Raw genomic sequence first — 144,179 nt, forward strand, 5'->3', positions numbered from 1 at the left:
CCCAACTGGTCATGTTTTCAGGCTGTCCATTACTTTGCACAGGTGATTTGATCATTTTCACTGCCTTAGTAATTACCACAGCTGTTTCAACTGAGGGAAATCCTGAGAAAACATGACCTGTTGGGGCACCTTGAGGACTGGAGTTGGGGATTATTTACTAAAGGCAAATGCACTTTACACTGCAAGTGCGTTTGTAAGTGCAGTCGCTGTACATCTGAGGGGGAAGCTCTGCTAATTTTATCATCCAATCATGTACAAGTAAAAATGCTGTTTTTTTTATTTTGCTTGCATGTCCCCGTCAGATCTACAGCGAGTGCACTTGTAGTGCAAAGTGGATTTGCCTTTAGTAAATAACCTCCAGTTTGTATTTTAAATGTGCTTGCAGTCTTTTTTTTTTTTTTTTTAAATGAGAAAAAGCATGGGGTAACATGCATTACTAAGATGTGAGGTAGGATATCCTATCCTTGTGTCCCCATTTAGGCTGGGTTCACACTATTGCAAATTGGATACAGGATCCCCGCATCCAATGCACAATAGCAAGAGATTGTGACCGGCCCTCTATGGAGCCGGTTCACATATCAGATGCGGCTCCAGTGCAAATTTGTACAGGGGTCCTGTGCGTCTTTTGGTCCGTTTCAGGTCCGAATTCAGCCAAAAATTGGAGCTGGAATCGGACCTGAAACGATGAACCAGGTCGCACCGGACCCCTGCTGGGAGCCGCATCGATATTAAATGTGAACCCAGCCTGAGTCAGTCACTAACCCAGAACAAGCCATGTGCATATCAGATAAATGCAAATGCTTGTTCTTGTACAGGGTGACTGGTCCTGTATCCATCCCCCCTCCTTCAATTTTCTGCAGGCAGCCTTTAGTGAGTAGGTCTGCTGGATCCCTCTCACAGCTCTGCTTTCTGCACAAGCTATGTGCAAGCTACAAGCCAAGAGCTGCATTGCTATAAATCAACTATAAAAACACCCTGAAAAACAGCTTTATGGTTTCATATAAAGTTTTTATTTGAATTGCAGCTTTACTGACAAATGTTTTCTCTGGAATAACTGCTGCAAGGAAAAAAAATAAATGAACTTCACATATATTACAGTAAAATGTTCTTGTTCAACTCCACAAGAACCCACAATAATTCACTGGAAAAAAAAAAAAAGTCTGAAGCAAACAAAGTCCATTTAAATTAATAAAAAGGCAACATAAGGCTTTTTATACAGGTCAATTAAAAGCATAAATTCATTTAAGAAAAACCATGTCATTTACATTTTATACACTTCTTCTCAGGTCCTTAAAATGTCCCCTATTCAATGTATCACAGATACATTTAGAATCATAACTTGGTAGAGCACTATGTAGAATTTCAAACTGACAAAAGGGGACAAAAGAAACCTAATGATACTGGTGTAAGTTTTCTTCTTGTTTTATCTTTGGGCGATTGCAAATATTGTCAGTTTTGCTTGTCACCTTTCAGAGCTTGTAGTCTTTCCAACAGGGGAGGGTGAGAATAATGCCACATTGAAAACATCCAATCTGAAACTGGGAATCCCAAATTATCCTTATTTAGTTTAATTAGGGCAGAATACAAATCTTTGGCTTTTCCAAGATTCTTAGCAAATGCATCAGCTTGGAACTCAAACCTTCGGCTCAGCACAGTCAAACAAAATGAGAGAACCTAGGAAGGGGAGAAAAAAAATAAATAAAAAAAATTATTAAAAACACCCCCACACACACACAACCCTTATATAGTTAGGAGAACAACAATGAATACAAAAAGGAGGAGTTGATGTACTAAAGCGGGAGTGTGCAAAATCTGGTGCAGCTGTGCATGGTAGCCAATCAAAAAAAAAAAAAAATAAACCCTGGAAGCCGGTTTCTATGCAGAGCTGCACCAGATTTTGCACTGTCTAGTTTTAGCAAATCAACACCAAGACTGTCCATAGGCAGATTTTAATGGCAACATGTAATGGGAGATCCGACCAACACACTTATAGTCACACCACTGTAACCTGACTGACACGCTGTTAAAGCTAAATTCTTTCAAATATAGGAGCAATATATATTATATATATTCTATCCCCCACCCCCTTTTATTTAGTCCAGCCACTTTTGTGATTAACTTAACTTTGCCAGACAGCACAGCCAGGAGGGTGGCTTCAATTTTTTTTTTTTTTTTCGTCAGAGTTAAGAAATGAGGTCACAATCTCTTACAGCCTACCGATTCAGCACTGTAGGAGTGGCAACACACTGATGAGCCATCAACACTTCTCATGCTTCCTTCTGAATAGGGTAAGAGAACTAGAAACCACAACCATTTACATTTTTCCAGCATCTTCAATAATGCATGTGCTAGGCATAGACAGAATAAAGGATAACCCACAGCCTTCATTTTTATCTGCTATTCATTTTTAGAAGACCATCACTTCCACATTGCAATAATATGAACTGCCCATCAACCAAATAATTCCACAGTAAAGTTGTTGCTTTTAAATTCATTTACACTGAAGCTAAAATTGTTAGAGTTTTTATTGATTAGCTTTTTGCAATACCTCATTGTATGGAGAAAATATGAACTGAAATATTATCATCAGGCCTATGAGAGTGGGTTGTGCTGTGTGGAATCCAAATGCAGCAAAAAGTTCTTTTCGACCACTGAGCACGGCAAATAAAGAAAAACAGAGAAACGAATTCATCTGATGGAGGAAAGAAAAAAAAAATGAATATTCTAAATAATTTATATTAACAAAGAAAAAAACAGTTATAAATCATGTTGTAGGTGCCATGTTGAGCTCTAGGTTCCAGGACAATTTAGGTTAGGTAGCCAAAATTGTAGAACTCAAAACAACATCATTAAAGCTTACATTTTTTTTTTTTTTTTTTTTTAAATGGTGTGGGGAAGGGTTTGCATCAATCATGCTTTAAAATTACGGAGTAAGCTGCCTGTAAAAAATAAAAAAGCTACAGCTGCTGCTGGTATCCTGTTCCATGCTATACTCCTTTTCCTCTCACTGGCTGCTACACCAATACGGTTTTCTCTAGTTATGTAGCATCTGTCAGAGTGTAATGGGAGTCCAGGTATCAAACACCAGTGGCATCTATATCTCTTTGAGAACAAAGATTTGATTCCCTGGATGCAGAAGAGACAAGTAGGGCCTTTAAAGCTGAAGTTTGGTATGAATTTTATTCCATAGCTACATTGGTCCATGTACACATACATCTCATACCCGAGTGATCCCTGTGGAAGCTGCAAGTCACTTTAGTAGTCGCTGCTACCACAGTGATAGCAGCAGTTTTCTGGGTCCCATGCCTTTTGCAGGAGCAACTACAGGAAGTTGATCGCTTGGCACCGCTTCCCAGAACACCTGGCATTTTTTTCAACGAATACAAAGCATTCTTTGACTGGACGAAGTGAGGAGGCAGGCAATGACACCATGACTGTCATGTTATCCAATCAAAGAATGACTTGTATTAAATTTAAAGAATTTTTTTTAATAATATTATTATTATTATTATTATTATTAACAGTCCCAAGTGAGCAGCCCACTGTAGTTAGTGTGCAGAGAGGAAGCATTGGACCAGGAAAAACTGCTGCTATCACTGCAGCTTCCACAGGGATCGCTCAGTTACGAGATATGCAAACTTACATAGTTCCAAGCTGACCAACGTACCTATGGAATACAATTCTTAAAATGCCATCTTTAACGACTGTAAACAAACCATGGGTAGGACAAGCAGACAGCAACTTGGTTAGAGACTGAACATTAACCACCAATGTAGAAGACAGTGTTAACAATCTCTGTATTTTTCATTTAAATATGCAAAATATTCAGAAATGTACTATATAAAAGAAGAGTAGAATATACTAACATACTGTTAAATCCAACCGTTCATTAGAAATACTCCAAAACAGTGGATGAGAATATAGATCTTTAAAAAAGGTAGTCAGCTTATTGCCAACAGGCTAATACAAATGTTTTATAAACACATTCCTAAATATACAGTAGTTGAATAAGTACATGGGAACAGCCATATTTGTTAAATTAAGTAAGCAGAACTGCCTTTAATGGAATAATCTGCTCAGGGTAAAAATAGCACTTTACATTTGATCCTGTAATTGGCTTTATACCTGCAGTTATTAAAATGGTTGAAAATCCTTTTATATATACCCAGTGAAGTGACTAGCCTCAGGTAATACAGAAATGAAACAAATCCTCTTACATAAAAGTTTATTTGCAGTCTTCTCTACATCTATTCAAAGCCCCAAATTTATAAAGCTTGTCTGAGGTGTCCAAAAACAGGCAGCGGAAAGCTTAAGTCACTCTGCAGAGCTCAGTAAGGAGAGCTCTGACAGCTAATTGGGAGGAAAGAACACACCCCCTTCATACAGCACACAGTAAAATAGCTGAGGCTATCAACTGGTGGCCCCTCCCCCTCTCAATATTTTTATCTTGTGCAGTGATATAGTAATATGTGTAGTAGTATCCTGGGTATAATAATTAGTAAGTACTCTTTGCAGCAACCCAATTCTTCCAGAGAGATGCACTTTATTGACTTCCAACACAGAACAAGGTCCAAAGTCCACAAAAAATCCGACAGAGTATATAATTCAGAGTCCCATTTTTTCCTAGGTCTGTGCCTTCATAGTTATATACAGACAAAAACTATACATTGACTATAGACTTAACACCATGTTATATTCACTAGACATTGAATGGCTGAGCAATTTGATTGGCCGTCTCCATTCAGGCCTTTGATATACGTTAGTCTTTCAGACAGACAACAACCCCCAGCCGTGAACAGCTGCAGTCATAAACCGCCCCAATTTGCACTCCCACATATCAACATCAACAAGTCCCCTTAGATATGTGTAATTAGATTAACAGATACCACCTGAACACCCTTTGAAATGTTCAATTAGGTTTAACACATCAAGGGTCTTCAGCTGTCCCCTTGCTATGTTAAAATTCAGTTGACTTGGACAAGTCAACTGAATTTCTGGTCAACATGGCACTCCAATACAACATTATACATAAATCGGCCAACATATTACAACATCTTGGTGTCAGGAATACTTGTCAGAAGTGACTAATGCTGATAGAGGATCGAGGCAGCAGACAGAAACGACACCTTGTGCTCTGGATAGAGACAAGTACACACTATAGGGATATGCTTTGTTATAAATTTCATGTCTGAGGTTTACAACCACTTTAAGAATAGCAAGGGCACTATGAAATACAGATAACTACTTGAAAATGTGCTAGAAATATACAAGAGTTCTACTTTCAGTAAAGTTTACATTAACTAAAGTTTACAATAGTCTTTGAACATACATCCATTATCTCGAAAACATAAGATACTGTAAATGTGTATTCACCTGACTAATGACTATGTTCTTTACTGTGTGGCCCAACTTCCAGTGGCCCAGCTCATGTCCCAGAACAGCCAGAACTTCAGGATTGTTGCAGCCTTGCTTCTTATTAGCATTCTAGATTTGGAGAAAAAAAAAAAAAAAATTTATATATATATATATATATATATATATATATATATATATATATATATATATATATATATATATATATATATATATATATATATATATATATATATATATATATATATATATATATATTTCAAAACTTTAAGCAACCACTGTGATTGGAGTGCACTAGAGCATTGTACCCCTCATAAAAAACAAAACAAAAGTATTAGCCAGCCAAAGCTATGCAAAAAAAGTCAAAACATTCACTCAATTAACCAAAGATAAAAAAAAAAAAAAAAAAAAAAAAAAAAAAAAGGTCACATTTAAACTCAGAAGACCGTTTACCTGTTGACTGTTTTTAATTTATTTTAAATAGGATGGCTCTTCCCCACCTACCTATCCAGTAACTTTATTCACATAAATCATTTAGAACATGGCACTGTATTTTTTTTTTAATCCTCCAAGTACATTATTTCTGCATTGCTGTTGTGTGATCTTTAACTGTTCCTTGGCATCTGCAGGGAATGGTCTTTGGGCTTCTATTACTCTTCTGATGTATGCTCACTACAGTGTGAGTCAGTGTCTGGCCAGCTTTGATTGGTGCTGTGCCAGTCACATGACAAAAAAAAAAAAAAAAAATTAAAGAGCAACAGCAATTCAAATAAAATACCAAAATGCAAAACTGTTTAAATAGCTCCCTATAAAATCTTTATTGCACATCAAATTTGTATTTTTTGGTGCAATAAAAGTAGTATGGAGTTTTTTTTTTTTTTTTTTCAGAATCATATTTAGCTAGGTGATCTAAAGGCTGAGCTGGGTGCCGGCCCAGACATGTGGGCAGATAACAACTTCATTGCTGCGATCTTGCCCAAGGCTGGACTGGCTCTGACCTCAGCTGACAGCGAACTGCACTCCTGTGATCCAGGCTTTGGCTGTACTTCTCCTTTAATATGGTGTAGGCTGAGTCAGAGATGTCTGAACTAAGTGAAGGCTAGTTTCAGTCAGCATCCGCATCCAAGGTGCTTTTTATTATACGTGTATTAATTACATTTGATACTTTTAATACTGATTTATATTACAACTAAGGCTTTTTTGCGAGTCTCAGTGAATGTGATTAATCAGCATACTATATCCAGACAACCCCATAGTGTTTATCAATAGGAGGACATGGATGAGGGGAGTGTCATTTACCACACTGTATATGCCCACATGTGTAACACTCTATATAGTCACATGGGCTGCACAAAAATGGGAAAAAAAAAAAAAAAAAAAAAAAAAAAAAAAAAAAAAAAAAAGGGAAGAAGAAGAGAAGGAGGAGGAAACAAAGACCTTAGAAGGGAACTGAAATATAAGCATGCTCCATAGGAGGACACCAGTTGGTCTACATAATTTCAGCCTGCAATGGGGACACAAGAGAATAATGGGAGGGACAGCTGAAGGCAGGTTTAACCAGATATATATTCAATCTACACAAAACAAATGTCTTAATGGCTTTGTGAGAATGCACACTCTTTAATAGCATGTAATGAGAGATTTTCATAGCAGAGTTGGACACTTAGAATTCCTGTTTCTGATGATTCTAAAAGGCCCTGAATCCCCTTCCCTTCTAAATGGCCCACTGCAGCCTTATCACACAAAAGTAGAATTATGTGATAAGAAGCTAAAGAATTGGTTTGAAAAGCCTACAGGTTCTTGCTCCAAACAGTGCATCCGGAAAGTATTTACAGTGCTGCACGTTTTCCACGTTTATTCCAAAACGGATTAAAAATTCATAATGCTCCTCAAAATTCTACAAACAAATGCCCCATAATGACAGTGTGAAAGAAGTTGGTTTGAAATCTTTGCAAGTAAAAAACTAAAATCACATGTACATAAATGTAATGGCAAAAGCTGTAAATACTTAAAACTGAGCTTCGGTGCATCCTGTTTCCACTGATTAGCCTTGAAAACGTTTCTACAACTTGGAGTCCACCTGTGGTAAATTCAGTTGATTGGACATGATCTGGAAAGGCACACACCTGTCTATATAAAAGGTCCCACAGTTAAAAGGGGTTGTAAAGGTAATTTTTTTTTTTCTTTAAAAATAACAAACATGTTATACTTACCTTCACTGTGCAGCTCGTTCTGCACAGAGTGGCCCCGAACCTGCTTTTCTGGGGTCCCTCGGCGGCTGTCTCAGCTCCTCCCAGCAATAACTAACCACCTTAATGCGAGCTCCCTCACATGGTGGTTCGTTATTGCCGGCGGCTATAGCCGCTCGCTGTATCACTCGGCCCCGCCCCCCGGCGCGTCGCGTCATTGGATGTGATTGACAGCAGCGCGAGCCAATGACTGCGCTGCTTTCAATCCATCCACTATAGCCAATCAGCGACCAGGCTGATCGGCTGAATGGAGGTCGGGAACGAGCAGGCGAGTTTTTGAGGTGTCAGGTAAGTAAAACGGGGGGCTGGGGGCGGCGGTATTATCAAAAGTTTTTTCACCTTAATGCATAGAATGCATTAAGGTGAAAAAATGTATACCTTTACAACCCCTTTAACAGTGCATGTCAGAGCACAAAGCATGCAGTACAAGGAATTGTCTGTAGAACCCAGAGACAGGATTGTATCAAGGCACATGTCTGGGGAAGGGTACAGAAAAAATTCTGCAGCAGGTCCCAATGAGCACAGTGGCCTCCATCATCTGTAAATGGAAGACGTTTGGAACCACCAGGACTCTTTCTAGAGTGGGCCGCCCGGCCAAACAGAGATCAGAGAAGGGCATTAGTCAGGGAGGTGACCAAAAACCTGATGGTCACTATGACAGAGCTCCAGCATTTCTCTGTGGAGAGAGGAGAACCTTCCAGAAGAACAATCATCTCTGCAGCACGCTACCAATCAGACCTGTATAGTATAGTGGCCAGACAGAAGCCACTCCTCCAGTAAAAGGCACATGACAACCCACCTGGAGTTTGCCAAAAGGCACCTGAAGGACTCTGACCATAAGAAACAAAATTCTCTGGTCTGATTAAAACAAAGATTGAAACAAAGATTGAACTCTTTGGCCTGAATGGCAAGCATCATGTCTGGAGGAAATCGGGCACCGCTCATCACCTGGCCAATACATCCCTACGGTAAAGCATGGTGGTGGCAGCATCGTGCTGTAGGGATGTTTTTCAGCGACAGAGTTTAGTCAGGATCGAGGAAAAGATTAATGCAGCAATGTACAGAGACATCCTTAATGAAAACCTACTCCAGAGCGCTCTAGACCCCTAGAAGATGAAGGTGGAGGTTCATCTTCCAACAGGACAATGACCCCAAGCACACAACCAAGATAACAAAAGAGTGGCTACGGGACAACTCTGTGAATGTCCTTGAGTGGCCCAGCCAGAGTCCAGACCTAAACCTGATTGAACATCTCTGGAGAGATCTGAAAATGGCTGTGCACCGACGCTTCCCATCCAACCTGATGAAGCTTAGCGAGGTCCTGTAAAGAAGAAAATCTTAAAAACTGCCAAAAAATAGGTGCGCCAAGCTTGTAGCATCATACTCAAAAAGACTTGGAAGCTGTAATTGGTGCCAAAAGGTGTTTCAACAAGTATTGAGCAAAGGCTGTGAATACGTGATTTTTTTAAATTTTTTTTTATAAACTTGCAAAGATTTAAAAACCACACTTCTTTCACGTTGTCATTATGGGGTATTGTTTGTAGAATTTGAGGAAAATAATGAATGTAATCAATTTTGGAATAGGACTAACATAACAAAATGTGGAAAAAGTGAAGCGCTGTGAATACTCGAAGTCGCATACGTGTGGAAGCCCTTCTTTCTGGCAGGATATGCCGGACCTGCAGAGCGCATGCGCTGCAGACTTCAGCAGCTGCATGCAGGGTCAATATCTCCTAAATCTTGCAGGTTTAGAAGATATTCTTTTTACCTACGGGTAAGCCTTATCTGTAGGTAAAACTTACCAAGAGTGAATACAACCGCTTTAAGGATTAAATGGAAGGAACAGCTCTTGGGAGTGCACTACTACAACTTCCACAAATAATCAGATATATGCAGATAGGATAGGTGGTTCTTAGTGTGACCAACAGATTTTTTTTTTTTGGACCTGTATGGCAAGCTCAGAAGCCTCAGAAAGTGTTTACTAGCAGCCAGAGGATTCTGCAGAATGGGGTGTCTTGGTGTACAAATGCTATCCTGGAATGGAAATTAGGGACTGGGAAGAAAAATAATGTTTCTGGTGATAAGGGTTACTGGATTTACCTTACATTAAATTTTTTTTCGTACAAAAAGAGCCCCTGTTTTATGAGTGGAATTTACCAAGGCTTAAGCAGACAGAATATGGAGCAGCTGTGCATGGCAACTAATTAGGTTCCATCTCTCATTTTTAATGCTAAAGCCGGCCATAGACTGTTTAAATCTCAGCCGGTTCAGCAGGAAATGGCAGAGATTCAAACCCTGTATGGGCAGGTTAGATGTACCAAAGTTGATCGATCATTTTGGGTACATCCAGCATGTAGGATTTTTCTACATGCGAGTACTGCCAGCAGCTATAGCCGCTAGCAGTAACCAGCTGAGAATGCTCCCCACACCCCCTGCTAGATGAATACAATACTGCAGTGGGAGGCATTCCCTCATCAACATGGACTGTGTTGACAGGGGATTTGAGCAATTTTTCTTTTCTTTCCACTCATGGTGGAAGGAAAGAGAATTGTTTCATCTATGACCAGCTTAATTGAACAAGTGTGTATATATTTACTGGTTACTATGCACAACTGCTACAGTTTTACTAAATTCCTTTCTATGTGTCATGCAGAAGGCTATATAGTCTATGAGAGCTGTAACTAAGTCTTAGTGTCCACCCACTTCAGACATGGTCCGTTTCTCAAAGGCAAGACTGCATCCCTCAGTGAATGATACACAAAACACAGGCAGCCACTGCTAAATCGACTGACTATCATGATGAGCCAACAGCTTCAAGCACTTACCTAAATACATATATCAGGAGTTTAAATGTTGTACTGAGATGGGTCTCTTTTGGAATTTAACACCTCTTTTTTCACAAGAGAGAGAACTTGCCTATAGAGACCAATTGGCCGTGGTTTTTTTTGGAATATACGAGCGGGTTTTCAAATAGTTTCCACACCTTTATATTTTTGTTGGAAACGGTGAGGGCGGGAGGAGTAGTAATTGGTCTGTCTGAGAGCGTCATGTGACTAGTCTGTCTGGCAAGCTGGCTGACCTTGCAGTCTAGTATAGGAGTTTTTACACTGTGGTGAAGATGGCCGCGAAGCTTACATCAAAAAAAAAAAAAAAAAGCGTGCAGAAACATTTTGAAGAACCCTCATAATTTAAAGCAAGCACACATGACTCCAAAGCAATTCCCCCCCCCCCCCTTTCAGGTGTAACAAAACAGCAAACAACTTAGTATGTAACTAAATCGCAATTCCCATGACTGAATATTCCTGTCCGAGTAAACAGCCCTCAGCATTTCAGTTGTGCAACCCTAATTAAGGAATTTCACTTTTAATTCACCTTGGCTCTCAACTTCATTTCAGCAGTTTCATTGTCTGAGGTCTCTTCTGCGTTGTCTTTGTTTAGTGGCGAGTAGTCCTCCAGGAGTGTGTCAAATAAAACAATCCTCTTGTTTTTAAAGAATCCATAAAAATATGCATTGCTGTGAGAGGACCGTTTTGAGCCTAGATAACACAATTGTATAATAAAATTACATAAGGCTGAGAGAAAAAAAAAAAAAAAAAAAAAAAAACCCACACACACACACGTAATAGATCTTTAGTGAATGCCATGGGGTAGGGGTGGACCCAGTTTTCTTAGTGGGAATCGTATTATGCACATGTATGTAGTAGGAATGTTGTTCCCGGTGAAACATTACAATGTACGCAGTGATGCTACAGTTCCCGACTAGTTGGTGGTACAATACAGGCTGGCATTTTTTGCCAACTGCAAGTCAGATATAATGGCTTCATTATTTTAGGTCAAACAAGAGACACGCATGCAAATCCAGATACAGCATGAAGTCAAAACTACAAATCTGCATACTTGTTTAGAGAGTCGGTGAATCAAAGCATTGAAGCCATTGGATTAGATTGGCAGTCTCTCATTCTTAAATGTGGGGAGGTCAGCAATGGCAGCATTTATATTTAGTCAATACAAAAACTTTTTGATGGTGTTAATCCAGCCATAGATTGTTCGAATCTCAGCAAAGATGCAAGCCATCCATGGACAGGTTGACTGTACCCAAGTCGATCGCATAGATTTTTACATGCGATTGTTGACAGTGGCTATAGCTGCTAGCAATAACCACTGTTCTCCAGGCAGGAACGGCTCCCTGTGCTCGCCCCAAACAAAAGCTCCACCCATCAACTCTGACTGTGTTGATGGGAAAAGCGAGCGATTTTCCTTTCCTGCAACCCATGGTTGCAGGAAAGAAAAATCACATAATCTATGGCCAGCTTTAGTGTTTAGAAATAGCAAATGTGACCGCTAGCATGTTCCAAGACTTGGTAGGTAGCTCAGATACTCATCTACGTCACAACATCTTTCCTCACACCTGTCAGGACCAGATGTACTGTAGTTTGTGAATAGACGGTTTCATTTAATCCCATCTGAGAGATTTTTCCAAGTTGGAAATTCTGTTTACAACACCAAGTATTCATGAAGCCCCTTTTGCAAAACAGGCCATCCAGTTAGCACTAGACTGGGCTGTGAATGGCCACCGCAAAGAGCTTTTAAAAATAGTGAACACAATATGTGACAGTAGGCCCAACACAGAGTTTGAACATATATTTAATAAGCTGTAAACTGTGGCCCTATATTACCAGGGACCCCAAACCGATATCTAGCTTAGTATTTAACATGTGAATATTTCTTTCCCCAAATCCATGCCTCCCAAAAATCATTTGTTTAACGTGGCGATAGAATCACATTTAGGCAAAACCATGAAAATATCTTGGCAGTTGGAAGAGAATATAGTCTCTAGTACATTTGCTTTCAGAAGGTGCCTCTTACCTTCAACAACATAAACTTTGGTCAGTGGAAAGGAAATACTTTTTGCCATTGTTTCAATAGCATCCTTTAGCTCTCCATCAGGAAGTGGGGTGAATTTATCAAACAAGGGTGCAATATAGTCTGCATATATTGTCACAAGTACCTAAAAGTAAGGAAATATATGGATAAATCTTGCACATCAAGATATCAATATCAGGATATAGGTACAGTTATATTTCTTACCAGAGACACCACCAGAGTGAAGAGCCATGCATAGACAAAGAAGTAGTCACCGCCAATCTTGATTATATACAGCAAAAGAGATGTAACAGGAAGAAGAATGCACTGAGTGACCAAGAATTTCTTTACGGCATCTTTGAAGAAGAATCCAAGGGTCTAAATTTACAAACACACGGAATAAATACATAAAAACACTGCTATATTGCTGTGGTTAAAAGGTTCATTAATGGCCTAATATTCTAGACTAAAAAAAAAAAAAAAAAAAAAAAAAAACTTAAATTCTCAGTGCATTAAGAATAATGTGCAGTATTTTAGATCTCATATACAAAAAAATAAAAGTGTACAGATTTTACAGAATGTGACCTGTTATATCATTTTTTGGCACCGCTCAAAAGGTAGAGGTGAAAGGTGTATCCATATGTCCCAGAGCATGGGGGTGCAGGCTTATCCTGATACCAATGCAGACGGCTAGTAAATGTAAAGCGGAAAAGATCGCTGCAACGCCTGACCAGCCCAGGTGAACACAACCACAAACTCTGATACGTTTTGCCCTGCCCACCGGGACTCCTATGACTAAGCCCCACAGGGCGGGGCAAAATGCATCAGAGTGTGTAGTTGTGTTAGACATTCAAACTTCCAGGGCATGGAAATTTCTGGAAGTTGAAAGAAACCCAATGTACACTTTTCTTTAAAGAAAGCAGCAGTACCACTGTCTGGTAATAGATCTCCAAGCAGGCTCAGATCATCAGGTCAAAATCAACAAAAAAGAACAAATGAACTAGAATAGACTGATGCACCACAGCAACACGCAGATGAAAAATTAAACAAGATCACATAAAAATATATGCATCCTCAGCCTTGATGACTAAAACATTCTTACCAAGATTAACACCTGATAGGAACAAAGATTAATATGACAGGCTCTCACCCATCATGAAGACGATAGTGTTGCTCATCTGCTGCCTTCTCAGCTCAGTGTCTGTCCAGACCAGGGCTAAGTTTACATGATCCTCCTCAGATACTACAGGGCAGCAGACAACTGACTCATTGGTACAAACACAGGGAAAACAATCCCAAATATATACCCATTCTTTTAGATGAAGATTACAAGCCCTCTTAAACAGTTGTATTTATAGGTGATATAGAGAGAATATATATATATTTTCATAGCTTGGATACATACCAGTAGCCAGATCACCTATAAATACAACTGTTTCTCATCAAATGACACTGGCTGGGAAGGGGTTAAACATCTAGGGCAATCAAAGTGTTAAATGTGTGCCTAACCAGTAAACAAAGACATTGGTTTGGCACACATTTAACCCTTTGATCACCCTAGATGTTTAACCCCTTCCCAACCAGTGTCATTAGTACAGTGACAGTGTATATTTGTATCACTGTATTCCTGTCACTGGTTCCCAAAAAAAGTGTCATTATCCGATTGTCTACCGCAATATCACAGTCCCGCTATACGTCGCTGATTACCACCATTACTAGTATATATTAAAAAAAAAAAAAAAACACCCCACACACCATCTTTTGTAGACACAAACTTTTGTGCAAAATTAATTTGCAAGGAATGCGCTGGATTTAATTCACTGCTTTGCAAGGAAACAAAATCCACCACATCCCTGCTGACAGAACAGAGCTCTGCCTTGTTTACACAGGCAGAGCTCTGTTCTGTGTCTCTCCTCACCAATCAGTGGGGGCTGGCAGTCATAAATTGTCCAGGACACGCTAATCGGCTTGTGCTGTCTAGTCACAGCACAACCGCTTTGCTGCATCCCCCCTTCCAGGAGGTGCCAAATCATGTACTAGGAACGTGATCCAGCACAGGAGAGCCACTCTGCCACCACACTCCTATGTGAGGTGGTTGGCAAGCGATTATAAAATACTTCATGAGCTATACTCCAATTGCCAGCACACCAAAGGCAAAGTCTACTTTTCTGTGCATGTTTCACGTAACACCTATATTTAAAAAGTCTGCACAGCCACCCACCCTCCCTAAGATGCCAGGGGGTTCATCTTCCTACCGGCCCGGCTCCTTTCAAATCAATGGCTGTGTTTGGCTCCAACTGCATCATACTTTCATAGGACTGTCAAAGGAACAATTATGGGCTCCACCTGCCACTATGGCAAAGGGACGCCCTTCTCAATAGAGCACAAGTGTGGTGACATCACTGCACTTGTAGTAGTCCATTGACACTTCCTCTAGCCCCTTATTGAAGATCTGTACCTTGGTATGCTCATGCAGCTGCAGAAAGTCTGCAGGAGCCAGAGCATTGTAACCCCAATCAACTGATCGCAGTTACACTTTCCAGGCTCCTGTCCAGAAAAAAAAAAAAAAAAAATACATGCATGTATTAAGTTACATTGGGGGCATTTATATATTTTTTTCCAAAAAGGTGGACTTAGCCATTAAAGCCATGCCTTTCTTTAACTAGGATTACCTGTTGGTTGAAGCCATGCTTTTCTTCAATAACAAAGGTACTGTATAAGCTCCATGGGAGACCAGTCAGGGAACTGAACAGTGTGGAAAGTAACAGGAATATCAGCGAGTGAGTAATCTAGGATTAAAAAAAAAAAAAAAAAAAAATTATTATAATAAAAATAATAATTTACAAGTAAAATAACCACTCAATTCAGTTACTTAAATGGATTTTACTGGTCAATAATGTCTTTAAATATTAACAGTTGGATAAGATACTTTTTTGCTGCCACTCACAGTAATATTTAAGCTGCTGCATTTAACCTCTAAAACTACTGAAAACTATAGCTGAGATGACACCTAAAATGCAACCTTATCCTTAACTAATGGCAACATTTAAAACAAATGGACTTTAAAATTCAAACAAAAGAAATTTCAAACCCACCTCATACTCTGGAGTGAAGCCTCCACGAACCAGTACATGTTCTGACACATTCCACAGGAAAGGGATGCCTCCTAAAACAAGAATGAGCTGCACAAAAGACAAGTGTAAGGTACAACACCAATTCAGAAAGGCTAGATCACCAAATATAAACATAATCCTGTAGATCAGAAGTAGTGTAAAATACAAATACAGTAACATTTAGGTGGGCGGCACAGTGGTGTAGTGGGTAGCACTCTCATCTAGCAGTAAAAAGGGTCGCTGGTTCGAATCCCAACCACGACACTACCTGCCTGGAGTTTGCATGTTCTCCCTGTGCTATGCGTGGGTTTCCTCCGGGTACTCCAAAGACATGCTGGTAGGTTAATTGGCTTCTGTCCAAATAAATTGGCCCTAGTATATGAATGTGAGTTTGGGACCTTGGATTATGGGGCTCCTTGGGGGTGGGGACCAATGTGTAATATATATATATATATATATATATATATATAGTGGAGGAGCATCTTGATGGGATGCAGTGTGCAGGGATGGGGACAGTTGTGGACGTGCACCCACACTCGCTCGGCTTGGACTTGTGTCTTTATTCAACCTTACTATGTAACAAATACAGTAACATTTAAAAAATAAAAATGTATGTCATGAAATGCAATAAAAGTTGGATTGGAGTTGGACAAAAGACACACACACACACACACACACACCATTTTTTGTAAAATATAAAAGATGGTGTTATGCCAAGTAAATAGATAAACAGGTCATGCTTTAAAAATTGCACACGCCTGTGCAACAGCGGCAAACATACATTTTACCACTATAGATTTACAGAGGAGGTCTACTGCTAGAATTAGTGCCCATGATCTGACATTCGCAGTGATACCTCACATGTGGGATAATCAATGTTTGCTTGCGTGCAGGATCAACGTGCACGTTCACCTTTGTGCATGAGCACAGGGAGGCGGGGCCAGTTACTTTTTTTTTTCTTTTTTTATCAATTTTTTTTTACACTGTTGCTTGAATTTATTTGGGAGTCCAAGACCCTAAATTTCTCCGCTGCCCTTAAAAGCATTCAAAATACTAAGATCAGTGTTTTTGAATGCTTTCGATTAAAAAAAAAAAAAAAAAAAAAAGAAGGGGTGCAGTTGAAATCCAGGTAAACCGGGAGTGATGTAGAACTGCTTGAAGTCCAGCAACATATGGGTTCATCGCTGGTCAGCAAGGCGGTTAAACAAGCTGCTAGCAGGACTTCTCAGAACTTGTTGAAAACCTGCCAGCAGCTTGTTTATCCATATCAACACTAGCATCAAGCAATTTCAGTAGGTTTCATTGCTGTGATAGTTTGACAATTACTCAAATGTGCTTTATAACAACATTTATACCAAGTTCTCTTTTGGTGGCATGTAATATATATATATATATATATATATATATATATATATATATATATATATATATATATATATATATATATATATATATATATATAGACACACACACACACACACACACACACACACTTTTTGATTACTCACATACAATCACAAGAAACTTACTGTGCCTTCTATTTCAGAGTATAATCCAGACCAAAAACTGAAGGTACTTTTATCAAGCTGATAAAGGCGAGATTTCTCAAATGTTTCTGAATCCATAATATTACCAAGTTCAGAAGGCACGTGTGTTGTAGTTCGATATACCTTTCTCTGCAATAGAGAACAAAATTCTTTAGTACAAAGTTTAAAGCAGTAATTACCCAGTCCACACTATTTACAGTAATACAGCACCAAAGACAGATCAAAACACAGGGATTTCCACTGTCAGTAGGAGCCCCCATAGCCAAGATAAAATGTACACTTGAACTAATGTCTTACTATGCATCCACAGCAAATACTTTCAAAGTATGCAGGTTTATAAAATACAATAAAGTGAAAAAAATAAAAAGTTACACTAAAAAGATTTATAACTGGTTTCAAATGTAAAAGCTTCTGCTACCTATGGTGGGATTACAATCCATTTTCAACAATCTGTCTCATCACAAACTGTACACAAGCACAAGAGAAAAAAAAAAAAAAACAACAACAACAAACAAAAAAAAAAAAGGAATGGGATAAAGGAATATTCCTTTATCCCATTGTTTTTCAAATCTATGTACAGTACAAACTGTATGATTAAATCAGTTCTGATATCGCTGTTTTACTAACCTGACAGTTTATTATTCTAAACCTTCATTTTGTTTGCAAATATTAAAGATTCCAACTACCATGAAGAATGAGTCCTTACATTTAAAGAGTACCTGTCATTTCAAATCCATCATGGCAGTGCCTGTTAGCGGGGCATCCATTCACCTGCAGCCACCACGTCCCTCACCTTGTTGTGTCACTGTCGCATCACCAGCCATCCCATTAAAGTGAATAAGACTGTCGGTGAGTCAACAGCAGATCAGAGGAGGAGCCACTGCGGGACAGATATGACAGTTGCTCTTTAAAAATTATGATTTAAATCGAGCCTTTTTATTAGCAATTTAAATAGACTTGATTTACATCAAAATCTCACCCATGCAAGTAAGTTCAATGGAAATCAGCCAACGGTTTCAAAACAAAAACTACCCACTACTGCATGCACTGTGGGCTTCTGTCAAAAAGGTACGCGAACACTACGGCTGCTTTCACACTGAGGCGCTATATCGCTAATAGTGCCTGTAAAGAGCCTCTCCTCTCACTCCAGTGTGAAAGCCCGAGGGCTTTCACACTGGAGCAGTGCGCTGGCAGGACACCAAAAAAAGTCCTGCAAGCCGCATCTTTGCAGCGCTGTAGGAGCAGTGTATACACCGCTCCTAAAGCGTCCCTGCCCATTGAGATCAATGGGCAGCACCGCCGAACCGCCGGCAATGCACCGCTGCAGCGGAGCTTTGCAGGTGGTTTTAAACCTTTTTCGGCCGCTAGCGGGGGTTAAAAACGACGGTAAAGCGCCGCTAAAAATAGCAGCACTTTACCGCCAACGTCCCCAACGCCCCAGTGTGGAAGTAGTCTAAATCTCTCACTGATGCCTGCCAACAGACTTTCCTGGGTTCCCAGGAAAACCATTTAATCAGATAAAACTAATAGGAGAGCAAAAAATGAGCCATCAGTCTAATAATCCAACTTGGCAGAATGCAGGGAGAATACGTATACCAAAATTGGAGCACAGGCCTATACAAAACTTATCCACTAGGAAGCAGGCTAAAATTTAGAGGCAAAAAACTACTGCATGTCATATTAGTCCATTTTTATGAGAGATGTACTGGGAACACTTGGATAATGGTTTATCTTTCTTAGGCATTTTAATTCAAGTAACATTTCATATTGAAAAACCCCAAGAAACTAATAACAAGGAATCAACCCTATCCTTTGGTTTCCAGCTCATGCTGATGTTCCGGATAGATATACATTTTTACACAAGACCACAATAAAATCTCTCATGTCATTTGTCGGGTTTGCTATGCTACTCCCATGTGTTATGTAGTGAACGGTGGTCTCGTCTGTCAGGTGTGTGGAAAAAGATTTAGGAATTCAGCACAGCCTCAAAAGTATTTATTTTATTTATTTATTTCAGGTACTTATATAGCGCCATCAATTTACGCAGCGCTTTACATATATATTGTACATCAGTCCCTACCCTCAAGGAGCTTACAATCTAAGGTCCCTAACTCACATTCATACATACTAGGGACAATTTAGACAGGATCCAATTAACCTACCAGCATGTCTTTAGAGTGTGGGAGGAAACCGGAGTACCCGGAGGAAACCCATGCAGACACAGGGAGAACATGCAAACTCCAGGCAGGTAGTGTCATGGTTGGGATTCGAATCAGTGACTCTTCTTACTGCTAGGCGAGAGTGCTACCCACTACACCACTGTGCCACCCATGTTAAACACTTCTTCAGACTGCTTTTAGCAGAGAACAAAGATAAATTACAACAGTACACGTATCTATCTATTGATGGCCCATATGTCAAAGCCATGCCACAACTGAAGCTACGCACTTTTCACCCAAGCTCACTGTCCTTTTTAATATCAGGTTTCATTTTTCATGTATACAAACGGGTCACCCGCTTATCAGAGCAGTATGGAAAGAAGACCAGCTGTACAGAAGAAGTACAAAATTCCAACAAGCAAAACAGTACACGTATCTATTTCAGCTGTGTTTTAGCAGTTTGCCTGGGGTACTGCTTAATAATTAACCGACCTGGTGTTCAATAAAACTTACACTGTTGTAGAGGCCTGAAGGTTTGAGAACATGCTCCAAACAAATACTTGTAAGGGACCATTTTTGCTGGCACCGTTTCCTTTTTTTTTAAAGAGAAGTATGTTTTTTTTTTGCAGATTTATGCTTTCCTAGGTGGCTGCAGCATCTGTCCCCCACTGGCTCTAAAACTAAGAACCGAGCAATCAAACACCGCAGATTGCTTGGTTCGCACAGCTCCCGAGCAGAGAGCTGGTGACTGTCAGTCACCGCCACCAGCTCCCTGCTCTGCCCCCCTCCTTGCTCTCTGGAGCGCTATGCTGTGGAGAGGGCAGGATCAGCCGGCTCAGGCTCTCGCTGAGAGGCTGAGCTGGGCGTCGGTCCAGGCATGTGGGTGGATCCTGACCCCAGTGTTGCGATTTTGTCTGAGCCTGTGACATCAGACAGTGGATTTCAGCCCACTGTCTGCTGAAAACGGGTCACACAAAACGGACTGCACTAGTGTGATCCACAGGAGAAGTACAGCCAAACGAGCTTTGGCTGTATTTCTCCCTGAAATCATTTCCCTACTGAAGTGCATTAGGCTCAATTGACAATAGTACGACTTTGGACACAAAGTCGCCACCCATCTGGAAATCATGCGACTTTGGAGCACTAAGGTGAACCAAGCCTTATGCAACATTTGACTATCAAAATTCGAAAGAGGAATTTGATAATTTGCAGATAAGTACTGGTTTAACCACTTGCCGACAGACTTACGGCAGTATACATCATCCCCTTAAAGAGCCGCGCACCCGCAGCACAGCAACAAGAGCTAGAACGGGGATTTGTATGTTTAAACACACAAATCCCTGTTCTGTCAGGGAAAAGTAGACATATCGTTTGTCCCTTCTAAGTAGGAACAGCGATAGGTCTCCTCCCCCAGTCAGTCCCATCCCCATACAGTAAGACACATTTACTAGGGAACAGTTAACCCCCTTAAATCTTTCCCGTAGTTTGTAGATGCTATAACTTTTGCACAAACCAATCGATATACCAAAAATACGTAGAAGAATATATATTGACCTAAACTGATGGGAAAAAAAAAAAAAAAAAAAGGGGGGGGGGGGTCTCTTTTCAAAATCGTTGCTTTTTTTTGTTTATAGCGCAAAAAATAACAGCCGCAGGAGGTTATCAAATACCACCAAAAGAAATCTCTATTTGTGGGGAAAAGACGTCAATTTTGTTTGGGTACAACGTTGCACAATTGTCAGTTAAAGTGACACAGTGCCGTATCGCAAAAAAAAAATGGCCTGGTCATTAAGCAGGCAAATCTTCCGTTCTGTAAGTGGTAAAAGTGGAACTCCAGAATTTTTGTTTTTGGTATAACCACGAATCACATAGGTTACTTCTATGTTATTCCTGCAATGCAGCTGATTAGTGTACAATTGACAGTTTCAATATCTTGGCTGCCACATACACTGCGCTTCTTCCAGAGCTGAAACAGACAGTTACGGCAATAGCACAGTTCGGGGATTGTGTTGTTCATTTTCCCCTTAGGCCCCTTTCACACTGGGGCGGTGGGGGCGTCGGCGGTACAACAGCGCTAGTTTTAGCGCTGCTGTACCGTTGTTCTTGCAGCGGTATTCGGCCGCTAGTGGTGCGGTTTTAACCCCCGCTGGCGGCCGAAAAAGGGTTAAAGTCCCTCGTACAGCGCGGCTATAGCCGCGGCTATAGCCGCGGTATAGCCGCGCTGTCCCATTGATTTCAATGGGCAGGAGCGGTGAAGGAGCGGTGAATACACTGCTCCTTCACCGCTCCAAAAAAGCGGTTTGCAGGACTTTTTTCACCGTCCTGCCTGCGCACCGCTTCAGTGTGAAAGCCCTCGGGCTTTCACACTGAACAAACAGTGGAGGCTGTTTAGGGGCGGTTTGCAGGCGGTATTTTTAGCGCAATACTGTCTGCAAACCGCCCCAGTGTGAAAGGGGTCTTATGCTCCCCTTGCCATTCACAAAACACCTTGTATTCAGTTCACAGAATGGACTTGGAGATTCTGTTGTTCATCCGCCCTCTTCTCGTAGGTTAACGAAACAAGTACACGTTATGTTCTATTCACACAAAAATGCCCTGTCAGCACCACCTGGCTTCACAAAATTGGAAAGAATAATTATTATTATTATAATAAATAATAATAATAATAATAATAATAATAATAATAAAGAGGTGGGTGAAAACCGTCAGATGCAGTCACGGTTTGGGTATTCTGGTGTCAGCATACAATAGCCAGCAGAGGAGATTCCCCCGGTACGATATTCAGCTTCAGAAATCTGTGCATATATGGCTAGTTTTCAAGAAAGTCTTCCAAAAAGAACACCTGTTCCAGTGGTGAGGGGAATTTACCTTTGTCAAGATTTTCTCTTACTTCCTGTTGTGTCCCTGTTGCGGTTCCAACATGACCGCACAAAGCAAGGTCCATAAAGACATGGATGAGCGAGTTTGGGGTGGAGGAAGCTGACTGGCCTGCACAGAGTCCTGACTTCAACCCGATAGAACATCTTTCGGACGAATTAGAGCAAAGACTGCGAGCCAGGCCTTCACGTCCAACATCAGTGCCTGACCTCACAAATGCACTTCTGGAAGAATACTCAAACATTCCCATAGACACACTCCTAAACCTTATGGACAGCCTTCCCAGAAGAGTTGAAGCTGTTATAACTGAAAAGGGTGGGCCAACTCAATATTGAACCCTACGGACTAAGACTGGGATGCCATTAACGTTTATGTACGTGTTAAAAGGCAGGCATCCCAATAATTTTAAACACTATAGTGTATATTGCAGGACCGCATACCTTGTATCGCAAGCCCTAGTTATTTTCCCCACTATGTGCAGACATGTTGCCTCTTGCACAGTACAGATGAGTGTTGATCACAGACCTCAAATGAAAGACAAAAAAACAAGCACGAAAGATTGTGCAGATAAGATCACATTTTAATAAACTCCAAAAGAATAAAAAAAAGTGTACCCAGAAGAGAGTGATTTATTCAGGTCATATCACCAGGCAGAAATACCTCCATTGGGGAAACCTGGTCACCTAAACCAAACGCCTAAGACAGTCTGATTGGGAAGAAGACATCAGGAGAGATGCAAGAAGAAATGCTGTCATCTAGAGTGAACTCTGTTGAAACCATGGGATAAACATAGATCCAAAAGTCCCTAAAGTGTGGTAGAGGGGGACAGACTTGTCACAGGATTAGTAAAGTACCTTCACCAACATGTTTCAGGGCCCATGCCCAATCAAAGGACTGCTTTACACAGACAGCGATGTGGACACTTGCTAAGAATTATGTTTTCTCTCCAAATAACAGGACAGGAGGAATGGTAAGAGATGGAGAGGAGTGCTTACTAAAGTCAAAATTTGCACATCAGTAACATTGCTAATTAGTTTGCTTAGGCCAAATATTTTAGGTAAAGGACAAGTGTCTGAAACAACTGATGAAGTTCAGAGAATCATCTGCTCTAAATATTTGGGTAATGGAAAGGCTAAAGCCCCGTACACACGATCAGACTTTGACGGGAAATGTTGGATGTGAGGTTGTTGGCAGACAATCCGACCATTTGTATGCTCCATCGGACAATTGTTGTCTGACTTTCTGCCAACAAATGTGTGTTGTCGGACTTTCCGATCGTGTGTACAAAAGTCCAAAGTACAAACACGCATGCTCGGAAGCAGAAGCGGTCGGTCTTGTAAACTAGCACTCGTAATGGAGAATTAACATTCTTGACACGGCAAATTATGAAATCCTGAAATGCAGCGCACAATTCTCTTCTTCTTTAATGGGATAATAATGAAGCTGCTTTGCTGGTGATACTGATGGAGTTTTTGCAAAAGAATTTTCAAAGGCTTTTTTTTTTCTAGTGATATCAAGACTATTATTATGCTTTTTTTTTTTTTTTTTTTTTTTTTTTTGTGCAAGTTACAACACCATTATCCCCTAGTTTTTAAGAACAAAGATACAACTATGTTGTTGTCCCTTGTTAATTTTACATTTTTTTTTTTTTTTAAATGTAACTGCTACTCCCAAACTGTCATTTGAAGTAAAACAAGTATTATTCTCCACAATTTTTTTATTGTGCATAAAAAAAAAAAAAAAAAAAAAAAAAAAAAAAAAAATTTTTTTAGGACATGCTATCTGCCGATAGAACTTAACCAAAAAGTGCATTCCATGCATCCAATAATATAGAAAATATACCAAATCAAATAACTCCAAGGCCAATAATAAATAACACGTTATCTCCTCCGATTGCACAACATGTCTGGCTGATGGAACGGCTGTTCAGAAGCAAACTGAAAAGCACAAAAAGGAAAAGCGCTAAATGAAAAATGTGAAAAAAGTGCGAATCAACACTCACCAAACTTCTACCAACACAAAATTAGCAGAAGGAGCCCAAAGGGTGGCGCTAAAGAGCTAAAAAACCACGTATTACGTCTAGTACATCACTACGTTCAAATTGTTGGCCAACATTTGTGTGACCGTGTGTATGCAAGACAAGTTTGAGCCAACACTCTTCAGACAAAATTCCACGGTTTTGTTGGCGGAAAGTCCAATTGTGTGTACGAGGCATTAGACCGGCCATACATTATACAATTTCCTTTAGCTTTATAAAAACCACATAATAGGTCAAACCTAAACACTTTCAATTTGTATGCTGTCAGGCAAGCCTTTGAACTACATAGTTGGAGGCAATTCTAAAGGAAATTGAATAAGAAAAATAAATAAATAAATAAATAAAAAAAAAAAAAAAAAAATTGTATAATGTACGGCCAGCTTTACGCTAAAATCCAATAGTTTATATAAATATTCTTTATAGCGGGGGGGGGTGGGTCAGCAATCTACCAGTAGATCGCAGACAGATTACTGGTAGATCTTAGTCTGGCCTTGATGACCCACCATTCCAGAGCATCAAACAGAGTGCAATACAGAGGGACTACTTGTAAAGTTGGAGTTGTAGTAGGGAGCAAGAGCTGCATAAGCCGATGCTTCCTCTGTAGTCCTGGCTCCTGTCTCATGCGGAGTGATACCAACTGCACTCCACCTCTTATCCCAGCTAGCAGTCTCTAGAGTGGTGCCAGCAAGTTCACAAGTTCAGCAGGCACTGCTGCTCCTCTGAAAAGTGATCTGCGAGTATTTGACTGGTGGTGAGGAGGCGATAAGTTGCTGCCTTCACCACCTGATTCAAACCCATGATTGCTGTGCAATGCACACAATTGCGACACGGTAGTACAGCAATTAGATGTTTAAATCAGGTGTGCAGGAGGAGACACTGTGCCGGGTGATCTTTGACTTCTCCCCTGTTGTTCAGGTAGATCTCCACCTCTTTAAAAAGGGGTTGTAAACTCCTCCCCCCCACCACTTTTTTTTTTTTTTTAAAGAACATATCATACTTACCTCCACTGTGCAGTTCGTTTTGCCGTCTTCTGGGGTCCCCCAACGGCGCTTGAGGCTCCTCTCCGCATCGGAAGACCCCCTAGGAGAAGCGCTCTCCCTGGGGGTTACCGTGCAGGCGTGCTCCTGAGTCCATAGACACAGAATCCTGGACTCGGCCCCACGTCATTGGATTTGACTGACAGCAGCGAGAGCCAATGGCTGCTCTGCTATCAATTTATCGAATCAAGAGCCGAGACCCCGACCAGGGAGGGTTTGCGCATCTCCGGCGTGGGAGCAAACGGGCTCAGGTGAGTAAAATGGAGGGGGGGGGGGGGGGGAATGGGAATTGGGTGTTGGGGACTGGTCAGTGACAGAAGTTCTCACCTTGATGCATAGGATGCAGTAAGGTGAAAAAACACGGGGGTTTAAAACCCCTTTAGGGTGGCCTACCCCTGCTTTATAGTGATGTGTCTCCTACAAACAATAAAGTTTTTTTTCTTTTTGAGGAACGAATTAATTTCCTCAAGGGCAACTGTTAGATACCAAAGTTCCACAGCCTCCAAAGAGGTGAATCATATAATCATATCAGATAATGCATGGTAGTAACCACAGAGCATAGCACATTCCTCCCCCCCCCCCCCCCCCACACCTCACATGCCGTAATAATATCTGTATGAACTCTAAGGGAGATTTCTTTGGATATTTAGCTGTGTAATACCAACTACTCGTGTAAAAATGATAAAAACACATCCAAAAGACAACTACGCTCACACGGAAATCCTGCTGACCACTGCCAAAAAGACACAAAGCGATGGGAAAATCCAAACTGTTGCAGTTATCACCAGAACTGATGAAAAAGGAAATCTTGCAATCAGGACACATTTTTCTATGACAAATGTATAAGAGAAGATCTTTCTTACTTTGGGTTCTGTTGGGTCTCTGGGACAGGAATTGAAGGAGAATCTCACCAATGGTGCACAGATTGCAAAAACAAAGCAGATAGATGCTTTAAACATTCCCTACACTATACAAAATGGGCCCAATTTTTTTTTTTTTTTGCTTTAGATACATTTAAAGCCAAAGAGAGGGCACTTTCTGACTATAGTACAGAAGCAACATTTCTTGACTAGAATTGTCAGTTTAAGTGGAACTTAGCCCAGGTTCACACTGAGCTGCGGGAATGAAGCCATGCGAGTTCACACAATTTCACTCCCGATTTCGGCCACGATTTCTGCACAGGAATTTTCGGCCAGGTCTCTGCACAGATGTCAATGTAAATCGCAGCCCGAAATCGCAAAAAGTAGTACAGAAACTACTTTTTGAAATCAGTGCAGTGCCGCAGATGCAGCATCGCACCGATTAGGATGGTGCCATTGATGGCAATTGCCGCCGATTTAACATGTCAAATCGCTCCAGTGTGAACCAGGGCTTAAATGAATAGATTTGTGAACTGGCAGGATTTTAATGCAGAAGAGACATTGTGGGGAACAGTCATCAATCCTGATACAAAGCAGAGCAATGCTAAACAGGAGCAGTGAGACATCCAAAGACAGATTTATTACAAGGTTACAGCCAGAGTCATAAATTCTGCTTTTGGCTGCCTTAAACCAGACCGCCTCTTAAATTATGCTTCTGCTTAAAGTGAAAGTTTCTCTTTCAACTTTGCAACTGTTGCATTTGGCTGCCCAAGAATAGACTACAGCCCTATAAACCTGTTGCAGAGACTTTGCTGAAAATGCAGCCCGATTTGTGACTGTCTCAAATTTCCTTGACAAATGTCCCCTAGGTGTCTTCTACATTAAAGTATTCCTACCTGCATGTTCATAACGTATAATATGCTGTCCCTTCAGAGCACATGCGCCAGTGACGTCACTGGCTGCATGCAGTGTGAATATCTTCTAAACAGTGCAAGTTTAGGAGATATTCGCTGTACCTACAGGTAAGCCTTACTATAAATTAAAGCCTCGTATACACGATCAGATTGTTGGACGACCGTTCGTCCGTTTTTTGTGATATGCTAGTCTCATGACGAAAGTGAAGGGGTTACTCACCAAAGATTCTCGTATGACAGAATACAACTTCAGAAGTGACGTTTACTAGTTTTGTATGCATTCTTTCGTTTCCGAGCATTTTGCGTACGAAAACCGTATTAAACGAAAACTGGACGTTAAGATCACGTAAAAAAAAAAAAAAAATTTATAACAACATAGATAATAACTTGTAGTCTGCAAATCCAGCTTTTTTGGACGAAAGCACCGTACCAACGATCCGAAAATCTGCAGATCGTCCGTCGGACGAATTTTTACTTCCGATTTTCGTACCATGTGTGCAGGAAGTGATGGCGAACCTTGGCACTCCAGATTATTTGGAACTACATTTCCCATGATGCTCAACTACACTGCAGAGTGCATGAGCATCATGGGACATGTAGTTTATTATTATTATACAGGATTTATATAGCGCCAGCAGTTTACGCAGCACTTTACAACATTAGGGCAGACAGTAGAGGTCGACCGATATATCGGCCGATATTTGGCTTTTTTTACTTAATCGGCATCGGCGGATTGATTATACCTTCAGTGGGACTTGCAAATGACTTCTGTAATAGAAGTCAATGCAAGTTGTCTGAAGTTTTCTTCTCTCCTCCTCTGGGCAGCCTGCCAAGTCTGATAAGAAGATACATTTGAAGAAGATGCATTGTATCTCTTTCAGGTTCTTTTATCAATAGACTGAACTCCGTGTAGAAGCTCTCAGTTTAACCATTTAAAGACTAAATCTTTTCTGACACTTGTTGCTTACAAGTAAAAATCCTGTATTTTCTGCTAGAAAATCACTTAGAACCCCCAAACATTATATATATTTTTTCTAGCAGAGACCCTAGGGAATAAAATAGCGGTTGTTGCAATATTTTATGTCACACGGTATTTGCGCAGCGGTCTTTCAAACGCAATTTTTTTTGAAAAAAATACACTAATGAAATAAAAAAAAAAAAAAAAAAAAAAAAAAAAATAAGCAGTAAAGTTAGCCCATTTTTTTTCGTCCAAAAGTTTTGATTACCTGTTTTTGTGTATTTAATATTTAAGATAGTTATTTTTTTTTTTTAAGCTAAATTATACATACAAGTGAACTGATTGGAGGTTTGTTTTGTTTAATAAATGTTTAAATATAAAAAATTTTCTGTATCACTTATTACTTAAGGCTGCTTTCACACTGGAGCGGGCATGCGTTGACGGTAAAACGCTGTTAGTTTTAGCGGTGCTTTACCGTCATTTTAGCGGCGCTATTCGGCTGCTAGCGGGGCGCTTATAACCCAGCTAGCGGCCGAAGAAGGGGTTAAATGCGCCCCTGAAGCGCTGCTGCTGAAACGCTTTGCAGGCGCTTCGGCAGCGGTGCACATTCATTTCAATGGGCAGGAGTGGTGGAGCAGCGGTATACACCGCTCCAAAGATGCCGCTTGCAGGACTTTTTTTTAACATCCTGCCAGCGCATCGCCTCAGTGTGAAAGCACTCGAGCTTTTACATAGACTGCAGGGGAGCCGTTTTACAGGCGCTATTTATAGCCCAAAAGCGCCTGAAAAACGCCTCAGTGTGAAAGGGGTCTAACTGTTAGATTTTATGCGATGAAGGGAAAAAAAAAAAAAAAAAAAAAAAGAAATCGGCCTAATATTTCGGCCCAAAAAAAAAAATCGGCATCATATATCGGCCATCGGCCACCGCGATTTCTAAATATCGGCTTTGGCATCGGCCAGAGAAAAACCCATATCGGTCGACCTCTAGCAGACAGTATAATTACAATACAATTCAATACAGGAGGAATCAGAGGGCCCTGCTCGTTAGAGCTTACGATCTAGGAGGAAGTGGTCAAGTTATACAAAAGGGTAATAGCTGTGGGGGATGAGCTAATGGAGAAAATAGTGCAGTTGTTAGATGGAGGCAGAATAGGCTTCTCTGAAGAGGAAAGTTTTCAGGGATCGCCTAAAAGTGGATACATTTGGAGACAGTCTGACAGATTGGGGTAGGGAATTCCAGAGGATAGGCGAGGCTCGGGAGAAGTCCTGGAGGCGGATATGGGAGGTGGTGATGAGGGAGCTAGAGAGCAGGAGGTCTTGGGAGGAACGGAGATGGTGATTAGGTTGGTATTTTGAGACTAGGTTAGTGATGTAGCTGGGGGCAGAGTTGTGGATGGCTTTGTAACTTATTGTTAGTATTTTGAATTTAATTTGTTGGGCGAGTGGTAGCCAATGGAGGGATTGGCAGAGAGGGGTAGCAGACACTGAGCGGTTTGTAAGGTGGATGAGTCTGGCAGCACCATTCATGATGGACTGAAGGGGGGATGGTCTATTTAAAGGTAAGCCAATGAGGAGGGAGTTGCAGTAGTCAAGGCGAGAGATAACCAGGAGCTTTGTGGTTTCATTGGTTAGAAAGGGACGTAGTTTCGAGATGTTGCGGAGGTTGAGGCGGCAAGCTTTGGAAAGTGATTGGATGTGGGGCTGAAGGGAGAGTTCAGAATCCAGGATAACACCTAGCACCCTGACATGTGGGGACGGGTGGATGGTTTTGCCATTTCTCTTGACAGAGAAGTCAGGGGAAGAGGCACGTGGGGGAGAATTATAAGTAACACTGAAGATGCGTTGGGATAGGTAGGATGAGAGTGCATGATCATCATGGGAAATGTAGTTTCAAAATATCTGGCATACCAAGGTTGTGTACGGGCCTTTACCTGTAGGTACAAGTTTAAAAGTGGAGTTTAATCACTTCCTGACCCTGCTATAGCCGACTAACAGCTACAGGGAGGTCATCCAGTTCTGGGAGGTCATCTATTGACGTCCTCCTAAAACCGCAACTACTGCAGAGCGCACCCAGCTAACTCTGTAAATCGCTGTGTCCTTTGGACACAGCTAATCACAGAATGGGGGTAAATAGCCAATCACAGCAGCTCTTTACCACGTGATTTAGCTGTCCCAATCACAGCTGATCACGATGTAAACACACTTGCCCGTTATTGGCATTCCATTCCTCACAACTTGGGGAGAGAGTCTGTAACTGGCTAGTGTGAAAGGGGACATCTGTGTCCGGATGATCAGTGCAGCCCCAACAGTGCCACCAATCAGCACCTCCTCATCAGCGCAACCTCATCAGGGCCGCCTCATCAGTGCCTAGCAGCAGCGCAGCCTCATCAGCGCTGCCTCATCAGTGTCTATCAGCACCACCTCATCAGTGCCTAGCAGTAGCGTAGCCTCCTCAGTGCCTCCTCATCAGTGCCGCCTCATCAGTGCCTAGCAGCAGCGCAGCCTCATCAGCGCTGCCTCATCAGTGTCTATCAGCACCACCTCATCAGTGCCTAGCAGTAGCGCAGCCTCCTCAGTGCCTCCTCATCAGTGTCTATCAGCACCGCCTCATCAGTGCCTAGCAGCAGCGCAGCCTCATCAGCGCTGCCTCATCAGTGTCTATCAGCACCACCTCATCAGTGCCTAGCAGTAGCGTAGCCTCCTCAGTGCCTCCTCATCAGTGCCGCCTCATCAGTGCCTAGCAGTAGCGCAGCCTCCTCAGTGCCTCCTCATCAGTGTCTATCAGCACCGCCTCATCAGTGCCTAGCAGTAGCGCAGCCTCCTCAGTGCCTCCTCATCAGCGCCGCCTCATCAGTGCCTAGCAGCAGCGCAGCCTCATCAGTGTCTATTAGCACCGCCTCATCAGTGCCACCTCATCAGTGCCTATCAGCGGCGCCAATGAAAAAAAAAAAAAATAAATAAATAAATAAAATTACCTGTTTGCAAAGTTTTATAACAGGAACGAAGAAAAACCTTTTTTTCTTCAAAATGCTGTCTTTTTGTTGCTTTAGCAAAAAATAAAAACCCAAGGGTGATTAAATGCCACCAAAAGAAAGCCCAATTGTGTGGGGAAATTAAATAAAAGTTAAAAATTTCATACATGGACAGCGTTGCTTGACTACACACAATATTCAAAGTGCCACAGCGCTAAAAGCTGAAAATTGGCCTGGGCAGGAAGGGGGTAAAAGTGCCCAGTAGGCAAGTGATTAATTCCACTTTAGGATTATATACTTGCCTCCCCATCTTCTACATTGCAGGGTGTAATGTTGCTATCTTTCCAGTGAGATTCCTAGGGAACAATGAGCCCCCCTAGATCTCAGGAGACAGTCTAGATTTGGGGTTCCCCTCACAGATCTATATCTCCTCTATTATTCTACAGCCATTTGTACAGGGAGAGGGCTGAGATTTCAATGGAGGACCTTATACTGTACTGTGTTAGTTGGTCTCTCCTGTAATCCCAGTCAGAGCACAAGCAGCTCCAGTGAGCAATAAGAATGTCATGCAGCCCTTGTGCTGCTCCTCATCACTGAGGCCTCCCTGAGTGACAAAGCATGACACATCCCCGGCTTCCCCTCAGCAGACAGCCGCATTCACTCACCTGCCTGCTGGCCAGATAGGCCTCCCACATGTACACCACCCATGAGAAGAGCAGCACGGCGTAGAATATCTGCCTCTCCACAGCCAGCTCAGACAGCACCATGTTGCCAGCCGTACAAGCAGCACCAGCAACCGGCTCACAACCGAAACCAACACAGCCAAGCGGTGATTGGTCCACGGCTGACGTAGACTAAAACCGAAGCCTTCATAGCGTGGTCCTTCCCACAGGAAAAACGCTCATTGGTTACCATCTTAGAAAGCGCCAGCTCTGATTGGTGAAGAACGCTTCCGCCTTTGGGGCTTTCCGAGCGCTCTGAATATTCGGGAGCCACGATTGGTGGAAGGTCACATGATTTCACTCTCGCGGGACAGTCAGGAACTGCAGTTGATACAAGCACGGGGACAATAGAGAAGAAGAAGCGGTGTTGTGTAATAAAGAGGCCTGCATGGGTGATTAGTGGGGTTATGACTGCTTTCAGTCCTGAGAGTGCTATGGGAAGCTTGTGGAAAGAAATAACCTAATAGGTTATTGGACGACGACCTGCGTTATCTACTATTGGAATGTTCTACATTGTGGTAACATGCACTAAAAGAATGAACACAATAACTACTTGAAGACCAGGATTTTTCTGGCACTGTTTGTTTACAAGTTTGAATCTATTCCTTGCTAGAAAATTACTTATAACCCTTAAACATTATACATTTTTCTTTTAGCAGAGACCCTAGGGAATAAAATGGGGATCGTTGCAATTTTTTATGTCACACGGTATTTAAAATTGTGCACGTTTGTGGAATAGTGACAAACTACAGTACTTAAAAATCTCTATAGACAACGCTTTAAACGCCTTTATAGGTTACCTGTTTAGAGTTACAGAGGAGTGCTAGAATTATTGCTCTCACTCTAACGTTTACTGCGATACCTCACGTGTGGTGCAAATACCCTTTACATATGCATGTGCGACTTATGTATGCGTTTGCACGGCGGGATGGGGAGGGGCTTTCAATTTTTTTTTATACTGTCCCTTTAATATTTTTTATCACTTTTATAACTATTACAAGGAATACATGCCCTTGTAATAGAAATAAGGATGACAAGGCCTCTTTATCGAGAGATCTGGGGTCAAAAAGACCTAATATTTCTTTTACCTTTAAAAGCAAAAAATCAAAAAAAAATTTTTTTTGATCTTTTGCTTTAACCACTTCAGTCCCGGAAGGATTTACCCCCTTAAAAGAGAAGTATGGTGTTTTGGTTTTTTTTTGGTTTTTTTTTTTTTATATTTCAGTTTTCATACTTACCTAGGTGGATGCAGCATCGGTCTGATGGTGCATCTGTCCTCTGGCGCCTCTTCTGTGAGAACCGAGCGATCGAACATCGCCAATGGCTCGGTTCTCTCAGCTCACCGAGCAGAGAGCTGCTGACTGTCAGCAGCTCTCTGCTCTGCGCCCCTCCCCCCCCACTCACTGGAGCACTGAGCTGTGGAGGGGTGGGGTGCGGCCATCTCAGGCTCTCGGCAACTTGCTAAGAGCCTGAGACGGGCATCAGTCCAGGCACCTGGCTAGGGTTGCCACCTCATCCCTTTAAAACCGAACACATATTAATTACACAGGTTCTGTGGCTAATTAAAGTGATAAATAGACTCACTTGGTGCCTTATCTGCATTAAATCAGCCTCAGAACCTGTGTAATTCATATGTGTTTGGATTTAAAGGGATGAGGTGGCAACCCTACACCTGGCAGATCCCGACTTCATTGTTGGGATGACGCAGTGACCGATTTCTGTGACGTCAGCAGAGAGCAGACTTCAGACCGCTCTCTGCTGAAAACGAGTCACAGGAGTGCAAAACGGATTGCACTTCTGTGATTCTTAGGAGAAGCCCAGCCAAATAAGCCCAGGCTGGACTTCGCCTTTAATGACCAGGCTATTTTTTGCGATACGGCACTGAGTGACTTTTAACTGACAATTGTGCAGTCGTGCGACGCTGTACCCAAACAAAATTGATGTCTTTTTTTTTTTACCACAAATAGAGCTTTCTTTTGGTGGTATTTGATCATCTCTGCGGTTTTTATTTTTTGCTCTATAAACAAAAAAAGGCTGACAATTTTGAAAAAAACTTTATTTTTAACTTTCTGCTATAAAACACATCCAATAACAAAATGTAAAAAATCCAATTTCTTCATTACTTTATCCAATTTGTATTCTGCTACATATTTTTGGTAAAAAATCTCAATAAGTGTATATTAATTGATTTGCACAAAAGTTACAACGTCTACAAACTATGGGATAGATTTATGGACTTTTTATTTTTATTATTTTTACTAGTAATGGTGGCGATCAGTGATTTTTAGCAGGACTGCGACATTGTGGTGGACAAATCTGACACTAAGTGACACTTTTTGGGAAGCAGTGACACCAATACAGTAATCAGTGCTAAAATAAATACACTGTCACTGTATCAATGACACTGGAAGGGAAGGTGTTAACATCAGGGGCAATCAAAGGATTAACTGTGTTCCCTGGGTGTGCTTTCTTACTGTGTGGGAGATGGACTGATTGGAGGCAGAGACATCTGTGTTCCTGATTAGCAGGAATCACAGATCTCTCTATTCCTGTCTTACAGAACAACAATCTGCCTTGTTTTCATAGGCAGACCACCGTTCTGTCTCTCCAGCAAATGATCGTGATAGCCGCTGGACCCGCTGATTGACTACCACTGTGTCCAATCACAGTGGGAGCGCGGCGCGGCCCCAGAGCCAAAGTTAGAAATCACCTACAGGTATGTGATTTTGCGCTTAAGGGTCGCCCTGACACAGTATATGTACGTGGGGTGGTCCTTAAGTGGTTAAAAAAAAAAACAACTTGTTTACTTCCAGCCTGGACCAGAAGTGATGTCACTTCGGTCCTCCCAAGGCCATAGAGGCGATCAAAGCAGATCCACCCTTTAATTGCATGAGTGGTCAGTCGGTGGCACCATCGGATCATTTGACGGACGAACCGGCGAAAACAGTAAGCCCTAGAAACATCAGCGAGGGGGCATCCCCCCGCCTCTTCAGAAAGCGTTCTAGCGGCTCATGAGCTGCTCAGTACGCTTTCATGAGAAAGCCAGCCGTCGGCTGCTAGATACAATACCAAGGTTATCAGGGCCGTAGATCGTTTTTTTTTTTTCCTGGGTGGGTTCAGGTCTTTCAAACTTAAAGGCATCATTTACACTTTTATATTGGGGAAGGTACGGTAAAAAATATGTGACAGCAGATGGGGCCATGAGAATTTGCAATGCAGCGCAGCAAAAATGATCCCCATTCAACTGAATAGAACTCAATGCACGCAGTTGTGCTGTGGTAGTGTACCCATTAGTACAGCGAGCTCCTCCTAAGCTCCCTAGTTTTTGTTTTTTTTTCCTTCAGCCTGCTGGTTTATACTAAAAAAAACTTTAGATGTCATTCATATGTTCTAAATGGCCATGGAATGGCAAATATACCATGAATACCTACAGCCAGGATCCCAGATGTTCCAATTTTTGTCAGCTGCTCAGCCTGTTCACCAGAGTGATGGGCTGAAAAGAGCCACTGCTGTTAACATGTATCTGCACATCCAGTGGTACCCATGTTTAAGCTCCAGGGGACAAAGCAAAACACATTGGGATGTGGCCTGGCGGGAACCCGGGCTGAGGTCTCTCCTATCACTACTACATTACCATAGGACTCCGTGGATGTGTGGCACCAGGGATTTTTCTCTCTTCCCTTCAGTGACTACAGGAACTGGGATGAGCTCCGTCCCTTGCCGGTGTCTTGCCGAGAATGTTCCCTCGGCGGATAAGTTCCTCCCCTGTACTGCGCAGGCGCAGCACCCGCGCAGTATCAACTACTGTCAGCCGCCGGAGATAGCCGAAGCTCAAACGCTTCAATCAGCTGTACACGGCGCCTGCGCTCTGGGTCCAGATTCCTTCCCCACCATCCAAGTGGACCTAGAGGGGGAATCTAAAAGAGCCGAGCGCAGCGAGGCCGTGCCCGAAGCGTGGCGAGCGAAGCGAGGCCGTGCCCGAAGCGTGGCGAGCGAAGCGAGCCCGCGAGGGGCCCTCTTACAGGCGCCGTGTACAGCTGATTTTCAGCTGTTCCGCTTCGGCTATTTTCGCCGGATCGTACTGCGCATGCGCAGTAGAGTGAGGAACTTATCCGCCGAGCGGAACTTATTCGGCAGAACACCGGCTCTCCTGCAGCACATTCGGTATCATCTACATTAAGCCTCACATCGACTGAGCCTGAGCGACACGCTAACAAACCGTGGGTCACAGTGGTTACCTGCTATTAGGGACAAATTTTTCACCCTGGATGCAAAGAGATTTTATCCAAGGGCAAAAATGTATCCCTACCTGCAGGTCACCACTGGATGTGCAGATACCGGTGAATACATGTTTACAGCAGCAGACAGCCTTGGCTCTTTTCAGCCCATCTCTCAGGTGTACAGACTGAGCAGATATTAGAACATCTGATCCCGGGTGCAGGTACTTGCAGTCTACTTGCTGCACCATGGTCATGTAGGATGTATGAATGAGACCTAAGACTGGATTTTAGCTAACCTTACTGTGCAAGTTGAGCAGGTGCAAGGGCCAACATATTGTGGTGGGCAGCAGGGGCGTTGCTAGGGGGTGGCTTTTGGGGCTATAGCCCCGAATCTGGAGCCCATAGCCCCGAGTCTCTCAGAGATGGCCGTGGTCATGGCCTCTCTGCAGCTGGGCCACGAGTGCGGCGGGCAGCACCAGAGAGCGGGCAGGCAGTACGGGAGAGCCAGGAGGGCGAGAGAGCAGAGAGATGTAAGGCAAGGGCTCTCTAGGGACCCTGATGTAAGGGGGAGGCTCTCTGGGGACCCTGATGTAAGAGGGCTCTCTGGGGACCCTGATGTAAGGGGGAGGCTCTCTGGGGACCCTGATGTAAGGGGGGCTCTCTAGGGACCCTGATGTAAGGGGGAGGCTCTCTGGGGACCCTGATGTAAGGGGGCTCTCTAGGGACCCTTATGTAAGGGGGAGGCTCTCTGGGGACCCTGATGTAAGGGGGAGGCTCTCTGGGGACCCTGATGTAAGGGGGAGACTCTCTGGGGACCCTGATGTAAGTGGGGGCTCTCTGGGAATGCTGATGTAAGAAAGGGACTCTCTAGGGACCCTGATGTAAGGGGGATGCTCTCTGGGGACCCTGATGTAAGGGGGGCTCTCTGGGGACCATGATGCATATATACACACACACACGTATATTATATACATGTGTATACCCGCCCAAGCGTATGACTTTCTTTACTTCGCTGCTGTGGGATCTAGCCCCAGATCTTTTGTAGACCTAGCAACGCCCCTGGTGGGCAGTCAATTCAGCGATTTATTTAAACCTTAAAAAAATGTGTCCTAAGAAATTTTATAAAATGTTTTAAGAGGTGAAAAAAAAAAATATTGTGCACTGCCTACCACAGGATGGTGGCCTTTGCACCTGGTCAATATGGTTGGCTTTTATTCAGTCTTAAACTGTAGCAAACCCAGCTTTTGAACTTGTACCTACAAGTAAGCCTATAATAACGCCTATCTGTAGGTATAGTGAATATCTCCTAAACTTGTGGTGTTTAGGAGATATTCACATGGAAAGCAGCCGGTGATGTCACCGGTACATGCGCTCTGATTTGACAGCATACTGCTTGGTTGTACTTCTCCTGGGGAGGAACGCAGTTCGTTCTGCACTTTTGTGACCCATTTTTAGCCGACAGCCAGCTATAGCCCGCTGTCAGCTGACATCACTCAGCAGGTCCAGGCTGTGGAAAGATCCTAACTTTAAAGTCAGGATTCACCCAGATGCCTGGACCAGCAGCTCGCTCAGCCTCTTATTGAGCCACAGAGACCCTGAGCCAGCCACTCCTGCCCCCTCCACAGCCTGGCATTCAGTGAGCTTGGGGGGGGGGGGGTCAGAGCCAGGGATTGACAGTCACCACTCTTTGCTCACTGAAGGCTGGGAACTCAGTAATCAGCGGTCTTTGATCGCTCTGTTGTTGGGCTTAGAAGCAGCTGGGGACAGATGCAACGTTGGATCGATGCTCCATCCACCTAGGTAAGTATAATAAAAAAAAAAAAAAAAATCTATTTCTTTTATCGTACATCACAAGACACAGAACCATAGTAATTACTATGTGAGTTATAGTCCACCTTCAGGTGCTGGACACTGGCACACCCTAAACAGGAAGTTGTCTCCCTATATAACCCCTCCCACTACCGGGAGTATCTCAGTTTTTTCACCAGTGTCTAAGGTGTTGGTCATAAGTGAAGATGTGCTGTGCTGAGCTCCTCTGGAGCAATCCTTGCTGGGGCTAGCTATAGAGCCGGATCCAATCAAAGTGTCCTTTAAGCCGAATTGAATGGTACCCAGGCCTCGTATCCAAAGAAACAAGGTTTTGCCTGTAACGCTTCTCTTTTTAGAGAGCTGGACCCTGGGATCCAGTACTTTTGGTATTCAGGCCATAAAGTTTTACTGGTGGGGTGCTTTTTACAGGTCCAGGATTGTGGGTTCCACGAGGGTCCCTGGCTCCTGAAGGTTTGTTAACGGAACCCACCGTGAAGGGTGAAGATTGGGTCTGTTGGTTTTTACCACAGAAAACCCTGCGGCGGGAAAGGTAAGTAGAGTTTTCTAAGAAATTTTTTAATTTTCTTATGAACTGTCTCCTTTGGTTAGTAAATGTTGTCTTGCCTAAGTGTCACCACTGGGGGCTGTATGGAGCACGTACCTTCTCATGCTTTGCTCAGCGATCACGCTGTGTCACAGAAGCAGCAGACTTTTTCGTCTGACTATTATTATTATTCAGGATTTATATAGCGCCAACAGTTTACGCAGCGCTTTACAATAGAAAAGGGAGACAATACAGTTATAATATAATACAATACAATACAATAGGATTAAGAGGGCCCTGCTCAGAAGAGCTTACAATCTAATAACTAGCAGGCAGTCCTCCGGTAAGTTATGGGGGGTTTTGCTTCCTCCAGACACCCCCACCCGAGCTGAACTCTTCCCCTCTTTAAGAGGCTGAGTATAAGGGAGAACTAAAAACGATCAGCAATGCCCTTTTCTTTCACCGCCCCTACACGGCGGCGTCTTCCAGATCGCCTCCACGCCATCTCTCCCTCACTTAGCCGACCCCGTCGGATCGGAGGCACGTGCTTGCGCGGGAAATCTCTTTTTTTTTAAAAAGAAAGGAGGGGGCGCAATGCAACAGTGGGGGCAGGGCTTAGTGCGGCGTTGGCGTCCTCCAACACGGGAGTGTGTTTTAAAAAAGAAAAACTTCATTTATGCTAGCTGCAAAATTGTCGGAGAGACATAAGAGCGAAGAAGAGCATGAAAGAGGTTTTGGTGATACAGGCATTTCCTATTTGACACATTTACTATTTGCATCAGGCTGAGCATTAATAGCAGCGGCAGTGGCTGGACTATTGCTCAAGCAGTGGATGCGATTCCTTCTGGCAGTACCTCTGCTTTGTGCATTGGACTATGGTCAGAAGGGGGGGTTGAAACACCCCCAAAAAAGAGCTAAAAGGGTTTCCCTTGAAGCTCTGGAAAGCCTACTCATCTCTACAAATGGCATCCTCCCCTGAGTGGGGGTGGCTGGTCAGATTTGAGCATCAGGGCCATGAAATATCTGCAATGGTTTTTAACACTGCAGCCCCTGTTTATTTTATGATAATTAAAAAAAAAAAAAAGTTTAGCGACTTTAAACGCATCCCAGTGTGGGTCAAAATGCGAGAGGTTCTCTTCCATTACCCAGGACCCTCAAACTGAGGAACTAGGAGCAGGAGAAGGTGAATTCCCTCAGGGGACCGTCGTAAGGCTGATGACTCCTCTACTGAGGTGTCAAATGCGGGAGAATCAGTTATTCCAACCTTAAGATTGATGGTGCAATTTCTTGCTGAATGATTGCTCCGCATTTATGTACCCTTAACTGAGTGTTTGGGTTCACTAAAGCCTCCTCAAGCTGTGCATGACTTTTCCTGTCCATTCATTGCTGGAAAAGCTTTTTTGTATCTGAGAGGATCACCCAGATAAGCATTTTTTTTCCCTCAGAAAAAGTTTTCACACTTTATCCTATGGTGGAGGAATATCACTAAGTAGGGTATACCAGCAATTAAAGCTGCTATATCCTTTGTGAATAAGTTTGACTTGTCCAGCAGACAATGCTCAAATGCTTAGGGATAAAGCGGATAAAAAGGTGAAATTCCTACAGAAAAAAAACAAAACTTTTTTTCTCCAGCAGATTGAGTGTCTCAGCCTGCGCTGACAGTAATTGCTTAATCATTGAGAGACCAGTTTAAACAGGTGTTCAAGGTTATCCTGCTCAGCGGGTCCAGGAGGCAGTTTTATGTTGGCAATAGTTGCTATGAGAGAGTCTATCCTTTGGGCCTTGCGCCCTTAGCTAAGCGCCTTGTAAGAAGTTCCTAGCTAGTCTTCCTTTTTGCGGTGAAACAGCTATTTGGAGATGTTTTGGATAATACATCCATTTCTAGTGGAAAGCACCCCTTTTGCCATTTAAGAAAAGGAGTAAATGTATTTTCGTTTTAAAGCTCCTTCTCCTGTGCCAGAGGCATCAGCCTCCAGGCAGTCATGGCGGCTTCCACCGTCAGGGTCAATCAAATAGGGGGAATTCTTCTTCAGTTCTAAAGGATCTGGCAGGAAGATTGTCGAGACGAATGGGGGACTTCCTCAATAGCTCCACGGTATAAACTGGAGTTCTAAGAGTTCCTGTCTCCTCTTTTTCTCAGATCAAACGTTTCTAAGGATCCAGAGAAAAAGAAAAAAAGTGATCATGGGGGTCCCTATGTAAGAACAGAGGTTGGGGTTTGATTCAAACCTCTTTTTTTTCACGGTGCCAAATCCGAATGGACTTTCTGGATCTCAAAAATCTAAATTCAATTCCTGAATATAACCACTCTTTTTTTCGTATGGAGTCAATCCAAATCAGTTATCTCCATCCTACAAGGAGGAGAACTTCTGGCATAAATCGACATTAAAGATGCATACCTCCATATGCCTATTTTCTCACTCACTAGTAATATCTGCTTTTCAAGGTGGAAAATCTTAATTTTCAGTGTGTAGCTCTGCTTTCTGGTCCAGCTACTGCACCTTGAGTGTTTACAAAGGTTCGGGCCCCTCTTCTAGCCAGATTAAGGGCCCAAAGTATAACGATTATGGATTACCTAGTCGATCTGTTCTTGATAGACCAGTCGGTAGCCCGCTTAGACCAAAGTATGGTCACCACATTCAACTACCTGGAATATCTAGGTCGGATTCTCAACCTAGGAGAAATCTTTTTTAAAACCATGAAGGCTAAAATACTTGGGTCCGATCATAGGTACACCCAGAAAAGGGTATTCTTACCCCAGGCAAAGATCCGCGCCATAAAGGAACTGATTTAGGTGGTCGAAGCAAGATGAATTTCTTCTGTTCAACTTTTCATGAGGTTGTTGGGAAAGATGGTGGCTGCATTCAAGGCCGTTCCTTATGCTCAGTTTCATTCGAGACTGCTGCAAAACAGTATCCTGTTGGCTATCGTCTAAATCTAGAGTCTACGGCCACATCACCCTGATAGCGCCTGATCTCGTCTGATCTTGGAGGCTAAGCAGGGTCGGGCCTGGTTAGTACCCGGATGAGAGACCACCTGGAAATACCAGGTGCTGTAGGCTGGGTGCGCCGGAGCCTCAGTTTATGGTTAATATCCAAAAATCTACTAAGGGGAAAATCGGTTATCACTGATTTATGCATTCCCTCCTATTCTGCCTGCGTTCACGACTTCTTCGCAGGATCAAGCAGGAAGGGAAGTCATTGATTCTTGTGGCCCCCAACAGGGCCCAGGAAATCTTGGTATGCAAATATCGTGAAGATGGCAGTAGGGGACCCATGGACCCTACCATCATGGCCAGACCTCTGGTGTTCCATCCTACTTTACAAATGCTAAATTTAAAAGTCTGGCTATTGAGACCCACACTCTGAAGAAGCGTGGGCTGTCAGGCTCAGTAGTTTCTACCTTGGTTATTGCAAGGGAGCCAGCCTCAATGATTATATATTATGGAGTCTGGGAAACATATGTCTCCTGGTGTGAAACCAGGAGTTGCACCCCAGGAAATGGGTCAAAGGTAGAATCCTTGACTTTCTGCAGATGGGGTGAGAAATAAGGCTGGCCTTAAGTGCTTTCTAAGGACAAGTCTCGGCCTTATCCGTATTATTTCAACGACCACTTGCTTCGCATTCTTTGGTCCATAACTTTATTCAGGGGTAACACGGCTTAATCTCCAGTTAGGTAACCCCTGATACCCTGGGACTTGAATTTAGTTTTGTCAGCATTACAAAACAGCCTTTTTTGGGGCCGATACAACATATTCCCTTGGTACTTTTTTGACAAGGAAACTATTTTTCTGGTAACCATATTTGCTGCAAGAAGGGTATCAGAATTGGCTGCTCTTTCTTGTAAAGAGCCATATTATTATTGTTCACAAGGATAAGGTAGTATTGCGTTCTCATCCTAACTTTTTACCAAAGGTAATATCAGCTTTTTTTCTAAACCAGGATATTGTTCTACCTTCATTTTTCCAGAACCCTGTTCTATGGAAGAAAAATCACTACATTCTTGATGTGGTGAGAGCAGTCAAAGTGTACTTAAAGGCAACTGCTCAGATTCGCAAAACGGATGTTTAATTACTATGGCTCTGTGTCCCGTGATGTACGATTAAAGAAAATAGGATTTTTATAACAGCTTACCTGTAAAATCCTTTTCTTTTCAAGTACATCACGGGACACAGAGGTCCCGCCCCTCATTCTAGTATACACGTGTATTGCTTTGCTTCAAAACTGAGATACTCCCAGTAGTGGGAGGGGTTATATAGGGAGGCAACTTCCTGTTTAGGGTGTGCCAGTGTCCAGCACCTGAAGGTGGAATATAACCCACATAGTAATTACTATGGCTCTGTGTCCCGTGATGTACTTCAAAAGAAAAGGATTTTACAGGTAAGCTGTTATAAAAATCCTATTTTTAAAGGAAAAAAATCCCCAGATTCCCACTGTAAAATATCCCTCCCTCAAATTTCCCCCAAACAATTAAACACCCCTGTCTCTAAACCGACCCACCAAAACAAAAATATCCCCCTCAGTCAATACCCTCTCCCCCAGCAAAGATTTCTAATTATGAAGAAAATCTCCCTTCATCCAATCAAACTCCCTTCCAGAAGCAAATCCCTGCCATTAACCACCCCCTGTAAACTTCTCCACAAGAAACTCCCCCCCCCCCTTCTCCAAAGCAAACCCACCCCCCTTTCCTCAATCCCCCCCACCAAAAGGAACTTCCCCAGACTGGAATTCTTACTTCCTCCTTCCTAAAACAGAAAATTGATGCCTCCCCACTTACCAGACCTCAGATTCAGCATGCCACAGAAGTAGGAAAACTTCTGCATCCCCAGTCTCCCTTCAGCTGTGTCAAATGATACCTTGAGTTCCCAGGAGTTCCCTCAACTGTGCACTGTCAATTGCCGGCATCTGAGACCTCGCAGTAATTTCATGCTTTTCAGGGGGACCCCTTATTAAACTGAGGGGATGGGGCACAATAGAAGGGGGGCTGGCTGCTGTACTCCGAAACACTGATTGCTTCTACTGTGCTGATGCTGAGGCTAAACAGCAGGGACACTGTTTGGGCATTTTGCCAGGATGCTTTGGGGGGGGGGGGGTGTTTGAACACCCCTGACACCCCTTTATCTACGCCCCTGAAGGTTATAGCTGATATCCTTAGGTGGCAACATATTCCACCATGGATCACTTTTCAGAGGGGCGGCAAGGGCTGTCACACATGTGAATGAGCCCTTAGAGAACCGGCGGAAAGGTCAATAGACTACCAGTGCAGTTATCACCGCACTTGTTCATCAGCCGCTGTGGAAGGATGTGTAGTTTATTCATTCCCTGGTCTTTGTGAATGAATGATGCAGCTGTGGAGGCAAAGCCACACACAGCAGCACAAAATTCAAATCTGACAGCCGTCGCTGGGAAGAACAGACCCTGGATTAGGTCAAGGGTTGGGGGATCAACATGGCACAATGTTACATTCCAAATATAGCTGTAACATAATTTAAAATACTGGAGTTAGTCTTTAGGGCCAGATGTCATAGCAGGTGGACAAGGCAGTGGGGGAGCATGTGGAAAAGTTGTTGGGGGGGAGTGCTTTTTATAATAGGCAGGGTGACAGACTGCCATTTATGTGAGTTGAAAGCAAAAAGTTTACCTGTAAAAAAGCAGCAACACTGGCAGTCTCTCCCATGCCTGCCAGAATTCCACACCACAGCTCTGGGGGGACTGAGACTGCTTTGAGGATCTGATTGCAAGGACTGAGCCACTGAGTACTGGTTCCAGAGACAGACGTGGATCCAGGACAAGGTTCCACAAGTGGTGAGCAGTTACAGCTGTGCTTACTACACCACTAGTAGCAGTTCAGTGCCACATGAGACTGCCGATTTGCTTCATAACCCCAAAGTCAACCACTGAATTCAGATTTAAAGGAACAGTAACCAAGTGCACCACCGTACAGACTGGGCCTCACCTTTATTCAGATAAAGTCTGCAAACCAGGCATCAGACAACTACCTCTCAGGGGTACCCCTTTCAGGAGTTATACATACACCTACATTCAGGGAATATACACAGAGTGCACGCTGGGACACTTATTTGTTGCAGAGGGATACAGCAAAACTTTTCCTTACTGTTTATATCAGGGATATGCACTTAGTGGACCTCCAGCTGTTGCAAAACTACAAGTCCCATCATGCCTCTGCCTCTGGGTGTCATGCTTATGGCTGTCAGAGTCTTGCTATGCCTCATGGGACTTGTAGTTCTGCAACAGCTGGAGGTCCGCTAATTGCATATCCCTGGTTTATATGGTTTGTGCTGCTTGTAAGTAGGTTACCTGCTGTGTTAATGCAAGCTAGGCTGGTGTGGCTGCCTAAAAAAAGTAAGAGTACCAGGCAAAAATTTAACTCCTTTAAAAACATATGTGCTCGGCCCTATACCCCCAGCCCCCCCCCCCCCGTTTTTGGATTTTCACTTCCTGTTTCTTATAGTAAGGATGCCTGCACCCGGAGCCGATGGGTGGATCGGCTTTGGGTGCCGACATCGTGGGCTTCCTGGACAGGTAAGTGTCAGCAGCTACAGTATTTGTAGCTGACGAGTTTTTTCTTTTTTTACCCAGGCTGGAACTCATTAACTTTGTTTTACTGCTCACGTTTTGTGGGCTTTTGGGGTTCAGCCTCCTGTCCTATGATCTATAAATGGCAGAAGTTTAGATCTCAGCAGCGTCGGGTCAGCGAACAAAAGGATGGGATTGTACAGGACACGCTGATTTGCAGTTCTATTGAGCACCAGCTTTCAGAATTCACCCAAGTCTTGAACTTCTCCCATCGAGTCATACCACTATGGACTTATACAGGTACTCTGGGGCAGGCACTATTACATCAGATAGAGAAAGAACATTCTGTCATGTTATGTTGATTATGCCACACTCTTAGTAAAAGATGTTAACCACAACAAGCCTGGTCTGAAGTCATTCAAGGGGTACACATGATGTCCTGGCGCACACACAAGGCTTTGAGTCTGCAACAGTACACAGAAGGTTCTCATAACATTTCAGCTACAAAAGGTTAACTACAAACAGTGGTGTGGTACATTGTAAGGTGACAGGTTCTCCAGCTCCCTCCCTAGTTGTCCGTCTCTGTTGGTCCCCAGGAGCAGATTAGTGTTACGGAGAGTTATGGCCTGGTTACTGGGTACGGAGAAACAAGGGTTAGCACTAGGAATGAGCCGAACACCGTTAAAGTCTATGGAACACGAACATGAAAAATCAAAAGTGCTAATTTTAAAGGCTTATATGCAAGTTATTGTCATAAAAAGTGTTTGGGGACCTGGGTCCTTCCCCAGGGGACATGTATCAATGCAAAAAAAAAGTTTCAAAAAGTGCCGTTTTTTCGGGAGCAGTGATTTTAATAATGCTTAAAGTGAAACAATAAAAGTGTAATATTCCTTTAAATTTCGTACCTGGGGGGTGTCTATAGTATGCCTGTAAAGTGGCACATGTTTCCCATGTTTAGAACAGTCTGACAGCAAAATGACATTTCTAAAGGAAAAAAAAGTAATTTAAAAGTGCTAGCGCTAGTGGCCGGCTATAATGAATTGTCGGTCCGGCAATACACATAAAAGTTCATTGATAAAAATGGCATGGAATTTCCCCACAGGGGGACCCCGAACCAAAATTAAAAAAAAAAAATGCGTGGGGGTCCTCCTAAATTACATACCAGGCCCTTCAGGTTTGGTATGGATATTAAGGGGAACCCCACGCCAAAATGTAAAAAAAAAAATGGCGTAGGGTCCCCCCAAAAATCCATACCAGACCCTTATCTGAGCACGCAACCTGGCAGGCCGCAGGAAAAGAGATGGGCAAGAGAGAGCGCCCCCCTCCTGAAACGTACCAGGCCACATGCCCTCAACATTGGGAGGGTGCTTTGGGGTAGCAGCCCCCCAAAGCACCTTGTCCCCATGTTGATGGGGAGAAGGGCCTCATCCCCTGCCCGGTGGTTGTGGGGGTCTGCGAGCGGGGGGCTTATCGGAATCTGGAAGCCCCCTTTAACAAAGGGACACCAAGTCCCACCCCCCGTGTGAATTGGTAATGGGGTACAAATGTACCATTTCACGAAAAAAAATGTCAAAAATGTTAAAGACAAGAGACGGTTTTTGACAATTCCTTTATTCATTTCTTCTTTCCCCGTTTCTTCCATCTTCTTTCTTCTGGTCTTCCTTCGGTGTTGTTCTTCCTCCATCTTCTTCTTCCCCTGCTTCTTCCTCCGCTTCCTTCTCCGGTTTTCTCGTCCAGCATCTTCTTCCGGCGGCTTCTCCGCTTCGCCCTCCGCACAATCTGCCTCAGTGGGAGTGTTCCGCTGTGTGACGCTTCTGTTGAGGTGACAGTTCTTATATAAATGGAGGGCGGGGCCACCTGGTGACCCCTCCCCCCTCTGACACACAGGGATATCCCTATGGCTTTCCCCCCGTGTCCCGGGGGTCACCCTGTTTACGTAAAGGACGAAACGGAGAAGAAGCCGGAGGAAGATGCCGGACGAGAAGACTGGAGGAAGAAGCAGGGGAAGAAGGAGGAGGAAGAAGAACACCACCGAAGGAAGACCAGAAGAAAGAAGAAACGGGGAAAGAAGAAATTAATAAAGGAATTGTCAAAAACCGTCTCTTGTCTAACATTTTTTACACTTTTTTTGTGAAATGGTAGGGGTACATTTGTACCCCATTACCAATTCACACGGGGGGGCGGGATCTGGGGGTCCCTTTGTTAAAGGGAGCTTCCAGATTCCGATAAGCCCCCCGCCGCAGACCCCCACAACCACCGGGCAAGGGTTGTGGGGATGAGGCCCTTCTCCCCATCAACATGGGGACAAGGTTCTTTGGGGGGGCTGCTACCCCAAAGCACCCCCCAATGTTGAGGGCATGTGGCCTGGTACGGTTCAGGAGGGGAGGCACGCTTTCGTCCCCCCCTCTTTTCCTGCGGCCTGTCAGGTTGCATGCTCGGATAAGGGTCTGGTATGGATTTTTGGGGGGACCCCACGCCATTTAAAAAAAAAAAAATTGGTGCGGGGTTCCCCTTAATATCCATACCAGACCTAAAGGGCCTGGTATGGAATTTAGGGGGACCCCCATGCATTTTTTTTTGTTTTAATTTTGGTTCAGGGTTCCCCTGTGGGGAAATTCCATGCCGTTTTTATCAATGAACTTTGTGTATTGCTGGACCGACAATTCATTATAGCCAGCGCCAGCACATTTAAATGACTTTTTTTCCTTTAGAAATGTCATTTTGCTGTCAGATTGTTTTAAACAAGGGAAACATGTGCCACTTTAGTATGCCTGCATAGACACCCCCCGGTACAAAATTTAAAGGAATATTACACTTTTATTGTTTCACTTTAAGCATTTATAAAATCACTGCTCCTGAAAAAACGTCAGAAGAAAGAAATGTGTATTTTAGGAAAGTCCATATGATCAAAACTTAAATTCAATTCCTCTTGATACAGACAGGCCAATCCCTTTTCATAACGCATCAGATGTGGTAAGTATAATCATGAGAGTGCGCTTACCGGACAAGGTGGACCCCTTAATTACAGGGGGTCAGACAAGCCTGAATAAGCCAATGGTGAACAGCTACGCTGGATCTCCTCTGCAGGGAACAATCGTCGTTTGTCCTGGGTAAATCCGTACCTTGAATGCAGGATGGAAAGCAGCAGTCCCCCAAGAAAAAAGGAAAACTCTAAGAGCGGTCCGTATAAAACTCCTCCAAAGTTTATTCAATATAAAACTGATATCTGTATAAAAGCGCTCAGCAATTGGCAAAAAAGCTCTCGTTCAATAGAGACAGTCTGTTCGCGTCTGAACAGCTGTAAGCATGAGATGGCAGCGGGTGACATTGGCCGTGAAGCTCCGCCCCCGTACGCAGCGTTATGTCCACAAGGACTTCGTCAGCGAGGGTGGAGCTAGCCTGTCACCCGGGGAGATAGATATACACGCTACATGTCTACAGGGAGTGTCCGATTACCAGATACGGAAACTGAGGCTGGAAATCTTTAAAAGTATAAACGGGGACATCAACCAGGACATAGCTAATAATTAAATAATAAAGGAAGTTTAATATAAAAAAAAAATGCATGGGTCCTAAAGATTATACGATCTATATAATAAACCAATGTAAATTCATTATAAAACCCTCCAGGACACATTAATGTAAATAAATAAGCACCTGCGGCCATCTCTTACAATTTTTCATTAAGAAGCTTAAAAATGATCAACAACAATATAAAAACAAACAAAAATATAAATATGTGCATATTATTGATAGCAGATAAGAAGAAAAAGCTTAAAAAGCAGCAAATGAGGCTGAAAAATTGTCAGCATTTACATACCCTGAGTGCGGTCAATTATTTGTTAGAGATAAAACAGTTGAGATCAAACGCAACGTTTAATCCTCTAGGGACCGACGCTCTGGTTTCCTGGATCCAGAAGGATTCTCTCCAGCTAAGTTGCCTAATAAAGTTACCACCCCTCCAGTGTTTTGTGACCTTTTCAATACCCCAAAATAACAATTTTTTTAGGGTCCCTGTCGTGGCATAATCTAAAATGTTTAGAAACAAAATGGGTCTTAAGGCCTCGTTTGATGTTATTTACATGCTCAGAAATGCGGACTCACATCGGTCTAGAGGTCCTCCCCACATACTGAAGACCGCATTCACACTGCAGCATGTATACTACACCTACAGTATCACATGTGATTAAATTTTTAATCTGATAGGTTTTCCCAGTGGCACTAGCAGAAAAATCCTTCTCTCTCATTATTAAATTTGCATTGTCTACATGCTGGACATTTTCCGCACGCGTAGAAACCTGACATAAAATTAAAGATGCGATTTTCTTTAATAACAGGAGGATCCACCACACCGTGGGCTATTAAGTCCCGTAAGGTAGGTGGTCGCCTATAAATAAATTTCGGGCGAACTGGGAGGGTGGGCCCTAAAATATTACCTTTTTTTAAAATATCCCAGTGTTTTAAAATGATTTTTTCTATCTTCTTATGCTGAATGTTATAATAAAGGATTATCCTGTATTGGGAATCATCGTGGATAACATTCTTGTTCCTATTTGAGTCTGCTACTAAAATAGATCTGTCAAGGGATCCCACTCTCAATAACTCCTCCATGATATGTGACTTAGTATAACCTTTCTGTTCAAATTTTTCTGCCATAATATTGGCTTGTGAAAAGTAGTTACTATCCAGAAAGCAGTTACACCGAAGGCGAATAAACTGCCCTCTAGGTATATTCAGTAACCATGTGTTGTGATGGCAACTATCCAAGGGAATGTAACCATTCCGATCGGTTGGTTTACAGTAGTTACGTGTTCTGTAAGCGCCTTCATGTTTAAAAATTTCCAAGTCTAGAAATGCTATGCTATTGACATCAGCATTCCATGTGAGATGGTATTACCATTAAGCCTAGACATGAATAACTGGAGACTGATTAAGTCTCCCTCCCATATCATGAACAGGTCATCTATATATCTTTGGTAGCAGACCAGCTGTGCCGGTCTGCTACCAAAGACAAATTCTTCCTCCCAGTGTGCCATGAATAGGTTAGCAACACTCGGCGTAAACCGAGCGCCCATGGCAACACCGAGGGTTTGCAAGAAGAATTTCCCACCATACCAGAAGTAATTTCTGGCAAGGCAAAACTCTAGCGCTCTTATAATAAAGCTAATGAGTTGAGGGGAGAAGTTCGACTTATCAAGAGCCCATTGGACTGAGCGGACAGTGTCAGAGCGCCCAATAATAGTATATAGTGAGCCAACATCGGCTGTCACCAATAAACTAGTATCACTAAAGGGTAGGTTTTCCATGATTTGTATGATATGTTTCGTGTCCTTAAGGAAGGCTGACGTAGTAGTAACCATAGGCTTCAAAAAATAATTTATATATTGACCCAAGCGCGCCGAGACAGAATCTATATCGTTTACGATGGGTCTGCCAGGCGGAGCCTGGAGATCCTTGTGAATTTTAGGTAAGAAGTATATGATCGGTCTTCTACAGGCGCTTGGGTTCAAATAGGATGCTTCTTTTTTATTCAGCACTCCCCCTGTCTTTCCTGAAGTGACAAGTGCCTCCAACTCCTTCTTGAATTGGAAAACTGGATCTTTACTGAGAACCTGATAAGTCCTTCTATCCGACAGTAATCGATCCATTTCTCCCTGATAATAAGATTTGCTCATGACCACTAGCCCGCCCCCCTTGTCGGCAGGTCGGATGACCACTTTTTTTTTTTCCCAATAAACTAATTCCTTTTTTTAGAAAAGAAGGATCACCAACTTTTCTAACTTTCAGGTCCTCTAAGTCACTAGATACCATGTTTTTAAAGACCTCTACCTGTCTATGGTCATTTTTTGGGGGGTTGAAAACCGATTTATTGGCTAAATTGGAGTGTGTACCCAAATTCATTGTAGGGTTGCCACAAGCAGACCTTTCTCCAGGTTTAGAAAGAAAATACCTCTTGATGTTCAAGGTTCTTACAAATTTTTGCAGACTAATATACGTTTTGAATTTGCTGAGGTTGCAAGCTGGGGCAAATTTAAGACCTTTATCCAACACTCTTAATTCATCCTCTGAAAGATCTACCCCACTATTATATATACCCCTACCTAGTGGGATTTTTGTCTTTTTTGTTTTATGTCCTGCTCTTCTCCCTCTCTTTGTCTTCGTTTTCCCCCCTGTCTGTTTCCAGTAGGGGTGCCCTGATTATCAGTGTAAATGTCCCCCTGTAACTGGAAAGCCAGTTATCAGCTTTCCTTTTCTCAGCGCTGAGGAAAGGAAATGCAAATAACCGGTTTTTGTTTACGTGATCAGCTGTGATTTGACACAGCTGATCACATGGTAAAAAAGCCTAAGTCATTGGCTCTTTACCCTGATCGGTGATGCGCCGTGTCAAGGGACACAGCTCACTACCGATCGCCACACTATGTGAAGGACATCATATGAAGTCCAGTCAGGATGGTGAGGCACTACCTATAGCAGATTGATGGCCGGACGAGAAGGTGTTAACTTTCACATAACCGCCATCTTCGGGCAAGGTGTATTCCTAGTGTTGGAGCAACTGACCCTTCTTGCACCAGGCGTAGCCAAAAAACTTACTCTAGGATAGGCCTCCTGTGTGACCCTTGCACTTGGCACCCAACAAGTTAAAGGGGGAACATATGAAGGAGATGTCATCTGTCTATCATACGCACCCCTGTCCTTACATGCCCTTTAATAGTCCTTAGAAAAGTAAGGTAAACTGCAGAGGAGAAGCTGAAAAGCATGCAGGAAGTTGTGGAAAGAGATGGCTAGCAGACAGGGAGAACTCCTAACATGAAAGGAGATTTTTCAAGTAATATTGGATTGTCAAAAATAAGTATTTTTGTATTTTTATTACAATGCGATCTCCTTTAGATCTCCTTTAAGCTGCGTGGCTGTGTAAACAAGTAACAAAACATCAAAAACAGAATATTTTTTTTTAAAAAAGTCTAATTTTATTGTATTACACATAGGAAAAAAAAAAAAAAAAAAAAAAAAAAATTAAAAAAAACAGTAAAGCACAATCAGTTTATATTTTGTAATATAATTTGCCCCCCCCCCCCCCTCAATCTACCCACGCCACCCCCTCTGTTTTGTATGGTCTCAGACCAGTAAAATAGGAAGTATATGAATTTTCATTTAGATTTTTGTGATAGTATTTTTCTGAAAATAATTTTATGCACTAACTCCATTTGTGTATATATTAAACCACAGAAAGAACATAGGATTATTTACATATGGCAATGTAACTTTTCAGTGACATCACATTCATTTACGTAGAAAAATGTCAGTCAGTAAGTGAAAGTCAATGGTGTGTAAAGAAATGTTAATGAGACAGAGCAGAAACCAATACCATCAAGAATCAGAAGGGGGGTTCCCGATTCTTGAAGTGGAAAACCTATCACTGTGGTATTTTCATATAAAAACACACCTACAAAGAATTGTCTTGCACCAGTAAGGTCCTGCAAATGAGGTGTCAAAGGAAATTTAAATGCATTCCATTATGATTAAGTCTGAATCAGTCCGTTAAGGGTCAAGTTCATGAAATATTATAGGAATGTAATGTGTGCATTTTATTTTGACATGTAAACATTAGGTAAATCTGAAATCATTTTCAGTGTTAAGGTTTATGTTGTGTTAGATATCATCATCATCATTCCTCCCCTGATACTTTATAAACACAATGAGCATTATGAATGCAAATAACGTACATAAGGAACCAAACACAAGATACGCTATGCCCAGAAAGGGGTTCTTCCCTCCCATCCAAGATACGGTGCTGAAGACAATTTTCTTTTTTCCTCCAAAACTTATAACTTGATAATCTGTTGAGAAATAGTTAAGGTTTCCTATTCACCAAAGTTTACAATTTTTCCTACAGAGACTGTTGCTAGTTTAAAAATTGGGCAGCAAATGGGGCAAGCAAGTCCATTAATTGCTGTACATTAATTGCTTAAAAACCATCCTTGGTGCACCTAAGCAGCCACTGTCTGTGCTCAGGAGGCGATCCTGCTGCCACTTTTTTTTTGTTTATATTTGCTGAATGGCAATCTTTATAAAAGGGACTAACGTGCTGTAACTGCAAACTGAGCTTTTGGGCTTGTGGTTGCAGCACGGCCTTATTGATTTGAATAGGTTTGACAGGCAACATGCTGTGATACATTTGCAGTGGCTGTGACTCTTTACCCCGTCCAGCTGTATTGGAGATTTTAGGTGGGCAGTTGGGGGGTAGTTAAACCACAGCTCAACCACTTGTTTTGGGCGTTTGTAGTGAACATGGGTAAGAAATTGGAGAACATGGAGAAAGTGTGGGCTCAAGACTTTTTAGGCACAGTGATTACTAAGTATATGTTTAAAATTCTAGTTTATTTAGAAAATATTAAAAAAGAGCATAAAACAAGTAGACAAATAGGATTCAATTCATAATTATACAGTTTACAAATTATGCACTCCATACATAGCTAACTGAATAGTTAAATCCGGTAATTAGAGCAGTGTTTAGAATCAAAAATCTTGATCAGTATAGTTACGTTGCGTGGAACCAGAAGCTATGCAGTGGTGATAATCAAATTCTGTATGAGCTCGACATGTTGCGCGCCAATTGCGCTTCTTCAGGAGCACAGAATTGATTACTGTAATGAACAATACATTTGCGGTAATAAGGGGGGAGGGTTATAAGCCTCATGGATTCACACAGCCGTCTCGTAGGGAGCGGCTGGTAATATGGATTATCCCCAATTCTGCTAAGGCTGTCATCAAGATAGACCCATAGAGAGAAGTAAAAAGCCATAAGTACAGAGTATCTATCAGTATTTAGAAGCAGTATCTAATAGGCAGTTATGGATCAAAGCTTACCTGGATTAGCAGTTAGGTTAGTAGATAAAAAAGGAGAGGGTTTAGACCTAATAGATTCATACAGCCGCCTCGTAGAGAGCAGCTGGTAAATTGGATTGTTCTCCCCCCTTCCTCCCCCTTTCCCCCCCCCCCCTTCCTCCTCCCCCTTCCTCCTCCCCCCCCCCCCTTTTTTTCCTTCCCATTCCACTCTTACCTATTATGCAGCACATATCCCATATTTACTTTAGTCCACCCAGTCATTACCTTTTTAATTATGTTACATTCGTCCCCACATTGTCTGTTTATTGCCGGGTCTCTGTAGGTTAGACACATTTCCTTAGGTTTTAGGGACAGCCTCTTCCACTATTTCACTACATGGTTTGTTTATCTAATTTAATTTAATTTAATTTAATTATATTACACCATGATGAATTATTTACCGCAAATGTATTGTTCATTACAGTATTCAATTCTGTGCTCCTGAAGAAGCGCAATTGGCGCGCAACATGTCGAGCTCATACAGAATTTGATTATCACCACTGCATAGCTTCTGGTTCCACACAACGTAACTATACTGATCAAGATTTTTGATTCTAAACACTGCTCTAATTACCGGATTTAACTATTCAGTTAGCTATGTATGGAGTGCATAATTTGTAAACTGTATAATTATGAATTGAATCCTATTTGTCTCCTTGTTTTATGCTCTTTTTTTAATATTTTCTAAATAAACTAGAATTTTAAACATATACTTAGTAATCACTGTGCCTAAAAAGTCTTGAGCCCACATTTTCTCCATGTTCTCCAACCTACTTAGATAAGACGTGGCACCTGTAACTAAATTCGTATCCGCATGACCACTATGTGCTGATACGTCGAATAAATTTAATGGGTAAGAAATTACTGCATAATGCAGACTACACACGGCCAGATTTTGTTTAATAAAATTTAAAAAACATTTTTACTTTTTCATAGTTTAAATACCTGCGTTCCCCCAAAGTCCCACTTCCCTAGCTTTTATTCTTTCCAGATTTTGTTCAAGATTAAGCTAGCAGACGAAAAAAAAATTACTAATTGTGTGGTGAAAGAACAGGGAATACTTAAAGCATTTGTTACCCCAACACTTCACATTCCTGATGTGTGCCTGATGTACCATGTACTTGTATGAGAAAGTATTCTGTTCCTTTTGTATTGCTTCCTTTGTGCGAAATCTCTGTTCCTGTCAGTCCCTCTGCTTTCCTATTAAAAACTGACCACACTAAGCAGGAGAACACACTGTGGTCCGTTCTCTAGCTGTGCTGGGAACTCAGCCTGCTCTCCTCCAATGATCACACTTGTCCCCCCCCCCCCCACTTAATTTTTTTTGCACTGATTACTGCATTGGTGTCACTGGTCCCATAAATAGTGTCCCTAAGCCCTGGTCCACATTGGTGCGATTTGACATGTCAAATCGGCGGCAATGGCACTGTCCTAGATTTCCAAAAGTAGTTTCTGTACTACTTTTGGCGATTTCGGAATGCGCTTTCCATTGACATCTGTGCAGGAACCCACACAGATGTCTCTAAAATCAGAACTGATATGCAGGAATGAAATCGTGCAAGTTCAGCTGAACTCGTACGATTTTATTCCAAAACTCAGTGTGAACCTGGGATTAATGTCAGATTTGTCTGCCACAGTGTTGCAGTCCTGCTAAAAATCACTGATCACTGCCATGACTAGTAAAAGAAAAAAAAAAAGTTCCATAAATATATCCCATAGTTTGTAGACACTAACTTTTACGCAAACCAGTCAATATACGCTTATTGGGATTTTTTTTTTTTAAACCAAAAACATGTAGCAGAGTACATATTGGCCTAAACTTAAGAAATTAGATTTTTTACATTTCTTTATTGTATATGTTTTATAGCGGAAAGTAAACAGTGGCTTTTTTTTTCAAAATAGTCGGTCTTATTTTTTTTATAGTGCAAAAAAATAATAAACACGGGAAGTAATCATAATACCACCAAGAGAAAGCTCTATTTGTGGGAAAAATTGACATACATTTTTTTTTGTATCCAGCGTCACGTGACCGTGCAATTGTCAGTTAAAGCAGAGTTCTATCCAAAAATGGAACTTCCGCTTAACCGTTTCCTCCCCACTCCGGTGTCACATTTGGCACCTTTCAGGGGGGAGGTCGGGGAGCAGATACCTGTCTAATACAGTTATTTGCTCCCACTTCCAGGCTATAGATCCCCACAGAATCTGCGGCGATCTATGCCAAGTCCGGCCCCTCCTCCGCTCCCCCTGCTGTCTTCTGGGAGACACACAGGTCCCAGAAGACAGCAGGGACCAGTCAGGACGTGCAGCGCGACTCGTGCATACACAGTAGGGAACCAGGCTGTGAAGCCGCAAGGCTTCAATCCAGGTTCCCCTACTGAAGATGCCAGCGCCTCCACCCGGGAGCCGAGGGGTGGGTCGGGTGAAGACCTCGCAGGCGCCCTGGACAGGCAAGTGTCTTTATTTTAAAAGTCAGCAGTAAACAGTACATCCAGCAGCCTCACATGTTAGCGAGGAACATAGTTCATTTGGGCCAGCTTGGATGTAAAGTGTAACAAAAGCTGGAATTCAGCTTTAAGTCAGAGTCTCTTTACCTATTTAAGCAGGTCGAGATGGCCATAATACTTATTTTTAACATTGTCCCTGGCAGGTGAATTATAGCTTTTGAACTATAAAGTAACCAATATCTAGAAATCTGAAAAATGTTTGGGGTAGTAAAAAAATAGTAAATAAGTTCCACATAAAAAAAAAAAAAAAAACACGTTACAAGGACGCACTGTGCAGACTGGCAGTATCGAGCGGTGTACTGCAGCGATTCTGCTCCTGTCTGAGGCGGCTGACTGCTATATAGATACCTGCATATGCCTTTTTACTATTAGGCGCACGTGAGTGGACTCAATACAGGTTTGCTTGTGTACCTGGTATGAAGAGCATTGCGCAATGATCTCTTTTTTTCTTATCTGCTTTATTTGTGAGGTCTGACGGCGATCGTCACAGCTGATGTGAACAAAGCAAAGAAACATTGTTGTTTAACAACTACCAATGAGCACCCCAATTAAGCAAGTGTGTGCTATTTAAGAACTTTGCTAGTGGGACTAAAGCGAATTTCTATTTCATTTTGGTTGTCTGATGCTTTTATTTACGGTTTTTTGGATTATCACTAGAAATAACTTAACTTTCAACACATTATTAGTTATTTATTGACGTGTATTATATTTACACACCTGGTGTCACCAATTTATATATTTTTTATATATTGCATTTTTTTCACTGCTGGATTAATTTTAGTATTTTATTATTAGTGATTTGTCAGTTTTCATCTACTTTTTCACATTGTGAAGCGCTTCAAACACTATCTTATTCACATTTTTTTTTTGCCATTTTTGTTCATTTCTCTGCTAATTACAAAAATGTATTGGGGTATTTTTTAAACAAGCAGGAACATTTACTTCACGATTTGGTCTGGTCAAAAACATTTCTATTACCAATGGACCTAAAAGGGTTTTCCTTTTTGTATTACAGTGAGGATATTTTTAAATTTTTGTTTTGGAGTGAGGACTTTTTTTGTCTGACACCATGGGGAGACGATCCCCATCTCTCACTTTCTGGACCTCCGAGATCAGGGAATACCTGAAAGGCTTTAAACCTTCCCCCACTATCAAAAAACAAAAAAGTTCAACTTGAACAGCTTTAAATCTGAACAGATTAATAAAATACATGCACATTTTCTTCCAGTTTCTGTGAAAAGGATACTGTACTGAATCTCAAGTTTGTAATCTCCTGGAGGCAGACCAGCTGAAAAATTTCCACTGTCAATTCTACGATATAACTTCCGAAAAGTAGGCAATGCTGCTGTTCTCATCCATACGATAAAGTCTTCATTTTGGAAGCCGTTATTAGTCTGGTCACTTGACAGTTCATACACGGGCTTTGACCAATCGATAGGCTTTGCTGTTGTCTCTGTGAGGTATTTAAAACCAAGTTGCCAAATGAGGTTCACTTGGGTATAAAAATCACTGCATCCAATTACAATAAAATACAAAAAAAAAAAAAAATATGGGTGTTGTATCTGTGTTAGTAAAGGAGTTACATGCATACATTTAATTATGTGAAGAGCAGAAAGGAATCAGATGCTCCCATAAATGAAAAAGCAGATTTTATTAAAATAAGAAAACAGCATACACGCTGTCCTTTATTTAATGTTTATATTCCTTGCTGAACCCATGACTGCATACTGAAAGAAGTGCGTACATGCTCCAAGACTGAATATACAGTATACTGCATACATTTATATTTACAGATTTTAGCCATTTTTTTTCACATCACCATTAAAGATCTGAGAGAAGTTTAGATTGCCATCAACTGGATTCTGGAATTTAATGTTGTAATCGGTCCACCATGCAATCCCTTTTCCATTTAATGGAACTTCCTCATATTGTCCACTACTGTTGAAGTAATGCAAGGTAATAGAATCTGAAATGGGATAAAGAAAAAAAAAAAAAAAAAATTACAATTTGAAAAATAGAGCCACTATCATTCAGCATTAGGGCCTGTTCACACCAGGACACCATAGGCTGTAATTCATGGGTTTTGCACTGTGTTTGACAGTCAATTCAATTGGCTGTAAATGTACATGCATAAAGCAGCCTTACCTATATTGCAGAATTCTTACCATTAAACATGCTGTTAGCAATAGCACCACATGGAGCAATTGGCATTTGCTCAGAATTCACTCTATATGGGAAACAGTCATTAGATGGATTCTATAATGAAAAAAAAAAGAAAAAAAATCGAATTACTATTCACACGACTAAAATCAGTAAATAAAAAAAAACACTGAATCATCCTAAAATGACAATATACAAAATAAACTTTAAAAGCCTAATCCTATCCACAATGTAAAATTTAGCTTTGGATGCACTGGGGAAGGGGTAGAACCTAATAAATAAATATATATATATATAATTTTTTTATTTATATATTTAGTGCTATAAAAACAAAAAAAAAACAAAAATCGACAATTAAAAAAAAAAATCAATCTTTTTACTTTCTGCTATAAAACATGTCCAATTAAAAAAAAAAAAATTGAAAAAAATCTGCTAGATATTTTTCCCAATAAGTGTATATTGATTGATTTACGCAAACGTTATAGCATCTACAAACTATGGGAAATATACTGGAATTATTTATTTTACTAGTAATGGCAGCGATCAGCGACTTATAGTAGGACTGTGATATTGCGGCAGACAATCTGACACTTTTTGGGGACCAATGACAATAATACAGCCACCAGTGCTAAAAACATGCACGGTCACTGTACGAATGACACTGGCTGGGAAGGGGTTTAACAACTAGGACGATCAAAGGGTTAAATGTGAACCCACCGTGTTTTTGTGTACACTGTGTGCTGCTTTCACTAGGGGAAGAAATAGATTCTAGTCCCTGCTTTGCAGGTACACATAATGCATCCCTGCCCCCGTCAGAATGGCGATCTGCCTGGTTTACATAGGCAGATCGTCGTTCTTTACCGACGATCGGTGGATCCCGGAGGACATTGAGAGCCCGGCACCCGCAAATCTGCTTGAAGCAGATTTGGCTGTCCCCATAACAAGTGTCGTCCCCTTTGGAGAGCTCCCCTCACCTCTTTTTCCCTGAATGACTAATCTAATGAAGGTTCAGATGCTGAATCTGAACTGAACCAGTAGTGGCTGTTTTCTGGGCCAATAGGTGAGGGGGTTGTCAAACAAAGGGTGGGTGTTGCCCTGGGGACGTGCAACGATGCAAAAAAAAAAAAATGCTAAAACTGTATTCAGCAAGGAGAGGGTCTTTTTAGGAAACTTAAAAAAGTTCAATTGTGACAGGTGTGGGCAGAACACACGCACAGAACAGGAGAGCTGGGTAAGGATAGGTTCACAAGGGTCGTATGGGCACAGACAGGAAATCAGGGCAATCTGGCACAAGGGTCAGGTTTAATGTCATAGGACAATAATCTTTGCACAGCAGAGTAGGCAGCAATGTGGCACAGCAAGGGTTAAGTCCAGCACACAAGGCAGTATTTTGGGCACAGCAAGAGTTAAAGCATAAGTTCACCTTTTGTCACGTTACACCTATTTTCAGGTAACGTTACAAATAGATGAATCGTATCTCTTTGGTTTAGCAGGGACCCGTGGAGAGTCAATCCATCTGAGGGCAGGCTGGTTGTACCCAGGTCGATTGATACAACAAGTCTATCGGATTTTTTTTATATGTCTAGCGCTTATTCCCATAGGAGCCGCTGGAAATTTGCCCAGGTTCTTCCCCAGTCACAGCCCCACTTTTCCTCAACCAGTCTAGGAGTGTTTTTGTTGTTTTTATTTTTGGAGACCTTGGATAGGGTTGAGGGAATTGAGTGAGATATTCCAAAAACAGAAACTAGGTACAGGTTGAGGACAGTGAACTTTTCTGTAGGGCTGAAGCAGAAGTCCTTGCATATAGCAAACTGTGGACTTAGCTTTGTAAAAGAAGCAGTTAACAGCACACAAGCTTTTTCATTTAGGCCTCATGCACACGAGACGCTGTTAAACGCGCATTCAGAGGCAGTTGGACACTTTTTTCAACTGCCCCTGAACCCATTCAATGTTATCCTATGTGTCCATGTACACAGTCTAGTTTTTTGGCGTTTTTAGGCAGTTGCGTTTAACCTCGCTTTTCCAGAAGCAAAAAAATTGGTTCAGACGCAAAAGTTTTCCACGTTTCAGACGCCAAACGTGGCTAAACGCCGGTACCGTGTTTTTAAAGGAACATTTTGTGACCCGAATTTGAGGCCCCATATCTCAGGGCCACTTGGTGCTGGGAACCCCAAATTTGGTGTGCTAACACAGTTGGACTAACACTATAACATATCCAAATTTGGGGTTCCTAGCAACAAGTGGCCTCGAGATATGGGGCCCCAAATTCAGGTCGGAAAATGCCATTCTCTGCTGCAGAAGTGCTTGACATTTTGCGACCCGAATTTGGGGCCCCCCCAAAGTTGGGTCGCAAAATGTCAGTCTCTGCTCTGCAGACGCTTCTAGATGCAAACGCCGTAAAACGCGGGTAAACGCGGGTAAACGCGGCATGCAAACGCAGCAAAACGGGCATTTCTAAACGCCGGTTTCAGCTTTTAAAAATGTGTTCAGCAGAGTTTGCACCGGCGTCTCGTGTGCATGAGGCCTTAGAGCAACAAGAGCAGAGTCCCTTCACAGAGAACTAGATAGACAGAGCTCTTCAGGACACCAACCGATATCCCCTTTAGCAAACACACAGCTGACTCTCTAGCACAAGAGGGGTGGCAGCAACCCAAAAATCCCTAAGATCTTTCAGCAATCTGTACTCCCAAAATGTCCAGAGACAGTCAATTAACTCCCTCCAAGCAACACTTTCCTCCATGGTTATTGCTTCTAGAATATCTTCTACGTCATGAAGTATGGATCGCAACTTACTAAAGGTTGGCTCTCGACGTTTAATATACATGTACTACTCTTGTGTCTCAGACTACCAGACTAGATCCTCAGACAGCCCCTAAGTCAGCTCTATGTAGCTTCAGCATCCAGGCCATCAGGTTGCCGACCTACGGCTTCTCAAACAGCAAGCACATGGCAGCGTTGTCCTGCAGGGCAACAAGCCCTCCAGGCTGGACTGATCCTTTCCAGGAAAAAAAAAAAAAAAAAGGACAGAGCCCAGTGTCCCAGACAATATATAATGACTCCCAGCAGCCTTCAGGGCCCTGCTCTCTGGGATTGGACAGGGCTGCATAACTATTCATACTACCATCTGCATAGCTCCACACCTATGTTCCAGAGAATCTCCACACCTCTCTGGAAAGCAGGGGGAGCTATCAGACTGGCAGCAGCTGAGAACACCGAACTTGCCTAATTAATCAGCTGCACTGGCTACAGTCAGCAGAACTAAATTTACCCAACAAAAACGGTTACAGCCACACTGGTTACAGTGAGAAAAGCTACATTTACCTAATGCCCTGTACACACGGTCAGATTTTCCGATGCAAAAAGTGCGATCGGATTGTGTTGTTGGAAATTCCGATCATGTGTGGGCTCCATCGGACTTTTTCCGTCGGAATTTCAGACACACAAAGTTTGAGAGCAGGCTATAAAATTTTCTGACAACAAAATCCGATCGGTTAAATTCCGATCGTGTGTACACAAATCCGACGCAAATTGTCACGCATGCTCAGAATAAATTAAGAGACGAAAGCTATTGGCTCAAGGAAAAAATCTTGCGAGCCACAATAATCCAGCACCTTAGTAGAGAAACAACTGAATAAATACCCGGCTGCAAACGCAGATCACGTATTCATGACCGTGCGATAAAATGTAAACAAAGAATGCGTTGCGCCTGGGGATGTATCTAAATGTCTATACACCTTAGTGGTATCATGTGAATCAAAATAATAATAATAATAAGGTAAAGTGCAGTTTGCAGAAATGAAGGATCTAAGACCAATTTCTGTATTAAACAAACTATATCAACACGTGCAACAAGGTGCCGTGTGCATTGAATCACAAAGTGCAATGTGCCAATACTGCGTACCTAAATCATGTGGTATATAGCTATGACAATATAGATCTAAGAACACATTTGAATAAATATATAAAACAACCAAATATAATTCCTTGAATAGGTGTACACACTAGAAAATATACTATACATATTTCACATAAAACCACTGTGGTTATAAAAAGTGATGGGTGAAAAAAAAAAAAAAAATAAATAAAAGTAAATAAATGAATCACTCGTGTAGTAAATAAATTGTAATCGTCCTTATTGTGATGTTGAGAATTAAAATCGTGAGAAATCCTCCAATCCAATAATGTGAAGTGACAAAGTTCCAACAGAAATCAGTGTAATAGTGGTGCTTCAAAGAAAAAGTTCCAGTACTAAATCAAAGGTGCCCAAATCATGCCGTGAGGTGCTTCGGTGACCCCCAGTGTGATTGCGCTCACCTTAGAGCGTGTGACACAGTGTTCAGCTGTGTCCATACACGCTTTGGAGAAACCCCTGGGCTCAGTGATTAGTAACAGCTGATTCCCCAAACAGATTCGTTATGGCTCCACAAACATCATACCATATAAAAGAGAAAGGCTAATATAGTGTAATACCGCAAGATTATTTTTATTAAAATGACATCCAATCCCCACAGTGGGGTACTCACATTTGTAAGGTGCTCATATGCACCAAACATAACAAGCGAAAGAGACCGCTATACGGCGTGCTGCGGGGTATGAGAGATCCACAACCCATATCCACAACGTGCCATATCCCCCTGATGAAGACACATGACTCCCTGTGTCGAAGACGCGTAGGGGAGGGGCCAGGACGGAGCGATCAGCACAGAGCTGGGTTGTGGATCTCTCATACCCCGCAGCACGCCGTATAGCGGTCTCTTTCGCTTGTTATGTTTGGTGCACATGAGCACCTTACAAATGTGAGTACCCCACTGTGGGAATTGGATGTCATTTTAATAAAAATAATCTTGCGGTATTACACTATATTAGCCTTTCTCTTTTATATGGTATGATGTTTGTGGAGCCATAACGAATCTGTTTGGGGAATCAGCTGTTACTAATCACTGAGCCCAGGGGTTTCTCCAAAGCGTGTATGGACACATCTGAACACTGTGTCACACGCTCTAAGGTGAGCGCAATCACATTGGGGGTCACCGAAGCACCTCACGGCATGATTTGGGCACCTTTGATTTAGTACTGGAACTTTTTCTTTGAAGCACCACTGTTACACTGATTTCTGTTGGAACTTTGTCACTTCACATTATTGGATTGGAGGATTTCTCACGATATTAATTTTCAACATCACAATAAGGACGATTACAATTTATTTACTACACGAGTGATTCATTTATTTACTTTTATATATTTATTTATTTATTTTTTTTTCACCCATCACTTTTTATAACCACAGTGGTTTTATGTGATATATGTATAGTATATTTTCTAGTGTGTACACCTATTCAAGGAATTATATTTGGTTGTTTTATATATTTATTCAAATGTGTTCTTAGATCTATATTGTCATAGCTATATACCACATGATTTAGGTACGCAGTATTGGCACATTGCACTTTGTGATTCAATGCACACGGCACCTTGTTGCACGTGTTGATATAGTTTGTTTAATACAGAAATTGGTCTTAGATCCTTAATTTCTGCAAACTGCACTTTACCTTATTATTATTATTATTTTGATTCACATGATACCACTAAGGTGTATAGACATTTAGATACATCCCCAGGCGCAACGCATTCTTTGTTTACATTTGAAAGCTATTGGCTACTGCCCCATTTATAGTCCTGATGTATGTGTTTTACGTCACCGCGTTCAGAACAATCGGATTTTCCAACAACTTTGTGCGACCATGTGTATGCAAGACAAGTTTGAGCCAACATCCGTCGGAAAAAAATCCATGGATTTTGTTGTCGGAATGCCCGATCAATGTCCGATCGTGTGTACAGGGCTTAATACAAATACACAGTGAGCCAGCACTAAACCTAACTAATCCTAGCACCTATCTAGAAGGGTGCTACACATGAGATTACTGCCAACGGCTATAGACGCTAGCAGTGATCATTGTGTTCTGTCAGCTGGGAGGTCTCCCTTCCGGCAGAACAATAGGGCTGCAGGAAGGGTGCCCCCCCCCCATCAACACCGACTGTGCTGATGGGGAATCAAGTAATTTTTTTTCCTTCCACCTGAGATGGAAGGAAAAAATAAATAAATAATCATCACATAATCTATGGGCTTCTTATTTCGAATTTAGCTGAGATCTCAGTGCCCAAATTGTCGGTGCAGAAGTGTTTGGCTTTATCCTGGTACAGGATACAAAAATGTCTGTGCTACCTGCCCAATACACAATTCCTTTAACCAGTTCACCTCTACAGCAATTTTTTCATGTAAAAAATTCCAATTACACTTACCAGTAACAATATTTCTGGGAATCTTCCAGGACAGCAGGTCTACTTAGGTTTGCTGTCCTGGAAAATGATTGGAGAAAAACTGCATTTTTACTTTTAAAGCCCTAGAATAACATACATTTTCTGAAAGCAGAGGCCCTGTACAATAAAAAGAAAAGTAGTTACAATTTTTTATGTATTTTTTTCCTTATACCATACCTGGCTGATGCCTCTGTAAGCTGTATATCACCGAAGTAGACACTGCTACTTCAGTAATCTCTTTTTTTCAAGTCCTGTGCTGATCAGCTGCACTTCTGCATACTGAACACTGGAGGTCAGCTACTAGGCATGTGCGCTATTCAGAGAATACTTTTTAGACAAGGAGGAGAGGTCTGGTAGGTGAAAGGTACTGGTCTAGGCTATCCTATGTTTTGCATTAGTAGCGGTGACTGAGGAGTCCTGGGACGGATCTTTAGCCAAACAAAGATTTGGGGGGCACACCCTAAAAAAATGCATTCCATTAAGGATGGTGCTGCTATAAGACCATACAATCAGAAGATCTTTAGCCAAGGCCCTAGCAAACATCTCCAATTCTGTGCTACTCTCTTTTTACATCTGCATGTGCTGGAAACTGTTTATTTAAAAGAAAATGAAATAAGTGATAAAAATATTATATAAATAAAAATATTGCATACAAAAATTACCAAGAATGGTCAAAGTAAATTGTGTTCCAGAAAGTGTCAGTGCCTAAATTAAAGTGCAATACGCAACTTCATAAGAATAATATTCAATAAACATTCAAACAAAAAGTCCATAGTGATAAGCAAGTGCAATATTTTTTTAAATCAAAAAATTATCTATGGGTCACTTTTATGCTTTTAAAGTGACAGTGCAGTGCTATTCCACTTCAATTCACTCCATGTGCACCGTGCCCCAACCCCAATGGGTCCAGACTCACCAGATGTAGTTGTCCTCTTATGGCTTATGCCAAAAGAGATCAAAAGAACGTTTTTCACAGCTTCGCTGTGTGTGGCTAGGTGTCCTTAATGCGGTTTCTTTTTACACAGACCAGTTGGAGTTCAACATGTATATAAAAAGCAGAGAAGAATATTATTGAGCAAAAACATCTTTATTAAAACATCACCACATGATAAAAAGCTATTCACATTGTCAAGTGCATCCCTGGCACCCAGGGATCATCTGCCTGTAATTATAACTTCCGCTGGCCGCCACTCTGGAGACGGGAGCCAATGCTATCTGTGTATGGGCTCGGAGACCAGAGAAAACCGCTCACCCTTACTCGTACAGGTTTCATCTCTCAATTAGACATCATCAGGAGGCTAATTACAGGCAGATGATCCCTGAGTGCCGGTGATGCACGTAATGCGAGTAACTTTTTATCATGCGTTATAATAAAGACGTTTTTGTGCGACGATATCCCTCTCTTCCATATACATGTTGAACTTCAACTGTTCTGTGTAAAAAAAAAAAAAACACAGCATTAAGGACACCTAGCCATGCACAATGGAGCTGTGGAAAGCTTTTTGATCTTTTGTCATAAGAGGTATACTACATCTGGTGAGTCTGGACCCATTGGGGTTGGGACACGGTGCACATGGAGTGAATTGAAGTGGAATAGCACTGCACTACCACTTTAGAAGCACTGGCATCAATGATTAGAGGATGTGATTAACCAATATATCAATCATTTTTTTGTTTAAAAAAAATCTTGCACTTGCATATTACTATGGACTTCATTTGAATGTTTAATATTATTCTTATGAAGTTACAGATTGCACTTTAAATTTAGGCACTGACACATTTTGGCACACTATTTACTTGTATGACATTCTTGGTAATTTTTGTATTCAATCTGTTTATATAATATTTGTATCACATTTCGTTTTTATTGGATTTTGATATACAGTATCCAGCACATGCAGATTTAAAGAGTAAGTGCACTTTATATTATATATATATCCTTTAAGTCAATGCGTTTGCAAGGAGAGAGTGCAGCTGCCCTGAGTTTGTTGCCAATTAATATTAAGCTTCATCTCTAATTTTTCAGCAGCATCTTTAGTCCACTCAAGGTGGAGGACATGTTCCAATCAAGGTGCAATCCTGTTTATCAGAAGACCCAGAATCCTGCTTGTTCTGGCAAGTCACTATATTGAATCGGTACACTAAGGTGTCCTTTTATGAAAGTGCGGTAAAATACCGCTTTTCAGTTCTCAGGCATTCTCAGAGGAGATCGCTCTCCTCTGAGTGCCTGTTTATGAAAGTGTGTAGATCGCTTCTCATGTTGAGTTGAGGAGCGATCTACAAATGCCAGGAACTCTTGAGAACGGCTCCTCTCACTGTAATCTCGTGTGATGTAGCGGGATTACAGTATGAGGAACCATAAAATACAAAAGTTTAACACAAATCAGCACACATTATTCCCCAACATATTAATAAAATAATAAAGATAAATTCCCCCTACACAATATACATTAACCTAATTATAAAAAAAACATTGTTTTTATCAATATTTAAAGATCATACATGTCCCTATTTAAATGTGAATGGTGTATAGTAAATGAATGTAATGCACATATGTAATGCAGCTATACACCATTCATATAAATGCAAAATACATTTATAATCATTAAAAAAATAATTTTAATAAAGTATACAAGTATAAATATTTATTAATAAATTAAAATAAAATATATTTCATTATAGATAAACATAAAAATTGATAAACTGGTGCGATGCGAGAACACTGCGAATCCACTGCGGGTTCCCGCATCGCACCGACTCGCATGTCAGTTCACACTGCCATATGCGAATCGCTGGGGAGTGTCAATACATTGTTAAGGACACCCCCAGATCAGCTTGCATATCGCACTGCGAACTGACAGTTCGGACATGAATCGGATCGCATATGTGTGAACACACATGCGATCCGATTCTGGTCCGAACAGAAAAAAGGGTCCTGTGCGTGTTTGCACCGAATGCGGTGCGATATCAGCCATACTATCTGTACAGCTGATATCGCACCGCACAGACATCGCATGTAATGTGAATGGCAGTGTGCTGCAAATAACATGCGATGCCTGTGCGATGTCCGGCATCGCACAAGTGTGAACTGGGCCTAAAAGTTAACACCCCCAAATCAGTTCGCATATCGCAGTGCGATCTGCAAACTCGGACAGTAATCGAATCGCATGGGTGTGAACACCCATGCAATCCGATTCTGCTGTGGACCAAAAAAAGGGTCCTGTAAGAGTTTGGTCCGAGGGCAATGGCTGAAATCGCATCGCACAGAGATCGGATGTGATTTTGCACTGCGGTGCGAATCACATCCGATCTCGGACACCGCAGCAGTGGGAACTGGCCCTAAATCATATTGCATTTGCACCAAAATGGTACAGGACCCTTTATTTGGTCCGCACTGGAATCGGATCGCATGGGTGTGAACACCCATGCGATCCGATTCCTGCACCATTACATAGTTCGCACTGCGATCTGTGAAATGATCTGGGGGTGTCATTAACTTTACATTGACACCCGCAGTGGTGCGCAGATGTCAATGTAGGTGCGATGTGAAAACCCGCACAGGAATCACGCTGGTTTACGCATCGCACAAGTGTGAACCCAGCCAGAGACGTGAACATCTAAAAAAAAAAAAATATATATAAATATATATATATATATATATATATATATATATATATATATATATATATATATATATATATATATATATATATATATATATATATATATATATATATATATATATATATATATATATATATATATATATATACACATATACACATACACACACACACACACTATAAATTCCTATCCTGCTGGTTTTGGGGTGTGTAATGGTGGGGAAGGTGTGCTCTGACTGTTTGGTGAAAGAAAGAAGTCAAAAGACTTCTTTCTTTCTCCAGAATATCAGCCAGTTTCAGGCTTCTCACTCTGATTCTCCACTTCTGAAATGGTGAATCAGAAAGTGAGAATTCTGTCACAGATCGCCAGTGAGGTGTGGAGATCGCACCTTCATAAACTGGCCGTTTCTGTGAATTCTCACTGTGCTGAGATAATCAGCGGAGAACATGTTCTCCGCTGATTATCTCAGTTTCATAAACTGGTAAAGCGCTGAGATCAGCGGTGAGACTCGGGATCGCCGCTGATCTCAGTTTCATAAAAGGACACCTAAAGGCTGGTTGGATAGTCAGTAGGTTGTAGCCAGAGACAGCTCACATATTATTAGGATTTTTAGTCTCTGTAAGTAACATCTGCTTACAGGGACCATGCCCCTCCAAGAAAGTTATTATATATTAAGCTAAAAAGGTGTCCTTCAAAAACAATTTAAGAGCCATTTAGGTAGTCAAAAATTAGTTAAGAGTTTTTGTCAAGTAACTGGATGCTGACACTAACCAATTTGGTCTAGATATACGAGCTCCAAAAAACTGCTGGTCATTAAGGAGATAATGGGACATAATTAGAGACGCAATCTCTCCAACTGTGAAACATACAGCAAAAAGCACACCTAAATTTAAAAAAAATACTATTTGCTACGTTAGGCAAGAACTTTTTTTTAGGTTGGGTAACTTGCCTTTACGCCCATAAAATCTGTATAAAAATGAAGGCACTCTGGTCCCAAGCACTGGTTGCAGTTATCCCCATTAGGTTTTCTTATTCGGTATTCTATAGCTTTTTTTTTTATAAAAAATTCTTTAGAGAAAACGGCACAAAAAAAACTGACAAAACATATTGGCACATAATAGTCTCAAAGTATAGACATGCATTTTTCTCCCAGAACGCCTAGGATATGGACACACCCTGCAGATTCTGAGGTTCTCACCCTCTACTCTATCTCTCCCAAAATATAGGTTTGCAGTAACAATTTATACCTGTAAAAAACATTACAAAAGTTTGTGATGGAAATAAAAATCTGCAAGCCGTTTCGCCCTATTCATTTATAACCTGTTCAATTAGGCAAAAGTAAAGGAAGAAAAAAATGAAAAAACAAAATAAAAACACAGTATCTAGAAGAAATTATGCAAAATAAGGTAATACCCTGAGAAAAAAAAAAAAAAACATGTCATACTTACCTGCTCTGTGCAGTGGTTTTGCACAGAGCAGCCCCGATCCTCCTCTTTTGGTCCCTCACCAGCACTCCTGGCTCCTCCTCTTCAACCAGTGCCCCCAAGAGCAAGCCATTTGCTCTTTGAGGCACTGGTGCATGCTCCCTCCAAAGCCCCGCTCTATGCATCCATAAGACAGAGCAACGGCATACAATGCATAAAGGTGAAAAATCTTGAGCCTTTATAACCACCTAAAGGAGGCATACTTCTTAACAATATGTAATAATGGTAATGCTTAAAGTGGAAGTAAAAGCAAAACCACTCCAAACCTACTCCCTGCCACATTCCAAGCATAATCTATATAGCCCTGTAAAGAAAGAGGGGAAAAAAACACCGCACTATAATTACCTATTCTGCAGTCGCTGTTTAGAGTTAGTTTTTTTTAAATCAGAAAAGAAAATTTTTAACTTTCACAGTACATAATACATGACAGTCAATGTACTACAATAACATGGCAATATGGAACATACATCTTTAACAATACATTATCAGATGCTACAGGATATCCATGGAATTAGAGACGCGTTTTATTAGTACATTGACATTTCTATATAAAGAAGAAAAAGAAGAAAAAGGGTAGGAGCAGAAATAAAGAGAAATAAAAACTAAACTTTTACTTAAACTTCCTCAGTACCTTAAGGGCATGAGGTAACAAAACACAAAAGTTGCCTCAACTCACCATGGTATACTACGTCCCCTAGAATTATGCATTTTGTCAGGTATTTGACGACCACAGTACAGGTGCAGTTAGTGTCTTACATTTGCAGTAGCCTGTCTTTAATCAGCTGATGTGGTGCCAGACCCGGGACATCTAGCCAAGCCTGATATAATGAATAGAACTTGCGTGGAACATTTCTGTGTTGGTAAGTTAGTTTCTCCCTGATTAGTAATTTGTTGACCTGATCCACTCATTGTTTTCTAGTGGGCACTCTGGGAGTGATCCATAGTTGAGCGATGAGTTTACGTGCAACATATAACAGTCGTAGGACCGCAGTATGGGCCGAAGGGGTTAAAGCCTCCTCATCCAATGCTCCCAATAAACATACTACTGGCTCTCGTGAAATATTGAACATATAAACCTGTGATATTACATCTAAAACTTCCTTCCAGTAGCGAAAAAGTTTGGGGCATCTCCATATCATGTGGATTAGGTCCCCTTGGGCACCTTCACATTTCGGACATAGTGGAGTGGACCGGGATCCTGTATACCCTGTGCAGCAAGTATAGATGCGATAGCTTTTGGGATGCGGAGACCGAGACTAAGGGTGTAGAAGATAGGCACAAATTCCATGTTTCCCCGTCTATATTCCCTATATCCTCCTCCCAGCCTCGCCGACAAGGAAGGCCGGATGGGTCCTGTATGGCACTAAGGAGTATGTTATATGCTCTGGAAATCATTCCCCTCTTATTGTCTTCCAGGAAGATCCCCTGTATCAATGTGTGGTCAGTCAGTTGTAATGGAGTATGTTGCGATTGTGTTTGTATCGCATGTCGTAGCTGCAAATATTTGAAGAAGTTGGTACGTGGGATATTAAATTCCGCCTGAATTTCCATAAAGGACTTGAGATTTGGTCCATTATACAGTTGAGACAGGTATAGAATTCCTAACAGTTCCCAGTTTCTGAATCCTTTTAACTTTAGTAGTTCTTTATAATTCTGTTCTTGGACCTCTACTATTTTCAATCTACACTGCCTCCCTGGGTCAACTGATAGCCTCCCATGGCTTCCAATACCACCTCTACGCTGATGACACCCAAATCTATTTCTCTACCCCTCAGCTCACTCCCTCTGTCTCCTCACGTATCAGTAATTTACTCTCAGATATATCAGTCTGGATGTCTCACCACTTCCTTAAACTCAATCTAGCCAAAACCGAACTTATAATTTTTCCTCCCCCCTATGCCTCTTCCCCTGATCTCTCTGTCAAAATCGATGGCACAACTATAAGCCCATCCCCACATGCCAAGGTTCTAGGTGTAGTCCTAGACTCTGAACTCTCCTTCAAGCAACACATCCAATCACTGTCCAAATCCTGCCGCCTCAACCTCCGCAACATCTCCAAAATACGCCCCTTTCTAACCAATGATACAACAAAGCTCTTAATTCACTCGCTGGTCATCTCTCGCCTTGACTACTGCAACTCCCTTCTCATTGGCTTACCTCTACATAGTCTATCACCTCTTCAATCCATTATGAATGCCGCTGCCAGACTCATCCACCTTACCAATCGCTCTGTGTCTGCCACTCCTCTCTGTCAATCCCTCCACTGGCTTCCGCTCGGCCAAAGAATTAAATTCAAAATTCTAACAACTACGTACAAAGCCATCCACAATTTCGCCCCCAGCTACATCACTAGCTTAGTCTCTAAATACCAACCTACTCGCTCTCTTCGTTCCTCTCCAGACCTCCTGCTCTCTAGCTCCCTTGTCACCTCCTCCCATGCTCACCTCCAGGCCTTTTCCAAAGCCTCTCCAATCCTATGGAACTCCTTACCCCAATCTGTCCGCTTATCTCCTACTTTATTAGCTTTCAGAAGATCCCTGAAAACCCTTCTCTTCAGAGAAGCCTATCCTACCCACACCTAACAACTGTACTTTCATTTTTTTTCCCATCAGCTCATCCCCCACAGTTATTACCTTTTGTCTCCACTTGACCCTCCCTTCTAGATTGTAAGCTCTAACAAGCAGGGCCCTCTGATCCCTCCTGTATTAATTTGTATTGTAAGTGTACTGTCTGCTCTCATGTTGTAAAGCGCTGCGCAAACTGTTGGCGCTATATAAATCCTGTATAATAATAATAATAATAATAATAAATTAGTATTACGCCATATTGGTGTATGGGTTATGAAACCTCTGATCCCTACCATTTTTTTCGTGTATGCCCACAATGTTTTAAGCATTCTCACTGTAGGGGCCTCAGGATCAAGATGCATGTATCCCGCCTCCAGACATTCCAGAGCACACTCTTGTCCTGTACAGCTAACAGTTTGTGGATAGGATCCGCTAGATCTGTCATCCCCAGCCCCCCAATTGCTGGAGCTGGGATGCTAGGTAATAGGCCCTAGAGTGAGGAACTGCCAACCCTCCCTCATCTTTTCTATACTCTAATGTCGTTAAACTAATCCTTGCAGTCTTTTTGCTCCAAATCAGTTCCTTGAATTGGGAGTCTATCCTGTCAAACCACTTTCTAGGGATCCAAACCGGGGTGTTGTTAAATATATACAAAAGCTGCGGTGCCCAAACCATTTTTATCAAATTAATTCTTCCTACTACTGAGAGTGGCCGTTTACACCAGGATGTGCATTTTTCACAGAATTTGCGAAGTAGAGGAACTAAGTTGAGGTCTATATATTGGGATGGGTTTGGGGATATCTGTATACCTAAGTAACGAAAGGTGGGTACTATTTGTATCATCTCTGCTCCCTGTGGTAATGGTTCAGTTATGGGATCTACCGGCATCAACACTGACTTATTCCAGTTAATGGAAAAGCCTGACAAGTTTCCAAATTCGTTTAGAGTTAGTTAGGTTTGCCTTTACTTTCACTTTAATTAATTAAATACCAACATAATTTTAATTTTTGAAAATAAGTTCACAGAGGCAACAGTAATGACAGCATTAGCCTAGCATGCTTACCTTTAGATTATTCAGGTATCCACTTAACTGAGTATCGTCTCTAGATATCATGTAACGATAGTGATTCTGATAGTAATTGGATAGCTCATAGTACATAAAGACTGGACCCTATTTGAAAATGAAAAAAGGAGAGATTAAGATGAGGTTTGATTCTTAACTCTTTCACACCTGCTTAACTCTTCAATAACTTGTACTACATGTATGTTAATAGTTTTTCAGAACATGCTAAAGCACATGTACTAAAAAAACAGATATTGGAAGATTAGGATTTGGTGGCGATCATGTTACTGCCTCCACCAATTCCATTGAGAAAATGCAAAGTGTTCCCTGAATGGCCTTGTGCCAAGCACAGGACCCAGAATCAAGTAGAGATAACTTTAGCAGGCACCACTACTACAGTAATCTCCAGCTTCCAAGGGGATCCCACATACATCCTTAAATTAATCCAAGATGGACCAGTGTAACAATGTAAAAATTGCCATACCTGCAATTAATCTAACTATACTTCCCAACAAGGTTTTCCTGCTATTGAGCCTCCTCCTCCTCCCGATTTCCAGGAAAGGGTAGTTGGATCATGCTAGCTTATTGTGCTACCCTCTGTTGACTATAGGCAGCTTTACATTACCTTAAATTTTCATCTAATCTCAGTTAAGAACCCCAAAAAAGGAGATCAAACCTATTTTCTGCCATATCCTATTAACTTTATAACATCTCCCTAATTATAATATGGAGATAAACTGCCAAAAGCAACATTACCTGGACTTTAAAATGATGAGTTGACCTTTGGGAACAGGTTACATGTTCCACCTGTTTTTAGGGTAGAACATGTAACATGTTCCCAATGCTGCAGCCACTATCTGCTACCCCCCTCCCCCTCCAAAAAGGTAACCAGTATTTTTTACAATTGTTTAAAGTTATGCTTTGTCAGTGGAAACATGTAACAAATATAAAGTAGGCGTTATCCAAATTTGGCTGGGAATGTTGGAAATACATCTTTAAAGTTTTTAAGGAAAAAAAAAATTCAAGTTAGACTTACCGGTAACTTGTTAGACAGGAGTCATTCAGGACAGCAAACTACCCGCCCTTCATGTGATTATATATATCACATGAAGGGCGGGTAGTTTGCTGTCCTGAAAGACTCCTGGAAAACAAGTTACCGGTAAGTCTACCTTGAATTTTCCCTTATTGTCTTTCAGGACAGCACATGAGAGGATAATCGAGACTTACCAACTATGGAAGGACAACAGCCTGCAGGACCTTTCTGCCAAATGCCTGATTACCAGCTGACAGAAGGTCCAGTCTGTAATGACGAACAAATGTAAGATAACTTGATCACGTAGCCGCCTTAAAAATTTGATCTGGGGTGGCACCAGCTTTTTCTGCCCATGTAGTGGCTAGAGCTCTAGTAGAGCGTGCTCATATTCCCGGAGGAGGAGACAAACCCATCTGGAAATAAGCTTCAGAAATAGCCAATCTTAGCCATCTGGCAATTGATCCCTTTGAAGCTTGGCGTCCTCTTCTGTGGCCAGAAAGCAAAACAAATAAAGAGTCCGAAGACCTAAAGTCCTTTGTTATTTCCAAGTAATGTAATAAAATTCTTCTTACATCTAAATTATGGAATAATTCTTCCTTAAGGATTTGAACAAAAAGTTGGCAGGATGATCCTCTGCAATCTATCTTCTCGCAGTCTATTCTTCTCGCAGTCATAACTGCCACTAAGAATACTGTCTTAAGAGTCAAATTCCTTAATGAGATTGTCTGTAATGGCTCAAAAGGATCTTTTGTGAGTGCTTGCAAAACTACTGACAGGTCCCATTTTGGAAAATGTTTAGTAGGAACTGGTCTGGACCTAGTAAGTGACCTAAAAAATATTGTAACCAAGGGAACTGCGGAAATAGGTTGTTCCAGGTATACTCCCAGGGTAGCCACTTGCACTTTAAGAGTGCTAATTGCAAGACCTTTGTCCACCCCATTTTGTAGAAATTCCCGAATCGACACAATGTCTTCTAAGGTTCGGTTTGCCGAACGACACCAAAAGTTATAAACTCTTCAAACTTTAGTGTAGATATCTCTAGTCACTTTATTTCTACTAGCGAGTAGAGTGGACACTAGAGGCTCTGACAAACCTTTGTTTTTTAATAGCTGCTCCTCAGATACCAAGCGGTGAGACTTATGCTGGCCATACACTATATGAAAAATCGTCCGAACCCATTTTCGAAAAACGAACGTTCAACCGTGAACGCAAACGATCGTGCCATCATGTAATGACCGATAAATCGTTCAGTGGACATAAATAATTTTTTTGTTTGTTTTTTTACATATACCTAATGCATACAGTTTGGACGGGAAACACATTACCCTTTCAATTTATCGTTCCTTCGGCATAAAATTTCCAACCTTGTCCTTAGTTTTTTCAGCTCAAAAACGTCCCAACGATTATCGATTTTGTGCCCATTAACTGGCCGAAAAAACTAACGAACGGTCTAAATGACCGATTTTCGGACGATTTTTCGTATAGCGTATGGCCAGCATTATTCTGGCTACATCCGGATTATACACTGGGCCTTGAAGTAGTAAGTCCTGTCTGAGGGGAAGCTGCCAGAATGGTTTGACCGACATTTGTAGGATGGAAGAAAACCAGGCCCTTTTTGGCCAGAACGGGGTGATCAAGATTACTGACACTTTTTTCCTTTTGTATTTTTCTCAATACCAGAGGAATTAGCTGAAAAGGGGGGAAGGGCATTTATTCCCATTGATCCGCTGTCTCAGTGCAGAGAGAAGAAATGAGGGACCTGAGCATTTTCTTTTGATGCAAACAAATCCACTTGCGGGCACCCCCACATCTGGGTGATTAATGTGAATATTGTAGGATTCAGACTCCACTCTGCTTCTTGAATCTTGTTTGCTCAAGAAGTCTGCTATTCTGTTTAGCGTGCCCTTGAGATGTACTGCTGACAGGGAGAGTAGATGCCTCTCTGCCCATTCTAGGATCTCTGATGATAGAAATAGAAGAGTCCTGCTCCTTGTGCCCCCTTGTTTGTTCAGGTATGCCACAGTGGTGGCATTGTCTGACAGGATTTGCACATGGGACCCTTGAAGGTTTGGAGAGAAGGCAGCCAAGGCTAGAGCGACGGCTTTCAACTCCCTCCAATTTGATGACCTTCCTGCTTCTGCCTGGGACCAAACTCCCTGTGCTATGTTTTGACCCCAGTGGGCTCCCCATCCCCAACTGCTGGCATCTGTCATGACCCTTATTTCTGTTGGGAAGGACCAGAGTAAGCCCATTGACAGAACTGCTTGATTTCTCCACCACCAAAGGGTCCTCTTTACCCTGGTGGGAAGCTTTACTCTTGAGTCTAAGGTTTCTGGACTGTGATCCCAAACTCTTAAGAGAAAACTCTTAAGGGGCCTGAAATGGAGTCTTGCCCACTGAATGGCTGGCATAGTTGAGGTCAGGGTTCCTAGTACTGACATAATCCTTCTGATCGATGCCTCTTGGTTTGTCTGAAGGCTAGATACTACACCTATTACTTTTTCTTTCTTCTCTTCCAGAAGAAATATCCTTTGCTCTACAGAGTCAGATAACCCAGGAACTGAACTCTCTGTGCTAGATTGAAATTTGATTTTTGAATGTTCACAATCCAGCCCAAGGCCTCCAGATGACTGTGGGCCCTGTCCAGGTCCACCTGTAACTTCTCTCTAGAAGGGGCAAAGAACAGGAGGTCGTCCAGATAAGGGACGACCACAATTCCCTGTAGCCGGAGCGGAGCTAGGGCTTCCGCCATAATCTTGGTAAATATTCGGGGGGCAGGCGGAAGAAAGACCAAACAGGAGAGACCTGAATTGAAGATGTAGCACCTCCCTTCCCATATTTACTGCCAGTCTCAGGTATTTCTGAGACTGAGCGGCTATAGGTACATCCAGGTAATCCTCCCTTAACTAAGAGATTTCTTACCGAAAAGAGTGCATGCAGAATCGCCTGTATTGGACTGATCTGTTTAACGGTTTTAAATTGAGGATGAGACGAAAGTTTCCTGACGGGTTCTTTCAGGAAAATATGGGAATAGAAACCGTGGTACCATTCCTCTAGAGACACCTGAACCACAACATCCTGTTTTATCAGATCCCCTAACAGGTTCTTCATGGCTAGGGCCTTTGTGGTGTCTTTTGGCAGGTCTGTTATACAGTATCTCTCTGGAGTAAGGTCCAACAGTTCTATTTTGTATCCCTGGGCCAGCAAGTCCAAAATAAAAGGGTTTTTTGTAATGTTTACCCAAAGAGGAAGGAATTTTTGAAGCCTTCCTCCCACAGGCAAAACCAAGTCCTTGTGTTTTATTGGCTGGCGCAGGAGGATTGAAAAGGACATTCCTTCTGCCTTTACCTCTTTGCGCCGACCAATTCCTTCTTTTTTCTTGGGGCCTGTTACCCTGCTCCCGGCTGTTTTTTCTTCTTTATAGGAAAGGATTTCTTTCAATCAGCTGTTCTATCTAAAACAGACTCAAGATCAGGGCCGAATAAGAGATCTCCCAAAAAAGGAACTCCACACAATTTATTTTTGGAAACTGCATCCCCAGGCCATGTTTTCAGCCATAGAGCTCTCCTAGCTGAGTTAGTCAAGGCCCCTGATCTGGCTGACATCCTTATTGATTCTGCAGAGGCGTCAGAAATATATGCTAGAGCTGCTGTTAGAGTTGAGAAGGAATCGAGAATCTCCTGCTTGGGTGAATCAGCTATGATGTGTGCCTTTAGCCGATTCAGCCAGAACTCCATATTTCTAGAGACACAGGTTGTAGCCATAGCTGGCTTAATATTCCTCATAATGGATTGCCAGGCTTTTTTTAAGTTGCTGATCCATCCTCTTGTCTATAGGATCCTTCAGAATACCCATGTCCTCAAATGCCAAATCCGTTGATCTGGACACTTGGGAAAAGGCTGCATCCAACTTCGGAACCTTGTTCCATAGTGACTCTGGGTCTTCATTAAATGGAAAACGCCTCTTATGCGCTCTTGGGGAAAATAGGATTTTTTAAAACAGCTTACCTGTAAAATCCTTTTCTTTCGAAGGACATCACGGGACACAGAGCCACAGTAATTACTGATGGGTTATATAGGTATCACTGGTGATTGGACACTGGCACACCCTATCAGGAAGTTCAACCCCCTATATAATCCCTCCCCCTTGCAGGGATACCTCAGTTTTGTAGCCAAGCAATATAGTGTATTAGAAGAGGGGCGGGACCTCTGTGTCCCGTGATGTCCTTCGAAAGAAAAGGATTTTACAGGTAAGCTGTTTTAAAAAATCCTATTTTCTTTCTCGAACATCACGGGACACAGAGCCACAGTAATTACTGATGGGATGTCCCAGAGCAATGCTACCTAAGGGGGAGGGGGGAACCACAACCAAGTAGGGTGCAATCAGACCTGAGGACCCTGTACCGCTGCCTGCAGCACACTACGCCCAAAGGCGATATCCTCATGCCTTCTCACATCCACCTGATAGAATCTAGTGAATGTATGAACTGAAGACCAGGTTGCGGCCTTGCAGATTTGAGCCATAGAGGCCCGGTGATGCACTGCCCAAGAAGCACCAATAGCCCTTGTGGAATGTGCCCTGATCTGAAACGGAGGAATCTTCTGTTTCAAACCGTAAGCTTGAATGATAAACTGTCGAATCCATTTAGAAATGGTAGCTTTTGACGCTGCCTGTCCTCTATTGGGACCCTCTGGCAGCACAAACAAAACATCCGTCTTGCGGATCTGAGTAGTTGCCCCTAGATAGGCCTTAACTGCTCTTACTACATCCAACAAATGTAGAGATCTCTCTTCCGGAGAACAGGGATCTGGAAAAAAGGAAGGTAGAACAATGTCTTGGTTTAAATGAAAATCAGAAACCACCTTCGGTAAAAAACTAGGATGAGGGCGTAGTACCACTCTATCCTTGTGTATAATCAAATAAGGCTCCTTACAGGAAAGAGCTGCTAATTCTGATACTCTTCTAGCAGAAGAGATGGCCACCAGAAAAATTAATTTCCTTGTCAACAAGACCAAAGGAATCTGACTTATTGGTTCAAAAGGCTGTTTCTGTAACACAGCCAGGACCAAATTCAAGTCCCAGGGGTTTAGGGGCGCTTTAACCGGAGGATTAAGACGCATCACCCCCTGCATAAAGTTTCGGACCAAAGAATGCGAAGCAAGTGGCCGCTGAAATAATACTGATAAAGCAGAAACCTGGCCCTTGATGGTACTCAAGGCCAGCTTCATCTCTAATCCCATCTGTAGAAAATCAAGGATTCTACCTATGACATATTTCCTGGGATGCCAACCTCTGGATTCACACCAGGTTATATAAGCCTTCCAGACTCTATGATAAATCATCCTGGAAGCTGGCTTCCTTGTATTAATCAAGGTAGATATGACAGGACCTGAGAGCCCACGACTCTTCAGAACATGGGTCTCAATAGCCAAACCGTCAAATTTAGCGTTTGTAAGGCAGGATGGAACACTGGACCCTGAGATAACAGGTCTGGGCGTACCGGTAGGGTCCACGGGGAACCCACCGTCATCCTTACTATTTCTGCATACCAAGTCCTTCTGGGCCAAGCGGGGGCCACCAGAAGTACCGACTTCCTTTCCTGCCTGATCCTGCGAAGGAGTCGTGGTAGTAGCAGAATAGGCGGGAATGCGTAAATCAGTGAGAACCGATGCCACGGAATCACCAACGCATCCGTCCCGCATGCAAGAGGATCTTTTGTCCTTGCCACAAATCTGTCTATCTTTTTGTTGAATCGGGATGCAAAGAGATCTACATCTGGAACCCCCCATCTTTGGCATATGGCCCAAAAGACGTCGGGATGCAGAGACCATTCCCCTGGAAGTAACTGCTGGCGACTTAGATAGTCCGCCTGCCAATTCTCTATTCCCGGGATGAAAACTGCCAATATGCATGGCACATGCATCTCTGCCCAGACTAAGATCTGGTTCACCTCTTTTTGAGCAGCTCGGCTCCGGGTGCCTCCCTGATGATTGACATAAGCCACTGCTGTGGCATTGTCGGACTGGATCCTGACCGGACAACCCTGTAGCCTGATAGTCCAGGCTTTTAGAGCTAGATGTATCGCCCGGATCTCCAGAATGTTGATGGGTAAGGTCCTCTCTGTCTTGGACCATACCCCTTGGACCGCAGCCTGTTCCAGAACTGCTCCCCAACCTGACAGACTGGCATCTGTTGTTACCACCGTCCAGGTAACCGGTAGAAAGGATTTCCCCTTCTGCAGGTTTTCGGGTATGAGCCACCAATTGAGGCTCTGACGCACCGCATGCGACAGGTGCATCGGAAAGTCTAATGCCTGAACCTTCTTGTTCCAGGTCGACAGAATACTGTGTTGCAGCATTCTTGAGTGAAACTGAGCATAGGGAACTGCTTCGAATGAAGACACCATCTTCCCTAGTAGCCTCATACAAAGGCGGACTGAGGGACCCTTCTTGGTCCTTACTGTCAGAATCAGCTCTCTCAAAGCAGTGATCTTTGCCTGGGGTAGAAATATTTTCTCCTGGCTTGTATCTATAATCAGACCTAAATACTCCAGTCTTCTTACTGGTTTTAGGAAAGACTTTTCTAAGTTGAGGATCCAACCCAGGTGTTCTAGATACCTGACCGTGGTCCTCAAGTTTCCATTCAAAGAGGCTACCGACCGGTCTATCAAGAGCAGGTCGTCTAGGTATGCTATGACAGCTATACCCTGAGCCCTTAATCTGGCCAGAGGAGGAGCCAAGATCTTTGTGAACACTCGAGGTGCAGTGGCTATCCCAAAAGGCAGAGCCACAAACTGGAAATGGCGCCCTCCTACCTCGAAGCGCAGAAACTTCTGATGAGCAGGAAAAATGGGCACATGCAGATATGCATCTCTGATGTCTATTGATGCCAGAAATTCTCCTCCCTGCAGGGTGGGAACTACTGTTCGAATTGATTCCATGCGGAAGGATTGAATCCTTAGGAATCGGTTCAGATCCCTTAAGTCCAAAATGGGCCTGACATCCCCATTTGGCTTTTGGACCGTAAAAAGGTTGGAATAGAAGCCCAATCCCTGGTCCTTTGCGGGAACTATCATAATGACCTCCTGCGACAAAAGTCGCTCTAACGCTAGAAGGAGCGACTGCTTCTTCTCTGGGTCTCTGGGAACATTTGATCTGAGGAACCGAGGAGAAGGGAATTCCTGAAACTCCAGCTTGTACCCTAAGGTTACCGTGGAGACTACCCATCTGTCCTGGAAGTCCTCGTGCCAGAGCTCTGAGAACTGTCGCAGTCTTCCCCCCACTCGAGTGAGCGGGGGCGCCCCCTCATGCAGAGGTCTTAGTGTTTTGCCTAGTAGGCTTCTTTCCCCAGGACTTCTTTTGTCCCTGGGGTTGACTCTTGTCTCTGGACCCCGATGGAGGCGGCCGTCGAGACTGCCTGGAGGCTGAAGCCCCCGGCGCTGGGGAAAGAGTCCGTTTGAAAGAGGGACGCTTACTCTTCTTCTTGACAGGTAAGAGAGTGCTTTTCCCACAAGAGATTCTCTTGATATAGTTATCCAAGTCCTCTCCAAACAACCTTGCACCACGAAATGGAAACCCAGCCAGTAGCTTCTTACATGGTGCTTCGGCTGACCAATTTTTCAACCATAGGATTCTACGTATATGCACCAACCCCAGTGAAAGACGGGAGGTTTGCACGATAGAATCTCTAATGGTGTCAACCGCAAAGCATAAGGCCGCTGGAAGGTTAGCAAACCCCTGGGCCTGCTGTTCAGGTAATACTTTGATGACCTGCTTAACATGGTCTCTTAAGTATTGACAGACTCCAATCGCTGCTACTGCAGGTTGGGCCACTGATCCTGCTAAGGAGAAAACATCCTTCAATAGGGATTCCATCCTTTTATCTACAGGATCCCTGAGCATCTGAGCATTGTCTACAGGACAAGTCAGGCTATTATTTACGGAGGAAATGGCGGCATCAATAGCCGGTATTCCCCACATTTTAATAAACTTTTCTTCCATCGGATAAAGTGTTGAAAACTTTCTCGGCGGAAAAATTAAAGTTACGTACCGGTAACGTCTTTTCCTGTAGTCTTTCAGGACAGCCACAATAGAGAGATAGTCTCCTCCCCTTCCTCTGGAAACACTGCGCCAGCCCATAAATTCTCTCCTCCCCTGCCGGACCTCAGTTCTTTCAAGAGTACCTCCGGCCAGCTGGGGAGACACAAGAACACATTAATAACATACCAATCAATATCATTACCATATTGCGTTCTGGTCTTTAATAAGACCCCCCCAAGCTTAGGGTGGGTAACTAGGGCTGTCCTGAAAGACTACAGGAAAAGACGTTACCGGTACGTAACTTTAATTTTCCCTTTTCGTCATTTCAGGACAGCCACAATAGAGAGGATAATCGAGCACTTCCCAATTAGGGTGGGACTACAGCTTGCAGAACTTTTCGCCCAAAAGCCTGCTCACCTGCCGCCACCAAGTCCACTCTGTAATGTCTAACGAAAGTGGAGTAGCTGGACCAGGTTGCTGCCTTGCATATTTGCTCTGGCGTTGCTCCAGCCTTCTCTGCCTGGGAAGTTGCCACTGCTCTGGTGGAGTGTGCCTTTATGCCTCTAGGGATCTCCTTCCCTGCTAAATATGCCTGCCCAATAGCTAATCTAAGCCACCTGGCAATCGTGCGTCGGGACGCTCTGAGACCCTTTCTGGCCCCAGAAAACAAAATAAATAGAGAATCAGACTTCCTTATTGTTTTAGTCATCTCTAGGTATTGTAGGATACACCTCCTTACATCTAAAAAATGAAATTTTAGTTCCCTTTCACCTGAAGGATTGGGACAAAATTAGGGTAGGACTATTTCCTGGCTTCTGTGAAAGCCTGACGCCACTTTAGGCAAAAAAGCTGGATCAGTCTTAAGGACTAACCTGTCTGGCAAAATAACACAAAAAGGAGGTCTAATTGATAACGCCTCAATTTCGCTGACCCTCCTGGCAGTTGTCACTGCTACTAAAAATACTGTTTTTAGGGTAAGCTCCCTTAACAGGCACTTGTCCAATGGCTCAAAGGGATTTCCCGTAAGGCTCTTTAAAACCAGAGATAGGTCCCACCCGGGAAAGGGAGGACCCCTGGTAGGTCTCTGTCTTGACAGTGCCTTAAAGAATCTGACCACCCATGGATTGGTAGCCAGAGACTTCTCCCGATAAGCACTGAGTGCTGAAACCTGACTTTTAAGGGTACCTACAGATAACCCCTTGTCCGCTCCACACTGCAGAAACTCCAACACAGCTACGGGACTCTGCACCGAGAAGGAGTTTTCTATGCACCATTTGTTGAAAAGGAGCCAGACCTTTTTGTAAATCCTACGTGTCTCCTTTTTCCTACTGTTGAGGAGGGTAGAGATTAAGCTCTCCGAAAACCCCTTGGATCTTAATATACCCTCCTCAGTAGCCAGGCCGCTAATTTCCACTGCTGCACCTGTGGGCAGAGGACTGGACCCTGCGACAGAAGATCCTTTCGAGGTGGAAGGAAAAGGGGCGGCTCCGCTGCTAACTGACTGAGGATTGAAAACCATGCCCTTTTCGGCCAATATGGAGCTACTAGAATGAGAGAGGTGCTCTCTAGTTGAAACTTCCTCAGAACCGCCGGTAACAGCACCGGAGGAGGGAAGGCGTAGCATGTCCTGAAATGCCAATTCTGAGACAATGCGTCCACCCCCAGTGCTCCTTGCCCTGCATTTAGGGAGAAAAACCAGGGGGTTTTCGCGTTGTCTTTTGAAGCGAAAAGATCCACTTCCGGGGGTCCCCATTTCTTGGATATGAGATTGAAGACCTCCTGGTTGAGGGCCCAATCTCCTTCCTTTAGACTCCTCCGGCTGAGGAAATCTGAGGGCTAGGCCTACTGCCCTCAGCTCTTTCCAGTTGGAAGACCTTTGCAGTTCGTCGCCCTTCCATGTGCCCTGCGCTAGAAGGGATCCCAAATGTGCCCCCCAGCCTTTGCCACTTGCGTCCGTGGTTACGATCTGCGGGACTGAGGTAAGCCACAGACGTCCCTGTGACAAGTTCACCTTCCTCCACCACCAAAGAGATCTTTTTATTTGATGGGGAACCTGTACTAAGGTGTCTAGATCCCTCTGACTGTGGTCCCATACTCTTAGTACATATGACTGCAGGGGACGAAAATGTAATCCTGCCCACTGCACCGCTGGAAGAGTAGATGTTAGAAGGCCTAACGTTGACATTATGGACCTTTTTGACACCAGATGGTTGCACTGGAGGGAGAAAACTGCTCTGTCCAGCTTTAGAATCTTTTCCCTTGGAAGGAAAACTCTCAAAAGCGTAGTGTCCAGCAGGTATCCCAGGTACACAATGCGCTGTGAGGGAATGAGACTGGACTTTTCTAAGTTCAGCAGCCACCCCAACCCTGTTAGTACCCGCTTTGTAAGATCGAGGTCCTTGATCAACTGTTCTGGGGATACTGCAAATAGGAGCAGGTCGTCCAGATAGGCTATGACTGACACCCCCTGGAGTCGCAGGAAGGCCAACGCCTCTGCCAGTACCTTTGTGAATATGCGGGGCGAGGAGGATAGCCCGAAAGGCAGTGCTTGAAACTGTAGATGCAGTATTGTACCTTTCAGGTCTATTGCTAACCGGAGAAACTTTTGGGAGGTTTCTGCGATAGGGACGTGTAAATACGCGTCTCTGAGGTCCAGAGACACCATGTAACCGTTGTGCGGCAGCAGGGCCCTGACCGTAAAAATTGACTCCATGTGGAATCTTTTGTAGCAAATTGACCTGTTTAAGGGTTTTAAATTCAGAATCAACCTGAATTTCCCTGAGGGTTTTTTCACTACAAATACGTGGGAATAGAACCCCTCTCCTTCCTGCCCCTTTGGTACTCTGTGAACTACGTTCTGAATTTCCAGTTCCTTCAGGGCGTCTACCAAAGCTTCGGCCCTTTCTGTGCAGGTGGAAAGCTGCGTAACAAGGAACCTTTGCGGGGGGGGCTTTGAGAATTCCAAGAGATACCCCCTTCTTATGACCCCCAGGATAAATCGATTGGGTGAGAGGGTCTCCCACTGTGGAAGGAAGGCCCCCAATCTTCCTCCCACCGTGCCTAGAGAGTCATTGATCTTTGCGGGCTTTCTCAGGAGGGCGAAAAATCGCCCCTCCTCTGCCCTTGCCTCTTTGGCCCCAAGTTTTCTTCCCTCGTTTGGGAGAATCCTTGCCTTTTTTCGGACGAAACCCCTTCCTTGCCTGAGCTGGGGCTTTCCGTTTAAGCGGAAAGGACTTCTTTTTGTCCGCTGTACGGTCTAAGACCGTCTCTAACCCAGGACCAAAGAGTAGATCACCTGTCAGGGGTATCCCGCACAATTTGACTTTAGAGGCGGTGTCCCCCGGCCAAGTTTTCAGCCAGAGCGCTCTTCTGGCCGAATTTGCCAGTGCCGCTGATCTGGCCGACATACGGACTGACTCTGCCGAGGCGTCTGCAATGTATGCGATTCCTCGCAGAATCGTGGGGAACGAGGCTAGGATAGTTTCCTTGGCTGTGCCAGCTTCAATATGCTCCTGAATCTGGAAAAGCCAATGTTCTCAATTGCGGGCTACCACAGTAACAGCCATTTCTGGCTTTAAATTACCCACAGTTGAATCCCACGTCTTTTTTAGAAGTGAGTCTATCCTCTTGTCCATGACATCCGACAAGGCCCCCATATCCTCGAATGCCAGGTCTGTGTGTCTAGAGACCTGAGAGAAGGCGGCGTCCAATTTGGGATTTTTATTCCAAATGGACCCTGGATCCTCTGAAAATGGGAACCTTCTTTTAAGGGAGCTAGAAAAAAAGGGTTTCCTCTCAGGATCCTGCCACTCCTTTTTAATCGTTTCCACCAGAACTTCATGTACTGGAAAAACTTTTCTTTTTTGATCTCCCAAGCCCTTATACATAAGGTCATGGAGGGATAGGGGTTTTTTATCCTCGTGTATACCGAGGGTTGTATATATTGCCCCTAAGAGGTCTTCCACCTCATCCAGGAACAATTTATACCTGGAGATTTTCCTGGACTCCCCGTCCTGGTCTTCCCCTTCTGACTCCTCATGGGAGTCAGACGTGCCACTGTCCGGTTGCCTCAGCTCCACCCCGGAAGGGCCTGACGTTTCCTCTGCCATAACTAAATTAGAAGATCTGGCAGGTGCAGAGCCCTGAGCATGAGGCGGGGTTGTATCCTGCTGAATGGGTTTAGAGGGAAGCTGAAACGTCTCAAAAAACGTTTTAAAGGATGAAAAGGTGGATGACAGCTCCTTCACAGAAGCTGCCAAACCAGACTGCTGTTCAGATTCCCTTTCCTTAACCAGGGAGTCTATGCATTCTTTACACAAAACCTTAGTCCATGCTTCCCCTAAACTGTCTCTGCAAGAGGCACACTTCCTTTTAGAGACATGAGTGGACTTTGTTTTTTCTGTAGATTTCTGAAATTACATACAAAAACCACATATTACATTCAGCATGTTTAAGTGGAAACAACCCTGGGAGTGTACCAGAACCACCTTAAGGGAACTGCGCACACCCCCCCCCACCCCCTGACCACCCAGGGGGTCTGCCCCCCCTCTAAGTAAGGAACCATACATGAGGAGGAGCAATCCTTAGATAGAGAGGACCCTTCCCCAGGGAACTCTTACCTTTGGAAGGCTGGAGATAGCGTCCGTATGAGTTGCAGCATCTGCCTCAGACATGACTGCAGGTGGTTGCCTGTGTAGAGTCTCACACTGTCTCCACGTGTAGCGACTCACTCCAGCCTGAGCCCGGCCCCCTATCAGCACCGCGACCCGGAACCGGAAGTCGCGGGTCAAAGGGAAAGCGTCCGCCCCCCCACCGGAAATGACGTCACCCGTCGTCCGGCCCGCTGGTTCCAAATTTTGCGGCCTGTACAGAGTACAGGGAGAGCGGACAGTCTCCATGCTGCGGCCCTGTGGACGCGATAGGGGTCCCCCACGACCTGATGCCGCGCTCAGCAAGGAAGGGGTGGCTTCAGCTGCGGTAAGCACCGCCACTCTTTATCCTGGAAGCCCCTGCTTCCCTAGGGATGTTTCTTTAAAAAGAAAGGCCACAGTCTCCCTGACTGCACCCGGCCTGGTTCCTCTGCACAGTGTCTCCCCACCGGAGGAAACACTAATAACTGAGGTCCGGCAGGGGAGGAGAGAATTTATGGGCTGGCGCAGTGTTTCCAGAGGAAGGGGAGGAGACTATCTCTCTATTGTGGCTGTCCTGAAATGACGAAAAGGGAAAAAACGTTTGTCTGGGTGATCCCACTCAGAATAAATAAGCTTTTCAAGTAAAGTATGAACAGGAAAAGCATGTGCTGCTTGGAAAGGTTTCAGTGACCCCAAAGCAGAAGAGGATTCTTTAGCAGTTTCAGGTATGGGCAACTTAAATGTGGAGCGGACCAATCCAGTGAGGATCTGCACTAAGACTTTCTCCTCTTGGGAAGTCACAGAAGGTCCCTCTCCACCTGAGTCCTCCGAAGAGGAATCATCCATCCCATCCCGATCCTCTGAAAGGGATTCATCTCCTTTATCCCAGAGCTCCTCTGTCTGAGGGTCTTGGGGAACAGAGGAAAGCCTAGTGCGTTTTCTTCCACTGAGTGAAGACATAATCACGGCCATTAATCTTTCCTCTAGACCATTAATGGTTGAGGAAAAAACCTCTTGTGTAATATATACAGGGGCTGAAGTGCCAGAAGCAGGTGTAGCCCCTGACCCCGATGGCTCTCCCTGGCTAGCCGTCCCTGGCCCATCTTTAGGGGGGGAGGATGCTGCCGACAGGGGGCCCTCAGAACCTGAACGAGATCCCCTAGTGTCTCTGGTTCCTGGGGTGCTTGAACCTCTTCTACCCATAGTGCAAAGCAACAAGGTGTGAGGTATACAAATGAACACTGCCCGCTGAGCGATGTAGTCTGGCTAAAAGCCTTGCTACCCAATGCTCAGTCTGGTGTTACTTCAGTAAATGCTGCCTAGGAGAATGCCTGTGTCCCACCTTACATGCGACCGTCAGCTCTGTGTCTCTCAGAAGGCTGAGTGCACCTGTACAGAGTGCCTTTAATAGCCTGCAGCTGGCCTGAGTGGGAGTCTAAACACTCTGTGCGGACGTCCCGCCCCCTCCTCTACCGCCCCCCCCCTCGAGTTTTGAAAAAAACGAGCGCTTCCCGCACTGCCGACTCTCCTGTCATGCTTCTGGAGAAAAGGCTGGGGATGGGGGTGGGAGGGAGGGAGGCTGGTAACAAGATCTGCCTGAACGGCTATCTTCAGAGATGGTGGCCATTAGGCCGCAGAGCCCGGGTGGTATAACCACTTTCTAGACCCCTGTGGCCCCTCTCTAGCCTGGGGGGAACATTCAAACATGAGAAATCCCCCTTTCCACCTTACCTGCTTGCAGCCTGCTTTGAGATGCTGGGACATAATCAGCACTGAACACCTGAGACAGTCAGTCAGCATGTGTAGGTTTGTGCTCTTGGCAGCCCCCGGTGGTCACAATAGGCATAGCATGCATTTACCTTAAAGGAGAAAAGCCACTAGAACTCAAAAATTCTGTGGAATCTCCTCTTACCTTATCCAGCCGCAGGGTGCTGTTTACACAGACCCAATCTTCACCTCTCACGGTGGGCTCCGTTTGAAAAAACCGTCAGAGACTGGGGCCCCCATCAGTAGGGGGATCCAACAGTTCTGGGACCGTAAAGCACCTCGCCAGAAATTAGGAAGTTTAAAGCCATTTTCTGATCTGCGGGGTCCAGCTCTCTAAAAAGAGAAGCATTACGGGTAAAACCTAGTTTCTTCGGACACGAGGCCCGGGTACCATTCAATTCGGCCATGAAAAGACACTTTGAATGGATCCGGTTCGCCTGGCTTGCCCCAGTATAGGATCTTAGGATATTCCCTTTGGAGCTCAGCACAGGACATCTTTACACGTCCATCACCTAAGACACTGGCGTAAAAACTGAGGTATCCCTGCAAGGGGGAGGGATTATATAGGGGGTTGAACTTCCTGATAGGGTGTGCCAGTGTCCAATCACCAGTGATACCTATATAACCCATCAGTAATTACTGTGGCTCTGTGTCCCGTGATGTTCGAGAAAGAAAAAGGGTTTTTTCTCTGGATCAGCCCATTCCTTCCTAATGGTCTCCGAGATTACCGAATGTACAGGGAAAGTGCGACTTCTTGTTTCACTAAGCCCTGCATACATTCGATCATGCAGCAATAATTCTCTTTTTTTCTTCCTCTAATCCCAATGTTGCATATATTGCTTTCAACAGACTGTCTACTTGCTCTAAGGACAGTTTGTATCTTGAAGGTGCATCTTCTGCCTCTTCCTCCTCCTCTCTGGAGTGTGAGGGGGAATGCTCCCTTTGGGTAGGAGGGCCAGCCTCAGCCTCTACCGTTGGGATTAACTGAGTCCTGAGAGGGGTCTGAGGTAGTCGCCTGACTCAGTGCTGGTGTTACAAGAGAAGAGCAAAAAGCCTGTATAGTAGCATCTAGCTCTCTCTTAGCTGATGGGATTATGTCGCTGCATGCAGAAGAAGCCTCTTCTTTAACTAAGGAGTCAATGCACACTTGGCATAAAGTCTTCTTCCAACCCTCTAGTAACTTCGTCTTACATGAGGGGCATCTCTTTTTGACAGCTGATTCAGAGCTCTTAGTCTGCCAGAAAAAATGACAAAAAGAGAACACCAGCATCTAATGAGTCAAAGCTTCCTCCTAACGGACTCACCACAGGTGCACAGGTAGAACACCAGCTAACTCCCTGTGCCCAGAAAGGCCCCAGCCACCAAGGGAGAAAAAAAACAAACATTGTGAGAGAGGCACCATAGTGAATAGGGTAGCTCCCTATACCCTCTTACCTGTGCCTTGCTGATGCCTGTCCCACTTGTGGCTGCCACAGAATCCATAGTGGTGCTGCTTTCGTTCGGTGGCTTCCAAACACCGGTTCCAGAGTCCAAAGACGCCGCTGCGCCGGACCGGAACCGGAATATAGGCACCAGGACCGCTCCTCCCTTCTTCACCTGCGCCATTTCCACCGGAAATTGCGATGCGCCTGTTCCTAGTGCCCTTACTTCCGGCCGGGTCTCTACTAAGATGGTGGGGGCCTGTAACGCTGGCATGCGGTTTTAAAAAAGCCTGCGAACGGCTGCCACCACCTAAGGAGCGGCTCCAGGAACAGTCCTGCTCTCTTTTGAGCAGAAAAGGAAAAAAGGAGCCCACTTACCATCTACCCTGTGGCGCGACGTGGGAGGAACAGACTCTCTGGAGGAAAAAAAAAAAAAAAAAAAGGTATGGTGGGGTAGGCAGCCTGGCCTCTCAGGACAGCACCATAAGAGACCCTGGCTCCTACTAGGTGTTCCCTTGCTGATGAGCTGTAGAGAGAAGCCTCCTTTTAAAATGTGGTGGAGTTTGTGTTTCCTGTTTCCTAGTGGGTGGAGCCACTCTCTCATGTGCTGTCCTGAAAGACGATAAGGGAAAAAAATACTTTAATGAACAATCAGAACAATGACCGGCCATAGACGGTTTGACTCTCATCTGGTTCAGCAGAGACTGTCTGAGATTCGAACCATGTATGGGCAGGCTGAATGTACCAAAGTTGATCGTTCAACCAGGCAACTAGCAACTGAACATTAGGATGTAGGTACATTTGTCTGCATCGATCATTCTTTGTCTAAGCTGCTCTGAATTTATACGGTTGTAAAACACAGATCAGTTAACTGACCAGTAGCTAGAAAAGGACAAAAAATTGCTCCCACAAAAGGAGTCAGGTTGTTGGACTTACCGAAAACAACGATTTTAAGGTAAAAGGGATACTGCAGTTGCAAGGTTTTGAGCCGGTAGTAGCACATAGGTAACAGGAATCATTTGTGCTCGTACCAGTATAGTCGTACTAAAATAAATAAAAAAAACAAAAACAGATTAGTAGAGATTGTATAAAAGAAATAAATAAAAAAAAAAAAGGGAAGAATTATTCCACAATTCCTTAGCTCTAGATGCAGTAATGCATTTTTACCATAGATTCAAAATGTCCATCAAATCATTTTATTGTCAGCTGTCATGCCTTTCATTTAATTTTAGAAATGTTGTGTGTTGAAGTTCATCCCAACTTCTCCTCCCCTTGCTGTTCCTGCTGCTACGTCAGTACTGCGAACCATAAGGCTGATGGGCAATAATGCAAACAGCAAAGTGAGGAAATTGCTGAAGAACTTCATAATCCTGAATCCTATGGATCCTCCAGTGATCAATGCAAACTTTCATAGCTTAAGATAATAGTTTTATATAAAAATTTATATCTGCAAGCGCTCTGGTGTCCACTCAACTAGTAAGGCGGCCAGGTTTAGACTCCTCAAAGTGTATGTATTGCACTCACCTGTTCCATGGTCCAGCTCTGGTTCACATACCTGGATTACTTAAGCAGGTGAGCTTGGTTGCCTTACCATTTCACTATGTGTTTGACACCAGGGAGGCAACACACACACAGCCTATTCACTGGATACACATACACGTAAGGTATGCACAATTTTTTCTTTTTTCAGCACTTTTTTCTTCCTTTTTTTGACACATTTAATACACCCATGTACCATTGTGTATGTATATTTATACACACATAACATATATAATATTTTTTTTTCCACTTACACTTATGTGTTTTCACTTTTCTCACATTTTTTGTGTGTGAATGTTTTGTGGCAGTCGAGCATGCCATGTGGGTGGTTTCCTGGCTGGGGTGGGGTCCCTTGCCTCAGCTCCAGAACAGACAACCATTTGGGGTCCCATCTTCCTCGCTGCCAGACAAGTACAGTGTTATAGCCAACCTGTGAGTGAGTATAGATTTCCTTTCTCCCCATGAGGTCTTTACTACCCTTAAGGGGGTAGGACATATTAATATTACATATCCATTTGTATTTACAGTTAACTTCTGTACCCAACTCCTGATGAATGGCAGATAGCCAAGAAACGTGTTGAGTTTCCATGGGTTGCTCAGTCAAGCCTGGCTTACTACCTATTCACTGGCCTATATATATTTTATACATTTAAAATTCATTAAGTAGTATGTAACCACTCATGTGTATGTGCATCTATCTTACAGCAGTTCTGTTGCATATGGGTTACCAATGCCTGTTAATAGGAAATACCTTGTATTATACTCTATTATTACTTACTATCTCTTATGTGCTGCCAAGTTGACATATATGTATCTATTATGTTTATGCCATGTGTATGTGCAGATATATGAAAATACTTTTTTTATCTGTTTTATATTACTGTTACAAATAAATAATGTTTACCAACCACTCTACCTCCACAAGTCAATTGCCTCATTTAAAGACCCAAATCCCCCCTATTTTGGTTACGTACTCGGGATGGGAGGTACATATAATGTGCCTCATTTAAAGTCCCAAACTCCCCCCCCCTTTTTGGTTCACATACACTTGACTTGGTCACTAAGAGTGGGTGGGGGGTGAGTTCCCTGCCCCTAATCCTTAATTCACCCCAGTCTATTAGTGGGAGGGACACCCATTTTATTTATGAGCAGAATTGTGGAATTTATTGTCCCTTGTACTATTTTTTACTAAAGCAGTGGCTAATAAGGAAATACATAAAAGTCAGAGGCAGGAAATCAAACCCCAAAATCCTCTGTGTGCTCAGCATTCATTTACAGTCTAAAATCCATAGGCAAGATGCAGAGAGAACACACTCCCAATGCATTGGTTCACCTAGTGGCATCTGTTGCAGATTAACATAATCTTTGACTTAATTACTGTTATATGTAACCCCAAAAGGCAGATCTCCACCTAGTCCTGACCCACAGTGATAGTCAGGGGTTTGCTGAGAGCTCAGTTTCCAGGTTACTTTCTCTCTAGAATACATTTTTCACAGAATCCTACATGAACTGAAATTCCTATTTCTCCATAGAATCCACTGGGTAGCCGTCAACACCAACATTATGGCAACTTATATTTTGTTAACCTTCTGCACCATGCTATGCACATTAAAACACATTTCACATAAACTTAACATTAAACAATGCAGGGATTTTTAGTGTTCATCAAATTTCCCTGCTCAACCAGAATGACACTTACATGTACATAGCATTTTTGAAGGGACACATAGGTGGGAGATTTAATCAAACTGGAGAGCGCAAAATCTACTGTAGCTCTGCATAGAAACCAATCAGCTTCCAGGTTTTTCTTGTCAAATGAACACGCTGAAGATGATTGACTACTATGCAGAGCTGCACCAGATTTTGCACACTGCAGTTTTAGTAAATCAACCCCATAGTGCCAACAGCTCAGACTGGCAAAGGTGGATGAGAGCCACTAAACCAGGTCTATCCACTGACCTGAAACCTAACAATTAAGTAGACTTCTGTGCTTAAACCAGATACTAGTGCTACTGGGGTGATATGCCATGCAACAGATACTATTCTCAGTTAACAATATCATGCTGTTATAGGCTTGTAGCAAATTTTGCACAAAAACATTGATCTGGGTTCTCATATATATGAACACATGCGCAATGTGATCCCTCTCTGATCCATTCGCAACCAGCATTAAGTATACATGAAGGACTGGCTCCCGGATATAAGCAAAGACTCCTATTGTTTCATGACCTTTATGGCCACGCTGCTGGATCCTCAATAGAAACATAGGGAGCGAAGGTGGATCTCACTGTTTGGTCATGGGCAGGGATAAAGGCCAGGGAGCCATGAAACCTTTCATCATTTAACCCAAACTTTTGGTAAAGTTCAACTTAAAGAAAATGTGTCACAAAAAAAAAAAAAAAAAAAACAAACACCCCCCCCCCCCCCACACACACACACACACACACACACACCAGAAAAAAAAACACCACATACTAGATTTGAGCAAAGACTTCTATTGCTATACTAACATTATAACCACATTATTATACATTATAACCAGCCTGGCTTATGGGCAGGAATAAAGACAGGGGAGCCATGAAACCATTTATCATCTTAGCCGAGGCAAAGCTTTTTGTAAATTTCCACTTGAAGTAAAAAGGATGCAAAAGGAAATAAATGGAGAGAAAGTATACCAACACATAGTGGATTTAAGCAAAGACATATTGTTTTACTAACATTGGGGTTGATTTAATAAAACTGGAGAGTGCACAATCTGGTGCAGTTCTGCACTGAAACCAATCAGCGTTCGGGTTTTTTGTCAAAGCTTAATTGAACAAGCTGAAGTTAGAAGCCGATTGGCTACCATGCACAGCTGCACTAGATTTTGCACTCATCAGTTTTAGTAAATCAACCCCATTGTGACCATGCTGCTGGATTCTCTATAGGAAGACATGAGGTGAAGGTGGATCACACTGTCTGGGTCACAGGCAGTGATAAAGACCTGGGAGTTATGATACCCTTCATCATTATTATTAATAAATCAAAGCTTCTGTAAACTTTAACTCAAAGTAAATGAGTTACAAAAGGGGGAAAAAAAAAAAAAAACACCACACACACACACATCCCAAGAGCGCTAGCACCTACTATACATGTTCAGTCTTTTCTTACCTCATTTTCTGTAATGCTGTTGGATGAATAATATAATCCAATGCCAATGCCTATAAAAGATAACCCTACAAAGAAGAACAGTGGCAAGATAATGCTAGCAGACAGGAGTGGCTGCCAGGCAGGAAGCCTCTGTTGCGTGAAGGCAGTGTTGTCTGGTCTCTGAGATGGGAGCGGTTCATGACGGCTAGTAAAGTCCCTGGCAGCAGGTGCCATTTTCTCCCTGTAGAGATCTTGGGGGAAAAGAAAAAAAAAAAAATTTTAATTTCTTTTACACGGATATTCAAATATTTTACAAAAGCCAGACAATTTAGTGACAAAATAACTTGTACAGTTGCGCTCATAAGTTTACATACCCTGGCAGAATTTATGATTTCTTGGCCATTTTTCAGAGAATATGAATGATGACAAAAACTTTTTTCACTCATGGTTGGGTGTTTGGCTGAAGCCATTTATTATCACTCAACTGTGTTTACTCTTTAAATCATAATCACAACAGAAACTACACAAATGATCAAAAGTTTACATACCCTGGTGATTTTGGCTTGATAACATGCTGCACACAAGTTGACACAAAGGGGTTTAAATGGCTATTAAAAAAGGTAACCATCCTCACCTGTGATCTGTTTGCTTGTAATTAGTGTGTGTGCGTATAAAAGGTCAATGAGTTTCTGGACTCCTGACAGACCCTTGCATCTTTCATCCAGTGCTGCACTGATGTTTCTGGATTCTGAGTCATGGGGAAAGCAAAAAAAAAAAAAAAAAAAATTGTCAAAAGGATATGTGGGAAAAGATAGTTGAACTATATAAAACAGGAAAGGGATGTAAAAAGATATCCAAGCATTTGAGAATGCCAATCAGTAGTGTTCAAACTCTAATCAAGAAGTGGAAAATGAGGGGTTCTTCTGTTGAAACCAAACCACGGTCAGGTAGACTAAGATTTCAGCCACAACTGCCAGGAAAATTGTTCAGTATGCAAAGAAAAACACACAAATAACTTCAGGTGAAATACAGGACTCTCTGAAAAACCATGTGGTGTGGCTGTTTCAAGATGCGCAATAAGGAGGCACTTGAAGAAAGATAGGCTGCATGGTCGAGTCGCCAGAAGAAAGCCATTACTATGCAAATGACACAAAGTATCCCGCTTACAATATGCCAAAAAGCACAGAGACAAGCCTCAAACCTTCTGGCACAAAGTCATTTGGAGTGATGAAACCAAAATTGAGCTTTTTGGACACAACCATAAACACTACATTTGGAGAGGAGTCAACAAGGCCTATGATGACAGGATACCATTCCTACTGTGAAACACGGTGGTGGATCGCTGATGGTTTTTTTTTGGGGGGGGGGGGGGGAATGTGTGAGCTACAAAAGGCACAGGAAATTTGGTCAAAATTGATGGCAAGATGAATGCAGTATGTTATCAAAAAATACTGGAGGAACATTTGCATTCATCAGCCAGGAAGCTGCACATGGGACGTACTTGGACATTCCAACATGACAATGATCCAAAAACACTCAAGGCCAAGTTGACCTGTCATTGACTACAGCAGAATAAAGTGAAGGTTCTGGAGTGGACATCTCAGTCTCCTGACCTCAGTATCATTGAGCCACTCTGGGGAGATCTCAAACGTGCAGTTCATGCAAGACATCCCAAGAATTTACAGGAACTCAAGGCTTTTTGCCAAGAGGAATGGGCAGCTTTACCATCTGAGAAGATAAAGAGCCTCATCCACAAATATCACAAAAGACTTCAAGCTGTCATTGATGTTAAAGGGGGCAATACACGGTATTAAGAACTGGGGTATGTAAACTTTTGAGCAGGGTCATTTGGGTAGTTTCTGTTGTCATTATGATTTAAAGAGAGTAAGCACAGTTGATTGATAATAAATGGCTTCAGCCAAACACTAACCATGAAAGAAAAGTTTTTGTGTTATTCATATTCTCTGAAACATGGCCAAGAAATCATAAATGGTGCCAGGGTATGCCATGTAAACTTATGAGCACAATTGTATATGTATACCGTACAACACAGGTGTCCACTATGTATTTTTAAAGTAATTTTTAACAAGTTTCCTTAAACTATATTGAGTTCTGCGACATGGAAAAATGTTCACGCTAAGGCCCCATTTACACGCTCCAAAATGCTCAAAATCAAGAATTTTTAAGCCTGTAAGAACTGGTCTCCTAATCCTAAGGTTTTCCATTGGCTAAAACAAAAAATGCCTGAAGCTTAAATACATATGTAAACTACTTGAAATTTGCTCCCAAATAGCTAGTTTACAACACAAAAATGCTCAAATAAAAATGCCTGGGAATCACTCTATTCAGGTGTGACGGCATGTTTCACACCAAAAATGAGCGATTCTATATGCTGGCATGTTGTATGATAATAAGACTTACATTCAGTTGACATGAATGCCAAAGTGTAAGTCAACACACTAAAGCATACATTTTTTCATAATTTAGAAAAACACCATTTTACTCTTGCGCTACAATAAATAGTCTTTTTTACAATTATAGCTAGCCTGCAAATTTATTAGTGAACACCACTATAATATAAATCTCCATAAATAAGTGCAGCACTCTAGTAAATCACAGCCTTGTTTACTACTATATCTGTGATCGCTGTGAGAGACTAGCGAGCATCATCTCGGCCATTTATGTACATTGGCTGGGCGGAGAGTGGTTAAAATTCATCTCCATGGAAAGATGCCCCCAAACTGCAAAGGATAAATGCTAGTTTAGGTCTAAAAATCCACAAGCACTTTTACTTACCTGATCCTTCTCTCTCCCAGTAGCTGGTACTCTCCCCTACGCTCTGGTGATGGATGGTCCCCTAGGCATCCCCATGTCTAATGCAGGACTTTGCATTGGACTTTTTAACATCAGAATATCTGAGACCTCCCGAGCGTAAGGAAGAAAAGACTGGGAGGACCAGACTTACAGCCTAGAGGGAGCCTGCAGAAGAGCTGCATTGAGTAAGTAAAAGTGCCCCCATACCTAAAAACATTTAACTCTTGCATTTCAGGGGTGACCTTACTGCAAGGGAGGAGGTTTCCTTTCCCTGGAGTTCAACTATGTTACAATGAGCTAACGCAAACAAGGGCCTACAGCGCTTATTGCCATAATCCCTGTACATTCCATGTTAGCAAAACAGCAAAGCCACTTTGGATGCTACAGTCATGCTACCTAAATAAAATACATGTATTCCTTGGTCTATGCTATAAGCAGAGACGGTCATATTAAAGAGATAATATCAAGAAGTTCTATTTCTCCTGACCTCAACCCGATAGAACAACTTTAAGATGAATTTGAGTGGAGACTGCGCGCCAGGCCTTCTCGTCCACATCAGTACCTGACCTCACAAATGCGCTTCTGAAAGAATGGTCAAAACATTCCTATAGACCAGCGGCCCCTCAGCCATTCCCCGCCCATTCGCCGTCTTTCCCCATTCCAGGTAGCAAGCAGCGGTATCGTGCATCAGGCGGCGGCTCCTGTGCCCTTTCCTCCATAGCTGTGGCCATGCGACTCCTCCGCTCCTCCTAGGCATCCAATAGGATTACCTGTCCTTTCAGCCAATTGTGTGACGGGTCTCACGACCCGCTTCCTGATTGGCCGGGAAGAGGATTAGTGTTAAAATTGTGAATTTTCATTCGCTATTGTAACAAACCTGGGTGGGCTCCGTTCGCAATCTTTGCGCCCCGAGCCCACCCTATTTTGAAGCCTATTAGAGCCTCTGGCTCTAATTGGTGCTGAAAAAAAGAAAAAAAAAAAAACAAACATGCATCCGGCGTCCTGAAAATGGCCTGATGCATGGATTGGGGGAGGAGGGCAGTGCGCCCTTAATGTGGAGTCTCCGCTATAGACACTCCTAAACCTTGTGGATATCCTTCCCAGAAGAGTTGAAGCTGTTAGATCTGCAAAGGGTGGGCCAACTCAATATTGAACCTTACGGTCTAAGACTTGGATGCCATTAAAGTTCATGTGCGTGTATAATTAATGTGTGAATAAGAATAAATATTCTGGGAAGGCTGTCCACAAGGTTTAGGAGTGCGTCTGGAAACGTTTGACCATTCTTCCAGAAGCACATATGTGAGGTCAGGCACTGATGTTGGACAAGAAGGCCTGGCTCGCAGTCTCCGCGCTAATTCTTCCCAAAGGTGTTCTATCGGGTTGAGGTCAGGACTCTGTGCAGGCCAGTCGAGTTGCTCCACCCCAAACTCACTCATCCATGTCTTTATGGACCTTTGTGCACTGGTCACATTGGAACAGGACGGGACCATCCCCAAACTGTTCCCACAAGGTTGGGAGCACGAAACTGTCTTGGTATGCTTATGCCTTATTCCCTTCACTGGAACTAAGGGGCCAAGCCCAACTCCTGAAAAACTAACCCCACACCATAATTCCCCCTCCTCCAAATGATTTGGCCATTAGCGTTCATGTAAAGGCAGGTGTCTACCAACACTTTAGACAATATAGTGTATATATGAATACATCTAACTATACAGGCTCGGTCTAGCAGCAAACTCCTACAGATTCCCTATTCTAAGATAGCCAATGCTACACCTTCCAAGAACACATATGGAATGTTGCCTTATTGTGAAGGACCACTAGAAATGGTCTGTGAGCAAAATCAATGTGTGCCTTCTCTAGCCTTCCATTGGCAGGAATCAGAATGAGCCTACCCTCCTACAAGGAGACACTGTGTATATACTGTAGCTGCCAAATACAAGCCAAGGTAGGGATCAAGGTTAGGACCATCAATAGTATTTATCCTATACTCCGGCAAATGCTAATGTAGTCAAATTCTTTTATATCCATTTATACATATATAGTAATCTTACAATAAAAATTAGGACACTTTTTGCCCTGTGTGATTGTAGAGTTTTGTATTGCACTCAAAATGTAAATAATCTCCATCTGTCATTTGAATATACATTATTATGTCCAGGTTAAATGACATGTCTGAAGTAGAACGTGTATTTCAGAGAAAGGAATATATTGATTTTTCCACTAATGTTCAAGTAGCGGATATGTGTATTACAAGCAATGTTTTCCCATCCTAAATGGAACATTTTACACTATGTCGCTTAGACAATAACTATTTAACACAACTTCATTCTAAACTTGTCCTTCCTATGTATACGTCGTTTACATACTTGTGATTACAAGTTGAAACCTGGGTCAACACGGCATCTCATCTACTTTGAAAAGCAAGCTTAAAGCGGAAGTAAACTCATCCATAAAACAGCTTAATTTCTGGCACGTGCCAGAAATGTAACACTCCCATTGGTTGTGCTCTCAACCAAACTGTCAAACCATCCAATGGCTGGTGTTGTAACTGATCACATGTGCAGCATCATGGCAGTTGTAGATTAAACAGAGGCAAAGATGGCAGCTTCCTTGGCTGAAAACGATAGGAGGGTTTACTTACACTTTAAACCTAGCCATACACTGATCAGCATGTGGACTCCCCCGCTCAGCAGAAGAGTATTATATAACACTGTTCGATCGATGGGACATTTTCGACCAATCAGCTGCTCAGTGTACTCAGTCAGTGAGTGGCTACAGTGGCTGGTGCTGTCAGTAAGAAAATGTTGATATACAGTACATCTAAAATGAGAGAGTCTGGGTTGGCCTATTTCCTGGTTATGACTAGCAAATTTCATAAGTAGAAACACTCACAAGGCTAAGTAACATTGAAGTTTTTAATCCCATTACCAGGAGGTTTAAAGGGCAATGCTGGCCATAGACAGAGTTGGCCGGTTCAGCAGGAACCATGTATGGGCAGGCTGATTAACTTGGGTAAAACCAGCCTGTCGGATTTTTTCATGCAATTATTGCCAGTGTCCAAAATAGCTCTGTGGGAGGAATTCCACCATCACTGACTGTTGATGGGGAAATCAAGTAATTGTGGTTGCAGGGAAGAAAATCGGACCATCTATGACTGCCTTTAGTTCATCTTTACCAAAAAAAACAGTCTATGCAGATAAGGGACACTTGTAGATAAAAACAAGCGGCTTTGGCTAAACTTGAATAATGCCCTTTCTATAGGTGTAGGCAATTTACATACCTGTTGAAGACTGACTTAAAGCAGAACTACACCGCATCTGAGCACCTCAAACTAAAAATGCTATTTAATTTTTAATATTTCAAAGCAAACTCAAACATCTCTCCATGCTTTATTTTGTGGAGAAATCACTTTGAAATGCCCCCCCCCCCCAGCATTTCAGTCCGCTGCCATCTGTAGCATTTACTTCCTGGAATCCAACTGCCCTTCGCTCAGTCATGTAGGCAGGAGGGTGTGCTTCACTAGGAAAACCCCTCCTAAAGACTGCTGGGATGTAGGAAATACATTTTCCTAGGCCTGGAAACCAGGAAGTAACTAAAATATTAAAAAATAAAAAAAAGTAAAAAGGGTTGTAAATGTTATTTTTATTTAAAAAAAAAAAAATCTAACCAACAGGTTATACTTTACTTTAAGGGTTTTGCACAGAGCAGCCCCGATCCTCTTCCTTAGGGGTCCCCCGCCGGCGCTCCTGCATCGCTGGATTTGATTGACAGCAGCAGGAGCCAATGGCTCCCGCTGCTATCAATCTATCCAATGAGGACAGAGACAGCAGCTGGAGCTGATAGGCTCGTACACGTCACTATAAACGGATAGGCACAGGTAAGAAAAAAAAATTGACAGTTACTTACGGGTAACTGCTTTTCTGGGATATCTTCCAGGTCGGCACACCTGAGAGATGACTGGTCCACCTTACAGGAAACAATCAACACATGAGGTTAAAAGGCCCCTCCCTTCCCCCTGCACCTCAGTTCTCCCAAAGTAATAGGTTATCTGGTTGCCAGAGAGAAACTCTTCCCGTAGTACTTACATCAAACCAGGGGTGGGAAGTACGCCTGCCGTCCTGGAAGATATATCCCAGAAAAGCAGTTACCGGTAAGTAACTGTCAATTTTCTATAGTCATCTTCCAGGACAGCACACCTGAGAGGATGGACAAGAAGTTCAAAGCCTACATTAGGGTGAGACCACCACTTGTAAAGACCTTCCTTCCAAACGTCAGATCCTGAGGCGATAGCAGTTCCACTTTATAGTGCTTCAAGAAGGTGTCCTGCATCGCCCATCTAGCTGTTCGACAGATCTGTTCTTTTGAGGCCTCAGCTCTTTCTGCCCAAGAGGCCGCCAAAGATCTCGTTGAATGGGCTTTAAGGCTAACTGGTACTGGGGAACCTGTCTGCTCATAAGCCATTCCTATAGTTTGTCTGATCCACCTAGCCACTGTAGATCTAGATGCCCGCCCTCCCTTTCTAGGGCCACTAAATAGAACCAAAAGGTGACTCGACTTCCTGAAATCTTTCACTCAGTGTAAATATGTCTGCAAGCACCTCCTGACATTTAATAATCTTACATTTTTCTTTTTCAGGTTTTCACAAGAGGGCAAAATGATCTCTTGAAGCTGGGATGCAACCTTGGGAGGATATAGTGGGTCTTGTCTCAGCACCACTATCTTCCATTACCAACAAAAAAAAGGCTCCTTAACCACTCCCCGCTCGGCCTATAGGGCCATCGGTGGTTCGGTTATCCTGACTGGGCATCATATGACGTCCTGCAGGATAATCGCTGCCGCGCGCCTGTGGAGGCGCGCATCGTGGCGATTGGTGGTGCCGTGTGTCAGTCTGACACACCGCTACACCGATCTTGGTAAAGAGCCTCCGATGGAGGCCCTTTACCACATGATCAGCCGTGTCCAATCATGGCTGATCATGATGTAAACAGGAAGAGCCGTTGATCGGCTTTTCCTCACTCGCGTCTGACAGACGCGAGTAGAGGAGAGACGATCGGCGGCTCTGATAGGGGGGTCTGTGCTGATTGTTTATCAGCGCAGCCCCCCCTCCCACAGATGCCCACTCTGGACCACCAGGGAAGCCGCCAAGACCACCAGGGAAGCCCTCAGCATGTGGGTGGCCAGGTATGTACCCCATGGCCATCCACATATAAAAAAATATGCCCAATACATGCCAATCAGTGCCCAAATGGGCACTGACTGGCAACATTATGGATCAGTGCAGACAAGTGATGCCCAGCAATGCCACCCATCAGTGTCCATCAGTGCCCCCTCAGTACCACCCATAAGTACCCAGTGCCACCCATGAGTGCCCATCAGTGCCACCTATGAGTGCCGCATACGTGCCCATCAGTGCCGCCTTATCAGTGCCCATCATTGAAGAAGAAAACTTACTTATTTACAAAAAAATTTTTAACAGAAACAAAGAAAAAAATGTTTTTCTAAATTTTCGGTCTTTTTTTATTTGCTGCGCAAAAAATAAAAATAGCAGAGGTGATCAAATACCACCAAAAGAAAGCTCTATTTGTGGGAACAAAATGATAAAAAAAAAATTGTTTGGGTACAGTGTTGCATGACCGCGTAATTGCGACAACGCTGAAAGCTGAAAATTGGCTTGGGCAGGAAGGTGTATAAGTGCCTGGTATTGAAGTGGTTAAATGACAGGGCCTGCAGGTCGCTTACCCTTCTGGCTGTAGTGATGGCCAGTAAAAAGGCTAACTTAAGCGTCAAAAATTTTACTAAAATCTCCTTAGCTGGTTCAAAAGGCATCTTCGTCAATGCCTCCAGGACCAGCGTTAGATTCCATGGTGAGAATCTATTAATTTTTACGGGGGTTAACCTCTCCCTTGCTAGTGGAAATCTCCTAATCAGGGGCTGGAGCGCGAGCCTCTGGTCCAGAAATACAGACAGGGCTGCAATCTGTACCTTCAGGGTGTTCGGGGCAATACCCTGATCTACCCCAGCCTGTAAGAATTCAAGTACCACTGGTACCAAAGGATTAGAAACCTCTCTATCCTGGCACCAGTGTGAGAAGCAATTCCAGATTCTTGAGTAGATCCTTCTAGTGACCGGTTTCGGGCTACCTAGGAGGGTCTCAATTACTCTATCAGAGCATCCCTTGTCTCTGAGAATCTCCCTCTCAAGAGTCATGCTGTCAACTTGAAGAACCCCGGGTGAAGGACTGGCCCTTGAAGAAGGAGATCCTGCCTGGGCGGGAGACAGAGTGGAGGAGAAACCGACCATTTTCTCAGAGTAGCAAACCATGTCCTCTTTGGCCACCATGGGATATCAGGATCAGCTTGCACTCTGAGTGGGCCAACCTCTGTAGAACCCGAGATATTAAGGCTAGTAGAGGGAAGGCATATGCTAGGTGGCAATCCCAGTCCTGAGACAGAGCATCCACTCCCTGCGATCCCCCCTCTCTGGTTAGAGAGAAAAAAAAACGCTCCACCTTTCTGTTCCCTCTGTGGGCGAAAAGGTCTATCTCCGGAAATCCAAACATCTGACCTATCTGGAGGAATATGTCCTGGTTTAATTCCCATTCCCCCTGGTGGATGGGCTGTCGGCTTAGGAAATCTGCCACCACATAGGCGGTCCCCTTTATGTGGATATGGACTGAAGGTTTACTTAGGCCCAATTTAGAATATCCAAAGCCAGGTTCAGTAGCTTCCTGGACCTCGTGCCACCCTGACGTTCAGATAAGAGACAGCTGTCACATTGTCCGACAGGACTTGGACCTCTAGTCTCTGAATCCTGCCTCCGAAGGCCTTTAATGCCTGACCCACCGCAAGGAGCTCACTGTGGTTGGAGGAGGACTTTGCTTGGGTCGGGGTCCAGGATCCCTGTGCTTGGAGGTCCCCCAAGTGAGCGCCACAACCCCAAGCGCTTGCATCGGTGGTAATCCTTATAGGGTTCCACTGGGCCCAGGGACGACCCAGCATGAGCCTGTCCTGACCCAATGACCAATTTAAAGAGGTCCTTACCCTTGCTGGAATGAACACCTTTCCATCCAGTGACTCCCTCTTTTTGTCCCAGGAGAATAGTAGGAAAAACTGCAACTCCCTGGAATGGAGCTGAGCCCAGAGAACCGCTGGAATATAGGAGGTCATCAGGCCCAGGACCCTCATAACCTGTCTGTGAGAGCAGTCCCTGGGTTTGTTAGAGAGGAGACTCTGTTACCACTTTTAACCTTTTTTCCTCTGGGGAAAAAAGTTTGTGAGCCCCTGCATCCACCAAGTATCCTAGGAAGGTTTTTATTTGGGATGGTACGAGAGATGATTTCTCCTGGTTCACTATCCAGCCCAAGGTCTCCAAAGCGAGGATCACTTTGTCTAGGTCTACTCTCACTTGTTCTAGAGACTGCCCACAGATCAGGAGGTCATCTAGATAGGGTATAAGGGATACCCCCTGTAGATGCAGGTAAGCTACAACCTCCGCCAGGAGCTTTGTGAAAACTCTTGGGCTTGCAGTTAATCCAAAAGGGAAGAGCCCGGAATTGCCATTGTTGTATCCCTTTGCTCGTAAGGACTGCGAACCTCAACAGGGATGGTGTTCCCAGGCAAATCGGGATATGGAGAGAACGCGTCCCTCAGATCTATTGTGGCCATAAAAGTATCCTTCAATAGATGCTTGCGCAGTGTATATTGCTCTCCATCTGAAAGCTCTTTTGCCGCAAAAACCTGTTCAGCTTTTTGAGGCTTAATATCAGGCAAAATTTACCTGATGGTTTTTGGACTACAAAAACATGGGAGTAAAATCCCTGGTAGAGCTCTTCCGGTGGAACGGGGACGATCACCTCTTGGTTCGCCAATCCCTGCAAGTTGTCCATTAACCCTTCTGCCCTCAAAGTATCCTTGGGGAGATGGGTCAGAATAAAGTTTTGAGGGGGAGGGGAGAGAAGTTCCATCCGATATCCCTCTGGTGTCCTTTTATGAAACTGAGATCAGCGGCGATCCCGAGTCTCACCGCTGATCTCAGCGCTTTACCAGTTTATGAAACTGAGATAATCAGCAGAGAACATGTTCTCCGTTGATTATCTCAGCACAGTGAGAATTCACAGAAACGGCCAGTTTATGAAGGTGCGATCTCCACACCTCACTGGCGATCTGTGACAGAATTCTCACTTTCTGATTCACCATTTCAGAAGTGGAGAATCAGAGTGAGAAGCCTGAAACTGGCTGATATTCTGGAGAAAGAAAGAAGTCTTTTGACTTCTTTCTTTCACCAAACAGTCAGAGCACACCTTCCCCACCATTACACACCCCAAAACCAGCAGGATAGGAATTTATAGTGTGTATTATATATATATATATATATATATATATATATATATATATATATATATATATATATATATATATATATATATATATATATATATATATATATATATATATATATATATATATATATATATATATATATATATATATATATATTTTTTTTTTTTTAGATGTTCACGTCTCTGGCTGGGTTCACACTTGTGCGATGCGTGAACCAGCGTGATTCCTGTGCGGGTTTTCACATCGCACCTACATTGACATCTGCGCACCACTGCGGGTGTCAATGTAAAGTTAATGACACCCCCAGATCATTTCACAGATCGCAGTGCGAACTATGTAATGGTGCAGGAATCGGATCGCATGGGTGTTCACACCCATGCGATCCGATTCCAGTGCGGACCAAATAAAGGGTCCTGTACCATTTTGGTGCAAATGCAATATGATTTAGGGCCAGTTCCCACTGCTGCGGTGTCCGAGATCGGATGTGATTCGCACCGCACTGCAGTGCAAAATCACATCCGATCTCTGTGCGATGCGATTTCAGCCATACAGATAGTATTGCTAAATTTGCATTGCCCTCGGACCAAACTCTTACAGGACCCTTTTTTTGGTCCACAGCAGAATCGGATTGCATGGGTGTTCACACCCATGCGATTCGATTACTGTCCGAGTTTGCAGATCGCACTGCGATATGCGAACTGATTTGGGGGTGTTAACTTTTAGGCCCAGTTCACACTTGTGCGATGCCGGACATCGCACAGGCATCGCATGTTATTTGCAGCACACTGCCATTCACATTACATGCGATGTCTGTGCGGTGCGATATCAGCTGTACAGATAGTATGGCTGATATCGCACCGCATTCGGTGCAAACACGCACAGGACCCTTTTTTCTGTTCGGACCAGAATCGGATCGCATGTGTGTTCACACATATGCGATCCGATTCATGTCCGAACTGTCAGTTCGCAGTGCGATATGCAAGCTGATCTGGGGGTGTCCTTAACAATGTATTGACACTCCCCAGCGATTCGCATATGGCAGTGTGAACTGACATGCGAGTCGGTGCGATGCGGGAACCCGCAGTGAATTCGCAGTGTTCTCGCATCGCACCAGTTTATCAATTTTTATGTTTATCTATAATGAAATATATTTTATTTTAATTTATTAATAAATATTTATACTTGTATACTTTATTAAAATTATTTTTTTAATGATTATAAATGTATTTTGCATTTATATGAATGGTGTATAGCTGCATTACATATGTGCATTACATTCATTTACTATACACCATTCACATTTAAATAGGGACATGTATGATCTTTAAATATTGATAAAAACAATGTTTTTTTTATAATTAGGTTAATGTATATTGTGTAGGGGGAATTTATCTTTATTATTTTATTAATATGTTGGGGAATAATGTGTGCTGATTTGTGTTAAACTTTTGTATTTTATGGTTCCTCATACTGTAATCCCGCTATATCACACGAGATTACAGTGAGAGGAGCCGTTCTCAGGAGTTCCCGGCGTTTGTAGATCGCTCCTCAACTCAACATGAGAAGCGATCTACACACTTTCATAAACAGGCAGTCAGAGGAGAGCGATCTCCTCTGAGAATGCCTGAGAACTGAAAAGCGGTATTTTACCGCACTTTCATAAAAGGACACCTCTGTTAAAATCTGTAAGATATAGCGGCTTTCGGAGATCTTCCTCCACCGAAGGACAAAGCGAGGTGTGTCTTCAGGTCCAGAAAAGAGCAGGCCACCCTTCTGTCCGCTCTTTCCCTTCCCCCATAAATCTATCCCGTATTTTGTAGACGTTATAACTTTTGCGCAAACCAATCAATATACGCTTATTGCGATTTTTTTTTACCAAAAATATGTAGAAGAATACGTATCGGCCAAAACTGAGGAAAAAATGTGTTTTTTAAAAAAAAAAAATTGGGATATTTATTATAGCAAAAAGTAAAAAATATTGTGTTTTTTTCAAAATTGTTGCTCTTCTTTTGTTTATAGCGCAAAAAATAAAAACCGCAGAGGCGATCAAATACCACCAAAAAAAAGCTCTATTTGTGGTGAAAAAAGGACGTCAATTTTTTTTGGGTACAACGTCGCACGACCGCGCAATTGACGTTTAAAGTGCGACAGCGCTGAAAACTAAAAATTGGCCTGGGAAGGAAGGGGGTGAAATTGCCCGGTATTGAACCGGTTAAAAAAAAAGCTTGGGCACCCCTGCTATAAGCCAAGCAAGCCTAGCCTACTAGTACGTAGGAATGCCATGTTCACTGGCCAGGAAGTACAGGAGGCTATAGAAAAGGAAGAACAAAAGAATTCCTGTGGTTCCAGAAGTGCAGTTGTTCATAGTGGATGGCTGGGACTGGTGTCTTGCAGAAACATAGAAAGTTGGGCAGAAACTTGGCCAACAGGAAAATCAGGAACACTGATCTGACAACACTCTGGTGATTGGAGAACTGTGACTGGCTGCACTATTAGAGCTCTTTCATATGTGAGGTTGGGGAAGCAGCATCACTAGGCTTGGTATCACCTGGTGCAGGAAAACATTGTGCCCCCCTCCCCCCGGCACTAAGCAGGCTAGTGCATCAGTGTGGCTCTCCCCCCTTAACCAGTCACAATGGATGGAGCCGGAATGGGATCGGGGGGGATGGATGAAGTCGGAATATGGGGGGGGGGGGTGGATGGAGCCGGAATGGGATCTTTGGTTTGGGGGGGGGGGGGGGGTTAGAGGATATGTGCTAGGGGTTGCTTTGGGAGAGGAGAGGAATTGTGCTGGGGGGTCAAACTTCAAATCTGCCCCCTCCTACTTTTAGCACAAGACCTTTCTAACCCATAACAAAGCACCCCCTAGAACATATCCTCTAACCCCCCCCATCTGAAATTGATCCTGGCAGGATAATTATTACCTGCCAATGCCCAACCCCCCCCCCCTTTGCAATAGTCCTGTTATTACATACCTTGGCCCCAAGTGTCCCTCTTCCTCCTCCCGGCCTGTGTACTTGAAACGCCAAAGAAGAGATGGAGGCGGCTATAGTCTGGTCTTCAGTGAGTGCAGCCGGCGGGGAGAGAGATATGATTGCCATATGGTACGGACGGACCTTGGGCACCCTGTCTGTCACTGCCTCACTCCCTCCTCCCCCACCCTCCCTGCACATCGCATGCAGCTGAGGGGATCTCAGAAGGGAAGGAGGGAGCCGTAGCACTGGTGCCAGTCTGAACCTATAGCGACGCCACTGGTTGGGGGCTAAAACCTTGTGGTTGGGCCGCAGTTTTACCACCCTTCAACCACTACCCCTCTTTAGCTGATCGGGGCCACTAACTGGTGTGGCAGTGATCAGAGACAAAATTGACTGGTGCGGTAGTGATCAGGGATACTGTAACTGGTGAGGCGGTGAATAGGGACAATATGACTGGCATGGCGGTATCAGGGACACTTCGACTAGTGTGGCAGTAATTAGGAGCACTGCGAGTGGGTGGTGGTGAGTGGGGCAACTGACTGGTGACAGTATGTAAAGAAAAAAAAAAAATAATAATATTACACACAGTATATATACATTTATCAAATATTTTTTACAATTTTTTTTTTGTTTTTTTGGGGGTGCAGTGTCACCATAGTGAAAAATCCAACAGCGGTCTAAAGTCTGCTGTTGGCTGACATTACAGAGCCATTCCAGACCCAAACGCCTGACCAGCAGCTGGATCAGCCTCTCGGCACAGCGCTGAGAGCCTGAGCCAGCCGTTCCTGTCTGGCCCTCCAGTGAGCGCTGGAGGGGCAGAGAGATTAGTGCTGATGTGATCGTTCAGTTCTCCACGAAGAATTAAAAGACAGCAACTACAAATACTGTAGCTGCTGACTTTTAATATATGGACACTTACCTGTCTAGGGAGCCTGTGATGTCGGCACCGCAGCCGATCTTTGGATCGGCTGTCAGGCGCAGTCACCGCCATTCCTGGTATGGGAACCCAACAGTAAAGCCTTTTGGCTTCACAACTGGTTCCCTACTGCGCATGCGCTTAGTGCGCTGTGCTTTCTAATTGGTTTGGCGGCGGAGGAGGGGGCCGAACTTCCAGGAGACTGGGACGTAGCCAGGTCTCCCGGAAATGGGGAACAGTACGGATAAGTGGAAGTTCCACTTTTGAGTGCAACTCCGCTTTAAAGGATACAACACAGTAGAAGCCTAGACAACACCTTTACAAGGCAGCCGAGTTTGAAGCTAGCAAAAAGGAGAGACGTGCAAAAGGGCAGGGCACTAAACAAAACAATGCAAGGGAGTCTCCCTCCAGGCATACTTTTGAGATAGTTAGCAAAACAAAAAAATATATATGTCTATTTAACCATTTGCTAGCAGTCATCTCATTAGGATGAAGTTACACAGAAGATTATTAGTAGCTCAATTTTGCGAATACAATCTCTAGCAATTAGTTGCTAGGAATAGCAGTTGATTACTGGACAGATGAAACAAATGGCAATAGAATTAGCTACATGAGTAGTAGTATGCAGTATCAACACACATCAATATTCGTTCAACAATTACTACTTCTAGCAATAAGTCACTAGCACAATTGCTACTATGAAAAATCTGCCATTTATCTCTAGCCCAGACCACTTACTAAAAATAGTGGGCCTCACATAATATTCAATGGGTGGCACAGTGGTGTAGTGGGTAGCACTCTTGCCTAGCAGTAAGAAGGGTTGCTGGTTTGAATCCCAACCACAACACCACCTGTCTGGAGTTTGCATGTTCTCCCTGTGTCTGCGTCGGTTTCCTCCAGGTACTCCGGTTTCCTCCCACACGCCAAAGATATGCTGGTAGGTTAATTGGCTTCTGTCTAAATTGGCCCTAGTATGTATGAATGTGAGTTAGGGACCTTAGATTGTAAGCTCCTTGAGGGTAGGGACTGATGTGAATGTACAATGTATATGTAAAGTGCTGCGTAAATTGATGGCGCTATATAAGTACTTTAAATAATAAAAAAAGGAGGCAATGCTAAAGAAGGCAGTCACAGACTGCTGCACTTGTAATGGGAGCTGTTGGAGACTGGGATATGCTTCAGGAGTCATAGACCAGAGAAAGGTTACAGGTTAGGGCCCATTCACACTAAAAACTGCATGTGAAACACTGTGCAGTTCCTGTGCAATTCACATACAGTTCTATGCAGTGCAATTTCAAAAGGAATGGACTGAAGTCGCACCACAAAGTAATGCATGCACTACTTCTGGAGACGCACTGCGTCACTTGGAACTTTAGTACCATGCGATCCGGTGTGGGCAAACGCACTGCGTTTGCGACTTGCATTTGGAGTGTCAGTAACTGACACCTGCTGCAGATAGCAAGGGCAGTGCGATTAGAATGCGATGTGGTAAACTGGCATGGAACACAGGTTTGCTGCACAGCGTTCTAGTGTGAACTAGATATCATGGCTAATACGGCCCTTTTACAAATCAACATTCCCACATTTGTACTCCTTAAAGCTCCCTAAAAATTACTTTTTCCAAATTTGATATTTCTCTCTGTAAGTTTATTAAAAAAAAAAAAATTTAAATCATCAGAGGGGAATAAAAGAAAGATAGGAAAAAAGGTATAGACAGCACAAAAAAATAAGGTAGTGTAAAATAAACCAAGCCATTTACCAATACTAGTGGTCAGTGTAAAGGATATTTTTATTTGATGACTTGAGCCCTGGTTCACATTGATGCATTTTGACATGCGATTTGTCAGGTCAAATTGGCGGCAATGGCACCATCCTAATCGATGAGACGCTGCATTTGCGGCGCCGCACCGATTTCAAAAAGTAGTTTCTGTACTACTTTTTGCAATTTCGGGGTGCGATTTCCATTGACATCTGTGCAGAAACCCGTACAGATGTCTGCAAAATCGGGACTGACATGTGGGAGCTAAATCAGCTGAACTCGCACGGCTTCATTCCCGCAGTTCAGTTTGAACCAGGACTCAATGCAGATTGCTGCTTTCAGGATCCCTGAGAGCCACACAATGCATGCCATACGGCTGCAGGGTGGGAACCAAGAATCTAGCTTAAAGGTATACCTAAAAAGGCAAAACTTTTTTTTTTTTTTGGATAGAGTGGAGAGGGATTAGAACACCTGTCAGCTTTTATTGCGGTCTGTGCCCCTGTTTAGGACAGTCACCCTCCTCTCTATTTATCCTGTTTACCATTATCATTGAAAGAAAATCCCACATTTTGTCTCCAGAAAAGTAATAGAGGTGGAAATGTTCCAATGGGGACACTAGTTCTGGTCCCCAAGAAATTCCCTCAATTTGAAAGGATTTCCTCTCACTTCCTGTTTGGTTATGGGACAGGAAGTGAAGGGAAATCTTCGTAATGGGACACAGGTGGCAAAAAAATAAATAAAATGTTTTGCCTATAGTTCTACTTTAATGTGGTGACTGTCATCAAGTGTTAAATCTATCAGTACCAAGAAATCATCCTGTATTTTGGCCTCAGGCTCTGGCTAAACTGGCAAATAAGGATGAGCTCCGGCGTGTTCGCAAACCCCACGTGCCGAGCCCGCCAGGAAATCGGCACGGCGCTGCGCTAATCATAGGCAGTGAGACATTTTCTCGATGTGCAGCTGCAGAGATTGGGAAATGTCTCACTGCCTGTGATTAGCGCAGCGCCGTGCCGACTTCCTGGCGGGTTCGGCACGTGGAGTGTGCGAACACGCCGGAGCTCATCCTTACTGGCAAACCTCATTGCTACCGCTTGTGACATCTTCTTTGTGGCATGCCAAAAATCAACGGAATGATAATGAGATAACCGTCATCTAGCAAGCTCTCATTAGCTTTTTCGTCACCAGTGTATCCCTAGGCTTAATTCTAACCGGTTACTGACAAATAGTCCACTTTTAGTGCTTGGTAATCGACAATTGTTTACTAGACAACATGGTTCCTCAAAACAGGGGTCAGCCGACTACATTTGAGAATGTTTTTTCAAATGTGCGGTGCCTCCAGGACAGTCATTACCACAAATCTTAACTTTCCAGTTTCATCCTGCGTCTGAACGATCGAGTAGATATCAGCTGTATCGTCTTTAGTGCGTTTGACTTCTGTGATGAAGCTTAGAATTTCAGCAGGCAAAAACGCAGTAACCAAGCAATGGTTTTTAGTGTTTTACACTGATAAAAAGTCTGACTGACTATTAATCTACATTGACAGTGTTACTAAGTTTTATACCCATATATGCATGCACATGTGCGCACACACACACAGCAAAGTGATTGCATGAATATATAGGTCTTTGATTATTACACTTTGCTCACATAACAAAACTGATTTCCTACCATAAAGTCTCTATCACACAAATACTATTTCTATATTAGTGAACAACAATTTCTTTTGTACTTTTAGCTAAAGTTCCCCCTGTTTAAAATACTTTTATTGTTCAAGTTAGGCTTCCTTTATCGATTTTTTTTTTTTTTTGTTAGGTTACCAGATGAAATGACTTCATGGGCTTGAAATATCCGTACAGGAAAAAGGCGTCAGCCCTGGACTTTGCTCTCTAGAAATCAGCCGTTTAAAGATACCATTTCCCGTCAGGCCTTTCTGAAAAATAAAATCCTGCCATTCCACATAGCAAAGACCCCAAAAGGTAAACAAATATACAGCAAAACGTTTTCATGTACTTACCACATAGACCCGCAGACACAGGATGAGCGAAGTCTTGTGAAGCCACTCCTATATGTAGACACCTAGAGAAACCAGTTATCCCACTCAGATTGTCTTACCTACTACTCATACTTCTATAGTGGCTGCTCAGTCACAAGCTAAACATGTTCAGCTCATTAAACCCCACCCAGGAACACATGCCGTATGTCTAGCAATGTAAACACCAGAAAACCTTATAATAAATATGATTATCAAAGGCTACAAGGAAACTCATCAAAAAGCTATTTGTGCTATGTGTGAGCCAAAGGGAACACACAGGGAATCCACCAAATAAATTGAACGTATAGACAGAAGAAAATACATTGATATCTACTAAAGTGGTGCAACCCGTGTTGTTTACTGCTCTCTGAAAAGTGATCTGCGGTGGTGAATTGCATTTCAGAGGGTGGTTTAGCAGCGGCTGACAGACAATCAGGAGACAATTATACTTCTCTTAGCACATTTGTAAGGAATTTTTATATTCACTTTAGGAAAAAAATGTTGGTAGCACAGGGGTTTACACTACTACTCTTGCACTTGTTTATCTACGCTTGTTTGTTTTTTTATTAACTTTTATTTTTTACCACCTGCCTACTGGGCACTCTTACCCCCTTCCTGCCCAGGCCTATTTTCAGCTTTCAGAGCTCTCACACTTTGAATGACAATTGCGCGGTTATGCAACACTGTACCCAGATGAAGATTTTTTTTTTTTTCCACACAAATAGAGGTTTCTTTTGGTCGTGTTTAACAACTACTGGGTTTTTTATTTTTTGCTAAATAAACAAAAGAAGACCGAAAATCTTTGTTTCTGTTGTAAAATTTTGCAAAATAGTATTTTTTTTACTTCACTATTGTGCGCTAATTAGGGTGCACTGATGAGGCTGCACTGATGATCAGTGCAAGTCTAGGTTTACATCTATGTGGCTGCGCTTGATGCCTTTTTCAGGTACATTTTGCGTTTTTAAATCCTAATTTTTTTATGCATTTTGCGTTTTACGTTTTTATTTTTCTCTTTAAACACACTGTACATTGCTGGTTGCTAAGCAGGGGGCAAGGGAAGCCGGCCGCCACATCCTTAACAACCGATGAGTCATCAGCGGGGTTTCTGGCTGACAGCTGAATGTAAAAAGAAAAAAAAATTGCTGGCAAAAAGAAATAAAAATTCCCAAGAAAAATGGGGTGGCCCCCAGGTCAATAAGAAGAGAGGGGGGGAGTATAGTGGCGCTTGGAGAGAGACGGATGGGTGGGAAACAAAACTATGGGTAAAGGTGATTATGATAATAAAATCTAGTGGTTGGGGGTAGCTTGGACCCTGGAAAGTTCAGCTCAGACTAGAGGAAAAATGATTTCATCTCCAAATACAGAAAGGTTTCTGCACAGTAAGAGCTGTGAAAATGTGGAATAGACTCCCTCCAGAGGTGGTTCTGGCCAGCTCAGTAGATTGCTTTAAAAAAATGCCTGGATTCTTTCCTAAATGTACATAAGATAACTGGATACTAACATTTATAGGTAAAGTTGATCCATGGAAAATCCAATTGCCCCTCGGGGGATCAGGAAGGAATTTTTCTTCCCCTGCTGTAGCAAATTGGATCATGCTTTGCTAGTGTTTTTCGCCTTCCTCTGGATCAACTGTGGGTGAAGGATTGTGTATATGGGATTGTATTTTTATTTTTTTTGGTTGAACTAGATGGACTTGTGTCTTTTTTAACCTAACTATGTAACTATATTACATAGTTTTGGTAACTTTAAAGGAAGAAATCTAAAGAAAATTGTATAGTGTGTATGCAGCTTTTAAGCCTCGTACACACGATCGGATTTTCCGCCGGGAATTGTGTGATGACAGACTGTTAGCCTAAAATACGACCGTTTGTACCCTCCATCTGACAATTGTCAGATTTTCCGTGGACAAATGTTGGATGGCAGGCTTATAAATTTTCCGCAGACATTGGTCTGTTGTCAGATTTTCCAATCATGTGTACACAAGTCCGTCAGACAAAAGTCCAAAGTGCAAACACACATGCTCGGAATCAATGCTCACCAAATACAACATTAGCAGAAGGTGCCCAAAGGGTGGCACTAAAGAGCTGAAAAAACACGTAGTATGTCACTCACTACGTTTGTGTTTGTTGGCTGACAATTGTGTGCCGTTTGTATGCAAGACAAGTTCCTGGCCAACGCCCTTCAGACAAAAGTATGACGTTTTATCTGAGAAAAATTTGATCGTGTGTACGAGGCTTTAGGCTGGCCATACATGGTCGAATTTCGAAAGAATTTTCTTTTTAAAATCAGAAAATTTGTGCGCTCTGTGATCCGATGGTGCCATCATTGATTTCAAAATTCGACCAACCAAGCCTTCAATTTCACCTCATGTTGCTACAGAAAAGAATTTTCGTGGCTGGGAATCTTCTTTTCTTTCCGGGAATTTTCTTTTCTTGCACACGCGCATTTCTTTTTCGATTACATTTCTCGCACGATTCTCCCATCATTGATTAGAAAATCGTTCGTTTTTCAAAAAATTTCCAACATAACCGATTACTCAAATTCGATGGCCGCACGAAAATCAGCTGTTGCTGCAGCCCACTAATGCCCTAGTTGAAGTACCATTGGACGAAACGTGTCGCCCTGCTTCACTTGCTTCCCACATTGCTTCCACCATTTTTATATGTGATCACTTTTTAGCTTTTATCTGCCATTGATGTTTGGAATTTTTTAAGAAAAATAGATTAAAACTCTTTTTTTGACCTGCACCATATGGAGCTCTTTTTGTTATTTTTTATTCCAATGGTCTAACCTTCCATCGGCCCTTGGTACAGGTACGGACCCTCCATTGAGACCCGTTTCACTTCTAGTCCTTAGAAGTGCATGAATCCTGGATATCTGGCCCTGATACACTTCCTGAATCCATCTTGACTGATTGATCCGCCGTTCGTTTTTGAAGAGATCCCTCTACATACTACAATCATAGTGGAGTCGGTTCAATCATTTGACCATCAGGCTTTGGCCAGTACAAGCTTGATTGACCCATTGCCGTACGGCAAGTGGGTCCACCCTATCTGGTAAGAAGTATTTATCTACAATTTTTCATTTGAAGAATTTTGGTCCAGTTCTGAACGTGTTTTACAGTCTGTTCCCGGGTTACATTGTTACACCATGTGTCACTGAGGACTTTCTATCAATCATTCAGACTGGACATAAGCTCTATATCATCCATCACCACTTCCCTGTTTGATGTTCATGAACATTTTCTTTCTTACTGGATTTCATTTATATGGGACATTTAGATTACTCTTCCTCGTATTACCATTCACTGTATGTGCATAGCGTATGTTGTGTTTTCACGTTTTTAATTATTTTCATTATTTGGCACACTATAGACATTAGGGGTTATTTACGAAAGGCAAATCCACTTTGCACTATAAGTGCAAACTACAAGTGCAAACTGCACTTGGAAGTGCAGTCGCTGTAAATCTGAGGGGTAGATCTGAAATGAGGGGATGTTCTGTTGATTATATCATCCAATCACGTGCAAGCAAAAATGCTGGTTTTTATTTTCCTTGCATGTCCCCCTCGGATCTATAGCGACTGCACTTCCTAGTGCACTTTGCACTTGTAGTGCAAAGTGGATTTGCCTTTCGTAAATAACCCCCACAGTGTTCCACTGGTACATTTAGTGCTACACTTTGTATAATTTATCCCACTAATGGTGAGAAATGCGAACGAAAATTCTTAGATAAGATTTTCGAAAGAAAATTCTGCCAGGCAGATTATCTGCAGATTTTTTTTTTTTTTTTTTTTTTTTTTTTTTACACACTATTAGATTTTCTGCAGATTTTTGTCTTCAGATTTACCAAAACCATCTAGTGCAAGGGCCTGCCTGATTGCATACACATTGAAACTCTTATGGTTTGACCTCACATTATACAATTTTAAGATCTCTATAGGACAGGAAGTGAAGGGAAAACTTTTGAAAGGGACAAAGATGGTAAAAAAAAAAAATATGAGAGGGTTTAAATTCTAACCATTCCCTACTCGCTCCAAAATGGAAAAAACTGCATTATTTTTTTCTATACCTGCCTTGAGTACCTGATAGGGCGTAAGGTAAAATCTTCCAAGTTGGCACACATAGCAAGAGACCCTAATGCCCCGTACACACGGTCGGACATTGATCGGACATTCCGACATCAAAATCCATAGATTTTTTCTGAAGGATGTTGGCTCAAACTTGTCTTGCATACACACGGTCACACAAAGTTGTCAGAAAATCCAATCGTTCTGAACGCGGTGACGTAATACATGTACGTCGGGACTATAAACGGGGCAGTAGCCAATAGCTTTCGCCTCTTAATTTATTCTGAGCATGTGTGGCACTTTGTGCGTCGGATTTGTGTACACACGATCGGAATTTCCGACAACAGATTTTGTTGTCGGAAAATTTTTTCGCAAGCTCTCAAACTTTGTGTGTCGGAAATTCCGATGGAAAATGTATGATGGAGCCCACACACGGTCGGAATTTCCGACAACAAGGTCCTATCACACATTTTCCCTCAGAAAATCCGACCGTGTGTACAGGGCATTACAGAGGTTTTAACACTTCCCCACTGTATCCAAAATGAACAGAAAAAAATGATTGGTGCTGGGTTTTTGAGGCTGAGAAGATGCTGAAGAAAACATGTGCTGTGCTGGGAAGGCCATACAGTGAATATCAGCTTTGCCATTGAAAGGATTTTAAGCTAATGCTATTAGTATTAGACAACAATCTTTTTTTTTTGATAATTAAGTACTAGTTTTACTGTTGTAGCAAGAAACTAATGCCGTGTACACACGGCCGGACTTCCCAACAGAAAAAGTCCGATGGGAGCTTTTAGTCGATCATTCCGACCGTGTGTATGCCCCATCTGACTTTTTCTGTTGGCATTTCCGACGGACTCAGATATAGAACATGTTCTAAATCTTCTGTCAGAAATGCCGACGGAGTTTAGCACGTTGGCAAGTCCGGCCGTGTGTATGCGGCATTACATGCACTTGAAGGGAAGAAATATTGCATGCAGGCAAAATAGGAGATTTTATTGCAGAAGAGACAAAGGCAGTGTCATCATAAATGGAAAAGGGATCTGGACATTACGTTTATGGCAGGCCAAAAGGCCCGTATTCTTTTCTTCGCTCACAGTTCCTCCATCTGTAGTAAATACCAAGAAACCACTTACAAAATTCTAACGCGCTGGTATCAGACTCCAAATGTGTTAGCATCCATGTTCCTTGGACACAGTCCATTGTGTTGGGGATGTAGCTCCCAGGATGGAACTCTACTTCATATATTTTGGGAGTACCATGCGCTTTTTAGGCAACAGGTCATCATGATTATACAGAAACTCACAGATTTTTCTTTTCAATAATCCAGCTGCAGTGCTTCTTAAAGTGGTTGTAACCCTAATAAAAAAATAAGTAAATAAAAGCTTCTGTTCCTTTAACCACTTAAGCCCTGGAAGGATTTGCCCCCTTAATGACCAGGCCATTTTTTGTTATACGACACTGTGTCGCTTTAACTAACAGTTGCGCGGTCATGAGATGTTGTACCCAAACAAAATTTATGTCCTTTTTCCCCACAAATAGAGCTTTCTTTTGGTGGTTTTTATTTTTTGCACTATAAACAAAAGTTTAGGCCGATATGTATTCTACATATTTTTGGTAAAAAAAAAAAAAAAACACAATAAGCGTATATTAATTTGCGCAAAGGTTATAGCGTCTACAAAATAGGGGATATATTTATGGCATTTTTATTATTATTTTTTTTTAACTAGTAATGACAATTTTTATTGGGACTGCGACATTGCGGCAGACAGATCGGACACTTTTTTGGGACCAGTGACATTTATACAGCGATCAGAGCTAAAAATAGCCACTGATTACTGTATAAATGTCACTGGCAGGGAAGGGTTAACACTAGGGGGCGATCAAGGGGTTAAATGTGTTCCCTCACTGTGGGGGGAGGAGACATATCGCCGTTCCTACTTAGTATGTGTTTACACACAGATCCCCGTTCTGGCTCCGTCAGGAGCGTTTCCGGCTGCCCGGCAGACATCACGCCCACCTGCCATATTGATTTAAAGAGCCGACATACCATGACGCCGATTCGTGCAGCCATGCCAACCTGCCGCAGTACAGCTGCGGCACTTGTCAGCAAGTAGTTAAAGCATCATAAATACCACAGTGCTTCTGCAGTATCATTTGTCCCATTCTATGGTTGATCCTGCCTGTTCCGTTGTCCCCCTAGGTCAGGGGTTCTCAACCTGGGGGTCACATGATTTGCCAGGGGTCACCAAATCCTGGGCTGTTCCCGAAGCCCACACCACTCTCCCAGCCTTTTTGCGGCCACCCAGCTGGGCCTCTTCGCAGCCACCCATTCAGTTCATGGCATGGCTGGGGAGCAGAGACTAGAGGTCAGCTGACTGGTGAGGAATGTGAAGTGGGAGGGGCTGGAGGAGACCCTATCTCCTGACTTTGGCATAGGTGTCACTGCTATGAGACACCACAAAGTCGGAGACACAGTAACACTACCTGTGATTATAGTTGCCATTAAAAGTCCCCACTACAGTTCTCAGATCAGCAGATGACCTTGATCAAGAGCACCTAAGTTGGCTGAGCAGAACTCCCCTCAGCACTACCACCGATCCCATACTCCCCCAACAACAAGGTGTAAGAGAAGGAATAAAAATAGAGAATACATGGAAGGGAGAGGAAAAGAGGGGGAGGAACAAAGAAAAAGGGAAAGAACAAGAAAGATGGCTAGAGAGAGGGATGGGGGGAAAAAAAAGAAATTAGGAGAGATAAAAGAGAAAGAAAGAAGAACAAAGAAAAAGAGTGGTAGGTACATCCTAAAATGTACCATAAGACGTTTTAATACTGTACGAGTGGAAGGGACTCGGGGAGCGCTAAAAGTTCGTGGGTTAGGGGTGCAAATTACTTGTCTTGCCTTGGGTTCCGACAACCCATGCTACAAAAATAATTTTACTGTTAAAATTTCCCAGGTTGTGGGGACCCCCATCAAGGGGTCACAGCCCTAGAAAGGTTGAGGACAACTGCCCTAGGTTTACTGACCATGGAAATCATGGCTGCTTATCCATGATACCGTGGTCAGCTTATGTGGCTCCATCTCACTGTGTGCTCAGTCTTTCTCCCTCCCTGTCATTTCCGCTATTCCCTGCAGCTGTAAAGTAAGATTTACAAATAACTGGCATCCCCTCTGTTGTATGAAGATATAAAAGTACCGTGTGTCAGTTTTTCTAAAACAATAATCCTAAATATCTTCTTGCACAGTACTGCTGTGCAGTCACGTGATCTCCCCTTGCTGGCCAGCCGACATCATATGGGAATCTCAGCCCCTCCCACTGCTCTCCTTAGACTGGGGAAGGAGATCACACAGTGGAGCTGTGAAAAAAGTTATTTAGGCTTATAATTCTAGAAAAACTGACATGGTTCTTTATCTTCATACAACAGAGGGGATGCCAGTTATTTGTAAATCTGACTTAACCACTTTGACTCCTATGTCTATAAAAAAAAAAATATCATAAATCGCGCTAAAGCACTTTGTTGAATGCAGCTAGAACCTGTATTCCTGCCATGCGGAAACAATCCTCCTCCGTATCACAGTGGTTTACCAGGGTGAATGATATTCAATGTATGGAACACTTGACAGCAGCCTCAGGAACATATGCATGCTGACTTTACTGGGACATATTTCATTATTGTATATTTATCCTTTTGCTAACTTGCAGGTTATTCTTTGTTGTTGGGTCACTACCTTCCACCAGCAGGAGTCCTCTTTCCCAAGTTTTATTTATATTGTATAACTCACTTGATGTGCACTGAAATCAGGGTAGACCTTCTTGGAGGATTAGACAGCTTGTCTACCACTACACATCAGGGGTCCAATATTGTAAAGGGAAGAGGGGGCGGGCGCTGAACTGAGTCTTTCCCCCACTGGCTGTATTCTGCCTCTCCCCTTTTTCTTAGCTGAGCCCAATTCAGCAATGTGCACAAATGCAGCAAGTCCAGCTGCTATAGTCATTGGACAGATTGGCTCCTGCCAATCAAAAGCTGTAACATGGGAACAGGGCCCAAGTCCAGCTGTCTGTCAATGGACACAGCAGTGGTACTCGGGAGCAAACACACAGATGCCCCCATTGAAAGCAGCTTCCCGTGGGGGCACCCAATTCGTTAATGCAACAGACCCCAAAAGAGGATCGAACCTGTGCACAGGGTAGGCATGCTTGTTTTTTACCATTACTTTAACCTTTAAGATGGCAGTATAATATGAGAAGTCTTTACCTTTTATTTTTGATAAATACAAATAACCAAAACTGTAACACAAGGACACACCTGAACCATCCAATTTGGATTAAATCAGGCAAGCCCTTACAGAACAGTTCATGGTAAATCTAAGAGAATGTACAGTGTATGGCCACCATTAGCACTGGGGCTGGATTCACATGTGTGTTGCACTTAACTGTTCATTACCGCAGGGTAGAAATAACAGGATTAAATCTGTTGACAATCATTTAGAAAGGCACCCCAACACAACTTACTAGTGCATTAAAACATGTATTTCCCAGCACTAAAATACACAGATGTAAACCATTAGGGCTGCAGGGAAAAAACCTTGCCTTTCTTGTAGCTTATGCAAAGTGTGCCAACATACCACAACAGTGTGACACAGAGCTTTTAGGTCCAATTTAGGGGAGGGAGTAGATATATGCATAACTGGAATTCTGCATAAGCATGGTCATTAAAGAAATGGCTTAATTAACTATGGTATGATGATTGCCACAATGAGAATTTTCAGCAATTAGAGCTATAGATTCTAGTCACATGACTGAAATCATGGCATACAAGCTTACTTTCAGACCTTTACTTCTTCCCATAGGGTAAAGTTTAGGTGTGGCACATTGGTAATGCATAACTGAACTTCTGCATAGTGAAGAAGTATGGCAGCGCTCCCAGGGTGGCACAGTGCCATCCACATACCATGTTGCAAGTAACATTTTCTTGTGTAATCTAAGAAAAAAAAAAAAAAAAACACAATTGCCATCGTGCCTGCACCATCTGGTTAAGGTTCTCATTGTTGCTCTTAGTGGATGATGTGCATTTTAAAGAAGAAACACTAATGGGTTTGTTTCCCTGCAAAGGTAAAGCATAATGGGCTAGTAGCCCATTATGTGTCACTTACCTGACACAGGAGCCTGCAATGTCACCACTGTCCCCTCTGGTACGGCATGTCCATCTTCTTCTGGGTATCGTGGCTAAGGCGCTAAATTGGCCAAAGCCGCAATGATGTCACTCCCACACAGGCACCATTAACGGCATGTCGCTGTTAGCAGCAGTGCTTTTTTGCAAATATCTCCTAAACCATGTAGGTTTAGGAGATATTTATTGGACCTACAGGTAAGCCTTAATGTAGGCTTACCTGTAGGTCAAAGTGGTCTGTAAGGGTTTACAACCACTTTAATTTTTGCAGTTCTCCCTCTCTGGGTCTGTAGGCCTATCAACCCAATTGCAAGTAGTGGGTGTGATTGCCTATTACCTTTTAATCCTGGGCAACATCAACTGTTTAAAAACCGCTAATAATATTTGGCCAGCTTCGGTCAGACAAGCATGCTGGAAAACCAGTAGCCAGCCAACTCCCAATCAGCGCTCTCAACCACTGGTATCCCCCATCAGAACAAGATATAGATAGAGATTATAGATAGTATGTAAGTAGTGAGGCTTTAGTCATTGGTTCTAGGTGCACTGACAGAGTAGGTAAACTATCTTTCAAGACACCAATCCATGGCAGCATACATGTGCTATAGCTTAACTCCTATATCCACTCACAGGACCTGTTTAAATCTATAAAAAGGAAAGCTACAGCAACCTCCCCCTTCACATGTATGCTGCCATATGGAAAAAAATTGTATCAAATACTGTAATTTTCCTTTCCTGATGCCAATTGATGGTAGCATATGAACCCTTTTTAATCTATTTTTGGGGATGTTGCTCTAGGTTCCCTTTTATAGATTTAAATTGGACCTGTGGAAAGATATAGGGGTGGAGCTATATCACATGTATGCTGCTATAGATTTTTTTATACCCTGCATGGTTATGATGGCTGAATGGCAAGTCCTACAGAGATTAAAGTTCTGGATGTTCATATTAAGACCCCAGATATTAAAACTGTACTTTACATTTCAGAACATCTCTGCAGTACTGTTGCTAGTTTTATGATTCAGTATTGACCTCAGAGACAAGTCCTGCTAACTACACATATTCCCTTTACACAGCCCACTGTCATACCCTACAGTGGTCTTCTGCACAGCTTCTCCATGCATGCCACCCACCAAGGCACTGCATGGTTTAGAATAGCCCCAAAATTAACCATTTTGGAACAGGCCAATTATAGAATGCATTTAGGATTTTTCTAAACATAAGTGAAATGGCAATAGGGATTTCCAGAAGACAGTAACCAGATTTCAGGACCAATTTATGGATGCTACACTTAGTCATTCTGCTATACTGTCAGAAGTGTGATATTTCCAGGGACATTAAACCATCAGATATTGGAAGAGCTGCAGCTCTAGTAACCTGAGCCAAACAGTGAGGCAAGGGCAAAGAAAGAAGAAGAAGAAAAAAAAAAAAGTATACCAAAGTAGGTAATGAAATATTTACTTTTTAGCAACTATGGTAATGTGACAGAAACACAAGGGATATAATGGGGGGGACCCCCGTTCTCCAGAATGGCTGCCCATCAGTTTTTAGTCAAGAGGAACATGGCCCTCAATTGCCAGCATTTGGCAGCCGCAGCAAGCATCCATCTACACATACTTGAAACAGCTTTAGCCCCCTTATTGCCAATTACACCCCAGGCAAGTCCCCAGCCACTGAGTAACTGCATTCCATTTCAGTTTTAGAGAATATTCTTCCCAAAGTAGATAAAAATAATTTTATATGGTTAAGATTTAATAGATTATGGTCTGAGACACAATTAAGAGATCAAGTCATCTACAAGTGGTGGCTGCATACCCATGTTGTAGCAGGAAGGATCACCATGCCAATGAGAAACCAAATTGAGGCTGTTGGAATAGTACAATGCTTAATAGCTCAAATGTGTTGGCAATCTATAAAATGTTATGAAATAGTGTGCTCCAACCCCAACACTTGTGCCCCCCTGAAGTGTAAGCCCCACTGTATGCAGGGCCTGAAAGCACAATGCTCATTTTGCACATCAAGTGTGTTAGATACCAGACTAGATAAGTTGAGGATTACAACCCCAATTCTGATCAGCAATAAGCAGAATAAGGATGACATTGTACATGCAATTAAGTTAAAGCAAAATTTTTATTCAGTTATGAGGATCATAGGCAGGATATGAAAGCCATTTTCATTCTTCACGCACAACTCCTGCAACAGAAAATTGGGGAAAAACATGAATCTTATGGCAATTGGGTTGAGTTGCAAATCATTGTATCACACTGGTCTCAGTCCCATATCCGCATATCTCATCCAAACTGTCCACAGATTTATGAACTCATCACAGACCAGTAACATTTTTCAATTGCAGTCTCGTGGCAACTTACCTTATTACATTAGCCTGTAACCTGCAGAGAGAAAAAAAAAAATTACACCACAGAACAAAGATACAAGACTGAACCCAAAACACTTTTAAAATCAACTATTTTCATCTACACTGGAAGCCAACAAATATTTAGAATGTTTGCAGACTAGCTATATGCAAGTTTGCTCTTACAAGTTAGAGAAAAAAAAAAAAAAAAAAAAAAAACACTTTCTACTTTATTTTTCTTGTACTATTTTAAAAGGCATAATGAAAAAAAAAAATTGTAATTAGTGCTAAACTGTAATTCAGAGGAAAATTTATCGTCAGTTATCGCATCTGACGGCACTTCCTATTCCGGAGTCTCATCATGTTACAGTCTATTAGCACAAAGAAACTACTTTCAATTACAAAATAGGACTTGATACAGATGTTGGATAACTTACTTCAGTTTTAGTTACTGAGGCAGCTTCACCCTGAATAAAAAAAAAAAAAAAAAAAAAAACCCCATTTATATTTAATAAAATCAACTATCAGATGAATAAATACAGAAGTGATGTATTCAGAAAACCGCTTCTCAACAGGGGAGTTCTGCCGGTAATTCCAGCTATATTAGATTGTTTTCATCATGAATATCACTAATCCAGCAGTAAAGGTTGATTAGGTGGGAATTAAGACACATCAGCCTGAAAGTTACCTCTATCACACAACAGCTGTAGAACAAGCTTGCCAGGGGAGACATACTGAACAGAACAAAAGCTGGTGGTATAGCAGATTGCTTTGGCTCCCTCTGTAGACCAAATCCTCCCAGCTATTAAAGTTTAATGACTTTCTAATTTTTGCATACAGTAAGGCCACACATGTATGACTTAAAAGTTGTGCCCCCTCTGGATACGACTGGCTTTAACCAGTGATAATGGACAACTGTTGCATTGTACAATATTCAGGTACAACTTTCATGCAACCTTCTGAGGGTTAACATTGAAGTCTATGGACCTCAAGTTGCATGAAAGTCAGACCAAATTAGTGCATGAACTACTTTTAAGTTGCACATATATGAATGGGTATCATTCGAAAACATGGGGACCTTCTTGTCATGAAACTATGATGTGCAAAGTTGCATCACAAGTATGAATGGAGCCTAAAAAGGGAGGTTTATTATCTGTTTTGTTTACTGTCATTGAGGGTGAATCTCCCTAATGGAGGCAGAGACAGCAATAACCCCCAAAATGTTCTAATCCCTCTCCACTATCCAAAACTATATCCTGGCCCAAACATGTTTACAAGCCCAGGAGAAATAAATGTTAGACCAGGTCATATGAATAAGAATGAGTCTCCCAAACTTACTTCATGAGCCTAGGACGCTATTGTTAGGAGTCTGTCCCAGGCTTGAGTGCTCAAAAAGATGGCCATCATTTGATAACTGGGCCCAGTGCATGCACATCAAGGAGCTCAAGAGGCTAGGATTCCTTAGGCCTGAGAAGGCCAAAAGAACAGTCTTAAAATGTACTTGTTTTGCCATTTTATGCAACTGGCAGGAAAGGGGTGGGAGAAGTAGCAAACAAAGGTTACTCAAGACCTAGCATTTCTATATACCATCCCTAATGTCCCATTTCACCAGTTACCACCAACACAAGTGGAATGGCCACTAGTCAATCTCATTAGTAAAGTTTGCATTACCTTGGACCCAAAAGGTTTTGTCATGCATTCAGCCACAGTCCACAAGCTGCAAAATAAAAAAATGCAACATCAGTAAGGTTTAAACATAATAAAATATTTAAAAGGCAAAGCTGTGGGAGGGTTGAGTGACAGCTTATGGAACCAGTTGGAAAACCAAAGTTGTCAAAGCCCCTCAGTTTTTCTTGCATGATGTTGGAGATCCTGCTACTACGAGCTAGTTGCAGGCCTCGGTTTACATGCAGTGACTAAGCTTCTGCTTGCAAAAAACAGCTCAACTTCACAACCAATGTAACAAGAGCCCAAAAGACCATGCTTTGGCTGCACCTTTTGGTGCCTCATAGGCTGTGTGACATTGTTGTCACTGGACAAGGGTCAACTATAGTACTGTGTTTCTGCACTATGGAGAGAGACACATTTCAACGTGCAGGCCTACTAGAGAAATCTTTAAGCAGGACCAAAAAGACAGTGCAGCCTTCCTCCTTTGCAGGAGCATACTAACTTTAAAGCAGCAAAGCAAAAATTTAGCACAAGCTGACAGGAGAAGTTATATTGCAACATTGAGTAATTGTTACAACAGGAGTTGTAAAACTAAAGTTGTGATGTTGAGACAGATTTTCAACAAGGTTACAGCGCAATTTTATACAAATTGCTCCCTCAGTTACTATAAACTAACACTAAACAGAATGAAATCGGTCTTCAGTAACTTTGCAATTTGTAGCAATTGGCTGCAACTGTTCCCAATTTGATAAACATCCCCCTGTAAGATTTAAGTCTAAACCCTTTACATGACCAGACGGGTCTCCACCTGTCAGTTTTTCCAGATGGACCCAATTGAACCCTTCATTGCCCTCTATGGAGTGGCAGATGTAAATGGCTATGTGACTGTTAACACTCGCCAGCACCCAGGCACATGGGGATCTATTCCCCAGCCATCTAGTGGATTGGGTGCAGACAGGCGGTTAATTTATATCAGACTGCCCATAGAGAGCGGGATGTGTGCTCTACACAATTGGAGCGGACACAGACTAGCCATCCGTCGGCTCAGCAGACAGGTTCCCCGCTGAGCAGCTCCATGTGAAAGGAGTCCTAAAGAAAAGCAGGGATTTGACAGATTGCCTAAATTGCCCATGTGCATGTATGCCTAAATTACCCATGTGCATGTATCCTTAGGGACTAGTCAGTTCTGAGAGGTGAGCAACATTTTTTAAATGATGCGTGCACTTTGGATTGGTGGGTTCTCTGAGGCAATGCAACTTCTACAGAATATAAACTTTGACATGTACATACCCATTTCTAGTACCACTCAAACATGAGTGTTCACCGTGGGATGCACCATATGTGTAATAAATTCTTTGGAGTATACCTAAAAAAGGACAAAAAAAAAAAAAAAAAAAAAATATAAAGTCAAAAACGAATCCAGTACAACAATGGGGGAAAAAAAAAAAAAAAAAAAAAAAAAAAAAAAAAAAAAAAGCCTCATTTGAGCTACACTGCAAATATATGTGGCACTGAAGTTAACCCAATTCACTGATTACACAAGAAATAAAAATGAATCTAACCTACAAAACTCATGATACAGATATAATCTCCTTACTGAAGCATGCAAGTGTAATTTCCCGAAATGTTGCCAAGTAGGCACAAGAATCCCTAAATTGCGACCGTCAAGGAAATGTTTATCTAGGCTCACTACTATCCACAGCAGCAAATGAATGCTGTCATGGCTTGGATTAGAGCCAAAGTTTAAACAGTGCTAAAGCAGATTGTTCTTTAGGAGTACCACAGAGCAGAGAATGGATGGTGCCTGCAAAATTCAACAGCCGCTAAAACCCTGGACTTTTGATAGGAAAGCCCCTGTGCTCTAAAGCATCAATCTGCATTAACAGTCTTCAGTTTTTTTTTACTGAATATAAACTACCCATTGTGCACTCCTGGCATATTGTGCTGCTGGAATGATTCTTGTAAGCATGTGCGGGGTGATCACCCCCCCCCCCAAGCCAATCAAGAGGCTGATAACCCAGCAAGGATGTAACCGCCAAATTGCTTCAATGTGGAGGAGAGTATACTGTAAGCCATGCTCTGCTTTTAGGGCAAAATTTACACTATTCATAACAGGAGTATATAAAACAGATGACTCACCAAGAGCTTGGTACACAATGTATTTTCAGTGAGTTTAGTCAGGAACAAAAACCTATAAAAAAAAAAAAAAAAAAAAAAAAAAAAAAAAAAAAAAAAAAAAAAAAAAGGACTTCAGAGCAAAGAATTCACAACACATAAGTAAATCAGAATGCTTAAAGGCAACCTGGATGTAAGCACCAACACAAGTTGGCTAAGGACTCATCTCCCTAGTAAGCATCCCTGTGCCCACATACAAGTGACTTGCTCCCCATACCCTTGGTACCAGGTATGTTACTTTTACACAATTTAACAAAAAACATTGAATGGGCTACTCAGTGTAGTCGCAGGAAAACAGTGAGTGATGTTACTAAAACACAGTAACCAATCAGCTTCATTCTTTAGTCAAGCCTCGCAAATGAAAGCTAGAAGCAGACTGGTTGCCATGCACAGCTTCTCCTGATTTTGTCTGCTCCCATCTTAACACCCCATACACAACCCCCCCACCACCACCACCATATTGCAGTACAGGGTTAATGAGGCCTAATAACCCATTGACACCAAACTCTAAGGCCCCTTTCACACTGGGGCATCAGCAGTAAAGGGCTGCTATTTTTAGCTGCACTTTACCATCGTTTTGCAGGGGTTTTAACCCCCGCTAGCAGGCAAAACGACCCACAAAGCACCACTATAGCAGCACCCATTCAGTTAAATGGGCAGGAGCAGTGCATACACTGCTCCAAAGATTCTGCTTGCAGGACTTTAGCATCCTGCAGGCGCACTGCTCCACTGAAATCCCTCGGGCTTTCACACCAGAGAGACAGGAGAGGCTCTTTACAGGCGCTATGTTTAGCGCTGTAGCACTTGTAAAGCACCTCAGTGTGAAAGGGGTCTAAGGGCACTTTTACACTGAGGCGTCAGTGGTTAAGCACCGCCATTTTCAGTGGTGCTTTTTGGGCGCTAGCAGGGGCTTTTAACCCCTGGTAGTGGCTTAAAAGCACCACTGCCCATTGATTTCAATAGGCAGGGTCGCTTTAGGAGTGGTGTATACACTGCTTCTAAACAGGTTGGTGACCACTGCTCCAGGTAACTGGGTTTGAATTTCCCGTCCTCCGCTGGGTGAATTGTGAGAGCTCCAGGTGCTGGCGATTGCTATTCCAATGGTATAGGTGCAATGAAAAATCTGGACTGCCGCACTCCGGATTGGAATAAAGGTAAAATCTTTTATTGAAAAAATGACATGGTATAAAATCCGTACATTGCTCTGTTGAAGTGATACAGCATAACTTCTGACGCGTTTCATGCTCCCATAGAGCGCTTACTCATAGCCATAGCTTGCACCTATACCGCTTCTAAAGCGCCTCAAAGATGCTGCTTGCAGGACTTTAGTGTCCTGCCATTGCACTGCTCCAGTGTGAAAGCACTCAGGCCTTCACATTGGAGTGACAGGAGAGGCGCATTATAGGCGCTATTTTTTTTTAGCGCCTCAGTGTGAAAGTAGCCTTAAGCACACATTTTCAAAGATTTAAAGCAGAGGTTCTCAACCCTGTCCTCAAGTACCCACAACAGGCCATGTTTTGGGAATTTCTCTTACATAAAATAGCTGTCCAAAATACGAAACAATTGACTCTGATTTAAAAGCACCCGTGCATGATAAAGGAAAACATGCAAACATGGCCTGTTGGGGTACTTGAGAACCACTGAATTAAAGGATTGTCACATTAGGCAGTCCATTATAAATACACTACCTAAAGGCAAAGCTTTTTATTCTTCCAGGGAGGGTTGTAACCCCTGTCATGTATACCCCTTCTGCAATCTGTGTCCCAGAGGGGTGATTTCCTTCACTTCCTGCCCCATAGTAAAAAACAGGAAGTGAGGGGGATCTTGAGACCCTTGTGTCCTCATCAGAAGATTTTTCCCTATATTCCTGTTTTGTAAACACCCCAAAATTTGGCTGTCAGTCTTGAGGATAAGACTAAACAGGACAAATAAGATAAATCTCCTAAATGGGGAAAGAGGCAACAGTACAAACCTGACAAGGGTTAACACTTGTTTGCCTTTAGATCTACATTAAAAATTACAGGAGAGAAGCTTTGATTTGCCTGTAACTCCCTGTGCACTGAACTATTTCAGAGAAATCTATATACACAGTCACATCAGCCCATTGCCCTCCAGGAACTTACAATCTAAGAGTCCCAATTCAGTCAGGTGCCAATTACTCCAGCAGCAAGTGTGTGGGAGGAAACCCGCACAAGGAGAACATGCAAACTCCAGGCAGGTAGTGTCATGGCTGAGATGTGAACTAGCAACCCTCATGCTACTACCCACTTAACTATCCTGTCCAGACAGACCTAGCCTGCATGTTACACTGTAGTAGTATTAGGTAGAAGGCTTGTTAGGCAGGCCCCTGTATTACATGTAGAGGAAGAGCATAAAGTCCTATATAACAAGGTGGGGGTCTTATTAGACAGGTCCCTGTATTATACAGAAGGGGGAGCCCCCAGTCCTCCTGTATACAGTGTGTATAGTGACTATATAACAAGGTGGGGGTCTTATTAGACAGGCCCCTGTATTATACAGAAGGGGGAGCCCCCAGTCCTCCTGTATACAGTGTGTATAATGACTATATAACAAGGTGGGGGTCTTATTAGACAGGCCCCTGTATTATACAGAAGGGGGAGCCCCCAATCCTCCTGTATACAGTGTGTATAGTGACTATATAACAAGGTGGGGGTCTTATTAGACAGGCCCCTGTATTATACAGAAGGGGGAGCCCCCAATCCTCCTGTATACAGTGTGTATAGTGACTATATAACAAGGTGGGGGTCTTATTAGACAGGCCCCTGTATTATACAGAAGGGGGAGCCCCCAATCCTCCTGTATACAGTGTGTATAGTGACTATATAACAAGGTGGGGGTCTTATTAGACAGGCCCCTGTATTATACAGAAGGGGAGAGCCCCCAGTCCTCCTGTATACATTAGTGTGTATAATGACTATATAACAAGGTGGGGGTCTTATTAGACAGGCCCCTGTATTATACAGAAGGGGAGAGCCCCCAGTCCTCCTGTATACAGTGTGTATAGTGACTATATAACAAGGTGGGGGTCTTATTAGACAGGTCCCTGTATTATACAGAAGGGGAGAGCCCCCAGTCCTCCTGTATACATTAGTGTGTATAATGACTATAGAGCGTGTCTCTCCCCTCAATGTTGCTATCTTCCCGCACAGCACAGCAGGAGCAGCGACCGTCGGGGGAGAAGTGTACTCTGGGCCTCTGTATGACCGCGCTAGTTACATAACCACTAACTCGGCTTCGATCAGGGCCTCTTCTGGAACATTCCACCACACACCTCCAATACATACCTGCTTAGGTTCATCAGGGGACCGGGGAAGGGTACAGCGCATAGCCCGGCATAGAGGCGATAGCAGCCACGAGGATGGCTCCGGATTGCCTGTTCCCTCCATTCTGTTCTGCAATGCAACTCAGCCAGGAAGAGAACTAACAACAGCACGCTGCTCTATTTGTACTGGTAAACGCCCACCTTTCTTCTCATATGATTGGCTGACACTCAGTGGGCTGGACAACGCAACGCAGGACAAGAGAGCTGGGGAGGTTACATGTGCCATGCTTTATATGAGAATGAATGAATGACGTCCGTAATCTGTATGGTGACTGCACAGTAAACCTGTATGACAAGGTGAGGGGAAGAGTTCCTCACATGTGTGCTGAGATAAGGGTTCTTTCACATGAGTGTGAGGCTGGAAAAGAGAGGGTCTGCCTTCCTTCTATGACTGTTGCTTGTCTCAGAAGCTGTCATTGATGTGTCTGGTACCATGTGACAGGAAGCTGATTGCAGGATGAAGGGCTCACTAGAGGTGAAACTTGACATGTGCTTACTTTGGAGCTGGTGGCGGCCATTTTAATGAGGAACCAAAACCACTCAAATCCCAAGGGAAACATTTTTTCATGGGAAAGAAATAGCACATAAAAAAACAATAATGTGACGTATACAACTGCAACACAAGTTATATTGTAATTTAGCCCCAGTTCACACGGCAAGCGGCTTTGAAATTGCACGACTTTAGCGTATCTTCAAAGCCACCGGTCAGTGCGATTTCATGTGCGGCTTGCAAACATCTATGCAACTTCATGCACAGAGGTCTATGCAAGTAGCACATGAAAACTGCCAAAAATAGTGCAGGAACACTCTTTCAAAATCTGTGCAAGTCGGAGTTACACTGATTTGAACAGTTCCATAACCAGAGATAGGGTGCAACTTGTCATGCAAATTTAAGCTATCAAATCAGCTGAGCAGGAAAGGGCGCAGACTACCCCGTATCCAGGGCTGATCACTTGCATGTGATCCAGAGGCATAGCTAGAATCTTCAGGTGCAAGAAACCATGAAGGGCCCCCACCAGGGGCATTGCTGTGTCTACAAAAGATCTCGGGCTAAAGCCCATAACAGTGAAGTAAAAAAGGTCATACGCTTGGGCGGGCATACACCTGTATATAATATTAAAGATAATATAATAATATTACAGACTTGCTCACTGCCCAGGAAATCGCTAATCACTTCAAAAACAAGATTGATACAATCCGTGATGAAATCTCAACTCTACAGGTATCTCCCCTAGCTAAGACCCCATGTCAACAGGTACAACTGACACTCCCCCTATTCAAATCTGCTACTACAGATGAAGTTGCTAAACTCCTTTCTATCGCCCACCTAACCACCTGTCCCCTGGACCCTATTCCCTCTCAAATGCTACGGTCGCCCACTGACCCCATCCTACACTCTCTAACACACATCTTCAATCTCTCCCTCACCTCTGGCATCTTCCCCAATGCTCTAAAACATGCACTGGTCACCCCCATACTTAAAAAGCCGTCCTTGGACTCTATCAATCCTAACAACCTACACCCTATCTCCTTGCTCCCCTTTTCCTCCAAACTCCTTGAACGCCTGGTTTACAACCAACTGAGTGACCACCTCATTAAAAACAACCTTCTTGATCCCCTTCAATCTGGATTTCGCCCTCAACACTCCACAGAAACTGCTCTTTTAAAACTCACAAATGACCTACTAACTGCAAAAACCAATGGACACTATTCTGTACTCCTACTTCTGGATCTTTCAGCTGCCTTTGACATGGTTGACCACCCCCTCCTCCTCAAAAAACTTTACTCCCTTGGTCTCCGTGACTGTGCTCTTCAGTGGCTCTCATCCTACCTATCCCAACACACATTCAGTGTCACTTACAATTCTACTTCCTCCACTCCTCTTCCCTTCTCTGTCGGGGTCCCCCAAGGTTCTGTTCTTGGACCTCTTTTATTTTCAATCTACACCTCTTCCCTGGGTCAGTTGAAAGCCTCTCACGGCTTTCAATATCATTTCTATGCTGATGACACACAAATCTATCTCTCCACCCCTCAACTCACTCCATCAGTCTCCTCACGCATCACTAACTTACTAACCGACATATCTGTATGGATGTCATACCACTTCCTCAAACTCAACTTGTCCAAAACTGAGCTTATAATATTTCCTCCCCCACGTGCCTCTTCCCCTGACTTCTCTGTCAAGAGCAATGGCAAAACCATCCACCCGTCCCCACATGTCAGGGTGCTAGGTGTTATCCTGGATTCTGAACTCTCCTTTCGGCCCCACATCCAATCACTTTCAAAGCTTGCCGCCTCAACCTCCGCAACATCTCAAAACTACGTCCCTTTCTAACCAGTGAAACCACAAAGCTGCTGATTAACTCCCTGGTTATCTCTCGCCTCGACTACTGCAACTCCCTCCTTATTGGCTTACCTTTAAATAGACTATCCCCCCTTCAGTCCATCATGAATGCTGCTGCCAGACTCATCCACCTTACAAACCGCTCAGTGTCTGCTACCCCTCTCTGCCAATCCCTCCATTGGCTACCACTCGCCCAACAAATTAAATTCAAAATACTAACAATAAGTTACAAAGCCATCCACAACTCTGCCCCCAGCTACATCACTAACCTAGTCTCAAAATACCAACCTAATCGCCATCTCCGTTCCTCCCAAGACCTCCTGCTCTCTAGCTCCCTCATCACCACCTCCCATATCCGCCTCCAGGACTTCTCCCGAGCCTCGCCTATCCTCTGGAATTCCCTACCCCAATCTGTCAGACTGTCTCCAAATTTATCCACTTTTAGGCGATCCCTGAAAACTTTCCTCTTCAGAGAAGCCTATCCTGCCTCCATCTAACAACTGCACTATTTTCTCCATTAGCTCATCCCCCACAGCTATTACACTTTTGTATAACTTGACCACTTCCTCCTAGATTGTAAGCTCTAACGAGCAGGGCCCTCTGATTCCTCCTGTATTGAATTGTATTGTATTTGTACTGTCTGCCCTAATGTTGTGTTGTAAAGCGCTGCGTAAACTGTCGGCGCTATATAAATCCTGTATAATAATAATAATAATGTGTGTGTGTGTGTATATATATATATATATATATATATATAAATCATTACATATCTGAAAGCGGATCCACCCTTACATCAGTGTTCCCAGACCCCCCCCCCCCTTACATCAGGGTCCCCAGAGAGCCCCTCCTTACATCAGGGTCCCCGGAGAGCCCCCCCTTACATCAGGGTTACCAGAGAGCCCCCCCCCCTTACATCAGGGTCCACAGAGAGCCCCTCCTTACATCAGTGTCCCCAAATAGCCCCCCTTACAGCAGTGTCCCCAGACAGCGCCCCCCCCCCCCTTCCAGAGGTTTTCCTGTACCTGGCTGGTCTCCACTGTCTGTGCATCTCCAACCCCCAGCACATCTCTGGGGGGAGGTGGGTGGGGACGTTCAGCAGCTCTATGGTGCTCGTGGGCCGCGGGATCTCACTGGGGCTAGTAGTTCCCCTAACGAGTGTATGCAGTGGAGAGGAAAGGAGCCTCTGACCCGAGCATGTATCAGTAACAGTGTACAAGCAGAGTGACTCACTTGTACACTGAAGAGTGAAACTGATACATGCCCAGGCCAAATATACTCGGGAGGAGAACTACAAGCCCCAGGGAGATCCTACGGGCACCATAGAGCTGCTGATTGATCTCCCCCCACTACATCTCAAACTGACAGCCAGGGGTGCAGGGGGAGATGTTGGGTCTTGGGCCCCCCCACAGCGGCAGAATGGCAGGGCCCAGTCGCAAGTGCGACTGCTGCGACCCTGAAAGTTCCGCCACTGATATGATCGCTGCATGAGCAATTACATACAGTTTACCACAATTAGCTACAGGAGCTGGCAGCCTCATATTGCTTTAAATAGGGCTGCCTTCTGCAGCAAATCACCAGGAACCCCTGCTGGGGTGCTCACATGTAGAAGCTCCCAGTGATGTGTCCCCTGGGTGTAGTTTTCCACCCCAGGGTTGCCAGAAAAATTACACTTTTTAAGTGGTACACCATTGTGTTTCTTTCACTGGCATTAGGACATGTAATTGTTTTTCTTGCCTTTTGGCTAGTTCTGGAAAAACTGGTAGACTGGCCGGAATGCCTGCTTTTGCATTGCATCTGACACTTTTTTATTTTATTGCTATTTATTCATGGGCACTTGAACTGCACATGTGCTTTTTTTTGTTGTTGATTATTTATTCAAAAAAAATGGAGGGTGCAGGTTATTGGGGCCTGCCCTGATGTCATGTGGAGGTAACGTTTCCTTGAGGTCTTTTCTCTCCAGCCGGAGGGGTCTCTCTTTGGGAGACCCTCTCACCAAGTACGTGGTGGATGGGTTTCGAGTGGTCCCTAAGGAACTTGGTTTTAACCTAGGTAGACCATAGAGTACTTTGCCCCTTTCAGGAGCCTTCCCCCCCGGAGGGTTCAGGGTTTTAGGACCTGTCAGGAGCCTTCCCCCCGAAGGGTTCAAGGTTATGGTGGTTTGGCAAGTTCTGTACACTATTTGCATGTTTTTGGAGTGCTGTGATTTCACAGTCCACTTTTTTTGTTCACAGAGGATCTGACAAGCACCACACTGTGAAGCTATGATAAAAAAAAGAAAAGGGTAGGGGGTTGGTTTGGGAGGTGAGGGGAAGGTGGGGTGCTGGTGTTGGGAATTGGGTGAGGGCAGGTTGGGAGGGGGGGAGTAGAGGGGTAAGTGGGGGTAGGATAGTTGAAAGTGGGGTGAAATAAGGCTTGTAGGGTGGGAGAGTTGGGATGGAAAAGGCTGTGATCGCTGATGTGATAAGGATGTGGATGGGAGGGTCATTGAGAGACATGGGGCAGAGGTGACAGCTGGTGGAGGAAGAAGGACGCAACACAGGAGGGCAGGAGGACACAACACAGGGAGGGCACAGTACAGGGCTAGAAGGAGGGCACAGTACAGGGGGTTAAGAGGGCACAGTGCAGAGGGTTAGGAGGGCACAGTGCAGGGGGTTAGGAGGGCACAGTACAGGGGGTTAGGAGGGCACAGTACAGGTGTCACTGGGCAGAGCTCTGTCTCCCATCCCTGCATTGTACACAGCCTGAACACAGGCAGTGCAGTAACTATACACAATTTTATTATCTAATAAAAACACACTTACAGGAAGTGTAGGAAGAAAAGGCTCATCATAGTAGAACAAGTCCAGCGGGAGGTGGTCCAAGTGTATTCCAGTGTGGTACAATGAAGAAGATCCTGGTCCGGCCAGCAGAGGGAAGCAACAGATGGAGACACTCAGAGGACATCCATGTTGCCGGGACCAGCGTGGAAGTAGCGCAAGGTCTCTAACATCCACCAGCTCCGTGATGTTGTCATGGAGGAGTGGAAGAGGACTCCAGTGGCAACCTGTGAAGCTCTGGTGAACTCCATGCCCAAGAGGGTTAAGGCAGTGCTGGAAAATAATGGCGGCCATACAAAATAATAACAATTTGGGCCCAATTTGGACATTTTCACTTAGGGGTGTACTCACTTTTGTTGCCAGCGTTTTAGACATTATTGGCTGTGTGTTGAGTTATTTTGAGGGGACAAATTTACACTGTTATACAAGCTGTACACTCACTACTTTACACTGTAGCAAAGTGTCATTTCTTCAGTGTTGTCACATGATAAGATATAATAAAATATTTACAAAAATGTGAGGGGTGTACTCACTTTGTGAGATACTGTATGTACTAACACCACGTGATTGTGAAACACGCTATGCTTAAAGCGGAGTTCCACCCATTTAAAAGTCAGCCGATACAAAAAGTGTAGCGGCTGACTTTTAATAATCAGACACATTACCTGTCCCAGGGTCCAGCAATGAGGGCGCACAAAGCCCCGCTCCTCTCCTCCTCCTCTCCTTGGCACCGGCATTCTAAGTGTGGGCACACGGCTGTGGGTGCACGCTGTGTTTGGCCGGGCAATCATCTGGGACCTGTGACGTGTCCCAGAAGATTGCAGGGAGGGAGGGGGAGAGGTGACCTTCCTTCCGGTGCCGCGGCACAAAGGGAGGAAGTGGGAGCTGGGTGCCTGTAAAAACAGGGTACCCGCTCCCCCACCCCCCACCCCCCCCAAAAAAATGACATGCCAAAATGTGGCATGTCAGGGGGTCACCAACACTTAAAGTGGAAGTTCCATTTTTGTTTGGAAATCAGCTTTAATTCGTATGTGTAAAAAACAAACTCCACCACCCTAAAGAGTGTACGCTCCCTGTCACTCCATGTTGTATCAAAGCATATGTAGTCAATATCTTATCAGGGTAAATATGAAGATGCAGGCAAAACACGATGTGTGTAGGACCAATCCCAAAAAGAATGAAATATGCCAATAGCGTAATAATGTTTATACTAATTTATTTATATAAAGAAATACACTTACAAACGAACTGCAACAGTAGGTAAAACAATAGTAGGTAGTAGGTAAACGAAGCCGGCTGGCAACAAACAAATCTTCCGTCCTCCTCAATGGGGCCAATGGGTACCTCCCAGACGCGTTTCGTCAGAGAATGACCTTTTCATTGGGGAACAGTTTAAACACACGACTGGACTTTACGGCAGCAAAAGGTCCGACGGAACAAATCCGTAGGGCATTTCGATCGTATGTGGACTTCATCTGACCTTTTCTGTCGAAAAATCTGACGGACCTTAGAATTAGAACATGTTTCAAATCTTTCCGACGGACTCGATTCCTATCGAAAAAAAAACGTTCGTCTGTATGCTAGTCTGACTGACAGAAAACGACGCAAGGGCAGCTATTGGCAACTGGCTCTTGAACTTCCCTTTCTAGTCCGGTTGTACGTCATCACGTTCGAAACGATCGGACTTTGGTGGGATCGTGTGTAGGCAAGTCCGTTTCGTCTGAACTCCGCCAGAACTCCATCGAAAAGTCTTTCGGAGTTCAATCCGACGAGAAGTCCAATTCGCATAGATGTGAACCCAGCTTTAAGAAAATTAAATTAAAAGCATTATTCAATATAATACCAACAAATCAAAAACATTATAGGAAAAACTGCCATAAACTGTTAAAGGACCCAAAATTAGGCCTGGTGTTGCCCTCTAAACCCAAGTCTTTTTCCTTACCAGTAAGTTGTGAGGATCCAAAATTGCTTGCTATCCAAAGTAAAATTGCATGAATGAAAGGTTTCAAATTCTTTGCAAACAAGAAACATACATGATTTATTAGCAGTTCAGAACCATTTAGATAGTAAAAAAATACTATTGTGTAATGATTCTGTTTGTACAAAGAACTGGTAGTCCTTTCTGTGTTCTCACATATATAAAGCAGATAAATGTAGCCCCCAGTGTAGCGCTGCTCCCCTTTTGAAATATATGATATATATGGGTCCACTCTTATGCCCTGTACACACGGTCGGACATTGATCGGACATTCCGACAACAAAATCCTAGGATTTTTTCCGACAGATGTTGGCTCAAACTTGTCTTGCATACACACGGTCACACAAAGTTGTCGGAAAACCCGATCGTTCCGAACGCGGTGACGTAAAACACGTATGTCGGAACTCTAAACGGGGCAGTAGCCAATAGCTTTCATCTCTTTATTTATTCTGAGCATGCGTGGCACTTTGTGCGTCGGATTTGTGTACACACGATCGGAATTTCCGACAACGGATTTTGTTGTCGGAAAATTTTATAGCCTGCTCTCAAACTTTGTGTGTCGGAAAATCCGATGGAAAATGTGTGATGGAGCCTACACACGGTCGTAATTTCCGACAACAAGGTCCTATCACACATTTTCCGTCGGAAAATCCAACTGTGTGTACGGAGCATTAGAAGTGAACATATAGAGTGCACAGTGATTGTATATCCACCGATCCATCTTCTGCTAGCGGCCAAAGAAAGAAAGAAACATTGCCTAGATTACGAATGTTCTGATCTGACCCAGGAAGACAGAAAGGAAGAACTATACGCGTTTGGCTGGAGATGCTGCTCCAGAAGAGCTTCTTCATGCTGATCTGTGCATCCCTTGATGTTTTCCTGGCGGAGCGGGCCCCTGGATTTCATACAGCACACTAGTTCTCAGGCCGCAGACAGGCATGGTTTATTCAAAAGAACTGTAAATGCATTACATTATTAGAACTTTTAATAAAGTGTTTGTTACCCCAACCTTTCATATTTCTTTATGCTGTACTATATATTTGTTTGTAAAAAGTATCCTGCTCTTTGTATTGCTTCCTGTGTGAAATACCTGGTAAAGCTGCGAGTTCCCCTGCTTTCCTATTTCAAACCGACCACCCTATGCATGAGAGCACATCCATCTCAGGCTGTTCAATTTTATGGCTGTGCTAGAACAGCCTGCTTGTCCTCCATTGGCTCAGACTTGTGCTGGCATTCTTAGTGGAACAGTTTCTATTTAATTCCAATCCAATATCCACTGTTCTCATAAAACACCTGTGCTTCACCACAAATCATGCAAACAGTGCCCTTACCTTCTTAATAAGACCCACATTACATAGGTCTAAAAACGTTTAAGGACACTTCCAATGCACTCAGACAATCAAGGTGTCGTTCCCTCTTCCCCTTATGGTTTCTTCACAGATCCAGATGTATACCTCTTTAAGGGGGAGGGAGGTCCGCTGCTTACACTCAATACCTCGTGTAGGAAAGGTACAACAATACCCCATAGTGTAGTATTAAATATTTCAATCAGAGGCGTAACTAGAACCTTCAGGGCCACGGTGCAAGAAACCATGATGGGCCCCCCTTCCATCCAAGCCCCGGGCTTCCAATTTTGGGAAGGTGTCCATGGACATCCTCCCAAAACCGTGCTTCCTGCATGACCCCAGGGACATGCATCCAGCGCAATCACATCGGCCCTTTACCATGTGATCACCTGATTACATGTAAACAGACTTGCCGGTTATCCACAGCCCTTTCCTCACACGCTGTGTCTGTGTTAGGAAAGGACTGCCGTTAACTGTCAAGAATGACAGTAAATTGTTTACACTGATAATCAGTGCCCCAATCATCAGTGCCCATCAGTGCTGCCTATCAGTGCTCATCAATGCCGCCTATCAGTGCCCATCACTTCCACCTACAAGTGTTACCTATCAGTGCTCATTAATGCCGCCTATTAGTGCCCATCAATTCTGCCTATCAGCACCACCTATCAGTGCTCATTAATACCGCCTAACAGCATCCATCAGTGCCACCTATCAGTACTCTTCAATTCTGCCCATCAAAGCCCATCAATACTGCCTGAGTTCTGCCTATCAGTGTTCCTCAGTGCCCATCAGTACCACCTATCAGTGCCCATCAATGCCACCTATTAGTGCCTCCTGTCAGTGCTGCCTATCAGTGCTCATCAGTGCCTCCTATCAGTGCTCATCAGTGCCTCCTATCAGTGCCCATCAGTGCCTCCTATCAGTGCCCATAAATGCCTCCTATCAGTGCCTTTTATCAGTGTCCATCAGTGCCTTCTATCAGTGCTCATCAGTGCCGTCTATCAGTGCTCATCAGTGCCTTCTATCAGAGCTCATCAGTGCCCATCGGTGCCTTCTATCAGTGCTCATCAGTGCCGTCTATCAGTGCTCATCAGTGCCTTCTATCAGTGCTCATCAGTGCCTTCTATTAGTGCTCATCAGTGCATTCTATCAGTGCTCATCAGTGCTCATCAGTGCCCATCAGTGCCTTCTATCAGTGCTCATCAATGCCTTCTATCAGTGCTCATCAGTGCCATCTATCAGTGCCTTCTATCAGTGCCTTCTATCAATGCTCATCAGTGCCTTCTATCAGTGCCGTCTATCAGTGCTCATCAGACCTTCTATCAGCGCCCATCAGTGCCTTCTATCAGTGATCATCAGTGCCTTCTATCATTGCTCATCAGTGCCTTCTATTAGTGCTCATCAGTGCCTTCTATCAGTGCTCATCAGTGCCTTCTATCAGTGCTCATCAGTGCCTCCTATCAGTGCCTCCTATCAGAGCCCATAAATGCCTCCTATCAGTGCCTTTTATCAGTGTCCATCAGTGCTCATCAGTGCGTCTATCAGTGCTCATCAGTGCCTTCTATCAGTGCTCATCAGTGCCCATCGGTGCCTTCTATCAGTGCTCATCAGTGCCTTCTATCAGTGCTCATTAGTGCCTTCTATTAGTGCTCATCAGTGCCTTCTATCAGTGCCCATCAGTGCCTTCTATCAGTGCTCATCAGTGCCATCTATCAGTGCTTATCAGTGCCTTCTATCAGTGCTCTTCAGTGCCGTCTATCAGTGCCCATCAGTGCCTTCTATCAGTGCTCATCAGTGCCATCTATCAGTGCTCATCAGTGCCATCTATCAGTGCTCATCAGTGCCTTCTATCAGTGCCTTCTATTAGTGCTCATCGGTGCCTTCTATCTGTGCTCATCAGTGCCTATCAGTGCCTTGTATCAGTGCTCATCAGTGCCTGCTATTAGTGCTCATCAGTGCCTTCTGTCAGTGCTCATCAGTGCCTTCTATCAGTGCTCATCAGTGCCTTCTATTAGTTCTCATCAGTGCTCATCAGTGCCTTCTTTCAGTGCTCATCAGTGCCTTCCATTAGTACTCATCAGTGCTCATCAGTGCCTTCTATTAGTGCTCATCAGTGCCTTCTATTAGTACTCATCAGTGCTCATCAGTGCCTTCTATCAGTGCTCATCAGTGCCTTCTATTAGTGCTCATCAGTGCCTTCTATCAGTGCTCATCAGTGCCTTCTATTAGTACTCATCAATGCTCATCAGTGCTCATTAGTGCCTTCTATTAGTGCTCATCAGTGCCTGCTATTAATTTCCATCTGTGCGTCTGCCTTCTCAGGACAGCACGGCTCTGAGCGGAGATCGTGTGTCATAGAACAATAGCACAGAGACACCGGCGGCATTAACATTCTACTTGCCCGTCCGTCCTCTCTGGCAGGGGATGAGAGAGGACACACAGCTGATCTCACGGCTCCCCCTTCTCCCCCCTCCCCTCTCCTGTGTGCTCCGCGGGAAGTCAAGTGTGAACCTAAGGAGCTCACATTTCCCGCGGAACATCAGTGACTGACCTCACAAATGCGCTTCTGGAAGAATGATCAAACATTCCCATAGACACACTCCTAAACCTTGTGGACAGCCTTCCCAGAAGAGTTGAAGCTGTTATAGCTGCAAAGGGTGGGCCAACTCAATATTGAACCCTACGGACTAAGACGCCATTAAAGTTCATGTGCGTTTAAAGGCAGGTGTCCCAATACTTTTGGCAATATAGTGTAGGCGAAAAGGCAATAATTGTAATGCAGAAGTTACATGCTTTGTCTCTTCTGCATTAAAGTTGCTTACCTGCCTGTCCGCCTTTGTACAGTGAGCCACACACGCTCCCTGTACATAACGCACTCCTGAACCCCATACTCTGTACATAATGCACTCCTGATCCCCGTACTCTGTACATAACGCACTCCTGATCCCCATACTCTGTACATAACGCACTCCTGATCCCCGCACTCTGTACATAACGCACTCCTGATCACCGCACTCTGTACATAACGCACTCCTGAGCCCCGCACTCTGTACATAACGCACTCCTGAGCCCCGCACTCTGTACATAACGCACTCCTGATCCCCGTACTCTGTACATAACGCACTCCT

The 144,179-nt window shown here is 43.2% G+C and overlaps 2 protein-coding genes, 1 long non-coding RNA gene, 6 other non-coding genes and 1 pseudogene across 11 annotated transcripts; 1 reads left to right on the forward strand and 9 right to left on the reverse strand.

Annotated features, from left to right (window-relative positions):
- Positions 1–987: 987 nt before the first annotated feature.
- On the reverse strand, positions 988–31,855 carry ZMPSTE24 (zinc metallopeptidase STE24). The gene is made up of 10 exons (XM_073615443.1): positions 31,626–31,855; positions 17,128–17,274; positions 15,581–15,667; positions 15,158–15,274; positions 12,711–12,863; positions 12,489–12,630; positions 10,995–11,158; positions 5,374–5,484; positions 2,549–2,692; positions 988–1,674 (listed from the first exon to the last, which is right to left on the reverse strand). Exons 1-10 carry the CDS (start codon positions 31,725–31,727, stop codon positions 1,450–1,452), a joined length of 1,392 nt encoding a protein of 463 aa, XP_073471544.1. The 5' UTR covers positions 31,728–31,855; the 3' UTR covers positions 988–1,449.
- A 9,342-nt stretch (positions 31,856–41,197) lies between these two features.
- On the forward strand, positions 41,198–41,316 carry LOC141130768 (5S ribosomal RNA; annotated as a pseudogene).
- A 10,550-nt stretch (positions 41,317–51,866) lies between these two features.
- Positions 51,867–113,926, reverse strand: LOC141128251 (cell cycle control protein 50B-like). 3 transcript variants are annotated; one of them, XM_073615445.1, is made up of 9 exons: positions 113,774–113,910; positions 95,591–95,704; positions 94,978–95,207; positions 91,225–91,332; positions 73,398–73,505; positions 58,347–58,437; positions 58,001–58,147; positions 57,428–57,634; positions 51,867–52,629 (listed from the first exon to the last, which is right to left on the reverse strand). In XM_073615445.1, the coding sequence occupies exons 3-9, from the start codon at positions 95,188–95,190 to the stop codon at positions 52,442–52,444; spliced, it is 1,062 nt and encodes a 353-aa protein (XP_073471546.1). In that variant the 5' UTR covers positions 95,191–95,207; positions 95,591–95,704; positions 113,774–113,910; the 3' UTR covers positions 51,867–52,441. The 3 variants fall into 3 exon arrangements, with proteins under 3 accessions (XP_073471546.1, XP_073471547.1, XP_073471545.1); XM_073615446.1 differs by lacking the exon at positions 95,591–95,704 and having other exon boundaries at positions 51,867–52,317; positions 113,774–113,926; XM_073615444.1 differs by lacking the exon at positions 95,591–95,704 and having other exon boundaries at positions 113,774–113,926.
- Positions 113,927–125,139: 11,213 nt separating this feature from the next.
- On the reverse strand, positions 125,140–132,700 carry LOC141128252 (uncharacterized). The gene is made up of 7 exons (XR_012241666.1): positions 132,530–132,700; positions 129,189–129,240; positions 128,340–128,415; positions 127,053–127,098; positions 125,819–125,848; positions 125,398–125,418; positions 125,140–125,221 (listed from the first exon to the last, which is right to left on the reverse strand). It is a non-coding gene; the product is annotated as an uncharacterized lncRNA (long non-coding RNA).
- LOC141130759 (small nucleolar RNA SNORD99) lies at positions 125,291–125,363 on the reverse strand. The gene has a single exon (XR_012242520.1). It is a non-coding gene; the product is annotated as a small nucleolar RNA SNORD99 (small nucleolar RNA).
- On the reverse strand, positions 125,679–125,748 carry LOC141130733 (small nucleolar RNA SNORD49). Its single transcript, XR_012242496.1, has one exon. It is a non-coding gene; the product is annotated as a small nucleolar RNA SNORD49 (small nucleolar RNA).
- LOC141130758 (small nucleolar RNA SNORD65) lies at positions 125,933–126,004 on the reverse strand. The gene has a single exon (XR_012242519.1). It is a non-coding gene; the product is annotated as a small nucleolar RNA SNORD65 (small nucleolar RNA).
- LOC141130740 (small nucleolar RNA SNORA44) lies at positions 127,161–127,294 on the reverse strand. The gene has a single exon (XR_012242502.1). It is a non-coding gene; the product is annotated as a small nucleolar RNA SNORA44 (small nucleolar RNA).
- LOC141130726 (small nucleolar RNA SNORA16B/SNORA16A family) lies at positions 128,657–128,790 on the reverse strand. The gene has a single exon (XR_012242488.1). It is a non-coding gene; the product is annotated as a small nucleolar RNA SNORA16B/SNORA16A family (small nucleolar RNA).
- Positions 132,356–132,494, reverse strand: LOC141130727 (small nucleolar RNA SNORA16B/SNORA16A family). The gene has a single exon (XR_012242489.1). It is a non-coding gene; the product is annotated as a small nucleolar RNA SNORA16B/SNORA16A family (small nucleolar RNA).
- Positions 132,701–144,179: the final 11,479 nt, after the last annotated feature.

This window comes from Aquarana catesbeiana, linkage group LG02 (genome assembly GCF_042186555.1).
Source record: "Aquarana catesbeiana isolate 2022-GZ linkage group LG02, ASM4218655v1, whole genome shotgun sequence".
NCBI lineage: Eukaryota > Metazoa > Chordata > Amphibia > Anura > Ranidae > Aquarana > Aquarana catesbeiana.

What these genes read in the sequence shown, in the direction of transcription:
- LOC141128251 (XM_073615444.1), bottom strand. Translation starts at nt 95,190, where the DNA reads ATGGCACCTGCTGCCAGGGACTTTACTAGCCGTCATGAACCGCTCCCA. An exon ending in CCTTAAAATCGTTGTTTTCG is followed by an intron (nt 73,506 to 91,224) that starts GTAAGTCCAACA and finishes ATTTTCAAATAG; the next exon opens with GGTCCAGTCTTTATGTACTA. An exon ending in TGCTAACAGCATGTTTAATG is followed by an intron (nt 58,148 to 58,346) that starts GTAAGAATTCTG and finishes ATCCCATTTCAG; the next exon opens with ATTCTATTACCTTGCATTAC.
- ZMPSTE24 (XM_073615443.1), bottom strand. Translation starts at nt 31,727, where the DNA reads ATGGTGCTGTCTGAGCTGGCTGTGGAGAGGCAGATATTCTACGCCGTG. An exon ending in GCTTCACTCCAGAGTATGAG is followed by an intron (nt 15,275 to 15,580) that starts GTGGGTTTGAAA and finishes TTTTAATCCTAG; the next exon opens with ATTACTCACTCGCTGATATT. An exon ending in AGCATGGCTTCAACCAACAG is followed by an intron (nt 12,864 to 15,157) that starts GTAATCCTAGTT and finishes TTGTAAATTTAG; the next exon opens with ACCCTTGGATTCTTCTTCAA.